General features: G+C 43.4%; 5 protein-coding genes and 1 pseudogene across 6 annotated transcripts; all 6 read left to right on the forward strand.

Moving 5' to 3' along the window:
• Positions 1-6,824: 6,824 nt before the first annotated feature.
• On the forward strand, positions 6,825-15,952 carry LOC132832884 (class I histocompatibility antigen, F10 alpha chain-like). Of its 2 annotated transcripts, XM_060851087.1 has the most exons (8): positions 6,828-7,064; positions 7,474-7,734; positions 7,915-8,187; positions 8,284-8,547; positions 11,338-11,442; positions 12,439-12,471; positions 13,115-13,159; positions 14,227-15,952. In XM_060851087.1, exons 1-7 carry the CDS (start codon positions 7,016-7,018, stop codon positions 13,156-13,158), a joined length of 1,029 nt encoding a protein of 342 aa, XP_060707070.1. In that variant the 5' UTR covers positions 6,828-7,015; the 3' UTR covers position 13,159; positions 14,227-15,952. The 2 variants fall into 2 exon arrangements, with proteins under 2 accessions (XP_060707069.1, XP_060707070.1); XM_060851086.1 differs by lacking the exons at positions 13,115-13,159; positions 14,227-15,952 and adding an exon at positions 12,763-13,086 and having other exon boundaries at positions 6,825-7,064.
• Positions 15,953-20,714: 4,762 nt separating this feature from the next.
• Positions 20,715-28,409, forward strand: LOC132832887 (class I histocompatibility antigen, F10 alpha chain-like). The gene is made up of 6 exons (XM_060851089.1): positions 20,715-20,942; positions 21,374-21,634; positions 21,809-22,024; positions 22,114-22,377; positions 25,477-25,521; positions 28,347-28,409. Exons 1-5 carry the CDS (start codon positions 20,894-20,896, stop codon positions 25,518-25,520), a joined length of 834 nt encoding a protein of 277 aa, XP_060707072.1. The 5' UTR covers positions 20,715-20,893; the 3' UTR covers position 25,521; positions 28,347-28,409.
• Positions 28,410-34,561: 6,152 nt separating this feature from the next.
• On the forward strand, positions 34,562-57,700 carry LOC132832578 (uncharacterized; annotated as a pseudogene).
• A 6,937-nt stretch (positions 57,701-64,637) lies between these two features.
• Positions 64,638-71,152, forward strand: LOC132832888 (RLA class I histocompatibility antigen, alpha chain 11/11-like). Its single transcript, XM_060851090.1, has 4 exons — positions 64,638-64,819; positions 64,909-65,172; positions 67,931-68,329; positions 71,090-71,152. The coding sequence occupies exons 1-3, from the start codon at positions 64,729-64,731 to the stop codon at positions 68,326-68,328; spliced, it is 753 nt and encodes a 250-aa protein (XP_060707073.1). The 5' UTR covers positions 64,638-64,728; the 3' UTR covers position 68,329; positions 71,090-71,152.
• A 5,054-nt stretch (positions 71,153-76,206) lies between these two features.
• LOC132832886 (class I histocompatibility antigen, F10 alpha chain-like) lies at positions 76,207-84,298 on the forward strand. The gene is made up of 8 exons (XM_060851088.1): positions 76,207-76,443; positions 76,845-77,105; positions 77,280-77,552; positions 77,642-77,905; positions 81,205-81,309; positions 82,297-82,329; positions 82,973-83,017; positions 84,095-84,298. Exons 1-7 carry the CDS (start codon positions 76,395-76,397, stop codon positions 83,014-83,016), a joined length of 1,029 nt encoding a protein of 342 aa, XP_060707071.1. The 5' UTR covers positions 76,207-76,394; the 3' UTR covers position 83,017; positions 84,095-84,298.
• Positions 84,299-96,118: 11,820 nt separating this feature from the next.
• LOC132832398 (class I histocompatibility antigen, F10 alpha chain-like) lies at positions 96,119-103,931 on the forward strand. Its single transcript, XM_060850359.1, has 8 exons — positions 96,119-96,326; positions 96,704-96,964; positions 97,139-97,411; positions 97,508-97,771; positions 100,765-100,869; positions 101,873-101,905; positions 102,548-102,592; positions 103,672-103,931. The coding sequence occupies exons 1-7, from the start codon at positions 96,278-96,280 to the stop codon at positions 102,589-102,591; spliced, it is 1,029 nt and encodes a 342-aa protein (XP_060706342.1). The 5' UTR covers positions 96,119-96,277; the 3' UTR covers position 102,592; positions 103,672-103,931.
• The last annotated feature ends 40,248 nt before the right edge of the window (positions 103,932-144,179 follow it).

The following is a 144,179-nucleotide window of genomic DNA, read 5'->3' on the forward strand; positions in this document are numbered from 1 at the left end:
TTAGTAGAAAGTTGAGTTTTTTTATCTTTCTTTTTTCGTTTCTTTTTTTTTCTCTCTTTGTTTTCTTTCTTTCTCTTTTCTTTGTTAAATTATGACTATTGTATGCATGATTTAATTGTACATCAATGTTTGTATTTGAGAGTTTTGTTTATTTTTATAAATTTGCAAAAATGTTAAATTTCAATAAAAATATCTACAAAAAAAAAGCCATCTGGTTCACTAATGCCCTGCCAGGATAGAAATTATTACAGTCTGGTCTACATGTCACTGTGCAATGAGTTAACTCTTAACTGCCCTCTGGACAACAAGCACTGGCATTGCCGGTGATGGCCAAATCTCAGGAAACAACTTTTAATGTTTGACAGTGTGGTTATTTTTCCTGAGCAGAAACTTCATCTCCACAGCACAACACCCATTGGTCATGCCCCATGCACAATACTGCCAGTCCGTTCAGCACATAAACATGATCTTCATCAGCCATTCATCAGTGGGATCACCCCAGACCTCATTTTGAATTTTCCTACACCTTAAATACTGAGTGAAACCTTTTTCTATGTGCTTGTTAAACAGCAATATCACTGGATACTGATGGAAGACAACATTACCTTACTATAATGTCATGAATACATGTCATGCATCCACCTCTTGCCTAGGCCATGCTGCAGTCTCACACTTTCTGACTTGAATTGTTTCCATGTTCGCACTCCTATCAATTTATAACCTTCCTCGTGCAAAGCCTCAATAGAGCTGCGTACTCATGGCCTGCATTCCAGCTTCCTGTCTTGGGTTCAAGGCTGCACTATTTTCTGTCCCACTCTCTCCAACTCTAAGATTTTGCTCAGGTGTTTATTGAGTCATCGAGTCATACAGAACAGAAACGACCCAAACAATCTATGTTCCCAAACTAAACTAATCCCACCTGGCTATGCCAGGTCCATATCACAACAAACATTTATTATTTGTGTACTCATCCAAATATAAATGGTGTAACTGTACCATGTCCACCACTTCCTCTGGACATTCATTCCAAACACAAACCATTCTCAGTGTAAAAATGTTGCCTCTCATGTAGGTTTAAATTCTTTCTCCTCTCACCTTAAAAATATGGTCCATGGTCTTGAAATTCATCCCCCCTCTACACGCGGACACATACACACACTCACGCAGACCCTCTCTCATACACATGCTGTCCCTCATACACACATAATCCCCCCATACTCACATCCACACATGTGCCCTCCCACAGGATTATACTCTGTCACACTCACACACACACTGCCAAGCACACGCACATGTAAACGCAAACTCACGTGCACTCACTCACATACATGTGTATGCGCGTACACACACACACGACTATCAGGTGAATTGCATTTGCAGAATTGTTTTTGCAGACATATTGTTGAGTTTTGGAGCAAAATATAATCTGCAGGCAGTCGATCCATATCACCTTAAATTATCTTGAGAATGTGACTTCAAAGAAATTCTGGCATTTTCATATTAATGAACCAAAACCTACAACCCATGCTGAAAGATGAAAGACTTAACAGCAATGTTGGTTTGTTCAATATATTGTTTCAGTTGTACGATGCTGTGATCTTTCGCTATAAATTCTGTATCTTGTCTCACAGCTAGCTGATGAAAGAGCAACGCTCCGAAAGATAGTGTTTCCAAATAAATGTGCTGGTCCATAACCTGGTGTTGTATGATTTTTAACTTTGTCCACCCCAGTCCAATGCCAACACTCCACATCATCTGCAATAAGAAAGAGTCTAACCATCAGCCTTTGACCATCAATAGCTTTACCATCACTGAATCCCACTATCAACCTCTGAGGGGTTTCTATTAATCTGAACCTGAACTGGACTGAACATATAATACAGTGGCTACAAGAGCAAGTTAGAGGCAAAGAATACTGCAACATGCAACTCACCTCTGACTCACCAAAGCCAGTTCACCATCAAGAATGCACAATTCAGGAGTGTGATGTAATACTCCTGACTTACCTATATGTGTGCAATTCCAGCAACACTGATCAAGTTTGACACCATCCAAGACAATGCATTGGCACCAAATTCATAACTAATTAGCTACTCCGCAAGTGACACTCAGTAGCAGCAGTCCATACTGTTTACAAGATGCACTGTGAACCTTCAACACAACACTTAGACATTGCCCTCCACATCAATGTCCATGACCTCCCAGAAGGATAAGGGCAGCAGATACTGGGAAAACCACCATCTACATGATATCTTCCAAACTACTCACCATCCTAGCTTGGAAATATATCTGTATTCATCAGTGTCACTGGGTCACAACCCTGGAATTCTCCATGAGTGTGGCCAGAGCCCACATTGGTCAGAGCCCTTGAAGATTCTGGCCACAGAAACTGACAGACAAATGCCTTACTCACATCAATCCAATGAGATGTATGATGGTGGCCCTGAGGCCGTACTGGAAGATTACCAGAGGTTACGGTTCATGGACCAAACCTACAAAATTAATGAGTGTGATCTCCCTCTCCATCAGCTAATAACATGTGACAATTCCACCAGCTCCGCACACCATTGTGCAGAAGTTGCTGTTTGAGAGAGTGGATGGAATTGTGCAGAAAATCCCACACATTTCTGTTTCCAGGTGAAGACCAACCATCTAACGTTTATGGTAACACCAACTGTTACACTTACAGAATATTCAGCAAAAATGCCAGCCTGGCAACCTATCTGCACAGGTCTCCCATCAGAATACCCTGGACAAAGAACACTCCTGCCTGACATTTCTATAGGGCTTTCCTTTCCAGCGGAAGCACTGCCAAAGCTGCAGATACTGTGTGCACAGTTCATGAGCCACCTGGTGGGCTTAGTGAACAAAGGCCACAGGTGGATACAGTAAGGGAGTGTGGAGCAGCAACCACTGTAACTTTGTAAACAGTAACAATAACTAACTCACCTCTGCCTCACTGACATTCCATGATTTCCACAGAAAGGTGTGGGATATCATTCAGGAATGTCCAGCAGGAATTCAGGCAGTACCATCATTGAGACTGACCGCTGCTTTCCATCTCTACGCGATGATGATGGGTTATCCTTTCAGTGTAAATGGGGTAATGTTTGAAGTAATGTTTGCAGCATTTGAAGCTGGATATGAAAGCTAAACATTGGCAAAGTACTTACATCTCAGAGTGAGAGTCGTTGCCATAAAATGTGAACACCCGAACAAGTGAGGGAAATCACAGAAACAGAGGAAGAAGGACATTCAACCTTTTAACTCTGCTCCACCATTCAAAATGATCACGGCTGATTGTCCAACTCAGGACCCTATTTCCATTTTTTCCCTATCCACTTGTATTCATTTCATCCTAAGAGCTGAACCTAACCTTTTCCTCCAAATGTTCAGTGTGACAGAGGCTCACCACTCTCTGGATGAAGACATCTCTCCTCGTCTCTGTTCAAAATGGCCTCCCTCACATCCTTAGACTGTGATCCATGGTCTGGACTCCTTGCTCATTGGGATGTACCCTGCATTTACCCTATCTTGTCCTGGGTTTCTATGAGATCTCACTCCTCAATCTTCTAACCCCTACTGCATAGCGTCCTAACCCATCCAGTCTCTCTCATACATCAGTCCTGATATCCCTGGAATTGATCTGGTAAAGGTTTGTTGCTCTCCCTCCATCGGCAGAATATCCTTCCTCTGATAACGGGACCAAAACTGGATACAATATTCGCAGTGTGGTATCACCAAATGTCTGTACAATTGCAGCAAGACATCGTTGCTCCTGCACTCAAACATTCTCACTATGAAGCTCAACACGTTTGTTTTCTTTATCGCCTGCCACATTTGCATGTTTACCTTCAGTGATGGCTGTACAGCGTTTGTTGCACCTTCCTTTTTCCCAATTTATTGACATTCAAATAAGGATCTGCCTTCCTGTTTTCACTATTAAAGTACATAAGCTGAATTTTAACCACATTATCTTGCAGCTGCCATGCATTTGCCCACTCATTCGACTTGTCCAAAATACACTGATACATCTCTGCATCCTGCTCACAGCTCAGCCTCCCTCCCAGCTTTGTGTCATCTGCAAATTTGGAGGTATTACATGAAGTTTGTTCATCTAAATCATCAATGTAGTGAATCGCTGAGCTCCAAGCACAGATCACTGTGAAACCCCACACATCATTGACTACCACAAGGAAAATGAACATATATTCTTGCTTTCCAACTACCAATGGATTCTTGAAACAAACCCGCATCAAGACACACAGAAATTATTTAAAAATTAGTTTATAGCACTGACAATTTTACACTGTCAGAAGCAAGCCAGAGGGAAACACCGATAATCATTGGAAATGAGAATATAGTTCTCATTAAAGGTTTATGTTAAAGTATACGGGTCAGACCAATTAGCATCATTCACAACCTTTCCTCATTCTTCATTCTTGAAAAGTGACAAAGGACAATTTAGGAACCCAATTCAGCAACGTCTGAAGGAGGAAGACAGGAACTTAGCCATTGCTGTACAGTATGTGCTGCAGTGAAATATGTGAAACCACAGTAAAGGTGGACAAACGTATTCAAGCTGTAAGTTCACTCAGTGAAGCCAATTAAAGAGAATAGGAGTCTTTATTAAAATCAGCATGAATTATTCAGAATGCCATGAATAATCTTTGAAAAACTATGAAGAGGACAGGATTACTTTTAAAACCACAGACAGCTGGTTCCATTCAGTAGAGTCAGTATAGAGGACACAAATTGTTTATTAGGCCACACTCAGCCAGATTCCTCCATTTCTAACAATAAACTTGGGAATGCTCCATTTTGGTGGCAAAAACCCAGAAAAATCCTTCAATAACCAATACAGAAGACACATTGCTGAATTGGAAGACACTCCTGACTTGCGCGGAAAATATTTCGCTCTTAAAGTTTTCATTTGAGGTAATGGATTATGCTTCACCCAATCCTGATGTAATGAGGTCTTAGTTGAGATGATCTTGTGTCAGCACACTCGACAAAGCCGACTAAAACACAATTGAAACGGAGAAATGAGGGAGTAAACCCAGTTTCTGGTGACCAAGAGTTCACCGACCTCTCCAAACACCGCCAGCAGCAACAAGGTTCCATCATGAAACACCTTGTTTGATGGTGAACAGGCCTTGCGGAGCCAGAGTTGAACTACTTACTGCTGAATCCCCACTCTCTCATCAACTGTTAAAATCACAGTGTTAATACTGCTGGTGGCATTCAGTTTCTGGTCAGTGGAATACAACTTAATATTGATGGTGGGAGATTCAATGATGGTAAAGCCTTTGAATGTCAAAGTATTGAGGTGAATGAAAGATTAGATTAGATTACTTACAGTGTGGAAACAGGCCCTTCGGCCCAACAAGTCCACATCGACCCGCCGAAGCGCAACCCACCCATACCCCTACATTTACCCCTTACTTAACACTACGGGCAATTTAGCATGGCCATTCACCTGACCCGCACATCTTTGTGACTGTGGGAGGAAACCAGAGCACCTGGAGGAAACCCACGCAGACACGGGGAGAACGTGCAAACTCCACTCAGTCAGTCACCTGAGTCGGGAATTGAACCCGGATCTCAGGCGCTGTGAGGCAGCAGTGCTAACCACTGTGCCACCGTGCCGCCCACTATGTTGAGATTCGGTCTTGTTGAAGATGGTCATTGCCTGGTACTTGTTTGGCATCAATGTGATTTCCCACCTGCTAGCCCAACTTTGTATCATGTGTCATACTATGTAAATACATGGACTGATTCAGTGTCTGACGTCTCACACTGAAAAATATCCAACCATCAGTGAACATCTTGACTTCTGACCTAAGGATGTAGTGAAGGTTATGGATGAAGGAGTTGAAAATCTTTGGACCTAACACCGTTTCGTGAGGAACACATGCAGTGCTGTCCTGTGTCTGAGATTGCTGTACCTGAACAGTTTCACTGGGGGCCCATAACGCCAAGAAATTTGTTAGGGCCCACAGTCTTTGCTATATCCCTAGGCGTTAACTGTACACCAGGTCTAGCAGGATTTGGAGGCAAATTCAGGAAGCCCATTTCCACACGGAATACTTTGTTTTATTCATCGAATGTGGACATCATTGACTAGGCAGCAATTTATTGCCCAGTCCTATTTCTCCAAAAGATAATTGCTGTGGGATCTGGAGTCACTTGTAGGCCCAGACCAGATAAAGACAGGAGATTTCCTTGCACAAAAGGACATGAATGAACTTGATGGTTTTACAGCTATCCTCATTGGGTACATGTCCACCACGACACTAGGTTTCAGTTCCAGATTGTTTCTTTATTGAATTCAAACCTCACTGTCTGCCATGAGGGGATGTGAACCCATGTCCCCAGACTATTAGCTGAGGGGATTCCCAGCCCAGTGACATCACCACAATCTCACCATCTTCCCTCACATCAAGAATCCATCTAAACATATCTTCTCTAAAGGTCTGTGAATGTTGGGATAATTTCAAAAGTATCATCAGAGATGATTGCATTTTTGGAGACTGAGGTTTGTCTGATAGTTTGGCGATTGAAGGAGATGAAACTGGAGTTAAAAATCAGCAATGATCTCATTGGGTGGTGTAGCAGCATCGAGGGGCTGAATGGTCCATGTCCCAAAAATGAATTGCAGCTCAGCTCATTCTCCCAGCAATTGGAGAAGACAGTGGAAGTGTTTCGGTGATTGGGAAGTCCCGATCCTGGGCGGAGTTATGCAACCTGTTTGTTGTCTATTCTGCCGGAGTCTGGTGACTCACTGAGTCTTTTTATTGTGATTGGATCGATGATAGTTTGGGACCAATCAGTGTGAAGGTGTCTCGGTGAAGAGGGGCAGTAACAGGAACTGAAGCAAAGTGCTGAAAAATATGTTGGGAGAGATAGTGAAGACACTTCAGAACAGTTTAATATCACTCTCGATGACAGCTCACAGACTGAGACAGTCCGCTGGAAAATAATTTATCCTCCCAGACTGTCAACTGAAGTCACGATGATTGGACTGATCGTGCTGGGGCTTCTATGGGGAGAGCTCTCTGCAGGTTAGTAATAGGGGTGTGAGAGGGCGGGGCAGAGCCAGGCTGGGAACTGGGACAATAACCTTTGATCATGTTACCGTCAGAATGGTTTATAGGGTTATATTTATGTTTCATGTTTCATGTTTAAATGTCAGTGAATCCACTGTTTTAAATGATTTAGGTTCGTACGAGATTTAACCATAGGCCAAAAGATCTGTATTTGCGAAATTCAAAAGATCTGTTGAACATTACAGGGTGAAAAGTAAAAATGTAAAATTGGTAGACTTTTTTTCAAGAGTAAAAGGAAAAGAGAAAAAAGTTAACATCACGTGATGAAGCTGAAGTGAATTGTATAATTCTCTCCAGTGCTGGAGAAAAGGTGAACAAAATGATTCATGATTCAGGAATTCATGCCCTGATTTTTGTGTTTCAGAAACTCACTCTCTTCGGTATTTTATCACTGGTATGACTCCGATTCCCAAATTCCCAGAGTTTGTGATTGTTGGTTATGTGGACGGAGTCCAGTTTGTTATGTATGACAGCAATAGCAAGGATTTAATCCCCCGGGAACAGTGGATGGTGGACAGCGAGGGACCTGAGGCCTGGAAGCGGAAACGGTTTCTTGCTCAGGAGCAAGAAGACTGTGCCAAACGCGATATTCTGACATTTATGTCACGGACCAACCAGACAGGGGGTGAGTGCTCACTGTCCCACAGCATAACATCTTCCTGTGCATTTGGGGAGTCTGGGTGGGAATGGGAGAAATTAGGAGTGAATCTGAGTTCCAGAGATTGACCGACTGACTGTGGGAATGGTTGGAGGGGACACCAACTGTCTCTGTCTCTGATCAGCAACTTGTGTTTCTGATTGACAGGGATTCACATTTACCAGATGATGACTGGCTGTGACCTGAGGGATGATGGGACTGTAATTGGGTTCAACCTCCGTGGATGGAACGGGCAAGATTTGATCAGCTTCGATAAGGACCACAAGGTGTGGGTAACCCCAGTCCCCTGGGTGGAAAGCATCAAAAACAGTTGGGACCAGGATGTGGTGAGTAAGCAGAGGTGGAGGCATTACCTGGAGGTGGAGTGCATCGAGTGGCTGAGGAAATACCTGGAGTACGGTCAGAGGGAGCTGAGAGTCGGTGAGTGGACAGGGAGTGAGAGTTGTTAAATTTCATGGTGCCTGTGTGTTTCTTTCTCTATGTTCCTGCACTGACTCCTCTTCCTCTCTCCTCCAGTTCCCCCTGATGTGTCCTTTGCCCGTCTGGGTGATTCTAACTGGCTGTCCTGTCTCGTCACTGGGTTTTACCCACAAGCCATTGAGGTGACTCTGTGGAGGGACGGAGTGTTGATCGATGAGACCCTCTCCACTGGGATCTTGCCCAATCACAACAGGACCTACCAGATCCGGAAATGGATAGAGTTTGATCTGGAGGATCAGGCTGAATATTCCTGTCAGGTGGAGCACAGCGGACTGGAGGAGAAGCTGGTGGTGATTTATGGTAAGACTGATTCTCACTGTGAGAGAGGAACCGGACTCAGACCAGGATCACAAGAGAGAGGACCAGCTGAGCTGCTTCAGCAGGACGCTCCAGGGTAGAGAGAGGGACGTTCATATGAACTGTCAGTGTGTCACAGTGCTCACATCAGTTGTAGAGGACAGTAATTAAGGCAGTGAATCAGGGACACTACAGCAGGATGTCACCCAGTGTATTCTGGTGTGTAATGCTGCCCAGCATCTTAATATCCAGGATCGTTAAGGATTAAAGTATTAGTATATCATCTGATATGTGTGTGACAGAACCAGCTATGTCCTTTCAGTTGACCATATTTCCTGAGCACTCTTCAAGTCCATGGACACTTTAATCTCAAAGGACAAGGGCAGTAGATACTTGGGAACACCAGCTCCAGCAAGTTCCCCTCCAAGTTACTCAGCATCCTGACTTGGAAATACATTGTGGGTCCACCTACGGCACATAAGCTGTATTGGCCTAAGAAGGCAGCTCACCACCGCCTTCTGTAGAGCAACTAGGGAATGACTGTAAAGACTGGCCCAGGCATTGACACCCATATCTCTGTGAATTAAAAAAGAGAAACAGATCCTGAGATGTTTTATTATGAGACAGTCCAGTGAATCCAGGGATAATAATGTCCAATAGGATCCATGTATCCTGATATTTCAGCATGGCAGCATCCAGTGTATCCTGGAATTGTAGCCCAGTCTATTTAACATTGTTTCTTGATGATCTTTGTCCAACTCAGTGTAACAATGAATAGTCAGCATGATTAGTCATTGGATTCTGGTGATCAAAACAATTGTCTCCAAAGAAAAACATCCTAGCTTGTCCAACTACTCCTCATAATTCAGTCCCTTGTATCATGGAAACGTCCTTCTGCACTGTTTCCAGTTTAATAACATCCTTTCTATTAGCAAGGTGACCAAAACACAATACTCCAAGTGCAGCCTCACCAACGTCCTGTGCAACTGCAACATAATTTCCCAACTATACTCAATGCCCTAACTGATAAGACTGGTGTGCTAAAAGCTGCCTTCACTGTTCTGGCTACCTGTGACTCCATTTTCAGAGAACTGTGCACCAGAACTCCAAGGTCTCTCTGTTCCACAATAGTCCTTAAGGCCCTACCATTCACCTTGAAACCCCTACCTTGATTTGACTTTCCAAATCGCAAGACCTCACACCTATCTGCATTAAACTCCACTTGCCACTTCCCCAGCTGATCAAGGTCCTGCTGCAATTTTTGATAACCTTCCTCACTGTCCACGATACCACCTGTTTCAGTGTCATCTGCAAACTTACTAATGTTACCTTGTATGTTCTCATCCAAATCGTTGATATTGATAACAAACAGCAATGGGCCCAGCACTGACCCCTGAGGCACACCATTAGTCTCAGGCCTCCAGTCCGACAAACATCCTTCCGTTATTACCCTCTACTTCCTAGCATCAAGCCATTTGTATCTCCAATTTGCCAGTTTCCCCTGAATTCCATGCGATCTAACCTTCCAGGGCAGCATACCATGTGGAACCTTTTTAAAGGTCTTGCTGAAATCCATTTAGATTATGTTCCTGGTCACTTCAACAAAGAATTATAAGAAATTTGTGAGGTATGATCTCCTACGCACAAAGCTGAAAATGTGTTGCTGGAAAAGCGCAGCAGGTCAGGCAGCATCCAAGGAGCAGGAGAATCGACATTTTGGGCATGAGCCCTTCTTCAGGAATGCACAAAGCCTCCTACGCACAAAGCCATGCAAAGTATTTCTAATCAAACCCTGTCTTTCCAAATGCATGTGTATTTTATCTCTCTGAAGCTTCTCAAGTAACTTACTGGTCCATAGTTCCCAGGATTTTCTTTGCAGCCTGACACAATATTTGCTACCCTCCACCTACCAGGACCTCACCCGTGGCTAACTGTTAGAAAGGAAATTTCTTTACAAAAAACCCAAAGATAGGCTTTAATCTTGAGAGGGAGATTTAGCCTATCCTACCTCACCTTCAATTCTATCTTGAACTTTGGTTAGACCACATTTCGAGAACTGCAGCAGTTCTGGTTGCCATGTGATGTAAAGGATATTGAGGCACTGGAGAGGGTGCTGATTAGATATACAATGTCAATATCAGAAACGTGAGTGTATGTATCAGGAAAGGATTGAGAGGCTTGATGTCTTCTCTCTTGAAAAATGGAGCCCAAACAGAGATCTTTACAAGGATGAATCATTTTGAAAGAGTGGGTGCAGAGACAGTGTTTGGGGAAGAGCACAACTAAGGACCATCAACACAAGACAGTCACCAAATATTCCACAAGGAATTCCAGAGAAATATCTGCAATCGGAGCATGAGGAGAATATGAAGCTCACTGCTGCAGGGAGTGAGTTTGTCAGGATGTATTTAAGGGGAGTTTAGAAAGTAATAGGGAGTGATGGTAACACATGTAGATGAGGAAGGATGAGATGAGCAGCTTCACGTGACTAAATACAAGTGTATACTGATTGGATCAAATTGACTCACTGTGTGCCATGTATCCTGTATAAGGCCGATTTTTGTTTTTTAAAAAACATTTTTTGTCTCTTTTTCTCTCTTCCTGCTTCACTTGGTTCTCTATCTATCTCTCACCTCTCTTTCTCTCTATCTCTGTCTGTTTGTCTCTCTCCCCCATTTTATTTCTCTCTCTGTCTCTCTCTCTCTCTGTCTGTCTGTGTCTCTCCCCATTTTATTTCTATCTCTGTCTGTCTGTCGCTTTCTGCCTGTCTGTCTCTCTATCTCTCTCTGGCAGTCCCAAAGTCTCACTCCCAGGTTCTTGTTACTGTCGGGATTGTGTTCGGACTCCTTGGGATCATCTCTCTCGCTGTTGTGGCTGTTGTCATTCACAAGAAGAAAGGTAAGAGGAGCCACCATTTTATTACATTCAGGGAATTAGAGAGTCTGGAAGCATATGGCCAGACGGTAGTGAAGGAAAAAGGAATATTGTGAGCTGTTTTGGGCCCCATATCTAAGGAAGGATGTGCTGGTGTTGGAGGGAGCCCAGAGGAGATTTACAAGAATTATCCCAGAGTTGAAGAGCTTGTCATATGAGCAGCTGTTGAGGACTGTGTGTGTACTGGACGGAGTTTAAAATATCGAGGGCAAATCTCATTGAAAATTACACATTACTGAGAGGCCTGGCCAGAGTGGATGTGGAGAAGATGTAGGAGACACAAGGACCCAAGGGAACAGCCTCAAGTGTGACAGCATGACCTTTTAGATCTGAGGAGGAATTTCCTCAGCCAGATGGTGGTGACTCTGTGGAACCCTCTGTTTCCATACTGTACATCTCGATGACTCTATAAGGCCGTGGAGGCCAAGACATTGAGTGTCTTTAAGACAGAGATAGATAGACAGATTTTTGATTGGTAAAGGGCTCAAGGGTTATGGTGAGAAGGCAGAAGAACGAGGTTGAGAAATATATCAACCATGATCGAACGGTGGAGCACACCCGATGAGATGAATGGCCTAATTCTGCTCCTATATCTTGTAGTCTCCAGTTCATTGTTTGGGTTCAGAAAGTTTGTGAGGAAGCTCTGTGTTTGGGAGTCAGTCTCCGGGTTAGTGATGGCTCAGGCAGTGGGGAGAGGCCCTCCATTTGTGAAGGAGGGTCAGAGATATGGTGCCCTGTTGCTCATGTTAGGCTGGAGTGTCTGAGGGGTGAATGTCTCACATTGTGACTGTCAGGTCAGACAGTTCAGACTGGGGCTGGCTCTGAGTTCACTGTTGGGCATCAGCAGCTCAGGGCAATGTGGGTCGGAGAGGCTGAGTCTGGATGGGAGTGAGGGTCTTCAGCATTTCCTCTGATTTCCTGACAGTATCTCGAACTGACTGAACATTCCTTGTTTTACAGGGGGAATGAAGAGCGGCTACAATCCCACAAACGGTAAGCTGATAACTCAAACATCTCAGCGTCTGTGTTAGTGTATGACAAGCTGTTGTTTCTGTTTCAAACAAAAACACAAACACCGTGATCTGAAACAGAGGAAAAAGCAGAAATTGCTGGAGAAGTTCAATAGGTTTGGCAGCAGCTGTGGAGAGAAATACACAGTTAACATTTTGAGTCCAGTGACGTTTTGTACTCGGAGGTGTGTGTGTGTTTTGGTGGGGGGGAGGTGTGGTGAGGGGGTCAGGGTGTCTCAATCTAAAGCATTAATTCTGCTTTCTCTCTCCACAGATGCTGCGGGCCATGCTGAGATTCTCCAGCAATTTCTATTTTGTTCTCTGTCTGGTCTAGAGTATCTGTCTTTCATCCTCCTGTTGCTCTCGTGTGCTCTCTCTCATACACTCTTTCTTTCTTTTACATCTCTGGGTCATTTTCACTCTCACTCCTGTTCTCACTCTCACTCCTTTCTCTTGCTCATGCTTTCTCTCTTGTGAATTTCTCTCTAACACTGTTTCTCTCACACTCATGTTTCTCACTGTCTTGCACGCTGTCTCACAGTCGCATTTCTCACTCTCTTGTTTCTTGCTCTCTCTCTTTCACTGTGATAATGAGCAGTTTCTAATGCCTCTCTTTCCATTTACAGCTTCTGATGAAAGGACATCCTCAGACAGTTCTGCCATTTCCTGAGGTATGAGTATTGTTGGTTGATGTTGTGAGTAGATTATTCTAATTGGGATATAGAACAACCTCAATTGTCCGAACGAGATGGGCGGGGAGTATGAGGTTTGGATAACTGATTGTTCGGATAACTGATCATAAAGAAACAAAGCATTGACAAGACTTTGAGACCTTGTTTGGATAATCTAAAATTCAGATAATTGATGTTTGGATAACCGAGGTTATTCTATATTGGGGCTGGTTTTCGCTGTATGATCTGGAGGGTGGACACTGAGCTCATACTCTCTCTCTCCCTGTGTGATCACTAAAGACCAGCTCATGCAGTTTGACACTAAGGTTTCAGAATGTCCTTCTGCAGTTGGCCGACGTTGTTTTGGACTCAGCCTCAAGATATCGTCAAGTAGAGGGATTTGGACTATAGAAACATCCGGAAACCTTTCATCCTGAATGGGGCCTCCTGTCAGCTGATTGACTCCTTTTAAAGGAGTCAATATTCCTAGAGTTCTCGCTGTAGTTTGTTTCTGGAGTTGAGTTTTGCTCTCCTGGGATTCTGAATTACTGCGGTGTGGTGGGTGGTGTCTAGGTCTGATGGAGGCCTCCAAGCAGGTCAAGAGACCAGACCATGTGGAGATAGAAGAGAAATATCTTGACTGGCTGGAGTGTCTCGGACTTGAACGTCAGGTAGTTAAAGTCAGATCTATTGAGGGTGAAACTAGGAAACACTTCCACACATAGAGAGTGGGAAATGGTTAGAACTCTCTCTTTCTCAGAAGGTAATTGATGCAAAATGAACTACTGTGAATTAAAATCTATAAAACTCAGAATTAAGAGACAAATGGAAGATATATAAATGGATTGAGGCAACACACCAGCAAAGATCTGATTGAACAGTGGAATGGCCTCCTCATCTTCCATGTCCCTGTGGGTTTTGCTGGTCTTTAAGGAGTGAGTCTGAGGGGTTTTACTGATGTTTGGGGAATGGGTCTTTTGTGTTTCACTGCTGGTGTTTATGGGAGATGCTATAAAATGTGCTGGGTTTTCTGTGCTTTGTAACAGTTTTTTTTTTCTCTTCCCCAGGTTCCTCTAATGTCCTTGCTGGAAACCAGGTTTCCATTGCCGGAATTGATCTTCTAATTTGTTCATCCTCAATTTCAGGAGTGATTTCAATTGTCAGTCTGGCTTAGTGAAATGTCTACATTTTGTTAATAATAGATTATTGAAATCTATTGGCAGATGTTGAAATGTGAATTCAGTCAAATTTAAAATGAAGAGACAGCTTAATTGTGATAATGTAATCTTTATTGATTGTAGTTAAAAGCCATCTGGTTCACTAATGCCCTGCCAGGATAGAAATTATTACAGTCTGGTCTACATGTCACTATGCAACGAGTTAACTCTTAACTGCCCTCTGGACATCAAGCACGGGCATTGCCGGTGATGGCCAAATCTCAGGAAATAACTTTTAATGGTTGACAGTGTGGTTATTTTTCCTGAGCAGAAACTTCATCTCCACAGCACAACACCCATTGGTCATGCCCCATGCACAATACTGCCAGTCAGTTCAGCACATAAACATGATCTTCATCAGCCATTCATCACTGGGATCATTCCAGATCTCAATTTGAATTTTCCTGCACCTTAAATACTGAGTGAAACCTTTTTCTATGTGCTTATTAGACAGGAAGATCTCTGGATACTGATGGAAGACAACACTACCTTACTGTAATGTCATGAATAGATGTCATGAATCCACCTCTTGCCCAGGCCATGCTGCAGTCTCACACTTTCTGACTTGAACTGTTTCCATGTTCACACTCCTATCAATTTGTAACCTTCCTCATGCAAAGCCTCAATAGAGCTGCGTACTCATGGCCTGCATTCCAGCTTCCTGTCTTGGGTTCAAGGCTGCACTATTTTCTGTCATTCTCTCCAACTCTAAGATTTTGCTGAGGTGTTTATTGAGTCATCGAGTCATACAGAACAGAAACGACCCAAACAATCTATGTTCCCAAACTAAACTAATCCCACCTGGCTATGCCAGGTCCATATCACTACAAACATTTATTATTTGTGTATTCATCCAAATATAAATGGTGTAACTGTACCATGTCCACCACTTCCTCTGGACATTCATTCCAAACACAAACCATTCTCAGTGTAAAAATGTTGCCTCTCATGTTGGTTTAAATTCTTTCTCCTCTCACCTTAAAAATATGGTCCCCAGTCTTGAAATTCATCCCCCATCCACACGTGGACACATACACACACTCACGCAGACCCTCTCTCATACACGTGCTGTCCCTCATACACACATAGTCCCCCCATTCTCACATCCACACATGTGCCCTCTCACAGGATTATACTCTGTCACACTCACACACACACTGCCAAGCACACGCACATGTAAGCGCAAACTCACGTGCACTCACTCACATACATGTGTATGCACATACACACACACACGACTATCAGGTGTATTGCATTTGCAGAATTGTTTTTGCAGACATATTGTTGAGTTTTGGAGCAAAATATAATTTGCAGGCAGTCGATCCATATCACCTTAAGTTATCTCGAGAATGTGACTTCAAAGAAATTCTAGCATTTTCATATTAATGAACCAAAACCTACAACCCATGCTGAAAGATGAAAGACTCAACAGCAATCTTGGTTTGTTCAATATATTGTTTCAGTTGTATGATGCTGTGATCTTTTGCTATAAATTCTGTATCTTGTCTCACAGCTACCTGATGAAAGAGCAGCACCCCGAAAGGTAGTGCTTCCAAATAAATGTGCTGGTCCATAACCTGGTGTTGTATGATTTTTAACTTTGTCCACCCCAGTCCTATGCCAACACTCCACATAATCTGCAATAAGAAAGAGTCTAACCATCAGCCTTTGACCATAAATAGCTTTACCATCACTGAATCCCACTGTCAACCTCTGAGGGGTTACTATTCATCTGAACCTGACCTGGACTGAACATATAATACAGTGGCTACAAGAACAAGTTAGAGGCAAAGAATACTGCAACATGCAACTCACCTCTGACTCACCAAAGCCAGTTCACCATCAAGAATGCACAATTCAGGAGTGTGATGTAATACTCCTGACTTACCTATATGTGTGCAATTCCAGTAACACTGATCAAGTTTGACACCATCGAAGACAATGTATTGGCACCACATTCATAACTAATTAGCTCCTCCACAAGTGACACTCCGGAGCAGCAGTCCATACTGTTTACAAGATGCACTGTGAACCTTCAACGCAACACTTAGACAATGCCCTCCATATCAATGTCCATGACCTCCCAGAAGGATAAGGGCTGCAGATACATGGGAAAACCATCATTTACATGACATCCTCCAAACTACTCACCATCCTAGCTTGAAAATATAACTCTATTCATCAGTGTCACTGGGTCAAAACCCTGGAATTCTCCATGAGTGTGGCCAGAGCTCACATTGGTCCGATCCCTTGAAGATTCTGGCCACAGAAACTGACAGACAAGTGCCCTACTCACATCAATCCAATGACCCGATGAGATGTATGATGGCGGCCCTGAGACCGTACTGGGAGATTACCAGAGGTTACTGTTCATGGACCAAACCTACAAAATCAATGTGTGATTTCCCTCTCCATCAGCGGATAGCGATGTGACAATTCCACCAGCTCCCCACACCATTGTGCAGAAGTTGCTGTCTGAGAGAATGGATGGAATTGTGCAGAAAATCCCCCACACTTCTGTTTCCAGGTGAAGACCAACCATCCAGCGTTCATGATAACACCAACTGTTGCATTGACTTACAGAACATTCAGCAAAAATGCCAGCCTGGCAATGTCTGTACAGGTCCATATCACGACAAACATTTATTATTTGTGTACTCATCCAAATATAAATGGTGTAAATATACCATGTCCACCACTTCCTCTGGAAATTCATTCCAAACACAAACCATTCTCAGTGTAAAAATGTTGCCTCTCATGTAGGTTTAAATTCTTTCTCCTCACCTTAAAAATATGGTCCCCGGTCTTGAAATTCATCCTCCCTCTGTACTGGTCTCCCATCTGAATACACTGGACAGAGAACACTCTTGCCTGACATTCCTAAAGGGCCTCCCTTTCCAATGGGTAACAGAAGCACTGTCAAAGTTGCAGATACTGTGCACAGTTCATGAGCCATCTGGTGGGCTCAATGAACAAAGGCCACAGGTGGATACAGTAAGGGACTATGGAGCAGCAAAGACTGTAACTTTGTAAACAGTAACAAAGACAGTAACAATAACTGACTCGCCTCCACCTCACTCACATTCCCAGATTTCCACAGAAAGGTGTGGGATATCAGGTCATTGCACTCTAGATCATCCAGAATGTCCAGTAGGAATTCAGGCAGTACCATCGTTGAGACTGACCGCTGCTTTCCGTCTCTACACAATGATGATGGGTTTCCACCTTCACTGTATATTTTCTTTGCACCACTTTGAGGTAATGTTTGCAGCATTCAAAGCTGGATGTGAAAGCTAGACGTTGGCAAAGTACATACATCTCAGAGTGAGAGTCGTTGCCATAAAAGGTGAACACCCCAACAGTGAGAGAAATCACAGAAACAGAGGAAGTAGGAGTAGAAGAAGGTCATTCATCCTTTTAACTTTGCTCCACCATTCAAAATGATCATGGCTGATCGTCCAACTCAGGACCCTATTTCCATTTATTCCCCATTAACTTTGATTCATTTCATCCTAAGAGCTGAACCTAACCCTTTCCTCCAAATATTCAGTGTGACAGAGGCTCATCACTCCCTGGATGAAGACATTTCTCCACAACTCAGTCCAAAATGGCCTCCTGCACATCCTTAGACTGTGATCCATGGTCTGGACTCCTTGGTCATTGGGATGTACCCTACATTTATCCTATCTTGTCCTGGGTTTCTATGAGATCTCACTCCTCAATCTTCTAACCCCTACTGCATAGCGTCCTAACCCCTACTGCATAGCGTCTAACCGATCCAGTCTCTCTCATACGTCAGTCCTGATATCCCTGGAATTGATCTGGTAAATGTTTGTTGCTCTCCCTCCATCAGCAGAATATCCTTCCTCTGATAACGTGACCAAAACTGGGTACAATATTCGCAGTGTGGTATCACCAAATGTCTGTGCAATTGCAGCAAGACATCGTTGCTCCTGCACTCAAACATTCTCACTATGAAGCTCAACACATCATTTGTGTTCTATATCACCTGCCTCACCTGCATGTTTACTTTCAGTGATGGCTGTACAGCATTTGTTGCACCTTCCTTTTTCCCAATTTATTGACATTCAAATAAGGATCTGCCTTCCTGTTTTCACTATTAAAGTACATAAGCTGAACTTCAACCACATTATCTTGCATCTGCCATGCATTTGCCCACTCATTCAACTTGTCCAAAATACACTGATACATCTCTGCATCCTGCTCACAGCTCAGCCTCCCTCCCAGCTTTGTGTCATCTGCAAATTTGGAGATATTATATGAAGTTTGTTCATCTAAATCATTAATGCAGTGAATCGCTGGGCTCCAAGCACTGATCACTGTGAAACCCCACACATCATTAACTGCCACAAGGCAAATGAACATATATTCTTGCTTTCCATCTACCAATGGGTTCTTGAAACAAACCCGCATCAAGACACACAGAACTTATTTAAAAATTAGTTTATAACAGTGACAATTTTACACTGTCAGAAGTAAGCCAGAGGGAAACGCCAATAATCCATTGGAAATGAGAATATAGTTCTTCATAACGGTTTATGTTAAAGTATACGGGTCAGACCAATTAGCATCATTCACAACTTTTCCTCATTCTTCATTCTTGAAAAGTGACAAAGGACAATTTAGGAACCCAACTCAGCAACATCTGAAGGAGGAAGACAGGAACTTAGCCATTGCTGTACAGTATGTGCTGCAGTGAAATATGTGAAACCACAGTAAAGGTGGACAAACTTATTCAAGCTGTAAGTTCACTCAGTGAAGCCAATTAAAGAGAATAGGAGTCTTTATTAAAATCAGCATGAATTATTCAGAATGCCATGAATAATCTTTGAAAAACTATGAAGAGGACAGGATTAGTTTTAAAACCACAGACAGCTGGTTCCATTCAGTAGAGTCAGTATCGAGGGCACAAATTGTTTATTAGGCCACACTCAGCCAGATTCCTCCATTTCTAACAACAAAGTTGGGAATGCTCCATTTTGGCTGCAAAAGCACCGAAAAATCCTTCAATAACCAATACAGAAGACACATTGCTGGATTGTAATACAATCCTGACTTGCGCGGAAAATATTTCGCTCTTAAAGTTTTCGTTTGGAGGTAATGGATTATGCTTCACCCAATCCGATGATGTAATGAGGTCTTAGATGAGATGATCTTGTGTCAGCACAGTCAACAAAGCCGAGTAAAACACAACTGAAACGGAGAAATGAGGCAGTAAACCCAGATTCAGGTGACCAAGAATTCACCGACCTCTCCAAACACCGCCAGCAGCAACAAGGTTCCATCATACAACACCTTGTTGATGGTGAACAGGCCTTGAGGAGCCAGAGTTGAACTACTTACTGCTGAACCCCCACTCTCTCACCAACTGATAAAACCAGTGTTAATACTGCTGGTCACATTCAGGTTCTGGTCAGTGGAATACAACTTAATATTGATGTTGGGAGATTCAATGATGGTAAAGCCTTTGAATGTCAAAGTATTGAGGTGAATGAAAGATGTTGAGATTCGGTCTTGCTGAAGATGGTCATTTGGCAGATTCAGGAAGCCCATTTCCACACGGAATACTTTGTTTTATTCAACGAATGTGGACATCATTGACTAGGCAGCAATTTATTGTCCAGTCCTATTTCTCCAGAGGATAATTGCTGTGGGATCTGGAGTCACTTGTAGGCCCAGACCAGATAAAGACAGGAGATTTCCTTGCACAAAAGGACATGAATGAACTCGATGGTTTTACAGCTATCCTCATTGAGTACATGTCCACCACGAGGCTAGGTTTCAGTTCCAAGTTGTTTCTTTATTGAATTCAAACCTCACTGTCTGCCATGAGGGGATGTGAACCCATGTCCCCAGATTATTAGGTGAGGGGATTCCCAGCCCAGTGACATCACCGCAATCTCACCATCTTCCCTCACATCAAGGATCCATCTAAACATATCTTCTCTAAAGGTATGTGAATGTTGGGATAATTTCAAAAGTATCATCAGAGATGATTGCATTTTTGGAGACTGAGGTTTGTCTGATATTTTGGCGATTGAAGGAGGTGAAACTGGAGTTAAAAATCAACAATGATCTCATTGGGTGGTGTAGCAGCATCGAGGGGCTGAACGGTGTCTGTCCCAAAAATGAATTGCAGCTCAGCTCATTCTCCCAGCAACTGGAGATGACAGTGGAAGTGTTTCTGTGATTGGGAAATCCCAATCCTGGGCGGAGTTATGCAACCTGTTTGTTGTCTATTCTGCCGGAGTCTGGTGACTCACTGAGTCTTTTTATTGTGATTGGATGGAAGATAGTTTGGGACCAATCAGTGTGAAGGAGTCTCGGTGAAGAGGGGCAGTAACAGGAACTGAAGCAAAGTGCTGAAAAATATGTCAGGAGAGATAGTGAAGACTCTTCTTCAGAACAGTTTAATATCATTCTCGATGACAGCTCACAGACTGAGACAGTCCGCTGGAAAATAATTTATCCACCATGACTGTCAACTGAAGTCACGATGATTGGACTGATAGTGCTGGGGCTTCTATGGGGAGAACTCTCTGCAGGTTAGTAATGGGGGTGTGAGAGAGGGGTAGAGCCAGACTGGGAACTGGGGCTATAACCTTTGATCATGTTCCCGTCAGAATGATTTATAGGGTAATATTTATCTAATTTCAGGGTTTAAACGTCAGTGAATCCATTGTTCTAAATGATTTAGGTTCATACGAGATTTAACCATAAGGCCAAAAGATCTGTATTTGCGAAATTCAAAAGATCTGTTGAACATTACAGGGTGAAAAGTAAAAATATTACAGGGTGAAAAGTAAAAATATGAAATTGGTAGACTTTTTTTCAAGTGAAAGGAAAAGAGAAAAAAGTTAACAGCATCATGTGATGAAGCTGAAGTGAATGGTATAATTCTCTCCAGTGCTGGAGAAACGGTGAACAAAATGATTCATGATTCAGGAATTCATGCCCTGATTTTTATGTGTTTCAGAAACTCACTCTCTCCGGTATTTTATCACTGGTATGACTCCGATTCCCAATTTCCCAGAGTTTGTGATTGTTGGTTATGTGGACGGGGTCCAGTTTGTTATGTATGACAGCAATCGCAAGGATTTAATTCCCCGGGAACAGTGGATGGTGGACAGCGAAGGACCCAAGGCCTGGAAGCGGAAACGGTTTCTTGCTCAGGAGCGAGAAGACTGTGCCAAACGGGATATTCTCACATTTATGTCTCGGACCAACCAGACAGGGGGTGAGTGCTCACTGTCCCACAGCATGACATCTTCCTGTGCATTTGAGGAGTCTGGGTGGGAATGGGAGAAATTAGGAGTGAATCTGAGTTCCAGAGACTGACCGACTGGCTGTGGGAATGGTTGGAGGGGACACCAACTGTCTCTGATCAGCAACTTGTGTTTCTGATTGACAGGGATCCATATTTACCAGATGATGACTGGCTGTGCCCTGAGGGATGATGGGACTGTGAGTGGGTTCAACCTCCGAGGATGGGACGGGCAAGATTTGATCAGCTTCGATAAGGTCCACAGGGTGTGGGTGACCCCAATCCGCTGGGCAGAAAGCATCAAAAACAGCATCGAGTGGCTGAGAAAATACCTGGAGTACGGACAGAGGGAACTGAGAGTCGGTGAGTGAGTGAGAGTTGTTGTGGTGGATGGTGTCTGGACCTTTCTTTCTTTATGTTCCTGCACTGACCCCTCTTCCTCTCTCCCTCAGTTGCCCCCATTGTGTCCTTTATCCGTCTGGGTGATTCTAACTGGCTGTCCTGTCTCGTCACTGGGTTTTACCCACGAGCCATCGAGGTGACTCTGTGGAGGGACGGAGCGTTGATTGATGAGTCCCTGTCCACAGGGATCTTACCTAATCATGACAGGACCTACCAGATCCGGAAATGGATAGAATTTGATCCGGAGGATCAGGCCGAGTATTCCTGTCAGGTGGAGCGCAGTGGATTGGAGGAGAAACTGGTGGTGATTTATGGTAAGGCTGATTCTCTTTGTTAGAGAGGAATCGGACTCCGACCAGGATTACAAGACAGAGGACATAGAGAGGGACGTTCATATGAACGTCAGTGTGTCACAGTGCTCACATCAGTTGTAGAGGACAACAATTCAGGCAGTGAATCAGGGACAGTTTGCCAGTGTATCCTGGTGTGTAATGCTGCCCAGCATCTTAATATCCAGGATCAGTAAGGATTAAAGTATTAGTATATCATCTGATATGCGTGTGACAGAACCAGCTATGTCCATTCAGTTCACCATATTTCCTGAGCACTCTTCAAGTCCATGGACACTTTAATCTCAAACGACAAGGGCAGTGGATTCTTGGGAACACCAGCTCCTGCAAGTTCCCCTCCAAGCTACTCAGCATCCTGACTTGGAAATACATTGTGGGTCCATCTACAGCACATAAGCTGCATTGGTCTAAGAAGGTAGCTCACCACCGCCTTCTGTCGAGCAATTCGGGAATGACTGTAAAGACTGGCCCGGGCATTGACACCCATATCCCTGTGAATTAAAAAAGAGAAACAGATCCTGAGATGTTTTATTATGAGACAGTCCAATGAATCCAGGGATAATAATGTCCAATAGGATCCATGTATCCTGATATTTAAGCATGGCAGCATCCAGTGTATCCTGGAATTGTAGCCCAGTCTATTTATCATTGTTTCTTGATGATCTTTGTCCAACAATGAATAGTCAGCATGAATTTTGAGGGAGAATATTGTGTTTGACCAACTCCGTTGAATATTTTTCATGAAGTAACAGAGGGTACACAGTGGTAATGTTGCACATGTACTGCTGCAAAGTTTTCAAAAGGCCTTAGATCAGATACTCCCATAATAGAAATGTTTAGAGAATGTGGGGTCAGTGGGAACGTAATAAAATGGATTGTTAGCTGCTTTGCAGCCAGGAAACAGATTGGCGGAAAAGGGTTAGTTAGTCAGAGTGTCAGAATGTGGGAAGTGGTGTTCTGCAAGGAAACACTTCCCTTCACATTTACAATATTGATTTGGACTTTGAAATTATGGAATCACAGAATTGCTCTAAAGAAGGCTCTTCAGCCCATCATGCCCTGACTGTCTCTCTGAGCATTACCACTCAGTGCTATTCTCCTGCCTTCTCCCCATCACCCTGAATATGGTTTTATTTAAATGTAAATTTAGAATTTAAATTATTATATACAGCAGCACTAAGCAGTCTAGAGACCAAGACAGGAATCCCAGGTAGTCCCAGGGAGGAGAGAAACATTTCAATATATTCTAACAAAGAGCAGAGATGAGCTTTGGACACTCCTGTGTGATAGGAGATAGGAGATGCAAAATCCCAACGTGAGGTGTCTTATGCACAGGACAGCCTGGTTGTGTCTACGACATTACATTAGTCATTGATTCTGGTGATCAAAAACAATTGTCTCCAAAGAAAAACATTCTCGCTTGTCCAACTACTCCTCATAATTCAGTCCCTTGTATCATGGAAAGGTCCTTCTGCACTGTTTCCAGTTTAATAACATCCTTTCTATTAGTAAGGTGACCAAAACACAATACTCCAAGTGCTGCCTCACCAACGTCCTGTGCAACTGCAACATAATTTCCCAACTATACTCAGTGCCCTGACTGATGAAGACTGGTGTGCTAAAAGCTGCCTTCACTGTTCTGTCTAACTGTGACTCCATTTTCAGAGAACTGTGCACCAGAACTCCATGATCTCTCTCTGTTCCACAATAGTCCTTAAGGCCCTACCATTCACCATGAAACCCCAACCTTGATTTGACTTTCCAAATCACAAGACCTCACACTTATCTGCATTAAACTCCACTTGCCACTTCCCTAGCTGATCAAGGTCCTGCTGCAATTTTTGATAACCTTCCTAACTATCCACGATACCACCCATTTTAGTGTCATCTGCAAACTTACTAATCATACCTTGTATGTTCTCATCCAAATCATTGATATCGATAACAAACAGCAATGGGCCCAGCACTGACTCCTGAGGCTCACCATTAGTCTCAGGCCTCCATTCCGACAAACATCCTTCCATTATTACCCTTTGCTTCCTGCCATCAAGCCAGTTGTGTCTCCAATTTGCCAGCTTCCCCTGAATTCCATGCGTTCTAACCTTCCAGGGCAGCCCACCGTTTGGAACCTTTTTAAAGGCCTTACAGAAATCCATTTAGATTATGTTCCTGGTCACTTCAACAAAGAATTCTTATAAATTTGTGAGGTATGATCTCCTACACACAAAGTTATGCAGAGTATTCCTAATCAAACCCTGTCTTTCCAAATATGTGTATTTTATCTCGCTGAACCCTCTCAAGTAACTTACCTACCACAGATATTAGGCTTACTGGTCCATAGTTCCCAGGATTTTTTTGCAGCCCGACACAATATTCGCTACTCTGCACCTACCAGGACCTCACCCGAGGCTATCGGTTAGAAAGGAAATTTCTTGACAAAAAACCCGAGGATAGACTTTAATCTTGAGAGGGAGATTTAGCCTATCCTACCTCACCTTCAATTCTATCTTAAAGTTTGGTTAGACCACATGTCGAGAACTGCAGACAGTTCTGGTTGCCATGTGATGTAAAGGATATGGAGGCATCTGAAACAGAGGAAAAAGCAGAAATTGCTGGAGAGTGTGTGTATGTGTGTGTTCAGATGGGAGGTGTGGTTGGGGGTCAGGGTCACTGGATCTAAAGCAGTAATTCTGCTTTCTCTCTCCACAGATGCTGCGGGCCATGATGAGATTCTCCAGCAATTTCTATTTTGTTCTCTGTCTGGTCTAGAGTATCTGTCTTTCATCCTCCTCTTGCTCTCGTGTGCTCTCTCGCTCATACACTCTTTCTTTCTTTTACATCTCCGGGTCATTTTCACTCTCACTCCTGTTCTCGCTCTCACTCATTTCTCTTGCTCATGCTTTCTCTCTTGTGAATTTCTCTCTAACACTGTTTCTCTCACACTCATGCTTCTCACTGTCTTGCACACTGTCTCACACTCGCATTTCTCACTCACTTGTTTCTTGCTCTCTCTCTTTCACTCTGATAATGAGCAGTTTCTAATGCCTCTCTTTCCATTTACAGCTTCTGATGAAAGGACATACTCAGACAGTTCTGCCATTTCCTGAGGTATGAATATTGTTGGTCGATGTTGTGAGTAGATCATTCTAATTGGGATATAGAACAACCTCAATTATCCGAACGAGATGTGCGGTAAGTAAGTGATTTGGATAACTGATTGTTTTTGATCAGGTCAGTTATCCGAACAATCAAAGCATTGACAAGACCTTGAGATCTTGTTTGAATAATCTGAAATTCAGACAATTGATGTTTGGATAACCGAGGTTATTCGATATCGGAGATGGTCTTCGCAGTATGATCTGGAGGGTGGACACTGAGCTCAGACTCTCTCTCCCTCCCTGTGTGATCACTAAAGACCAGCTCATGCAGTTTGACACTAAGCTTTCAGACTGTCCTTCTGGAGTTGGTTGACTTTGTCCTGGTCTCCGCCTCAAGGTATTGTCAAGAGGAGGGATTTGGGCTATAAAACCATCTGGAAACCTGACATCCTTGATGGGGCCTCCTGTCATCTGATTGACGCCTTTAAAGGAGTCAATGCTCCTAGAGTTCTCGCTGTAGTTTGATTCTGGAGTTGAGTTTTGCTCTCCCAGGATTCTGAATTACTGCGGTTATGGTGGATGGGGTCTAGATCTGATGGAAGCTTCTGAGCAGGTCAGTAGACCAGACCGTGTGGAGATAGAGGAGAACTGTTTTGACTGGCGGTATGTGTCGGACCCGAATGTCAGTGTAGTTAAATTCAGACCTATTGAGGGTGAAACTAGGAAACACTTCCACACATACAGACTGGGAAATGGTTAGAACTCTCTCTTTCTCAGAAGGTAATTGATGTAAAATGAACTTCAGTGAATTAAAATCTATGAAACTCAAAATTAAGAGACAAATGGAAGATACATAAATGGATTGAGGCAACACACCAGCAAAGATCTGATTGAATAGTGGAATGGGATTGAGGGGGTAAATGGTCTCCTCAACTTCCATGTTCCTGTGGGTTTTGCTGGTCTTTAGGGAGTGGGTCTGAGGGGTTTTACTGATGTTTGGGGAATGGAGCTTTTGTGTTTCACTGCTGGTGTTTATGGGAGATGCTGTATGATCTGCTGGTTTTTCTGTGCTTTCTAACAGAGTTTTTTTTTCTCTTCTCCATGGTCCTCCAATGTCCTTGCTGGAAACCAGGTTTCCATTGTTGGAATTGATCTTCTAATTTGTTCATCCTCAATTTCAGGAGTGATTTGAATTGTCAGTCTGGCTTAGTGAAATGTTTACATTTTGTTAATAATAGATTATTGAAATCCCTCTGTGGCAGATGTTGAAATGTGAATTCAGTCAAATTTAAAATGAAGAGACAGCTTAATGGTGACCGTGTAACCATTATTGTTTGTTGTTAAAAGCCATCTGGTTCACTAATGCCCTTCCAGGATAGAAATTATTACAGACCGCTCTACATGTCACTATGCAACGAGTTAACTCTTAACTGCCCTCTGGACAACAGGCATTGCCAGTGATGGCCAAATCTCAGGAAACAACTTTTAATGTTTGACAGTGTGGTTATTTTTCCTGAGCAAAAACTTCATCTCCACAGCACAACACCCATTGGTCATGCCACATGCACAATACTGCCTGTCAGTTCAGCACATACACATGATCTTAATCAGCCATTCATCAGTGGGATCATCCCAGACCTCAATTTGAATTTTCCTGCACCTTAAATACTGAGTGAAGCCTTTTCTATGAGCTTGTTACACAGCAATTTATCTGGATACTGATGGAAGACAACATTAGCGTAAGGTAATGTCATGAATACATGTCATGCATCCACCTCTTTCCCATGCCATGCTGTAGTCTCACACTTTCTCTTTCCATGTTCACACTCCTATCAATTTATAACCTTCCTCGTGCAAAGCCTCAATAGAGCTGCGTACTCATGGTCTGCATTCCAGCTTCCTGTCTTGGGTTCAAGGCTGCACTATTTTCTGTCCCACTCTCTCCAACTCTGAGATTTTGCTGAGGTGTTTATTAAGTCACTGAGTCATACAGAACAGAAACGACCCAAACAATCTATGTTCCCAAAGTAAACTAATCCCACCTGGCTATGCCACGTCTATATCACTACAAACATTTATTATTTGTGTACTCATCCAAATATAAATGGTGTAACTGTACCATGTCCACCACTTCCTCTGGACATTCATTCCAAACACAAACCATTCTCAGTGTAAAAATGTTGCCTCTCATGTAGGTTTAAATTCTTTCTCCTCTCACCATAAAAATATGGTCCATGGTCTGGAAATTCATCCTCCCTCCACACGCGGACACGTACACACACACCTCCACATACAGACTCATATAGACCCTCTCTCATACACATGCTGTCTCTCATACACACATAGTCCCCCCATACTCACATCCACACATGTGCCCTCTCACAGGATTATACTGTTACACTCACACACACACTGCCAAGCACACACACACACTGCCAAGCACACACACATGTAAACGCAAACTCACTTGCACTCACTCACATACATGTGTATACACATATACACATACACACACACACACACACACACACACACACACACACACACACACACACACGGCTATCAGGTGAATTTGCATTTGCAGAATTGTTTTGGCAGACATGTTGTATACTTTTGGAGCAAAATATAATCTGCAGGCAGTCGATCCATATCACCTAAAGTTATCTCGAGAATGTGACTTCAAAGAAATTCTGGCATTTTCATATTAATGAATCAAAACCTATAACCCACGCTGAAAGATGAAAGACTTAACAGCAATCTTGGTTTGTTCAGTATATTGTTTCAGTTGTATGATGCTGTGATCTTTTGCTATAAATTCTGTATCTTGTCTCACAGCTCCCTGATGAAAGAGCAACGCTTCGAAAGATAGTGCTTCCAAATAAATGTGCTGGTCCATAACCTGGTGTTGTATGATTTTTAACTTTGTCCACCCCAGTCCTATGCCAGCACCTCCACATCATCTGCAATAAGAAAGAGTCTAACCATCAGCCTTTGACCATCAATAGCTTTACCATCACTGAATCCCACTATCAACCTCTGAGGGGTTACTATTAATCTGAACCTGAACTGGACTGAACATATAATACAGTGGCTACAAGGGCAAGTTAGAGGCAAAGCATACTGCAACATGCAACTCACCTCTGACTCACCAAAGCCAGTTCACCATCAAGAATGCACAATTCAGGAGTGTGATGTAATACTCCTGACTTACCTATATGTGTGGAATTCCAGCAACACTGATCAAGTTTGACACCATCCAAGACAATGCATTGACACCAGATTCATAACTAATTAGCTACTCCGCAAGTGACACTCAGTAGCAGCAGTCCATACTGTTTACAAGATGCACTGTGAACCTTCAACACAACACTTAGACAATGCCCTCCACATCAATGTCCATGACCTCCCAGAAGGATAAGGGCAGCAGATACTGGGAAAACCACCATCTACATGATATCCTCCAAACTACTCACCATCCCAGCTTGGAAATATATCTCTATTCATCAGTGTCAGTGGGTCACAACCCTGGAATTCTCCATGAGTGTGGCCAGAGCCCACATTGGTCAGAGCCCTTGAAGATTCTGGCCACAGAAACTGACAGACAAATGCCTTACTCATATCAATCCAATGAGATGTATGATGGTGGCCCTGAGGCCGTACTGGGAGATTACCAGAGGTTACGGTTCATGGACCAAACCTACAAAATCAATGAGTGTGATTTCCCTCTCCATCAGCTGATAACATGTGACAATTCCACCAGCTCCGCACACCATTGTGCAGAAGTTGCTGTTTGAGAGAGTGGATGGAATTGTGCAGAAAATCCCACATACTTCTGTTTCCAGGTGAAGACCAACCATCCAACGTTCATGGTAACACCAACTGTTACACTAACAGAATATTCAGCAAAAATGCCAGCCTGGCAATGAAAGACACCATCTCTGCACAGGTCTCCCATCAGAATACCCTGGACAGAGAACACTCCTGCCTGACATTTCTATAGGGCTTTCCTTTCCAGCGGAAGCACTGCCAAAGCTGCAGATACTGTGTGCACAGTTCATGAGCCACCTGGTGGGCTTAGTGAACAAAGGCCACAGGTGGATACAGTAAGGGAGTGTGGAGCAGCAACCACTGTAACTTTGTAAACAGTAACAATAACTAACTCACCTCTGCCTCACTGACATTCCATGATTTCCACAGAAAGGTGTGGGATATCATTCAGGAATGTCCAGCAGGAATTCAGGCAGTACTATCTTTGAGACTGACCGCTGCTTTCCATCTCTACGCAATGATGATGGGTTACCCTTTCAGTGTAAATGGGGTAATGTTTGAAGTAATGTTTGCAGCATTTGAAGCTGGATGTGAAAGCTAAACATTGGCAAAGTACTTACATCTCAGAGTGAGAGTCGTTGCCATAAAATGAGAACACCTGAACAAGTGAGGGAAATCACAGAAACAGAGGACGAATGACATTCAACCTTTTAACTCTGCTCCACCATTCAAAATGATCATGGCTGATTGTCCAACTCAGGACCCTATTTCCATTTTTGCCCTATCCACTTTTATTCATTTCATCCTAAGAGCTGTACCTAACCTTTTCCTCCAAATATTTAGTGTGACAGAGGCTCACCACTCTCTGGATGAAGACATCTCTCCTCATCTCAGTTCAAAATGGCCTCCCTCACATCCTTAGACTGTGATCCATGGTGTGGACTCCTTGGTCATTGGGATGTACCCTGCATTTACCCTATCTTGTCCTGGGTTTCCATGAGATCTCAGTCCTCAATCTTCTAACCCCTACTGCAAAACGTCCTAACCCATCCAATCTCTCTCATATGTCTGTCCTGGTATCCCTGGAATTGATCTGGTAAATGTTTGTTGCTCTCCCTCCATCAGCAGAATATCCTTCCTCTGATAACATGACCAAAACTGGATACAATATTCGCAGTGTGGTATCACCAAATGTCTGTACAATTGCAGCAAGACGTCGTTGCTCCTGCACTCAAACATTCTCACTATGAAGCTCAACACGTTTGTGTTCTTTATCGCCTGCCACATCTGCATGTTTACCTTCAGTGATGGCTGTAGAGCGTTTGTTCCACCTTCCTTTTTCCCAATTTATTGACATTCAAATAGGATCTGCCTTCCTGTTTTCACTGTTGAAGTACATAAGCTGAATTTTAACCACATTATCTTGCATCTGCCATGCATTTGCCCACTCATTCAACTTGTCCAAAATACACTGATACATATTTGCATCCTGCTCACAACTCAGCCTCCCTCCCAGCTTTGTGTCATCTGCAAATTTGGAGGTATTACATGAAGTTTGTTCATCTAAATCATTAATGTAGTGAATCGTTGGGCTCCAAGCACTGATCACTGTGAAACCCCACACATCATTGACTACCACAAGGAAAATGAACATATATTCTTGCTTTCCAACTACCAATGGATTCTTGAAACAAACCCTCATCAAGACACACAGAACTTATTTAAAAATTAGTTTATAGCACTGACAGTTTTACACTGTCAGAAGTAAGCCAGAGGGAAACACCAATAATCATTGGAAATGAGAATATAGTTCTTCATAAAGGTTTATGTTAAAGTATACGGGTCAGACCAATTAGCATCATTCACAACTTTTCCTCATTCTTCATTCTTGAAAAGTGACAAAGGACAATTTAGGAACCCAACTCAGCAATGTCTGAAGGAGGAAGACAGGAACCTAGCCATTGCTGTACAATATGTGCTGCAGTGAAATATGTGAAACCACAGTAAAGGTGGACAAACTTATTCAAGCTGTAAGTTCACTCAGTGAAGCCAATTAAAGAGAATAAGAGTCTTTACTAAGATCAGCCTGAATTATTCAGAATGCCATGAGTAATCTTTGAAAAACTATGAAGAGGACAGGATTAGTTTTAAAACCACAGACAGCTGGTTCCATTCAGTAGAGTCAGTATCAAGGGCACAAATTGTTTATTAGGCCACACAGCCAGATTCCTCCATTTCTAACAATAAAGTTGGGAATGCTCCATTTTGGCTGCAAAAGCCCAGAAAAATCCTTCAATAACCAATACAGAAGACACATTGCTGGATTGTAATACACTCCTGACTTGCGCGGAAAATATTTCGCTCTTAAAGTTTTCATTTGAGGTAATGGATTATGCTTCACCCAATCCTGATGTAATGAGGTCTTAGTTGAGATGATCTTGTGTCAGCACACTCGACGAAGCCGACTAAAACACAATTGAAACGGAGAAATGAGGCAGAAACCCAGATTCTGGTGACCAAGAGTTCACCGACCTCTCCAAACACCACCAGCAGCAACAAGGTTCCATCATAAAACACCTTGTTTGATGGTGAACAGGCCTTGCGGAGTAAGTATTGAGGTATTGAGGTGAATGAAAGTTTAGATTAGATTACTTACAGTGTGGAAACAGGCCCTTCGGCCCAACAAGCCCACACCGACCCGCCGAAGCGCAACCCACCCATACCCCTACATTTACCCCTTACTTGACACTACGGGCAATTTAGCATGGCCATTCACCTGACCCTCACATCTTTGGACTGTGGGAGGAAACCAGCGCACCTGGAGGAAATCCACGCAGACATGGGGAGAACGTGCAAACTCCACTCAGTCAGTCACCTGAGTCGGGAATTGAACCCGGATCTCAGGCGCTGTGAGGCAGCTGTGCTAACCACTGTGACACCGTGCCGCCCACTATGTTGAGATTCGGTCTTGTTGAAGATGGTCATTGCCTGGTACTTGTTTGGCATCAATGTGATTTCCCACCTGCTAGCCCAACTTTGTATCATGTGTCATACTATGTAAATACATGGACTGATTCAGTGTCTGACGTCTCACACTGAAAAATATCCAACCATCAGTGAACATCTTGACTTCTCACCTAAGGATGTAGTGAAGGTTATGGATGAAGGAGTTGAAAATCTTTGGACCTAACACCGTTTCGTGAGGAACACATGCAGTGCTGTCCTGTGTCCGAGATTGCTGTACCTGAACAGTTTCACTGGGGGCCCATAACGCCAAGGAATTTGTTAGGGCCCACAGTCTTTGCTATATCCCTAGGCGTTAACTGTACACCAGGTCTAGCAGGATTTGGAGGCAAATTCAGGAAGCCCATTTCCACACGGAATACTTTGTTTTATTCATCGAATGTGGACATCATTGACTAGGCAGCAATTTATTGCGCAGTCCTATTTCTCCAGAAGATAATTGCTGTGGGATCTGGAGTCACTTGTAGGCCCAGACCAGATAAAGACAGGAGATTTTCTTGCACAAAAGGACATCAATGACCTTGATGGTTTTACAGCTATCCTCATTGGGTACATGTCCACCACGAGACTAGCTTTCAGTTCCAAGTTGTTTCTTTATTGAATTCAAACCTCACTGTCTGCCATGAGGGGAATATATTTCGCTCTTAAAGTTTTCATTTGGGGTAATGGATTATGCTTCATCCAATCCGATGATGAAATGAGGTCTTCGTTGAGACGATCTTCTGTCAGCACACTCGACAAAGCCGACTAAAACACAACTGAAACGGACAAATGAGGCAGTAAACCCAGATTCTGGTGACCAAGAGTTCACCGACCTCTCCAAACACTGCCAGCAGCAACAAGGTTCCATCATAAAACACCTTGTTGATGGTGAACAGGCCTTGCGGAGCCAGGAGTTGAACTACTTACTGCTGAATCCCCACTCTCTCATCAACTGTTAAAATCACAGTGTTAATACTGCTGGTCACATTCAGGTTCTGGTCAGTGGAATACAACTTAATATTGATGGTGGGAGATTCAATGATGGTAAAGTCTTTGAATGTCAAAGTATTGAGGTGAATGAAAGATGTTGAGATTCGGTCTTGTTGAAGATGGTCATTGCCTGGTACTTGTTTGGCATGAATGTGATTTCCCACCTGTTAGCCCAAATTTGTATCATGCTATGTAATTACATGGACTGATTCAGTGTCTGAGGTCTCACACTGAAAAATACCCAACCATCAGTGAACATCGTGACTTCTGACCTAAGGATGTAGTGAAGGTTATTGATGAAGGAGTTGAAAATCTTTGGACCTAACACCGTTTCATGAGGAACACATGCAGTGCTGTCCTGTGTCTGAGATTGCTGTACCTGAACAGTTTCACTGGGGGCACATAACGCCAAGGAATTTGTTAGGGCCCACAGTCTTTGCTATATCCCTAGGTGTTAACTGAACACCAGGTCTGGCAGGATTTGGAGGCAGATTCAGGAAGCCCATTTCCTCTCTTTGTTTTATTCATCGAATGTGGACATCATTGACTAGGCAGCAATTTATTGCCCAGTCCTATTTCTCCAGAAGATAATTGCTGTGGGATCTGGAGTCACTTGTAGGCCCAGACCAGATAAAGACAGGAGATTTCCTTGTACAAAAGGTCATGAATGAACTCAATGGTTTTACAGCTATCCTCATTGGGTACATGCTCAACACAAGACTAGCTTTCAGTTCCAGGTTGTTTTTTATTTGAATTCAAACCTCACTGTCTGCCATGAGGGGATGTGAACCCATGTCCCCAGACTATTAGCTGAGGGGATTCCCAGCCCAGTGACATCACCACAATCTCACCATCTTCCCTCACATCAAGAATCCATCTAAACATATCTTCTCTAAAGGTCTGTGAATGTTGGGATAATTTCAAAAGTATCATCAGAGATGATTGCATTTTTGGAGACTGAGGTTTGTCTGATATTTTGGCGATTGAAGGAGGTGAAACTGGAGTTAAAAATCAACATTGGGTGGTGTAGCAGCATCGAGGGTCTGAACGGTGTCTGTCCCAAAAATGAATTGCAGCTCAGCTCATTCTCCCAGCAACTGGAGATGACAGTGGAAGTGTTTCTGTGATTGGAAAGTCCCAATCCTGGGCGGAGTTATGCAACCTGTTTGTTGTCTATTCTGCCGGAGACTGGTGACTCACGGAGTCGTTTTATTGTGATTGGATCGATGATAGTTTGGGACCAATCAGTGTGAAGGTGTCTCGGTGGAGAGGGGCAGTAACAGGAACTGACGCAAAATGCTGAAAAATCTGTTGGGAGAGATATTGAAGACTCTTCAGAACAGTTTAATATCATTCTCGAATACACTCAGACTGAGACAGTCCGCTGGAAAATAATTTATCCTCCCAGACTGTCTACTGAAGTCACGATGATTGGACTGATAGTGCTGGGGCTTCTATGGGGAGAGCTCTCTGCAGGTTAGTAATGGGGGTGTGAGAGAGGGGTAGAGCCAGGCTGGGAACTGGGGCATTAACCTTTGTTCATGTTACCGTCAGAATGATTTATAGGGAAATATTTATCTGTTTCATGTTTAAATGTCAGTGAATCCACTGTTTCAAATGATTTAGGTTCGTACGAGATTTAACCATAAGGCCAAAAGATCTGTATTTGCGAAATTCAAAAGATATGTGAATATTACAGGGTGGAAAGTAAAAATGTGAAATTGGTAGACTTTTTTTTCAAAAGTATAGAGAAAGAAGTTAACAACATCATGTGATGAAGCTGAAGTGAATTGTGAAATTCTCTCCAGTGCTGGAGAAAAGGTGAACAAAATGATTCATGATTCAGGAATTCATGCCCTGATTTTTATGTGTTTCAGAAACTCACTCTCTCCGGTATTTTATCACTGGTATGACTCCGATTCCCAATTTCCCAGAGTTTGTGATTGTTGGTTATGTGGACGGGGTCCAGTTTGCTATGTATGACAGCAATCGCAATGATATAATCCCCCGGGAACAGTGGATGGTGGACAGCGAGGGACCTGAGACCTGGAAGCGGAAACTTTCCCTCGCTCAGGAGCGAGAAGACATTGCCAAACTGCATATTCCGATATTTATGTCACGGACCAACCAGACAGGGGGTGAGTGCTCACTGTTCCACAGAATGACATCTTCCTGTGCATTTGAGGAGTCTGGGTGGGAATGGGTGAAATTAGGAGTGAATCTGAGTTCCAGAGACTGACCGACTGGCTGTGGGAATGGTTGGAGGGGACACCAACTGTCTCAGATCAGCAACTTGTGTTTCTGATTGACAGGGATCCACATTTACCAGATGATGACTGGCTGTGACCTGAGGGATGATGGGACTGTGAGCGGGTTCAACCTCAGAGGATGGGACGGGCAAGATTTGATCAGCTTCGATAAGGACCACATGGTATGGATGACTCCAGTCCCCTGGGCGGAAAGCATCAAAAACAGATGGGACCAGGATGTGGTGGATAATCAGAGGTGGAAGCATTACCTGGAAGTGGAGTGCATCGAGTGGCTGAGGAAATACCTGGAGTATGGACAGAAGGAACTGAGAGTCGGTGAGTGAGTGAGAGGTGTTGTGGTGAAAGATGTCTGGACCTTTCTCTCTTTATGTTCCTGCACTGACTCCTCTTCCTCTCTCCCTCAGTTGCCCCCATTGTGTCCTTTATCCGTCTGGGTGATTCTAACCGGCTGTCCTGTCTCGTCACTGGGTTTTACCCACGAGCCATTGAGGTGACTCTTTGGAGGGACGGAGTGTTGATCGGTGAGACCCTGTCCACAGGGATCTTACCCAATCACGATTGGACTTACCAGATCCGGAAATGGATAGAGTTTGATCCGGAGGATCAGGCTGAGTATTCCTGTCAGGTGGAGCACAGCGGGCTGGAGGAGAAGCTGGTGGTGATTTATGGTAAGACTGATTCTCTTGGTGAGAGAGGAATCGGACTCAGACCCGGATCACAAGAGAGAGAACCAGCTGAGCTGCTTCAGCAGGACGCTCCAGGGTAGAGAGAGAGACATTCATATGAACTGTCAGTGTGTCACAGTGCTCACATCAGTTGTAGAGGATGGTAAAATTAAGGCAGTGAATCAGGGACAGTTTGCCAGTGTATCTTGGTGTGTAATGCTGCCCAGCATCTTAATATCCAGGATCATTAAGGACTAAAGTATTAGTATATCATCTGATATGTGTGTGACAGAACCAGCTATGTCCATTCAGTTCACCATATTTCCTGAGCACTCTTCAAGTCCATGGACACTTTAATCTCAAAGGACAAGGGCAGTAGATACTTGGGAACACCAGCTCCTGCAAGCTCCCCTCCAAGCTACTCAGCATCCTGACTTGGAATTACATTGTGGGTCCATCTACAACACATAAGCTGCATTGGCCTGAGAAGGCAGCTCACCACCACCTTCTGTCGAGCAATTCGGGAATGACTGTAAAGACTGGCCCAGGCATTGACACCCATATCCCTGTGAATTAAAAAAGAGAAACAGATCCTGAGATGTTTTATTATGAGACAGTCTAGTGAATCCAGGGATAATAATGTCCAATAGGATCCATGTATCCTGATATTTAAGCATGGCAGTATGCAGTGTATCCTGGAATTGTAGCCCAGTCTATTTAACATTATTTCTTGATGATCTTTGTCCAACTCCGTGTAACAATGAATAGTCAGCATGAATTTTGAGGGAGAATATTGTGTTTGACCAACTCCATTGAATATTTTCATGAAGTAACAGAGGGTACACAGTAGTAATGTTGCACATGTACTGTTGCAAAGTTTTCAAAAAGCCTTTGATCAGATACTCCCATACTGGAAACGTTTAGAGAATGTGAGGTCAGTGGAAATGTGGTAAATGGATTGTTAGCTGCTTTGCAGACAGGAAACAGAGACTGGGGGAAAAGGGTTAGTTAGTCAGAGTGTCAGAATGTGGGAAGTGGTGTTCTGCAAAGAAACACTTCCCTTCACATTTACAATATTGATTTGGACTTTGAAATTATGGAATCACAGAATTGTTCTAAAGAAGGCTCTTCAGCCCATCATGCCCTGACTGTCTCTCTGAGCATTACCACTCAGTGCTATTCTCCTGCCTTCTCCCCATCACCCTGAATATGATTTTATTTAAATGTAAATTTAGAATTTAAATTATATACAGCAGCACTAAGCAGTCTAGAGACCAATACAGGAATACCAGGTAGTCCCAAGGGAGGAGAGAAACATTTCAAGATATTCTAACCAAGAGCAGAGATGAGCTTTGGACACTCCTGTGTGATAGGAGACAGGAGATGCAAAATCCCAACGTGAGGTGTCTTATGCACCGGACAGCCTGGTTGTGTCTATGACATCACATTAGTCATTGATTCTGGTGATCAAAAACAATTGTCTCCAAAGAAAAACATTCTCGCTTGTCCAACTACTCCTCATAATTCAGTCCCTTGTATCATGGAAACGTCCTTCTGCACTGTTTCCAGTTTAATAACATCCTTTCTATTAGTAAGGTGACCAAAACCCAATATTCCAAGTGCTGCCTCACCAACGTCCTGTGCAACTGCACATAATTTCCCAACTATACTCAGTGCCCTGACTGATGAAGACTGGTGTGCTAAAAGCTGCCTTCACTGTTCTGTCTACCCGTGACTCCATTTTCCGAGAACTGTGCACCAGAACTCCAAGGTCTCTCTGTTCCACAATAGTCCTTAAGGCCCTACCATTCACTTTGATACCCCAACCTTGATTTGACTTTCCAAATCACAAGACCTCACACTTTTCTGCATTAAACTCCACTTTCCACTTCCCCAGCTGATCAAGGTCCTGCTGCAATTTTTGATAACCTTCCTAACTGTCCACGATACCACCCATTTTAGTGTCATCTGCAAACGTACTAATCATACCTTGTACGTTCTCATCCAAATCATTGATATCGGTAACAAACAGCAATGGGCCCAGCACTGACCCCTGAGGCACACCATTAGTCTCAGGCCTCCAGTCCGACAAACATCCTTCCATTATTACCCTTTGCTTCCTGCCATCAAGCCAGTTGTGTCTCCAATTTGCCAGCTTCCCCTGAATTCCATGTGATCTAACCTTCCAGGGCAGCCTACCGTTTGGAACCTTTTTAAAGGCCTTACTGAAATCCATTTAGATTATGTTACTCGTCACTTCAACAAAGAATTCTGTGAGGTATTTGTGAGGTAAGATCTCCTACGCACAAAGCCATGCAGAGTATTCCTAATCAAACCCTGTCTTTCCAAATATATGTATTATATCTCTCCGAACCCTCTCAAGTAACTTACCTACCACAGATATTAGGCTTACTGGTCCATCGTTCCCAGGATTTTTTTGCAGCCCGACACAATATTCCAACTACCAGGACCTCACCCGAGGCTAACGGTTAGAAAGGAAATTTCTTGACAAAAAACCCGAGGATAGACTTTAATCTTGAGAGGGAGATTTAGCCTATCTACCTCACCTTCAATTCTATCTTGAAGTTTGGTTAGACCACATGTCGAGAACTGCAGGCAGTTCTAGTTGCCATGTGATGTAAAGGATATTGAGGCACTGGAGAGGGTGCTGAGAAGATATACAATGTCAATATCAGAAATGTGTGAGTGTATGTATCAGGAAAGGATTGAGAGGCTCGATGTTTTCTCTCTTGAAAAATGGAGCCCAAACAGAGATCTTTACAAGGATGAATCATTTTAAAAGAGTGGGTGCAGAGACAGTGTTTGGGGAAGATCACAACTAAGGACCATCAACACAAGGCAGTCACCAAATATTCCACAAGGAATTCCAGAGAAATATCTGCAGTCGGAGCATTAGGAGAATATGAAGCTCGCTGCTGCAGGGAGTGAGTTTGTCAGGATGTATTTAAGGGGAGTTTAGAAAGGAATAGGGAGTGATGGTAACAGATGTAGATGAGGAAGGATGAGATGAGCAGCTTCACGTGACTAAATACAAGTGTATGCTGATTGGATCAAATTGACTCACTGTATGCCATGTATCCTACATAAGGCCGATTTTTTTTTTTGTTTTTAAAAACATTTTTTGTCTCTTTTTCTCTCTTCCTGCTTCACTTGTTTCTCTGTCTATCTCACACCTCTCTTTCTTTCTCTCTCCCCCCCTCTCTCTCTCTCTCTCTCTCCCCCTCTCTCTGGCAGTCCCAAAGTCTCACTCCCAGGTTCGTGTTATTGTCGGGATTGTATTTGGACTCCTGGGGATCATCTCTCTCGCTGTTGTGGCTGTCGTCATGCACAAGAAGAAAGGTAGGAGTTTGTAAGAAAATGGTGGCTCCTCACTGGCAGTTCAGGGAATTAGAGAGTCTGGAAGCATATGGCCAGATGGTAGTGAAGGAAAAAGGAATATTGTGAGCTGTTTTGGGCCCTACATCTAAGGAAGGATGTGCTGGTGTTGGAGGGAGCCCAGAGGAGATTTACAAGAATTATCTCAGGGATGAAGAGCTTGTCATATGAGGAGCTGTTGAGGACTGTGTGTGTACTGGATGGAGTTTAAAATATCGAGGGCAAATCTCATTGAAAATTACACATTACTGAGAGGCCTGGCCAGAGTGGATGTGGAGAAGATGTAGGAGACACAAGGACCCAAGGGAACAGCCTCAGTGTGACAGCATGACCTTTTAGATCTGAGGAGGAATTTCCTCAGCCAGATGGTGGTGACTCTGTGGAACCCTCTGTTTCCATACTGTACATCTCGATGACTCTATAAGACCTTAGAGGCCAAGACATTGAGTGTCTTTAAGACAGAGATAGATAGACAGATTTTTGATTGGTAAAGGGCTCAAGGGTTACGGTGAGAAGGCAGGAGAACGAGGTTGAGAAATACATCAACCACGATCGAATGGTGGATCACACCCGATGAGATGAATGGCCTAATTCTGCTCCTATATCTTGTAGTCTCCAGTTCATTGTTTGGGTTCAGAAGGCTTGTGAGGAAGCTCTGTGTTTGGGAGTCAGTCTCAGGGTTAGTGATGGCTCAGGCAGTGGGGAGAGGCCCTCCATTTGTGAAGGACGGTCAGAGATATGGTGCCCTGTTCCTCACGTTAGGCTGGAATGTCTGAGGGGTGAATGTCTCACATTGTGAGTGTCAGGTCAGACAGTTCAGACTCAGGCTGGCTCTGAGTTCACTGTTGGGCATCAGCAGCTCAGGGCAATGTGGGTCGGAGAGGCTGACTCTGGATGGGAGTGAGGGTCTTCAGCATTTCCTCTGATTTCCTGACAGTATGTCAAACTGACTGAACATTCCTTGTTTTACAGGGGGAATGAAGAGCGGCTACAATCCCACAAACAGTAAGTTGATAACTCAAACATCTCACTCCTGTTCTCGCTCTCACTCATTTCTCTTCCTCATGCTTTCTTTCTTGTGAATTTCTCTCTAACACTTTCTCTCACACAAATGTTTCTCACTGTCTTGCACGCTGTCTCACAGTCGCATTTCTCACTCTCTTGTTTCTTGATCTCTCTCTTTCGCTCTGATAATGAGCAGTTTCTAATGCCTCTCTTTCCATTAACAGCTTCTGATGAAAGGACATCCTCAGACGATTCTGCCATTTCCTGAGGTATGAATATTGTTGGTCGATGTTGTGAGCAGACTATTCTAACTGGGATATAGAACAACCTCAATTATCCGAACGAGATGGGCGGGGAGTATGTGGTTTGGATAACTGACCTGATCAAAAACAAACAAAGCATTGACAAGACCTCGAGATCTTGTTTGGATAATCTGAAATTCAGATAATTGATGTTTGGATAACCGAGGTTATTCTATATTGGGGCTGATTTTCGCTGTATGATCAGGAGGATGGACACTGAGCTCAGACTCTCTCTCTCCCTGTGTGATCACTACAGACCAGCTCATGCAGTTTGACACTAAGCTTTCAGACTGTCCTTCTGGGGTTGGTTGACTTTGTCCTGGTCTCAGCCTCAATATATCGTCAAGAGGAGGGATTTAGGCTATAGAAACATCTGGAAACCTGACATCCTGGATGGGGCAAAAAATGAGGTCTGCAGATGCTGGAGATCACAGCTGCAAATGTGTTGCTGGTCAAAGCACAGCAGGCCAGGCAGCATCTCAGGAATAGAGAATTCGACGTTTCGAGCGTAAGCCCTTCATCAGGAATAAGAGAGAGAGCCAAGCAGGCTAAGATAAAAGGTAGGGAGGAGGGACTAGGGGGAGGGGCGATGGAGGTGGGATAGGTGGAAGGAGGTCAAGGTGAGGGTGATAGGCCGGAGTGGGGTGGGGGCGGAGAGGTCAGGAAAAGGATTGCAGATTAGGAGGGTGGTGCTGAACGTGGCTGAAGAGTTTCTGTGCAGAGGAGATGACCTGGGGGGTGCAGTGAGCTCCTCTGCAGATTTCAGTGAGTCCCTCTCTCACTGCACCCTCCAGGTCATCTCCTCTGCACAGAAACTCTTCAGCCACGTTCAGCACCGCCCTCCTAATCTGCAATCCTCTTCCTGACCTCTCTGCCCCCCACCCCACTCCGGCCTATCACCCTCACCTTGACCTCCTTCCACCTATCCCACCTCCATCGCCCCTCCCCCTAGTCCCTCCTCCCTACCTTTTATCTTAGCCTGCTTGGCTCTCTCTCTCTCTTATTCCTGATGAAGGGCTTATGCTCGAAACGTCGAATTCTCTATTCCTGAGATGCTGCCTGGCCTGCTGTGCTTTGACCAGCAACACATTTGCATCCTGGATGGGGCCTCTAGTCATCTGATTTGACTCCTTTAGAGGAGTCATACTCCTAGACTTCTCGCTGTAGTTTGTTTCTGGAGTTCAGTTTTGCTTTCCCGGGATTCTGAATTGCTGTGATGTGGTGGGTGGGGTCTAGATCTGATGGAGGCCTCTGAGCAGGTCAAGAGACCAGAGCATGTGGGGATAGAAGAGAACTATTTTGACTGGCTGGGGTGTCTCGGACTCGAATGTCAGTGTAGTTTAAAGTCCGATCTATTGAGGGTGAAACTAGGAAACACTTCCACAAATACAGACTGGGAAATGGTTAGAACGCTCTCTTTCTCAGAAAGTAATTGATGCAAAATGAACTTCAGTGACTTAAAATCTATAAAACTCAAAACTAAGAGACGAATGGAAGCTATATAAATGGATTGAGGCAACACACCAGCAAAGATCTGATTTGAATAGTGGAACAGGATTGAGGGGCTAAATGGCCTCCTTATCTTCCATGTTCCTGTGGGTTTTGCTGGTCTTTAGGGAGTGGGTCTGAGGGGTTTTACTGATGTTTGGGGAAAGGGGCTTTAGTGTTTCACTGCTGGTGTTTATGGGAGATGCTACAACATCTGCTGGGTTTTCTGTGCTTTGTAACAGAGTTTTTTTTCTCTTCCCCAGGATCTTCTAATCTCCTTGCTGGAAACCAGATTTCCATTGCTGGAATTGATCTTCTAATTTGTTCATCCTCAATTTCAGGAGTGATTTGAATTGTCAGTCTGGCTTAGTGAAATGTCTACATTTTGTTAATTTTAGATGATTGAAATCCATCTGTGGCAGATGTTGAATTATGAATTCAGTCAGATTTAAAATGAAGAGACAGCTTAATGGTGATAATGTAATCTTTATTGTTTGTTGTTAAAAGCCATCTGGTTCACTAATGCCCTGCCAGGATAGAAATTATTACAGTCTGGTCTACATGTCACTGTGCAATGAGTTAACTCTTAACTGCCCTCTGGACAACAAGCGCTGGCATTGCCGGTGATGGCCAAATCTCAGGAAACAACTTTTAATGTTTGACAGTGTGGTTATTTTTCCTGAGCAGAAACTTCATCTCCACAGCACAACACCCATTGGTCATGCTCCATGCACAATACTGCCAGTCAATTCAACACATTCACATGATCTTCATCAGCCATTCATCACTGGGATCATTCCAGAAGTCAATTTGAATTTTCCTGCACCTTAAATACTGAGGGAAGCCTTTTCCATGAGCTTGTTACGCAGCAATATCTCTGGATACTGATGGAAGACAACATTACCTTACTGTAATGTCATGAATAGATGTCATGAATCCACCTCTTGCCCAGGCCATGCTGCAGTCTCACACTGCCTGACTTGAACTATTTCCATGTTCACACTCCTATCAATTTATAACCTTCCACGTGCAAAGCCTCAATAGAGCTGCGTACTCATGGCCTGCATTCCAGCTTCCTGTCTTGGGTTCAAGGCTGCACTATTTTCTGTCCCACTCTCTCCAACTCTGAGATTTCGCTGAGGTGTTTATTGAGTCATCGAGTCATACAGAACAGAAACGACCCAAACACTCCATGCCATCTATGTTCCCAAACTAAACTAGTCTCACCTGGCTATGCCAGGTCCATATCACTACAAACATTTATTATTTGTGTACTCATCCAAATATAAATGGTGTAACTGTACCATGTCCACCACTTCCTCTGGAAATACATTCCAAACACAAACCATTCTCAGTGTAAAAATGTTGCTTCTCATGTTGGTTTGAATTCTTTCTCCTCTCACCTTAAAAATATGGTCCCTGGTCTTGAAATTCATCCCTCCTCCACACGCGGACACATATACACACACCTCCACATACAGACTCATACAGACCCTCTCTCATACACATGCTGTCTCTCATACCCACATAGTCCCGCATACGCACATCCACACATGTGCCCTCTCACAGGATTATACTCTGTCACGCTCACACACACACACACTGCCAAGCACCCGCACCTGTAAACGCAAACTCCCGTGCACTCACTCACATACATGTGTATGCGCATACACACACACACAGCTATCAGGTGAATTTGCATTTGCAGAATTGATTTTGCAAACATGTTGCATACTTTTGTAGCAAAATATAATCTGCAGACAGTCAATCCATATCACCTTAAGTTATCTCAAGAATGTGGCTTATAAGAAATTCTGGCATTTTCATATTAATGAACCAAAACCTACAACCAATGCTGAAAGGCCTAACAACAATCTTGATTTGTTCAATATATTGTTTCAGTTGTATGATGCTGTGATCGTTTGCTATAAATTCTGTATCTTGTCTCACAGCTATCTGATGAAGGGGTAGCGCACTGAAAGATAGTGCTTCCAAATAAATGTGCTGATTTATAACCTGGTGTTGTATGATTTTTAACTTTGTCCACCCCAGTCCTATGCCAACACTCCACATCATTTGCAATAAGAAAGAGTCTAACCGTCAGCTTTTGACCATCAATAGCTTTACCATCACTGAATCCCACGATCAACCTCTGAGGGGTTACCATTAACCTGAACCTGAACTGGACCGAACATATAATACAGTAGCTACAAGAGCAAGTTAGAGGCAAAGAATACTGCAACATGCAACTCACCTCTGACTCACCAAAGCCAGTTCACCATCAAGAATGCACAATTCAGGAGTGTGATGTAATACTCCTGACTTACCTATATGTGTGGAATTCCAGCAACACTGATCAAGTTTGACACCATCCAAGACAATGCATTGGCACCACATTCATAACTAATTAGCTACTCCGCAAGTGACACTCAGTAGCAGCAGTCCATACTGTTTACAAGATGCACTGTGAACCTTCAACACAACACTTAGACAATGCCCTCCACATCAATGTCCATGACCTCCCAGAAGCATAAGGGCTGCAGATACATGGGAAAACCACCATCTACATGATATCCTCCAAACTACTCACCATCCTAGCTTGGAAATATATCTCTATTCATCAGTGTCACTAGGTCACAACCCTGGAAGTCTCCATGAGTGTGGCCAGAGCCCACATTGGTCAGAGCCCTTGAAGATTCTGGCCACAGAAACTGACAGACAAGTGCCCTACTCACATCAATCCAATGACCCGATGAGATGTATGATGGTGGCCCTGAGGCCGTACTGGGAGATTACCAGAGGTTACTGTTCATGGACCAAACCTACAAAATCAATGTGTGATTTCCCTCCCCATCAGCTGATAGCGATGTGACAATTCCACCAGCTCCCCACACCATTGTGCAGAAGTTGCTGTCTGAGAGAATGGATGGAATTGTGCAGAAAATCCCACACACTTCTGTTTCCAGGTGAAGACCAACCATCCAGCGTTCATGGTAACACCAACTGTTGCACTGACCTACAGAACATTCAGCAAAATGCATTTGCCCACTCATTCAACTTGTCCAAAATACACTGATACATCTCTGCATCCTGCTCACAGCTCAGCCTCCCTCCCAGCTTTGCGTCATCTGCAAATTTGGAGGTATTACATGAAGTTTGTTCATCTAAATCATTAATGTAGTGAATCGCTGGACTCCAAGCACTGATCACTGTGAAACCCCACACATCATTGACTGCCACAAGGAAAATGAACATATATTCTTGCTTTCCAACTACCAATGGGTTCTTGAAACAAACCCGCATCAAGACACACAGAACTTATTTAAAAATTAGTTTATAGCACTGATAATTTTACACTGTCAGAAGTAAGCCAGAGGGAAACACCAATAATCATTGGAAGTGAGAATATAGTTATTCATAAAGGTTTATGTTAAAGTATACGGGTCAGACCAATTAGCATCATTCACAACTTTTCCTCATTCTTCATTCTTGAAAAGTGACAAAGGACAATTTAGGAACCCAACTCAGCAACATCTGAAGGAGGAAGACAGGAACCTAGCCATTGCTGTACAATACGTGCTGCAATGAAATATGTGAAACCACAGTAAAGGTGGACAAACCTATTCAAGCTGTAAGTTCACTCAGTGAAGCCAATTAAAGAGAATAGGAGTCTTTATTAAAATCAGCATGAATTATTCAGAATGCCATGAATAATCTTTGAAAAACTATGAAGAGGACAGGATTAGTTTTAAAACCACAGACATCTGGTTCCATTCAGTAGAGTCAGTATAGAGGACACAAATTGTTTATTAGGCTACACTCAGGCAGATTCCTCTATTTCATCAACTTTACTAACACCTTCCATCCCGACCTGAAATTCACCTGGACTGTCTCAGACTCCTCCCTCCCCTTCCTAGACCTTTCCATCTCTATCTCGGGCGACCGACTCAACACAGACATCTATTATAAACCGACTGACTCCCACAGCTACCTGGACTACACCTCCTCCCACCCTGCCCCCTGCAAAAACGCCATCCCATATTCCCAATTCCTTCGTCTCCGCCGCATCTGCTCCCAGGAGGACCAGTTCCAACACCGCACAGCCCAGATGGCCTCCTTCTTCAAGGACCGCAGATTCCCCCCAGACGTGATCGACGATGCCCTCCACCGCATCTCCTCCACTTCCCGCTCCTCCGCCCTTGAGCCCCGCTCCTCCAACCGCCACCAAGACAGAACCCCACTGGTTCTCACCTACCACCCCACCAACCTCCGCATACAACGTATCATCCGCCGTCATTTCCGCCACCTCCAAACGGACCTCACCACCAAGGATATATTTCCCTCCCCTTCCCTATCAGCGTTCCGCAAGGACCACTCCCTTTGTGACTCCCTCGTCAGATCCACACCCCCCACCAACCCAACCTCCACCCCCGGCACCTTCCCCTGCTACCGCAGGAAATGTAAAACTTGCGCCCACACCTCCACACTCACTTCCCTCCAAGGCCCCAAGGGATCCTTCCATATCCGCCACAAGTTCACCTGTACCTCCACACACATCATCTATTGCATCCGCTGCACCCGATGTGGCCTCCTCTATATTGGTGAGACAGGCCGCTTACTTGTGGAACGCTTCAGAGAACACCTCAGGGACGCCCGGACCAACCAACCCAACCACCCCGTGGCTCAACACTTTAACTCTCCCTCCCACTCCACCGAGGACATGCAGGTCCTTGGACTCCTCCACCGGCAGAACATAACAACACGACGGCTGGAGGAGGAGCGCCTCATCTTCCGCCTGGGAACCCTCCAACCACAAGGCATGAATTCAGATTTCTCCAGTTTCCTCATTTCCCCTCCCCCCACCTTGTCTCAGTCGTTCCCTCAACTCAGCACCGCCCTCCTAACCTGCAATCTTCTTCCTGACCTCTCCGCCCCCACCCCACTCCGGCCTATCACCCTCACCTTGACCTCCTTCCACCTATCCCACCTCCATCGCCCCTCCCCCAAGTCCCTCCTCCCTACCTTTTATCTTAGCCTGCTGGGCTCTCTCTCTCTTATTCCTGATGAAGGGCTTATGCTCGAAACGTCGAATTCTCTATTCCTGAGATGCTGCCTGGCCTGCTGTGCTTTGACCAGCAACACATTTTCAGCTGTGATCTCCAGCATCTGCAGACCTCATTTTTTACTCGCAGATTCCTCTATTTCTAACAACAAAGTTGGGAATGCTCCATATTGGCTGCAAAAGCCCAGAAAAATCCTTCAATTACCAATACAGAAGACACATTGCTGGATTGTAATACACTCCTGACTTGCGCAGAAAATATTTCGCTCTTAAAGTTTTCATTTGGGGGAATTGAATTTTGCTTCACCCAATCCGATGATATAATGAGGTCTTAGTTGAGCTGTTCTTGTATCAGCACAGTCGACAAAAGCCGAGTAAAACACAAATGAAACGGAGAAATGAGGCAGTAAACCCAGATTCTGGTGACCAAGTGGACGTCTTTCGGTGATTGGAAAGTCCCAATCCTGGGCGGAGTTATGCAACCTGTTTGTTGTCTATTCTGCCGGAGTCTGGTGACTCACGGAGTCGTTTTATTGTGATTGGATCGATGATAGTTTGGGACCAATCAGTGTGAAGGTGTCTCGGTGAAGAGGGGCAGTAACAGGAACTGAAGCAAAGTGCTGAAAAATATGTCTGGAGAGATAGTGAAGACTCTTCTTCAGAACAGTTTAATATCATTCTCGATGACAGCTCACAGACTGAGACAGTCCGCTGGAAAATAATTTATCCTCCCAGACTGTCAACTGAAGTCACGATGATTGGACTGATAGTGCTGGGGCTTCTATGGGGAGAGCTCTCTGCAGGTTAGTAATGGGGGTGTGAGAGAGGGTTAGAGCCAAGATGGGAACTGGAGCTTTAACCTTTGTTCATGTTCCCGTCAGAATGGTTTATAGGGTAATATTTATCTAATTACAGGTTTTAAACGTCAGTGAATCCACTGTTTTAAATGATTTAGGTTCGTACGAGATTTAACCATAAGGCCAAAAGATCTGTATTTGCGAAATTCAAAAGATCTGTTGAACATTACAGGGTGGAAAGGGTGATTGGTAGACTTTTTTTTCAAGTAAAAAGGAAAAGAGAAAAAAGTTAACAACATCATGTGATGAAGCTGAAGTGAATTGTATAATTCTCTCCAGTGCTGGAGAAAAGGTGAACAAAATGATTCATGATTCAGGAATTCATGCCCTGATTTTTCTGTGTTTCAGAAACTCACTCTCTCCGGTATTTTGTCACTGGTATGACTCCGATTCCCAATTTCCCAGAGTTTGTGATTGTTGGTTATGTGGACGGGGTCCAGTTTGTTATGTATGAAAGCAATCGCAAGGATTTAATCCCCCGGGAACAGTGGATGGTGGACAGCGAAGGACCCAAGGCCTGGAAGCGGAAACTTTCCCTCGCTCAGGAGCGAGAAGACATTGCCAAACAGCACATTCCGATATTAATGTCTCGGCCAACCAGACAGGGGGTGAGTACTCACCGTTCCACAGAATGAGATCGTCCTGTGCATTTGGGAAGTCGGGGTGGGAATGGGTGAAATTAGGAGTGAATCTGACTGGCTGTGGGAATGGTTGGAGGGGACACCAACTGTCTCTGTCTCTGATCAGCAACTTGTGTTTCTGATTGACAGGGATCCACATTTACCAGATGATGACTGGCTGTGACCTGGGGGATGATGGGACTGTGAGTGGGTTCACCCTCAGACGATGGGACGGGCAAGATTTGATCAGCTTCGATAAGGACCACAGGGTGTGGGTGACCCCAATCCGCTGGGCAGAAAGCATCAAAAACAGATGGGACCAGGATGTGGTGGGTAATCGGAGGTGGAAGCAATACCTGGAAGTGGAGTGCATTGAGTGGCTGGGGAAATACCTGGAGTACGGACAGAGGGAACTGAGAGTCGGTGAGTGAGTGGGAGTTGTTGTGGTGGATGGTGTCTGGACCTTTCCCTCTTTATGTTCCTGCACTGACCCCTCTTCCTCTCTCCCTCAGTTGCCCCCATTGTGTCCTTTATCCGTCTGGGTGATGCTAACCGGCTGTCCTGTCTCGTCACTGGGTTTTACCCACAAGCCATCGAGGTGACTCTGTGGAGGGACGGAGTGTTGATCGATGAGACCCTGTCCACAGGGATCTTACCTAATCATGACAGGACCTACCAGATCCGGAAATGGATAGAATTTGATCCGGAGGATCAGGCCGAGTATTCCTGTCAGGTGGAGCACAGTGGATTGGAGGAGAAGCTGGTGGTGATTTATGGTAAGGTTGATTCTCTTTGTTAGAGAGGAATCGGACTCCGACCAGGATCACAAGAGAGAGGACTAAGAGGGGGACGTTCATATGAACTGTCAGTGTGTCACAGTGCTCACATCAGTTGTAGAGGACAACAATTCAGGCAGTGAATCAGGGACAGTTTGCCAGTGTATCCTGGTGTGTAATGCTACCCAGCATCTTAATATCCAGGGATATTACACACACACATATCAGATATGTCCATTCAGTTCACCATATTTCCTGAGCACTCTTCAAGTCCATGGACACTTTAATCTCAAAGGACAAGGGCAGTAGATACTTGGGAACACCAGCTCCTGCAAGTTCCCCTCCAAGCTACTCAGCATCCTGACTTGGAAATACATTGTGGGTCCATCTACAGCACATAAGCTGCATTGGCCTAAGAAGGCAGCTCACTACCGCCTTCTGTACAGCAACTAGGGAATGACTGTAAAGACTGGCCCAGGCATTGACACCCATATCCCTGTGAATTAAAAAAGAGAAACAAGATTCTGATATGTTTTATTATGAGACAGTCCAGTAAATCCAGGGATAATAATGTCCAATAGGATCCATAGATATTTCAGCTTGGCAGCATCCAGTGTATCCTGGAATTGTAGCCCAGTCTATTTAACATTGTTTGTTTCTTGATGATCTTTGTCCAACTCAGTATAACAATGAATAGTCAGCATGAATTTTGAGGGAGAGTATTCTGTTTGACCAACTCCGTTGAATATTTTTCATGAAGTAACAGAGGGTACACAGTGGTAATGTTGCAGATGTACTGTTGCTAAGTTTTCAAAAGGCCTTTGATCAGATACTCCCATAATAGAAACGTTTAGAGAATGTGGGGTCAGTGGGAATGTGACAAAATGGATTGTTAGCTGCTTTGCAGCCAGGAAACAAAGATTGGGGGAAAAGGGTTAGTTCGTCAGTGTCAGAATGTGGGAAGTGGTGTTCTGAAAGGGAACACTTCCCTTCACATTTACAATATTGATTTGGACTTTGAAATTATGGAATCACAGAATTGTTCTAAAGAAGGCTCTTCAGCCCATCATGCCCTGACTGTCTCTCTGAGCATTACTACTCAGTACTATTCTCCAGACTTCTCCCCATCACCCTGAATATGGTTTTACTTAAATGTAATTTTAGAATTTAAATTATTATATACAGCAGCACAAAGCAGTCTAGAGACCAAGACAGGAATACCAGGTAGTCCCAGGGAGGAGAGAAACATTTCAAGATATTCTAACAAAGAGCAGAGATGAGCTTTGGACACTCCTGTGTGATAGGAGACAGGAGATGCAAAATCCCAACGTGTGGTGTCTCATGCACAGGACAGCCTGGTTGTGTCTACGACATCACATTAGTCATTGATTCTGGTGATCAAAAACAATTGTCTCCAAAGAAAAACATTTTCGCTTGTCCAACTACTCCTCATAATTCAGTCCCTTGTATCATGGAAACGTCTTTCTGCACTGTTTCCAGTTTAATAACATCCTTTCTATTAGCAAGGTGACCAAAACACAATATTCCAAGTGCTGCCTCACCAATGTCCTGTGCAACTGCACATAATTTCCCAACTGTACTCAATGCCCTGACTGATGAAGACTGGTGTGCTAAAAGCTGCCTTCACTGTTCTGTCTACCTGTGACTCCATTTTCAGAGAACTGTGCACCAGAACTCCAAGGTCTCTCTGTTCCACAATAGTCCTTAAGGCCCTTCCATTCACCTAGAAACTCCTACCTTGATTTGACTTTCCAAATCACAAGACCCCACACCTATCTGCATTAAACTCCACTTGCCACTTCCCCAGCTGATCAACGTCCTGCTGCAATTTTTGATAACTTCCTCACTGTCCATGATACCGCCCGTTTCAGTGTCATCTGCAAACATACTAATCATACCTTGTATGTTCTCATCCAAATCATTGATATTGATAACAAACAGCAATGGGCCCAGCACTGACTCCTGAGGCACACCATTAGTCTCAGCCCTCCAGTCCAACAAACATCCTTCCGTTATTACCCTCTGCTTCCAAAGCATCAAGCCAATTGTATCTCCAATTTGCCAGTTTCCCCTGAATTCCATGCGATCTAACCTTCCAGGGCAACCCACCGTGTGGAACCTTTTTAAAGGCCTTACTGAAATCCATTTAGATTATGTTCCTGGTCACTTCAAAAAGAATTATAAAAAAATTTGTGAGGTATGATCTCCTACGCACAAAGCTGAAAATGTGTTGCTGGAAAAGCACAGCTGGTCAGGCAGCATCCAAGGAGCAGGAGGATCAACGTTTTGGGCATGAGCCCTTCTTCAGGAATGCACAAAGCCTCCTACGCACAAAGCCATGCAGAGTATTTCTAATCAAACTCTGTCTTTCCAAATGCATGTGTATTTTATCTCTCCGAACCTTCTCAAGTAACTTACCTACAACAGATATTAAGCTTACTGATCCATAGTTCCCAGGATTTTCTTTGCAGCCCGGCACAATATTTGCTACCCTCCACCTACCAGGACCCCATCCGTGGCTAACGGTTAGAAAGGAAATTTCTTTACAAAAAACCCGAGGATAGGCTTTAATCTTGAGAGGGAGATTTAGCCTATCCTACCTCACCTTCAATTCTATCTTGAAGTTTGGTTAGACCACATGTTGAGAACTGCAGACAGTTCTAGTTGCCATGTGATGTAAAAGATATTGAGGCACTGGAGAGGGTGCTGAGAAGATTTACAATGTCAATATCAGAAACGTGTGAGTGTACGCATCAGGAAAGGATTGAGAGGCTTGATGTCTTCTCTCTTGAAAAATGGAGCCCAAACAGAGATCTTTACAAGGATGAATCATTTTGAAAGGGTGGGTGCAGAGACAGTGTTTGGGGAAGAGCACAACTAAGGACCATCAACGCAAGACAGTCACCAAATATTCCACAAGGAATTCCAGAGAAATATCTGCAGTCGGAGCATGAAGAGAACATGAAGCTCGCTGCTGCAGGGAGTGAGTTTGTCAGGATGTATTTAAGGGGAGTTTCGAAAGGAATAGGGAGTGATGGTAACAGATGTAGATGAGGAAGGATGAGATGAGCAGCTTCATGTGACTAAATACAAGTGTATGCTGATTGGATCAAATTGACTCACTGTGTGCCATGTATCCTGTATAAGGCCGATTTTTAAAAAAAAAAATATTTTGTGTCTCTTTTTCTTTCTCTTCCTGCTTCACTTGGTTCTCTATCTATCTCTCACCTCCCTTTCTTGCTCTTTCTATCTCTATCTGTCTGTCTCTCTCCCCATTTTATTTCTCTTTCTGCCTGTCTGTCTGTCTCTCTCTCTCCCTGGCAGCCCCAAAGTCTCACTTTCAGGTTCTTGTTATTGTCGGGATTGTATTTGGACTCCCTGGGATCATCCCTCTCGCTGTTGTGGCTGTCGTCATTCACAAGAAGAAAGGTAGGGGTTTGTAAGAAAATGGTAGCTCCTCACTGGCAGTTCAGGGAATTGGAGAGTCTGGAAGCATATGGCCAGACTGTACTGAAGTAAAAAGGAATATTGTGAGTTGTTTTGAGCCCCATATCTAAGGAAGAATGTGCGGGTGTTGGAGGGAGCCCAGAGGAGATTTACAAGAATTATCTCAGGGATGAAGAACTTGTCATATGAGCAGCTGTTGAGGGCTGTGTGTGTACTGGACAGAGTTTAAAATATCGAGGGCAAATCTCATTGAAAATTACACATTACTGAGGGGCTGGACAGAGTGGATGTGGAGAAGATGCAGGAGACACGGGGACCCAAGGGAACAGCCTCAGTGTGACAGCATGACCTTTTAGAACTGAGGAGGAATTTCCTCAGCCAGATGGTGGTGTTGTCGTGGAACCCATTCCTGCAGAAGACTGTGGAGGCCAGGACATCAAGTGTCTTTAAGACAGAGATAGATAGATTCTTGATTGGTAAAGGCCTCAAGGGTTACGGTGAGAAGGCAGGAGAATGAGGTTGAGAAATATATCAACCACGATCGAATGGTGGAGCACACCCGATGAGATGAATGGCCTAATTCTGCTCTTATATCTTGTAGTCTCCAGTTCATTGTTTGGGTTCAGGTGGTTTGTGAGGAAGCTCTGTGTTTGGGAGTCAGTCTCAGGGTTAGTGATGGCTCAGGCAGTGGGGAGAGGAACTCCGTTTGTGAAGGAGGGTCAGAGATATGGTGCCCTGTTCCTCACGTGAGGCTGGAGTGTCTGAGGGGTGAAATTCTCATGTTGTGAGTGTCAGGTCAGACAGTTCAGACTGGGGCTGGCTCTGAGTTCACTGTTGGGCATCAGCAGCTCAGGGCAATGTGGGTAGAAGAGGCTGAGTCTGGATGGGAGTGAGGATCTTCAGCATTTCCTCTGATTTCCTGACAGTATCTCGAACTGACTGAACGTTCCTTGTTTTACAGGGGGAATGCAGAGCGGCTACAATCCCACAAACAGTAAGCTGATAACTCGGGCATCTCCACGTCTGTGTTAGTGTATGACAAGCTATTCTTTCTGTTTCAAACAAAAACACAAGTGCAGAGATCTGAAACAGAGAAAAAAATTGCTGGAGAAACTCAATAGGTTTGGCAGCAGCTGTGGAGAGAAAAACAGTTTACATTTTGAGTCCAGTGATGTTTTGTTCTGGGAGTTCTTGTGTGTGTGTGTGTGTGTGTGTGTGTGTGTGTGTGTGTGTGTGTGTGTGTGTGTGTGTGTGTGTGTGGAGAGGTGTGGTGGGGGCGGGGGGCGCGGCGATCGGGGTCACTTTATCTAAAGTATTAATTCTGCTTTCTCTCTCCACAGATGCTGTGGACCATGCTGAGATTCTCCAGCAATTTCTGTTTTGTTCTCTGCTCCAGAGTAGTCTATCTGTCTTTCATCCTCCTCTTGCTCTCGTGTTCTCACTCTCTCACTCTCACACTCTCACACTCTCACACTCTCTCACTCTCATACACTGTCTCTTTCTTTTACATTTCTGGGTCATTTTCACTCTCACTCCTGTTCTTGCTCATGCTTTCTCTCTTGTGAATTTCTCTCTAACACGGTTTCTCTCACACTCATTTTTCTCACTGTCTTGCACGCTGTCTCACACTCTCATTTCTCATTCTCTTTCACTCTGATAATGAGCAGTTTCTCATGCCTCTCTTTCCATTAACAGCTTCTGAAGAAAGGACATCCTCAGACAGTCCTGCCATTTCCTGAGGCATGAATATTGTTGGTCGATGTTGTGAGTAGATCATTCTAATTGGGATATAGAACAACATCAATTATCCGAACAAGCTGGGCGGGGAGTATGTGGTTTGGATAACTGATTGTTCGGATAACTGATCTGATCATAAAGAAACAAAGCATTGACAAGACTTTGAGACCTTGTTTGGATAATCTGAAATTCGGATAATTGATGTTTAGATAACTGAGGTTATTCTATATTGGGGCTAGTTTTCGCTGTATGATCTGGAGGGTGGACACTGAGCTCAGACTCTCTCTCTCCCTGTGTGATCACTAAAGACCAGCTCATGCAGTTTGACACTAAGCTTTCAGACTGTTCTTCTGGAGTAGGCCGACCTTCTCCTGGTCTCAGCCTCAAGATATCGTCAAGAGGAGGGATTTGGACTATAGAAACATCCGGAAACCTTTCATCCTGAATGGGGCCTCCTGTCAGCTGATTGACTCCATTTAAAGGAGTCAATATTCCTAGACTTTTCGCTGTAGTTTGTTTCTGGAGTTGAGTTTTGCTCGCCCGGGATTCTGAATTACTGCAGTGTGGTGGGTGGGGTCGAGATCTGATGGAGGCCTCCGAGCAGGTCAAGAGACCAGACCATGTGGAGATAGAAGAGAACTATTTTGACTGGCTGGGGTGTCTCGGACTTGAATGGCAGGTAGTTAAAGTCAGCTCTATTGAGGGTGAAACTAGGAAACACTTCCACACATACAGACTGGGAAATGGTTAGAACTCTCTCTTTCTCAGAAGGTAATTGATGCAAAATGAACTTCAGTGAATTAAAATCTGTAAAACTCAGAATTAAGAGACAAATGGAAGATATATAAATGGATTGAGGCAACACACCAGCAAATAGTGGAATGGCCTCCAATTTTCCATGTCCCTGTGGGTTTTGCTGGTCTTTAACGAGTGAGTCTGAGGGGTTTTACTGATGTTTGGGGTATGGGTCTTTTGTGTTTCACTGCTGGTGTTTATGGGAGATGCTATAAAATGTGCTGGGTTTTCTGTGCTTTGTAACAGAGTTTTTTTTTCTCTTCCCCAGGTTCCTCTAATGTCCTTGCTGGAAACCAGGTTTCCATTGCTGGAATTGATCTTCTAATTTGTTCATCCTCAATTTCAGGAGTGATTTCAATTGTCAGTCTGGCTTAGTGAAATGTCTACATTTTGTTAATAAGAGATTATTGAAATCTATTGGCAGATGTTGAAATGGGAATTCAGTCAAATTTAAAATGAAGAGACAGCTTAATGGTGATAATGTCATCTTTGTTGTTTGTTGTTAAAAGCCATCTGGTTCACTAATGCCCTGCCAGGATAGAAATTATTACAGTCTGGTCTACATGTCACTATGCAACGAGTTAACTCTTAACTGCCCTCTGGACAACAAGCGCTGGCATTGCCGGTGATGGCCAAATCTCAGGAAACAACTTTTAATGTTTGACAGTGTGGTTATTTTTCCTGAGCAGAAACTTCATCTCCACAGCACAACACCCATTGGTCATGCCCCATGCACAATACTGCCAGTCCGTTCGCCACATAAACATGATCTTCATCAGCCATTCATCAGTGGGATCACCCCAGACCTCATTTTGAATTTTCCTACACCTTAAATACTGAGTGAAACCTTTTTCTATGTGCTTGTTACACAGCAATATCACTGGATACTGATGGAAGACAACATTACCTTACTATAATGTCATGAATACATGTCATGCATCCACCTCTTGCCCAGGCCATGCTGCAGTCTCACACTTTCTGACTTGAATTGTTTCCATGTTCACACTCCTATCAATTTATAACCTTCCTCGTGCAAAGCCTCAATAGAGCTGCGTACTCATGGCCTGCATTCCAGCTTCCTGTCTTGGGTTCGAGGCTGCACTATTTTCTGTCCCACTCTCTCCAACTCTAAGATTTTGCTGAGGTGTTTATTGAGTCATCGAGTCATACAGAACAGAAACAACCCAAACAATCTATGTTCCCAAACTAAACTAATCCCACCTGGCTATGCCAGGTCCATATCACAACAAACGTTTATTATTTGTGTACTCATCCAAATATAAATGGTGTAACTGTACCATGTCCACCACTTCCTCTGGACATTCATTCCAAACACAAACCATTCTCAGTGTAAAAATGTTGCCTCTCATGTAGGTTTAAAGTCTTTCTCCTCTCACCTTAAAAATATGGTCCCTGGTCTTGAAATTCATCCCCCCTCTACACGCGGACACATACACACACTCAGCAGACCCTCTCTCATACACATGCTGTCCCTCATACACACATAATCCCCCCATACTCACATCCACACATGTGCCCTCCCACAGGATTATACTCTGTCACACTCACACACACACTGCCAAGCACACGCACATGTAAACACAAACTCACGTGCACTCACTCACATACATGTGTATGCGCGTACACACACACACGACTATCAGGTGAATTGCATTTGCAGAATTGTTTTTGCAGACATATTGTTGAGTTTTGGAGCAAAATATAATCTGCAGGCCGTCGATCCATATCACCTTAAGTTATCTTGAGAATGTGACTTCAAAGAAATTCTGGCATTTTCATATTAATGAACCAAAACCTATAACCCATGCTGAAAGATGAAAGACTTAACAGCAATCTTGGTTTGTTCAATATATTGTTTCAGTTGTATGATGCTGTGATCTTTTGCTATAAATTCTGTATCTTGTCTCACAGCTCCCTGATGAAAGAGCAGCGCTCCGAAAGGTAGTGCTTCCAAATAAATGTGCTGGTCCATAACCTGGTGTTGTATGATTTTTAACTTTGTCCACCCCAGCCCAATGCCAACACCTCCACATCATCTGCAATAAGAAAGAGTCTAACCATCAGCCTTTGACCATCAATAGCTTTACCATCACTGAATCCCACTGTCAACCTCTGAGGGGTTACTATTAATCTGAACCTGAACTGGACTGAACATATAATACAGTGGCTACAAGAGCAAGTTAGAGGCAAAGAATACTGCAACATGCAACTCACCTCTGACTCACCAAAGCCTGTTCACCATCAAGAATGCACAATTCAGGAGTGTGATGTAATACTCCTGACTTACCTACATGTGTGCAATTCCAGCAACACTGATCAAGTTTGACACCATCCAAGACAATGCATTGGCACCAGATTCATAACTAATTAGCTCCTCCACAAGTGACACTCAGGAGCAGCAGTCCATACTGTTTACAAGATGCACTGTGAACCTTCAACACAACACTTAGACAATGCCCTCCACATCAATGTCCATGACCTCCCAGAAGGATAAGGGCAGCAGATACTGGGAAAACCACTATCTACATGATATCCTCCAAACTACTCACCATCCTAGCTTGGAAATATATGTCTATTCATCAGTGTCACTGGGTCACAACCCTGGAATTCTCCATGAGTGTGGTCAGAGCCCACATTGGTCAGAGCCCTTGAAGATTCTGGCCACAGAAACTGACAGACAAATGCCTTACTCATATCAATCCAATGAGATGTATGATGGTGGCCCTGAGGCCGTACTGGGACATTACCAGAGGTTACTGTTCATGGACCAAACCTACAAAATCAATGAGTGTGATCTCCCTCTCCATCAGCTGATAGCGATGTGACAATTCCACCAGCTCCGCACACCATTGTGCAGAAGTTGCTGTTTGAGAGAGTGGATGGAATTGTGCAGAAAATCCCACACACTTCTGTTTCCAGGTGAAGACCAACCATCCAACGTTCATGGTAACACCAACTGTTACACTAACAGAATATTCAGCAAAAATGCCAGCCTGGCAATGAAAGACACCATCTCTGCACAGGTCTCCCATCAGAACACCCTGGACAGAGAACACTCCTGCCTGACATTTCTATAGGGCTTTCCTTTCCAGCGGAAGCACTGCCAAAGCTGCAGATACTGTGTGCACAGTTCATGAGCCACCTGGTGGGCTTAGTGAACAAAGGCCACAGGTGGATACAGTAAGGGAGTGTGGAGCAGCAACCACTGTAACTTTGTAAACAGTAACAATAACTAACTCCCCTCTGCCTCACTCACATTCCATGATTTCCACAGAAAGGTGTGGGATATCATTCAGGAATGTCCAGCAGGAATACAGGCAGTACCATCATTGAGACTGACCGCTGCTTTCCATCTCTATACAATGATGATGGGTTATCCTTTCAGTGTATATGGGGTAAGATTTGAAGTAATGTTTGCAGCATTTGAAGCTGGATGTGAAAGCTAAACATTGGCAAAGTACTTACATCTTAGAGTGAGAGTCGTTGCCATAAAATGTGAACACCTGAACAAGTGAGGGAAATCAGAGAAACAGAGGAAGAAGGACATTCAACCTTTTAACTCGGCTCCACCATTCAAAATGATCACGGCTGATTGTCCAACTCAGGACCCTATTTCCATTTTTGCCCTATCCACTTGTATTCATTTCATCCTAAGAGCTGTACGTAACAATTCAGTGTGACAAAGGCTCACCACTCTCTGGATGAAGACATCTCTCCTCATCTCAGTTCAAAATGGCCTCCCTCACATCCTTCGACTGTGATCCATGGTCTGGACTCCTTGGTCATTGGGATGTACCCTGCATTTACCCTATCTTGTCCTGGGTTTCTATGAGCTCTCACTCTTCAAACTTCTAACCCCTACTGCATAGCGTCCTAACCCATCCATTCTCTCTCATACATCAGTCCTGATATCCCTGGAATTGATCTGGTAAAGGTTTGTTGCTCTCCCTCCATCGGCAGAATATCCTTCTTCTGATAACGTGACCAAAACTGGGTACAATATTCGCAGTGTGGTATCACCAAATGTCTATACAATTGCAGCAAGACATCGTTGCTCCTGCACTCAAACATTCTCAGTATGAAGCTCAACACGTTTGTTTTCTTTATCTCCTGCCACATTTGCATGTTTACCTTCAGTGATGGCTGTAGAGCGTTTGTTGCACCTTCCTTTTTCCCAATTTATTGACATTCAAATAAGGATCTGCCTTCCTGTTTTCACTATTAAAGTACATAAGCTGAATTTTAACCATATTATCTTGCATCTGCCATGCATTTGCCCACTCATTCAACTTGTCCAAAATACACTGATACATCTCTGCATCCTGCTCACAGCTCAGCCTCCCTCCCAGCTTTGTGTCATCTGCAAATTTGGAGGTATTACATGAAGTTTGTTCATCTAAATCATTAATGTAGTGAATCGCTGGTCTCCAAGCACAGATCACTGTGAAACCCCACACATCATTGACTACCACAAGGAAAATGAATATATATTCTTGCTTTCCAATTACCAATGGGTTCTTGAAACAAACCCACATCAAGACACACAGAACTTATTTAAAAATTAGTTTATAGCACTGACAATTTTACATTGTCAGAAGTAAGCCAGAGGGAAACACCAATAATCATTAGAAATGAGAATATAGTTCTTCATAAAGGTTTATGTTAAAGTATATGGGTCAGACCAATTAGCATCATTCACAACCTTTCCTCATTCTTCATTCTTGAAAAGTGACAAAGGACAATTTAGGAACCCAACTCAGCAATGTCTGAAGGAGGAAAACAGGAACTTAGCCATTGCTGTACAGTATGTGCTGCAGTGAAATATGTGAAACCACAGTAAAGGTGGACAAACGTATTCAAGCTGTAAGTTCACTCAGTGAAGCCAATTAAAGAGAATAGGAGTCTTTATTAAAATCAGCATGAATTATTCAGAATGCCATGAATAAGCTTTGAAAAACTATGAAGAGGACAGGATTAGTTTTAAAACCACAGACAGCTGGTTCCATTCAGTAGAGTCAGTATAGAGGACACAAATTGTTTATGAGGCCACACTCAGCCAGATTCCTGCATTTCTCACAACAAAGTTGGGAATGCTCCATATTGGCTGCAAAAACCCAGAAAAATCCTTCAATTACCAATACAGAAGACACATTGCTGAATTGTAATACACTCCTGACTTGCACGGAAAATATTTCGCTCTTAAAGTTTTCATTTGAGGTAATGGATTATGCTTCACCCAATCCTGGTGTAATGAGGTCTTAGTTGAGATGATCTTGTGTCAGCACACTCGACAAAGCCGACTAAAACACAATTGAAACGGAGAAATGAGGGAGTAAACCCAGATTCTGGTGACCAAGAGTTCACCGACCTCTCCAAACACCACCAGCAGTAACAAGGTTCCATCATAAAACACCTTGTTTGATGGTGAACAGGCCTTGCGGAGCCAGGAGTTGAACTACTTACTGCTGCATCCCCACTCTCTCATCAACTGTTAGAATCACAGTGTTAATACTGCTGGTCGCATTCAGGTTCTGGTCAGTGGAATACAATTAATATTGATGGTGGGAGATTCAATGATGGTAAAGCCTTTGAATGTCAAAGTATTGAGGTGAATGAAAGATTAGATTAGATTACTTACAGTGTGGAAACAGGCCCTTCGGCCCAACAAGTCCACATCGACCCGCCGAAGCGCAACCCACTCATACCTCTACATTTACCCCTTACCTAACACTACAGGCAATTTAGCATGGCCAATTCACCTGACCCGCACATCTTTGGACTGTGGGAGGAAACCGGAGCACCCGGAGGAAATTCATGCAGACACGGGGAGAACGTGCAAACTCCACTCAGTCAGTCACCTGAGTCAGGAATTGAACCCGGATCTCAGGCGCTGTGAGGCAGCAGTGCTAACCACTGTGACACCGTGCCGCCCACTATGTTGAGATTCGGTCTTGTTGAAGATGGTCATTGCCTGGTACTTGTTTGGCATCAATGTGACTTCCCACCTGCTAGCCCAACTTTGTATCATGCTATGTAAATACATGGACTGATTCAGTGTCTGAGGTCTCACACTGAAAAATATCGAACCATCAGTGAACTTCTGACCTAAGGATGTAGTGAAGGTTATGGATGAAGGAGTTGAAAATCTTTGGACCTAACACCGTTTTGTGAGGAACACATGCAGTGCTGTCCTGTGTCCAAGATTGCTGTACCTGAACAGTTTCACTGGGGGGACATAACGCCAAGGAATTTGTTAGGACCCACAGTCTTTGCTATATCCCTAGGCGTTAACTGTACACCAGGTCTGGCAGGATTTGGAGGTAGATTCAGGAAGCCCATTTCCACACGGAATACTTTGTTTTATTCACCGAATGTGGACATCATTGACTAGGCAGCAATTTATTGCCCAGTCCTATTTCTCCAGAAGATAATTGCTGTGGGATCTGGAGTCACTTGTAGGCCCAGACCAGATAAAGACAGGAGATTTTCTTGCACAAAAGGACATGAATGAACTCGACGGTTTTACAGCTATCCCCGTTGGGTACATGTCCACCATGAGACTAGGTTGCAGTTCCAAGTTGTTTCTTTATTGAATTCAAACCTCACTGTCTGCCATGAGGGGATGTGAACCCATGTCCCCAGATTATTAGCTGAGGGGATTCCCAGCCCAGTGACATCACCGCAATCTCACCATCTTCCCTCACATCAAGGATCCATCTAAACATTTCTTCTCTAAAGGTCTGTGAATGTTGGGATAATTTCAAAAGTATCATCAGAGATGATTGCATTTTTGGAGACTGAGGTTTGTCTGATATTTTGGCGATTGAAGGAGGTGAAACTGGAGTTAAAAATCAACAATGATCTCATTGGGTGGTGTAGCAGCATCGAGGGGCTGAATGGTCTCTGTCCCAAAAATGAATTGCAGCTCAGATCATTCTCCCAGCAACTGGAGATGACAGTGGAAGTGTTTCGGTGATTGGGAAGTCCCGATCCTGGGCGGAGTTATGCAACCTGTTTGTTGTCTATTCTGCCGGAGACTGGTGACTCACTGAGTCGTTTTATTGTGATTGGATCGATGATAGTTTGGGATCAATCAGTGTGAAGGTGTCTCGGTGAAGAGAAGCAGTAACAGGAACTGAAGCAAAGTGCTGAAAAATATGTCTGGAGAGATAGTGAAGACTCTTCTTCAGAACAGTTTAATATCACTCTCGAATACACTCACAGACTGAGACAGTCCACTGGAAAATAATTTATCCACCCAGACTGTCAACTGAAGTCACGATGATTGGACTGATCGTGCTGGGGCTTCTATGGGGAGAGCTCTCTGCAGGTTAGTAATGGGGGTAAGAGTGAGGAGTAGAGCCAGGCTGGGAACTGGGGCATTAACCTCTGTTCATGTTCCCGTCAGAATGATTTATAGGGTAATATTTATCTAATTTCACGTTTTAAACGTCAGTGAATCCATTGTTTTAAATGATTTAGGTTCATACGAGATTTAACCATAAGGCCAAAAGATCTGTATTTGCGAAATTCAAAAGATCTGTTTAACATTACAGGGTGAAAAGTAAAAATATAAAATTGGTAGACTTTTTTTCAAGTAAAAGGAAAAGAGAAAAAAGTTAACAACATCACGTGATGAAGCTGAAGTGAATTGTATAATTCTCTCCAGTGCTGGAGAAAAGGTGAACAAAATGATTCATGATTCAGGAATTCATGCCCTGATTTTTCTGTGTTTCAGAAACTCTCACTTTCCGGTATTTTGTCACTGGTATGACTCCGATTCCCAATTTCCCAGAGTTTGTGATTGTTGGTTATGTGTGTGAGAGTTGGAGTAATGATTCAAGATGTGCATAAGTATAAGGGGCAAGAAGGTGACCAAAAGAAAATGGCCGACATATGAAATTGACTAACTTAGCTATAGCAGCAGCACTAACACATAGTAGATGGCTGAAGTAGTAAACAAGTTGCAGCTGTTTCGAAGCAAGACCACAAGGTCAGCAGAAGTCAGAAAACAAGCAGCTAGATAGATAGCAGAATAATGAAACCCCTTGACAGATAACAAACCAGACAATGGGCGACCTTACACATAGCAAAAACAAGTCCAGACAGCAAAACCACAAGGCCGAAAACGAACCTCGTGACTGATAACGAGGGACAAACGTTGAGAAACAACTTGAGGTGGACAATGGGTGGTTGTCAGCTGCCTGGGAAGATTGTAAACACTTGAGGGGGAAATGTGTCCAGCTGCACTTGCAAGATTGGGGTAAACAAGTAATGGAAAAGTACCGGTTGCTCGAGATTGAGAATCACCTGACTCAACAGGGGGTGGAGTTTAAGGGTATATCAGGGGATGCTTTGTAACGATCAGGGTCCCTTTCTTTGAGGGGTACCCAACTCTGCAGACTTGCTAATTGCTAATAAACTTTGTTTTCCTGAATTTGTCTTGAGCTGACTTTTTACGTCTCACAATGTGGACGGGGTCCAGTTTGCTATGTATGACAGCAATCGCAAGGATATAATCCCCCGGGAACAGTGGATGGTGGACAGCGAAGGAACCAAGGCCTGGAAGCGGAAACGGTTTCTTGCTCAGGAGTGAGAAGACATTGCCAAACGCGATATTCTGACATTTATGTCGCGGACCAACCAGACAGGGGGTGAGTGCTCACTGTCCCACAGCATGGCATCTTCCTGTGCATTTGAGGAGTCTGGGTGGGAATGGGAGAAATTAGGAGTGAATCTGAGTTCCAGAGACTGACCGACTGGCTGTGGGAATGGTTGGAGGGGACACCAACTGTCTCTGATCAGCAACTTGTGTTTCTGATTGACAGGGAGCCACATTTACCAGATGATGACTGGCTGTGACCTGAGGGATGATGGGACTGTGAGTGGGTTCAACCTCAGAGGATGGGACGGGCAAGATTTGATCAGCTTCGATAAGGACCACAGGGTGTGGGTGACCCCAATCCGCTGGGCAGAAAGCATCAAAAACAGATGGGACCAGAATCTGGTGATGAAGCAGAGGTGGAGTGCATCGAGTGGCTGAGAAAATACCTGGAGTACGGACAGAGGGAACTGAGAGTCGGTGAGTGAGTGAGAGTTGTTGTGGTGGATGGTGTCTGGACCTTTCTTTCTTTATGTTCCTGCACTGACCCCTCTTCCTCTCTCCCTCAGTTGCCCCCATTGTGTCCTTTATCCGTCTGGGTGATTCTAACCGGCTGTCCTGTCTCGTCACTGGGTTTTACCCACGAGCCATCGAGGTGACTCTGTGGAGGGACGGAGTGTTGATCGATGAGTCCCTGTCCACAGGGATCTTACCTAATCATGACAGGACCTACCAGATCCGGAAATGGATAGAGTTTGATCCGGAGGATCAGGCCGAGTATTCCTGTCAGGTGGAGCGCAGTGGATTGGAGGAGAAACTGGTGGTGATTTATGGTAAGGCTGATTCTCTTCGTTAGAGAGGAATCGGACTCCGACCAGGATTACAAGACAGAGGACATAGAGAGGGACATTCATATGAACTGTCAGTGTGTCACAGTGCTCACATCAGTTGTAGAGGACAGTAATTAAGATAGTGAATCAGGGACAGTTTGCCAGTGTCTCCTCATGTGTAATGCTGCCCAGCATCTTAATATCCAGGATCATTAAGGATTAAAGTATTAGTATATCATCTGATATGCGTGTGACAGAACCAGCTATGTCCATTCAGTTCACCATATTTCCTGAGCACTCTTCAAGTCCATGGACACTTTAATCTCAAACGACAAGGGCAGTGGATTCTTGGGAACACCAGCTCCTGCAAGTTCCCCTCCAAGCTACTCAGCACCCTGACTTGGAAATACATTGTGGGTCCATCTACAGCACATAAGCTGCATTGGTCTAAGAAGGTAGCTCACCACCGCCTTCTGTCGAGCAATTCGGGAATGACTGTAAAGACTGGCCCAGGCATTGACACCCATATCCCTGTGAATTAAAAAAGAGAAACAGATCCTGAGATGTTTTATTATGAGACAGTCCAATGAATCCAGGGATAATAATGTCCAATAGGATCCATGTATCCTGATATTTAAGCATGGCAGCATCCAGTGTATCCTGGAATTGTAGCCCAGTCTATTTATCATTGTTTCTTGATGATCTTTGTCCAACTCAGTGTAACAATGAATAGTCAGCATGAATTTTGAGGGAGAATATTGTGTTTGACCAACTCCATTGAATATTTTTCATGAAGTAACAGAGGGTACACAGTGGTAATGTTGCACATGTACTGCTGCAAAGTTTTCAAAAGGCCTTTGATCAGATACTCCCATAATAGAAATGTTTAGAGAATGTGGGGTCAGTGGGAACGTGATAAAATGGATTGTTAGCTGCTTTGCAGCCAGGAAACAGAAATTGGGGGAAAAGGGTTAGTTAGTCAGAGTGTCAGAATGTGGGAAGTGGTGTTCTGCAAGGAAACACTTCCCTTCACATTTACAATATTGATTTGGACTTTGAAATTATGGAATCACAGAATTATTCTAAAGAAGGGTCTTCAGCCCATCATGCCCTGACTGTCTGTCTGAGCATTACCACTCAGTGCTATTCTCCTGCCTTCTCCCCATCACCCTGAATATGGTTTTATTTAAATGTAATTTTAGAATTTAAATTATTATATACAGCAGCACTAAGCAGTCTAGAGACCAAGACAGGAATCCCAGGTAGTCCCAGGGAGGAGAGAAACATTTCAATATATTCTAACAAAGAGCAGAGATGAGCTTTGGACACTCCTGTGTGATAGGAGACAGGAGATGCAAAATCCCAATGTGAGGTGTCTTATGCACCGGACAGCCTGGTTGTGTCTACGACATCACATTAGTCATTGATTCTGGTGATCAAAAACAATTGTCTCCAAAGAAAAACATTCTCGCTTGTCCAACTACTCCTCATAATTCAGTCCCTTGTATCATGGAAAGGTCCTTCTGCACTGTTTCCAGTTTAATAACATCCTTTCTATTAGTAAGGTGACCAAAACACAATACTCCAAGTGCTGCCTCACCAACGTCCTGTGCAACTGCAACATAATTTCCCAACTATACTCAGTGCCCTGACTGATGAAGGCTGGTGTGCTAAAAGCTGCCTTCACTGTTCTGTCTACCTGTGACTCCATTTTCAGAGAACTGTGCACCAGAACTCCATGATCTCTCTCTGTTCCACAATAGTCCTTAAGGCCCTACCATTCACCATGAAACCCCAACCTTGATTTGACTTTCCAAATCACAAGACCTCACACTTATCTGCATTAAACTCCACTTGCCACTTCCCTAGCTGATCAAGGTCCTGCTGCAATTTTTGATAACCTTCCTAACTATCCACGATACCACCCATTTTAGTGTCATCTGCAAACTTACTAGTCATACCTTGTATGTTCTCATCCAAATCATTGATATCGATAACAAACAGCAATGGGCCCAGTACTGACCCCTGAGGCACACCATTAGTCTCAGGCCTCCAGTCCGACAAACGTCCTTCCATTATTACCCTTTGCTTCCTGCCATCAAGCCAGTTGTGTCTCCAATTTGCCAGCTTCCCCTGAATTCCATGTGATCTAACCTTCCAGGGCAACCCACCGTTTGGAACCTTTTTAAAGGCCTTACAGAAATCCATTTAGATTATGTTCCTGGTCACTTCAACAAAGAATTCTTATAATTTTGTGAGGTATGATCTCCTACACACAAAGTCATGCAGAGTATTCCTAATCAAACCCTGTCTTTCCAAATATGTGTATTTTATCTCTCCGAACCCTCTCAAGTAACTTACCTACCACAGATATTAGGCTTACTGGTCCATAGTTTCCAGGATTTTTTTGCAGCCCGACACAATATTCGCTACCCTCCACCTACCAGGACCTCACCCGAGGCTATCGGTTAGAAAGGAAATTTCTTGACAAAAAACCCGAGGATAGACTTTAATCTTGAGAGGGAGATTTAGCCTATCCTACCTCACCTTCAATTCTATCTTGAAGTTTGGTTAGACCACATGTCGAGAACTGCAGACAGTTCTGGTTGCCATGTGATGTAAAGGATATGGAGGCATCTGAAACAGAGGAAAAAGCAGAAATTGCTGGAGAGTGTGTGTATGTGTGTGTTCAGATGGGAGGTGTGGTTGGGGGTCAGGGTCACTGGATCTAAAGCATTAATTCTGCTTTCTCTCTCCACAGATGCTGCAGGCCATGATGAGATTCTCCAGCAATTTCTATTTTGTTCTCTGTCTGGTCTAGAGTATCTGTCTTTCATCCTCCTCTTGCTCTCGTGTGCTCTCTCGCTCATACACTCTTTCTTTCTTTTACATCTCCGGGTCATTTTCACTCTCACTCCTGTTCTCGCTCTCACTCATTTCTCTTGCTCATGCTTTCCCTCTTGTGAATTTCTCTCTAACACTGTTTCTCTCACACTCATGCTTCTCACTGTCTTGCACACTGTCTCACACTCGCATTTCTCACTCTCTTGTTTCTTGCTCTCTCTCTTTCACTCTGATAATGAGCAGTTTCTAATGCCTCTCTTTCCATTTACAGCTTCTGATGAAAGGACATCCTCAGACAGTTCTGCCATTTCCTGAGGTATGAATATTGTTGGTCGATGTTGTGAGTAGATCATTCTAATTGGGATATAGAACAACCTCAATTATCCGAACGAGATGGGCGGGAAGTAAGTGATTTGGATAACTGATTGTTTTTGATCAGGTCAGTTATCCGAACAATCAAAGCATTGACAAGACCTTGAGATCTTGTTTGAATAATCTGAAATTCAGACAATTGATGTTTGGATAACCGAGGTTATTCGATATTGGAGATGGTCTTCGCATTATGATCTGGAGGGTGGACACTGAGCTCAGACTCTCTCTCCCTCCCTGTGTGATCACTAAAGACCAGCTCATGCAGTTTGACACTAAGCTTTCAGACTGTCCTTCTGCAGTTGGCCGACCTTCTCCTGGTCTCAGCCTCAAGGTATTGTCAAGAGGAGGGATTTGGGCTATAAAACCATCTGGAAACCTGACATCCTTGATGGGGCCTCCTGTCATCTGATTGACGCCTTTAAAGGAGTCAATGCTCCTAGAGTTCTCGCTGTAGTTTGTTTCTGGAGTTCAGTTTTGCTCTCCCAGGATTCTGAATTACTGCGGTATGGTGGATGTGGTCTAGATCTGATGGAGGCTTCCGAGCAGGTCAGTAGACCAGACCGTATGGAGATAGAGGAGAACTGTTTTGACTGGCGGTGTGTGTCGGACTCGAATGTCAGTGTAGTTAAATTCAGACCTATTGAGGGTGAAACTAGGAAACACTTCCACACATACAGAGTGGGAAATGGTTAGAACTCTCTCTTTCTCAGAAGGTAATTGATGTAAAATGAACTTCAGTGAATTAAAATCTATAAAACTCAAAATTAAGAGACAAATGGAAGATACATAAATGGATTGAGGCAACACACCAGCAAAGATCTGATTGAATAGTGCAATGGGATTGAGGGGCTAAATGGCCTCCTCAACTTCCATGTTCCTGTGGGTTTTGCTGGTCTTTAGGGAGTGGGTCTGAGGGGTTTTACTGATGTTTGGGGAATGGAGCTTTTGTGTTTCACTGCTGGTGTTTATGGGAGATGCTGTATGATCTGCTGGTTTTTCTGTGCTTTCTAACAGAGTTTTTTTTTCTCTTCTCCATGGTCCTCCAATGTCCTTGCTGGAAACCAGGTTTCCATTGCTGGAATTGATCTTCTAATTTGTTCATCCTCAATTTCAGGAGTGATTTGAATTGTCAGTCTGGCTTAGTGAAATGTTTACATTTTGTTAATGATAGATTATTGAAATCCCTCTGTGGCAGATGTTGAAATGGGAATTCAGTCAAATTTAAAATGAAGAGACAGCTTAATGGTGACCATGTAACCATTATTGTTTGTTGTTAAAAGCCATCTGGTTCACTAATGCCCTTCCAGGATAGAAATTATTACAGACTGGTCTACATGTCACTACGCAACGAGTTAACTCTTAACTGCCCTCTGGACAACAGGCATTGCCGGTGATGGCCAAATCTCAGGAAACAACTTTTAATGTTTGACAGTGTGGTTATTTTTCCTGAGCAAAAACTTCATCTCCACAGCACAACACCCATTGGTCATGCCACATGCACAATACTGCCAGTCAGTTCAGCACATACACATGATCTTAATCAGCCATTCATCAGTGGGATCATCCCAGACCTCAATTTGAATTTTCCTGCACCTTAAATACTGAGTGAAGCCTTTTCTATGAGCTTGTTACACAGCAATATCTCTGGATACTGATGGAAGACAACATTAGCGTAAGGTAATGTCATGAATACATGTCATGCATCCACCTGTTTCCCATGCCATGCTGTAGTCTCACACTTTCTGTTTCCATGTTCACACTCCTATCAATTTATAACCTTCCTCGTGCAAAGCCTCAATAGAGCTGCGTACTCATGGTCTGCATTCCAGCTTCCTGTCTTGGGTTCAAGGCTGCACTATTTTCTGTCCCACTCTCTCCAACTCTGAGATTTCGCTGAGGTGTTTATTGAGTCATCGAGTCATACAGAACAGAAACGACCCAAACAATCTATGTTCCCAAAGTAAACTAGTCCCACCTGGCTATGCCACGTCTATATCACTACAAACATTTATTATTTGTGTACTCATCCAAATATAAATGGTGTAAATATACCATGTCCACCACTTCCTCTGGACATTCATTCCAAACACAAACCATTCTCAGTGTAAAAATGTTGCCTCTCATGTAGGTTTAAATTCTTTCTCCTCTCACCTTAAAAATATGGTCCATGGTCTGGAAATTCATCCTCCCTCCACACGCGGACACGTACACACACACCTCCTCATACAGACCCTCTCTCATACACATGCTGTCTCTCATACACACATAGTCCCCCCATACTCACATCCACACATGTGCCCTCTCACAGGATTATACTGTTACACTCACACACACACTGCCAAGCACACACACATGTAAACGCAAACTCACTTGCACTCACTCACATACATGTGTATACACACACACACACACACACACACACACACGGCTATCAGGTGAATTTGCATTTGCAGAATTGTTTTGGCAGACATGTTGTATACTTTTGGGGCAAAATATAATCTGCAGGCAGTCGATCCATATCACCTAAAGTTATCTCGAGAATGTGACTACAAAGAAATTCTGGCATTTTCATATTAATGAATCAAAACCTATAACCCACGCTGAAAGATGAAAGACTTAACAGCAATCTTGGTTTGTTCAATATATTGTTTCAGTTGTATGATGCTGTGATCTTTTGCTATAAATTCTGTATCTTGTCTCACAGCTACCTGATGAAAGAGCAACGCTCCGAAAGATAGTGCTTCCAAATAAATGTGCTGGTCCATAACCTGGTGTTGTATGATTTTTAACTTTGTCCACCCCAGTCCAATGCCAGCACCTCCACATCATCTGCAATAAGAAAGAGTCTAACCATCAGCCTTTGACCATCAATAGCTTTACCATCACTGAATCCCACTATCAACCTCTGAGGGGTTTCTATTAATCTGAACCTGAACTGGACTGAACATATAATACAGTGGCTACAAGAGCAAGTTAGAGGCAAAGAATACAGCAACACGCAACTCACCTCTGACTCACCAAAGCCAGTTCACCATCAAGAATGCACAATTCAGGAGTGTGATGTAATACTCCTGACTTACCTATATGTGTGCAATTCCAGCAACACTGATCAAGTTTGACACCATCCAAGACAATGCATTGGCGCCAGATTCACAACTAATTAGCTACTCCGCAAGTGACACTCAGTAGCAGCAGTCCATACTGTTTACAAGATGCACTGTGAACCTTCAACACAACACTTAGACAATGCCCTCCACATCAATGTCCATGACCTCCCAGAAGGATAAGGGCAGCAGATACTGGGAAAACCACTATCTACATGATATCCTCCAAACTACTCACCATTCTAGCTTGGAAATATATCTGTATTCATCAGTGTCACTGGGTCACAACCCTGGAATTCTCCATGAGTGTGGCCAGAGCCCACATTTGTCAGAGCCCTTGAAGATTCTGGCCACAGAAACTGACAGACAAATGCCTTACTCATATCAATCCAATGAGATGTATGATGGTGGCCCTGAGGCCGTACTGGGAGATTACCAGAGGTTACTGTTCATGGACCAAACCTACAAAATCAATGAGTGTGATTTCCCTCTCCATCAGCTGATAACATGTGACAATTCCACCAGCTCCGCACACCATTGTGCAGAAGTTGCTGTTTGAGAGAATGGATGCAATTGTGCAGAAAATCCCACATACTTCTGTTTCCAGGTGAAGACCAACCATCCAATGTTCATGGTAACACCAACTGTTACACTAACAGAATATTCAGCAAAAATGCCAGCCTGGCAATGAAAGACACCATCTCTGCACAGGTCTCCCATCAGAATACCCTGGACAGAGAACACTCCTGCCTGACATTTCTATAGGGCTTTCCTTTCCAGCGGAAGCACTGCCAAAGCTGCAGATACTGTGTGCACAGTTCATGAGCCACCTGGTGGGCTTAGTGAACAAAGGCCACAGGTGGATACAGTAAGGGAGTGTGGAGCAGCAACCACTGTAACTTTGTAAACAGTAACAATAAGTAACTCACCTCTGCCTCACTGACATTCCATGATTTCCACAGAAAGGTGTGGGATATCATTCAGGAATGTCCAGCAGGAATTCAGGCAGTACTATCTTTGAGACTGACCGCTGCTTTCCATCTCTACGCGATGATGATGGGTTACCCTTTCAGTGTAAATGGGGTAATGTTTGAAGTAATGTTTGCAGCATTTGAAGCTGGATGTGAAAGCTAAACATTGGCAAAGTACTTACATCTCAGAGTGAGAGTCGTTGCCATGAAATGTGAACACCCGAACAAGTGAGGGAAATCACAGAAACAGAGGACGAAGGACATTCAACCTTTTAACTCTGCTCCACCATTCAAAATGATCACGGCTGATCGTCCAACTCAGGACCCTATTTCCATTTTTTCCCTATCCACTTGTATTCATTTCATCCTAAGAGCTGTACCTAACCTTTTCCTCCAAATATTTAGTGTGACAGAGACTCACCACTCTCTGGATGAAGACATCTCTCCTCATCTCAGTTCAAAATGGCCTCCCTCACATCCTTAGACTGTGATCCATGGTCTGGACTCCTTGCTCATTGGGATGTACCCTGCATTTACCCTATCTTGTCCTGGGTTTCTATGAGATCTCACTCCTCAATCTTCTAACCCCTACTGCAAAACGTCCTAACCCATCCAATCTCTCTCATATGTCTGTCCTGGTATCCCTGGAATTGATCTGGTAAAGGTTTGTTGCTCTCCCTCCATTGGCAGAATTTTGTTCCTCTGATAACGTGACCAAAACTGGATACAATATTCGCAGTGTGGTATCACCAAATGTCTTCGAGTAAAAAATGAGGTCTGCAGATGCTGGAGATCACAGCTGCAAATGTGTTGCTGGTCAAAGCACAGCAGGTTAGGCAGCATCTCAGGAATAGAGAATTCGACGTTTCGAGCATAAGCCCTTCATCAGGAATAAACATTCCTGATGAAGGGCTTATGCTCGAAACGTCGAATTCTCTATTCCTGAGATGCTGCCTAACCTGCTGTGCTTTGACCAGCAACACATTTGCAGCTATCACCAAATGTCTGTCCAATTGCAGCAAGATGTCGTTGCTCCTGCACTCAAACATTCTCACTATGAAGCTCAACAGTTTGTGTTCTTTATCGCCTGCCACATCTGCATGTTTACCTTCAGTGATGGCTGTAGAGCGTTTGTTCCACCTTCCTTTTTCCCAATTTTTTGACATTCAAATAGGATCTGCCTTCCTGTTTTCACTGTTAAAGTACATAAGCTGAATTTTAACCACATTATCTTGCATCTGCCATGCATTTGCCCACTCATTCAACTTGTCCAAAATACACTGATACATCCCTGCATCCTGCTCACAACTCAGCCTCCCTCCCAGCTTTGTGTCATCTGCAAATTTGGAGGTATTACATGAAGTTTGTTCATCTAAATCATTAATGTAGTGAATCGCTGAGCTCCAAGCACTGATCACTGTGAAACCTCACACATCATTGACTACCACAAGGAAAATGAACATATATTCTTGCTTTCCAACTACCAATGGATTCTTGAAACAAACCCTCATCAAGACACACAGAACTTATTTAAAAATTAGTTTATAGCACTGACAATTTTACACTGTCAGAAGTAAGCCAGAGGGAAACACCAATAATCATTGGAAATGAGAATATAGTTCTTCATAAAGGTTTATGTTAAAGTATACGGGTCAGACTAATTAGCATCATTCACAACTTTTCCTCATTCTTCATTCTTGAAAAGTGATAAAGGACAATTTGGAAACCCAACTCAGCAACATCTGAAGGAGGAAGACAGGAACCTAGCCATTGCTGTACAATATGTGCTGCAGTGAAATATGTGAAACCACAGTAAAGGTGGACAAACTTATTCAAGCTGTAAGTTCACTCAGTGAAACCAATTAAAGAGAATAAGAGTCTTTACTAAGATCAGCCTGAATTATTCAGAATGCCATGAGTAATCTTTGAAAAACTATGAAGAGGACAGGATTAGTTTTAAAACCACAGACAGCTGGTTCCATTCAGTAGAGTCAGTATCAAGGGCACAAATTGTTTATTAGGCCACACACAGCCAGATTCCTCCATTTCTAACAATAAAGTTGGGAATGCTCCATTTTGGCTGCAAAAGCCCAGAAAAATCCTTCAATAACCAATACAGAAGACACATTGCTGGATTGTAATACACTCCTGACTTGCACGGAATATATTTCGCTCTTAAAGTTTTCATTTGGGGTAATGGATTATGCTTCATCCAATCCGATGATGAAATGAGGTCTTAGTTGAGACGATCTTGTGTCAGCACACTCGACAAAGCCGACTAAAACACAACTGAAACGGACAAATGAGGCAGTAAACCCAGATTCTGGTGACCAAGAGTTCACCGACCTCTCCAAACACCGCCAGCAGCAACAAGGTTCCATCATAAAACCCCTTGTTGATGGTGAACAGGCTTTGCGGAGCCAGGAGTTGAACTACTTACTGCTGAATCCCCACTCTCTCATCAACCGTTAAAATCACAGTGTTAATACTGCTGGTCACATTCAGGTTCTGGTCAGTGGAATACAACTTAATATTGATGGTGGGAGATTCAATGATGGTAGAGCCTTTGAATGTCAAAGTATTGAGGTGAATGAAAGATGTTGAGATTCGGTCTTGCTGAAGATGGTCGTTGCCTGGTACTTGTTTGGCATGAATGTGATTTCCCACCTGCTAGCCCAAATTTGTATCATGCTATGTAATTACATGGACTGATTCAGTGTCTGAGGTCTCACACTGAAAAATATCCAACCATCAGTGAACATCGTGACTTCTGACCTAAGGATGTAGTGAAGGTTATTGATGAAGGAGTTGAAAATCTTTGGACCTAACACCGTTTCATGAGGAACACATGCAGTGCTGTCCTGTGTCTGAGATTGCTGTACCTGAACAGTTTCACTGGGGGCACATAACGCCAAGAAATTTGTTAGGGCCCACAGCCTTTGCTATATCCCTAGGTGTTAACTGAACACCAGGTCTGGCAGGATTTGGAGGCAGATTCAGGAAGCCCATTTCCTCTCTTTGTTTTATTCATCGAATGTGGACATCATTCACTAGGCAGCAATTTATTGCCCAGTCCTATTTCTCCAGAAGATAATTGCTGTGGGATCTGGAGTCACTTGTAGGCCCAGACCAGATAAAGACAGGAGATTTCCTTGTACAAAAGGTCATGAATGAACTCGATGGTTTTACAGCTATCCTCATTGGGTACATGCTCAACACATGTTTCAGTTCCAAGTTGTTTTTTATTTGAATTCAAACCTCACTGTCTGCCATGAGAGGATGTGAACCCATGTCCCCAGATCATTATGTGAGGGGATTCCCAGCTCAGTGACATCACCGCATTCTCACCATCTTCCCTCACATCAAGGATCCATCTAAACATATCTTCTCTAAAGGTATGTGAATGTTGGGATAATTTCAAAAGTATTTCCATATCAGAGATGATTGCATTTTTGGAGACTGAGGTTTGTCTGATATTTTGGCGATTGAAGGAGGTGAAACTGGAGTTGAAAATCAGCAATGATCTCATTGGGTGGTTTAGCAATATCGAGGGGCTGAATGGTCTCTGTCCCAATGAATTGCAGCTCAGCTCATTCTCCCAGCAACTGGTGATGACAGTGGAAGTGTTTCGGTGATTGGGAAGTCCCAATCCTGGGCGGAGTTATGCAATTTGTTTGTTGTCTATTCTGCCGGAGTCTGGTGACTCACGGAGTCGTTTTATTGTGATTGGATGGATGATAGTTTGGGAGTGTGAAGGTGTCTCGGTGAAGAGGAACAGGAACAAAAACTGAAGCAAAGTGCTTAAAAATCTGTCTGGAGAGATATTGAAGACTCTTCTTCAGAACAGTTTAATATCACTCTCGATGACAGCTCACAGACTGAGAGTGTCCGCTGGAAAATAATTTATCCACCATGACTGTCAACTGAAGTCACGATGATTGGACTGATAGTGCTGGGGCTTCTATGGGGAGAGCTCTCTGCAGGTTAGTAATGGGGGTGTGAGAGAGGGGTAGCGCCAGACTGGGAACTGGGGCATTAACCTTTGATCGTGTTACCGTCAGAATGGTTTATAGGGTAATATTTATCTGTTTTATGTTTAAACGTCAGTGAATACACTGTTTCAAATGATTTAGGTTCGTACGAGATTTAACCATAAGGCCAAAAGATCTGTATTTGCGAAATTCAAAAGATATGTGAATATTACAGGGTGAAAAGTAAAAATGTGAAATTGGTAGACTTTTTTTTCAAAAGTATAGAGAAAGAAGTTAACAACATCATGTGATGAAGCTGAAGTGAATTGTGAAATTCTCTCCAGTGCTGGAGAAAAGGTGAACAAAATGATTCATGATTCAGGAATTGATGCCCTGATTTTTCTGTGTTTCAGAAACTCACTCTCTCCGGTATTTTGACACTGGTATGACTCCGATTCCCAATTTCCCAGAGTTTGTGATTGTTGGTTATGTGGACGGGGTCCAGTTTGCTATGTATGACAGCAATCGCAAGGATTTACTCCCCCGGGAACAGTGGATGGTGGACCGCGAGGGACCCAAGGCCTGGAAGCGGAAACTTTCCCTCGCTCAGGAGCGAGAAGACATTGCCAAACTGCATATTCCGATATTTATGTCACGGACCAACCAGACAGGGGGTGAGTGCTCACCGTTCCACAGAATGACATCTTCCTGTGCATTTGAGGAGTCTGGGTGGGAATGGGTGAAATTAGGAGTGAATCTGAGTTCCAGAGACTGACCGACTGGCTGTGGGAATGGTTGGAGGAGACACCAACTGTCTCTGATCAGCAACTTGTGTTTCTGATTGACAGGGATCCACATTTACCAGATGATGACTGGCTGTGACCTGAGGGATGATGGGACTGTGAGCGGGTTCAACCTCAGAGGATGGGACGGGCAAGATTTGATCAGCTTCGATAAGGACCACATGGTATGGATGACTCCAGTCCCCTGGGCGGAAAGCATCAAAAACAGATGGGACCAGGATGTGGTGGATAATCAGAGGTGGAAGCATTACCTGGAAGTGGAGTGCATCGAGTGGCTGAGGAAATACCTGGAGTATGGACAGAAGGAACTGAGAGTCGGTGAGTGAGTGAGAGGTGTTGTGGTGAAAGATGTCTGGACCTTTCTCTCTTTATGTTCCTGCACTGACTCCTCTTCCTCTCTCCCTCAGTTGCCCCCATTGTGTCCTTTATCCGTCTGGGTGATTCTAACCGACTGTCCTGTCTCGTCACTGGGTTTTACCCACGAGCCATCGAGGTGACCCTTTGGAGGGACGGAGTGTTGATCGGTGAGACCCTGTCCACAGGGATCTTACCCAATCACGATTGGACTTACCAGATCCGGAAATGGATAGAGTTTGATCCGGAGGATCAGGCTGAGTATTCCTGTCAGGTGGAGCACAGCGGGCTGGAGGAGAAGCTGGTGGTGATTTATGGTAAGACTGATTCTCTTTGTGAGAGAGGAATCGGACTCAGACCAGGATCACAAGAGAGAGGACCAGCTGAGCTGCTTCAGCAGGACGCTCCAGGGTAGAGAGAGAGACATTCATATGAACTGTCAGTGTGTCACAGTGCTCACATCAGTTGTAGAGGATGGTAAAATTAAGGCAGTGAATCAGGGACAGTTTGCCAGTGTATCTTGGTGTGTAATGCTGCCCAGCATCTTAATATCCAGGATCATTAAGGACTAAAGTATTAGTATATCATCTGATATGTGTGTGACAGAACCAGCTATGTCCATTCAGTTCACCATATTTCCTGAGCACTCTTCAAGTCCATGGACACTTTAATCTCAAAGGACAAGGGCAGTAGATACTTGGGAACGCCAGCTCCTGCAAGCTCCCCTCCAAGCTACTCAGCATCCTGACTTGGAATTACATTGTGGGTCCATCTACAACACATAAGCTGCATTGGCCTAAGAAGGCAGCTCACCACCACCTTCTGTCGAGCAATTCGGGAATGACTGTAAAGACTGGCCCAGGCATTGACACCCATATCCCTGTGAATTAAAAAAGAGAAACAGATCCTGAGATGTTTTATTATGAGACAGTCCAATGAATCCAGGGATAATAATGTCCAATAGGATCAATGTATCCTGATATTTCAGCATGGCAGCATCCAGTGTATCCTGGAATTGTAGCCCAGTCTATTTAACATTGTTTCTTGATGATCTTTGTCCAACTCAGTGTAACAATGAATAGTCAGCATGAATTTTGAGGGAGAATATTGTGTTTGACCAACTCCATTGAATATTTTTCATGAAGTAACAGAGGATACACAGTAGTAATGTTGCACATGTACTGTTGCAAAGTTTTCAAAAGGCCTTTGATCAGATACTCCCATAATAGAAACATTTAGAGAATGTGGGGTCAGTGGGAATGTGATAAAATGGATTGTTAGCTGCTTTGCAGCCAGGAAACAGAGATTGGGGGAAAAGGGTTAGTTAGTCAGAGTGTCAGAATGTGGGAAGTGGTGTTCTGCAAGGAAACACTTCCCTTCACATTTACAATATTGATTTGGACTTTGAAATTATGGAAATACAGAATTGTTCTAAAGAAGGCTCTTCAGCCCATCATGCCCTGACTGTCTCTCTGAGCATTACCACTCAGTGCTATTCTCCTGCCTTCTCCGCATCACCCTGAATTTGATTTTATTTAAACGTAAATTTAGAATTTAAATTATTATATACAGCAGCACTAAGCAGCCTGGAGACCAAGACAGCAATCCCAGGTAGTCCCAGGGAGGAGAGAAACATTTCAATATATTCTAACAAAGAGCAGAGATGAGCTTTGGACACTCCTGTGTGATAGGAGACAGGAGATGCAAAATCCCAACGTGAGGTGTCTTATGCACCGGACAGCCTGGTTGTGTCTACGACATCACATTAGTCATTGATTCTGGTGATCAAAAACAATTGTCTCCAAAGAAAAACATCCTCGCTTGTCCAACTACTCCTCATAATTCAGTCCCTTGTATCATGGAAACGTCCTTCTGCATTCTTTCAAGTTTAATAACATCTTTTCTATTTAGTAAGGTGACCAAAACACAATATTCCAAGTGCTGCCTCACCAATGTCCTGTGCAACTGCAACATTATTTCCCAACTATACTCAATGCCCTGACTGATGAAAACTGGTGTGCTAAAAGATGCCTTCACTGTTCTGTCTACCTGTGACTCAATTTTCAGAGAACTGTGGTCTCTCTGTTCCACAATAGTCCTTAAGCCCCTACCATTCACTTTGAAACCCCAACCTTGATTTGACTTTCCAAATCACAAGACCTCACATCTATCTGCATTAAACTCCACTTGCCACTTCCCTAGCTGATCAAGGTCCTGCTGCAATTTTTGATAACCTTCCTAACTGTCCACGATACCACCCATTTTAGTGTCATCTGCAAACTTACTAATCATACCTTGTATGTTCTCATCCAAATCATTGATACCAATAACAAACAGCAATGGGCCCAGCACTGACCCCTGAGGCACACCATTAGTCTCAGGACTCCAGTCCGACAAACATCCTTCCATTATTACCCTTTGCTTCCTGCCATCAAGCCAGTTGTGTCTCCAATTTGCCAGCTTCCCCTGAATTCCATGTAATCTAACCTTCCAGGGCAGCCCACCGTGTGGATCCTTTTTAAAGGCCTAACTGAAATCCATTTAGATTATATTCCTGGTCACTTCAACAAAGAATTCTAATAAATTTGTGAGGTATGATCTCCTACGCACAAAGCCATGCAGAATATTCCTAATCGAACCCTGTCTTTCCAAATATGTGTATTTTATCTCTCCGAACCCACTCAACTAACTTACCTACCACAGATATTAGGCTTACTAGTCCATAGTACCCAGGATTTTATTGCAGCCCGACACAATATTCGCTACCCTCCACCTACCAGGACCTCACCCGAGGCTAACGGTTAGAAAGGAAATTTCTTTACAAAAAACCCGAGGATAGACTTTAATCTTGAGAGGGAGATTTAGCCTATCCTACCTCACCTTCAATTCTATCTTGAAGTTTGGTTAGACCACATGTCGAGAACTGCAGACAGTTCTAGTTGCCATGTGATGTAAAGGATATTGAGGCACTGGAGAGGGTGCTGAGAAGATTTACAATGTCAATATCAGAAATGTGTGAGTGTACGCATCAGGAAAGGATTGAGAGGCTTGATGTCTTCTCTCTTGAAAAATGGAGCCCAAACAGAGATCTTTACAAGGATGAATCATTTTGAAAGAGTGGGTGCAGAGGCAGTGTTTGGGGAAGAGCACAACTAAGGACCATCAACACAAGACAGTCACCAAATATTCCACAAGGAATTCCAGAGAAATATCTGCAGTCGGAGCATTAGGAGAATATGAAGCTCGCTGCTGCAGGGTGTGAGTTTGTCAGGATGTATTTAAGGGGAGTTTAGAAAGGAATAGGGAGTGATGGTAACAGATGTAGATGAGGAAGGGTGAGATGAGCAGCTTCACATGACTAAATACAAGTGTATGCTGTTTGGATCAAATTGACTCACTGTATGCCGTGTATTCTGTATAACGCTGAATTTTTTTAAAAAACATTTTTTGTCTCTTTCTCTCTCTTCCTGCTTCACTTGGTTCTCTATCTATCTCTCACCTCTCTTTCTCTCTATCTCTGTCTGTTTGTCTCTCTCCCCCATTTTATTTCTCTCTCTGTCTCTGTCTCTCTGTCTGTCTGTCTATCTGTCTCTCTCTCTCTCTCTCTCTCTGGCAGTCCCAAAGTCTCACTCCCAGGTTCTTGTTACTGTCGGGATTGTATTTGGACTCCTCGGCATCATCTATCTCGCTGTTGTAGCTGTCGTCGTTCACAAGAAGAAAGGTAGGAGTTTGTAAGAAAATGGTGGCTCCTCACTGGCAGTTCAGGGAATTAGAGAGTCTGGAAGCATATGGCCAGACGGTAGTGAAGGAAAAAGGAATATTGTGAGCTGTTTTGGGCCCCACATCTAAGGAAGGATGTGCTGGTGTTGGAGGGAGCCCAGAGGAGATTTACAAGAATTATCTCAGGGTTGAAGAACTTGTCATATGAGCAGCTGTTGAGGACTGTGTGTGTACTGGACGGAGTTTAAAATATCGAGGGGAAATCTCATTGAAAATTACACATTACTGAGAGGCCTGGCCAGAGTGGATGTGGAGAAGATGTAGGAGACACAAGGACCCAAGGGAACAGCCTCAGTGTGATCTGAGGAGGAATTTCCTCAGCCAGATGGTGGTGACTCTGTGGAACTCTCTGTTTCCATACTGTACATCTCGATGACTCTATAAGACCATGGAGGCCAAGACATTGAGTGTCTTTAAGACAGAGATAGATAGATTTTTGATTGGTAAAGGGCTCAAGGGTTACGGTGAGAAGGCAGGAGAATGAGGTTGAGAAATATATCAACCACGATCGAATGGTGGAGCACACCCGATGAGATGAATGGCCTAATTCTGCTCCTATATCTTGTAGTCTCTAGTTCATTGTTTGGGTTCAGAAAGTTTGTGAGGAAGCTCTGTGTTTGGGAGTCAGTCTCCGGGTTAGTGATGGCTCAGGCATTCGGGAGAGGCCCTCCATTTGTGAAGGACGGTCAGAGATATGGTGCCCTGTTCCTCACGTTAGGCTGGAATGTCTGAGGGGTGAATGTCTCACATTGTGAGCGTCAGGTCAGACAGTTCAGACTGGGGCTGGCTCTGAGTTCACTGTTGGGCATCAGCAGCTCAGGGCAATGTGGGTCGGAGAGGCTGAGTCTGGATGGGAGTGAGGGTCTTCAGCATTTCCTCTGATTTCCTGACAGTATGTCAAACTGACTGAACATTCCTTGTTTTACAGGGGGAATGAAGAGCGGCTACAATCTCACAAACAGTAAGTTGATAACTCAAACATCTCAGCGTCTGTGTTAGTGTATGACAAGCTGTTCTACCTGTTTCAAACAAAAACACAAACACAGTGATCTGAAACAGAGCAAAAAGCAGTAATTGCTGGAGAAACTCAATAAGTTTGACAGCAGTTGTGGAGAGAAAAACACAGTTGACATTTTGAGTCCAGAGACGTTTTGTACTGGGAGTTCTGTGTGTGTGTTTCTGTGTGTGTGTGTGTTCGGGGGGTCAGGGTCATCAGATCTACAGCATTAATTCTGCTTTCTCTCTCCACAGATGCTGTGGGCCATGCTGAGATTCTCCAGCAATTTCTATTTTGTTCTCTGTCTGGTCTAGAATAGTCTATCTGTCTGTCATCCTCCTCTTGCTCTCGTGTGCTCTCTCTCTCATACACTCTTTCTTTTACATCTCGGGGTCATTTTCACTCTCACTCCTGTTCTCGCTCTCACTCATTTCTCTTCCTCATGCTTTCTTTCTTGTGAATTTCTCTCTAACACTTTCTCTCACACAAATGTTTCTCACTGTCTTGCACGCTGTCTCACAGTCGCATTTCTCACTCTCTTGTTTCTTGATCTCTCTCTTTCGCTCTGATAATGAGCAGTTTCTAATGCCTCTCTTTCCATTAACAGCTTCTGATGAAAGGACATCCTCAGACGATTCTGCCATTTCCTGAGGTATGAATATTGTTGGTCGATGTTGTGAGCAGACTATTCTAACTGGGATATAGAACAACCTCAATTATCCGAACGAGATGGGCAGGGAGTATGTGGTTTGGATAACTGACCTGATCAAAAACAAACAAAGCATTGACAATACCTTGAGATCTTGTTTGGATAATCTGAAATTCAGATAATTGATGTTTGGATAACCGAGGTTATTCTATATTGGGGCTGCTTTTCGCTGTATGATCAGGAGGATGGACACTGAACTCAGACTCTCTCTCTCCCTGTGTGATCACTACAGACCAGCTCATGCAGTTTGACACTAAGCTTTCAGACTGTCCTTCTGGAGTTGGTTGACTTTGTCCTGGTCTCAGCCTCAATATATCGTCAAGAGGAAGGATTTATGCTATAGAAACATCTGGAAACCTGACATCCTGGATGGGGCCTCTTGTCATCTGATTGACTCCTCTAAAGGAGTCAATACTCCTAGACTTCTCGCTGTAGTTTGTTTCTGGAGTTCAGTTTTGCTCTCCCGGGATTCTGAATTGCTGTGATGTGGTGGGTGGAGTCTAGATCTGATGGAGGCCTCCAACCAGGTCAAGAGACCAGACCATATGGAGATAGAAGAGAACTATTTTGACTGGCTGGGGTGTCTCGGACTCGAATGCCAGTGTAGTTTAAAGTCAGATCTATTGAGGGTGAAACTAGGAAACACTTCCACACATACAGACTGGGAAATGGTTAGAACGCTCTCTTTCTCAGAAAGTAATTGATGCAAAATGAACTTCAGTGACTTAAAATCTATAAAACTCAAAACTAAGAGACGAATGGAAGCTATATAAATGGATTGAGGCAACACACCAGCAAAGATCTGATTGAATAGTGGAACGGGATTGAGGGGCGAAATGGACTCCTCACCTTCCATGTCCCTGTGGGTTTTGCTGGTCTTTAAGGAGTGAGTCTGAGGGGTTTTACTGATGTTTGGGGAATGGGCCTTTTGTGTTTCACTGCCGGTGTTTATGGGAGATGCTATAAAATGTGCTGGGTTTTCTGTGCTTTCTAACAGAGTTTTTTTTTTCTCTTCCCCAGGTTCCTCTAATGTCCTTGCTGGAAACCAGGTTTCCATTGCTGGAATTGATCTTCTAATTTGTTCATCCTCAATTTCAGGAGTGATTTGAATTGTCAGTCTGGCTTAGTGAAATGTCTACATTTTGTTAATAATAGATTATTGAAATCTATTGGCAGATGTTGAAATGTGAATTCAGTCAAATTTAAAATGAAGAGACAGCTTAATGGTGATAATGTCATCTTTATTGTTTGTTGTTAACAGCCATCTGGTTGGGGGGGGATCCAAGATGGCGGTGACCCAGCAAAACTGAGTCCACAGTGTTCTACCCAAAACTTGGGCAAAGTGGGCTATCCACCCCCACCACACTCACTAAACCATTTATAATAGTTGTTAACCTTAAATAGTTACCTATTAGTACATTTAAATAGTCTAATACTAGCTGGAAAATGAGTAAAGGGAAGGGAACAGGCGGCTCTAAGAAAGCAGGGACCCCTCCCCCACCCTCTCCCTCTTCAGCTGCAACAAAGGTGTCTTCAGCTACTTCAGGAGATTTACCAATGAAGATGAGCTTTGAGGAGATGTTTGCCAGGTGGGAGGCGAAGATTGATGCTTTTATCGATGAGTCTCGGCAGAGCAGAGAAGCACTATCAGCCGAGCTGCAGAAGCAGGGCAGACATTCAGGAATTGGAGTGCCGAGTCAGAGAGGTGGAGTCGAAGGCCGCAGCCTCAGAGACTGCGATAAAATTGGCAGCCGACCACATCCATTTTCTCGAGAATCGAGTCCAGAACCTAGAAAACCACACTGATGACCTCGAAAATCGATGTCGTAGAAAAAATATTCGGTTGTTGGGCCTGCCCGAGCAGGAAGAGGGAGGTCAGCTGACAGCATTCTTAGAGCATTGGCTGCCACAACTTTTAAATCTGCATAATGGATCAGGCCAGGTAAGGGTAGAATGGGCCTACCGGGTCGCAGTACGTGGGCCCGGCTCAACCCAGCGCCCACGCCCGGTCCTGTTCCAGCTGCAGAGCTATAGGGAGAGGCAGATGCTCCTGGAAGCCTCAAGAAATCTGGGAAAAGATCCCCAAGCTATGACCCACAAAGGATCCAGGATCATGCTGTTCCAGGACTTCTCCCCAGCTTTGGTCCAAAAGAGGAAGGCATTCGATGAGGCGAAGAAGCGTTTAAGGGACTTAAATATTCAGTACTCCTTACGATATCCAGCGACGCTACGTCTTAGCCACGAAGGATCCATATATAACTTCGGATCACCGGAGAAGGCTAAGGAATTCTTGGACTCTCTTAAATAAACTGTAAGAGATTGTGGACGCTGGTCTGCCTTTCCCATTATTTTGGTTTACATCCCTTCATCTTTTCTTATCTTTCCCCCTATGTGTGTATGTATATATATATGTTGGGGCGTTTGGTTAATGTTGATGGGGAGAGGTGCTTACCTTATTCTATTTTACTTCTGTTTTTAGGAGCGGGGTTGTTTTTCTTTCCCCTGTTATTTTGTGGTATTATATTTAAGTATTACATGTTGAGATTGTAATCTTATAGTTATATATGGTATTAATATTCCCAAATATATTTAGATGTGGGTGTGGGTGGGGTGTTCACTGTTAACTCTAGCTTTATATTATATTTGAATTCTCCTCATTTTATTGAGGAACACCTGGGTCAAGGGTGGGGCACTGGTTGGAAGAGGGTAAGATGGACTGTGGAAGAGGAAGTGACGCTCCTTGGGAACAAGGGAGAAAATCTCCAATTCGGAATGTTTTATATCTTTTATACTTAGAAAGAGTTTTTTGTTATATTGTTTTGAGTGTATCAGAGAGTCTTTACTTTTGTAAATCTTGTATGCTCCATGCTCGGGATGTTCTAGATAGGGTTTCCCCTCCCGAGGGGTCTCGGATCTGTCCAGATGATTATGGCTGAACAGTCGGTTAAGTGGTGCACCTGGAATGTCAGGGGGAGTAATTCGCCAGTTAAAAGGAAGAAAATATTATCAAATCTTAAGAAGGAGAAAGTTGATATAGCTCTCCTACAGGAGACACACCTGTCGGATAAAGAACACTTAAAATTACGACAGGGCGGATTTGATCAGGCCTTTTTTTCCTCTTTTAATTCAAAAAGCAGGGGAGTCGTTATCCTTGTCCGGAAGAACTTCCCTTTGAAAATTCTAAATCAGATAAAAGACGAATCTGGACGATATATTTTGATTAAAGCCCTCATAAATGGAGAGGAATATGGGATCTTAAATGTGTACTGCCCCCCGGCACACCCCTTTAAATTCATAACGGAAGCTTTTTCAAAACTGATGGCCTTTGGTGCCCGTCATACAATTATAGGGGGAGACTTTAATTGTATTATGGATCCGGAAATAGACAGGATTCCCAAGAGTGCCGCTGGAGTATCTCCCAGATCTAGACAACTGGCGGACCTGAATAAAGAATTAGGATTGGTAGATGTATGGAGATGTCTCCATCCACAGGGTAGAGATTTTTCTTTCTACTCTAATCCACATAAATGTCACACAAGAATTGATATGTTTTTTGCCCCATCGATTTTTCTAAATTCTATAGCAACCTGTAAAATAGGTACTATAGCAATCTCTGACCATGCCGCTGTATACATGGAAACTAAGGTAAAGAACAATGGGACATCCGCTCGGCATTGGCGTATGGACCCCTTCCTGATAAAAGATAGCAAATTTTTAAAGTACTTCTCCCAAGAACTTAAAACTTTTTTAGAAATTAATACTGGTACGGCTAGCAATCCGTCAATGATGTGGGAGACCATCAAAGCTTATGCACGAGGTTTGATCATCTCCTATTCAGCGACCCAGAGGAAAATGAAGGGAGAGCAACAGCGTCTGCTCGAAGCTTGCCTAAAAGCAGCCGAAACAGCATATGCTGATAGACCTTCTATCACAAAATTGCAGAGGATTACAGCTCTTAGGACAGCTTTAAACACCGCGCTTACTCAAATGGCTAAAAGGGAAATATTATTTGCGAAACAAAGATTATATGAATATGGCGACAAACCGGGTAGATACTTAGCATTTCTTGCAAAGAAAAAGAAAGCCCCTCAAACTATTCCGACCATCAAGGAAAGTACAGGTACCCTGACTCATGATCATAAAAAGATCAGTGCGACCTTTAAAGAATTTTATTCTGAACTATATAGATCGCAGGATTGTGAAGATAGGATTAGGAGAATGCAGTCATTTTAAAAAAATTTGACCTTCCCGGGCCTGACTCCGGAACAGGTGTCGGCCCTAAATAACCCTTTAACAGTCCAAGAAATACTTGAGGCAATTAGGCAACTTCAGAGCGGAAAAGCACCGGGCCCGGATGGTTTTCAAGCTGAATTCTATAAAGAATTTACAGGAATATTGGTTGACCCACTTATGGATATGTATAATTTTGCGCATGGTCAGGTCTGTCTCCCGCCCACGCTGAAAGAAGCAAATATTTCTCTTATCCTCAAAAAAGGAAAAGACCCAGAAGATTGTGCATCTTATAGACCAATATCCTTACTAAATGTAGACTTTAAAATTCTCTCAAAAATGTTAGCACTAAGACTAGAAAGGGTACTGCCATATATTATAAAGGAGGACCAGACGGGATTTATTAAGGGCCGCAGATCATCCAATAATATTAGAAGGGTCTTGAATATGATCCAAGCCTGTCATCAGGGAAAGATACCAGGAGTAGTAATTTCATTGGATGCGGAAAAGGCATTTGATAGGGTTGAATGGTCATATTTATTTTACACATTGGAAAGGTTTGGCGTTGGACAGGTGTTTACCAAATGGGTTTCAACATTGTATAATGACCCCAAAGCAGCTGTTATTACTAATGGGTTAAGATCGGATGGCTTCAATGTGGGTAGAGGCTGCCGTCAAGGATGTCCTCTCTCACCATTGTTGTTTACACTGATAATCGAACCATTAGCAGAAGCCATCCGGACTGATCCTAATATAACGGCCCCGAGGATTGGTACAGGTAAACACAAAATTACCCTCTATGCAGATGACGTTCTCTTATTCCTCAGTAATCCTTTAATGTCAGTGCCTCGTCTAATTCAAGTTATTAATACATTTAGTGCATTCTCAGGCTATAAAATTAATTTTTCAAAATCGGAAGCCATGCCAATGGGTGGTCTGGCTATGATACCCCACTTAATGGACGGATCCCCTTTTCCCTTCCGTTGGTCCCTGGAGGCCTTCTTATATTTAGGTATTTTTATCACGCCAGTATTTGATCAGCTGTATAGGGCTAATTTTGTACAATTAATGGACCTCCAGCGATGGAGAGACCTTCCGACTTCCTGGCTAGGGAGAATAGCATTAATTAAAATGAATGTTCTGCCCCGTCTCTTATATCCTATGAGAATGCTCCCGCTGATGCTGCCAAGGCTAGCCCTACGTAAATTATATGGCTGGTTGGGCTCCTTTATTTGGAACCATAGACGGCCCCTTATTAAGCTGAAGAAGCTACAGCTTCCACAGGCAAGGGGAGGACTGGACTTCCCAGACTTTAGGAAATATCAGTTAAGCTCCCTACTAAGTTACATAGCTGATTGGGTTTCATCTGATCCACAATCAATTTGGCTGGATATCGAAGCCTCCCAAGTAAAATACCCACTTATTAACCTTTTATTTTCAGATAAGAGGAAAATCATTACAGACCACTGTAAAAATCCCATAATATTAAACACAATTAAGGCCTGGAATATAATGCGGCAAAATGAGGGTAACTCACATAAAACATCCCCCCATGCACCCATGCGCATGGGGATTCCAACCGGGGATTACAGATGCCACCTTTAAACTCTGGAGATCCAGGGGCATCTCATGCTTAGGGGACCTATTTAAAGATGGGATCCTGATGTCCTTTGAGCAGCTGCGTCTGAAATTCGGAATACCTAATGGGGATCTCTTTCGATACTTCCAAGTTCGAGATTATATACAGAGGAAGACTACATTAATAGATAGTCTTTATAAATCAGACAGAGAACGTAATGTCTTACGACCAGCGGGGGCATCCTCCGTTAGTACTATATACCATTTGCTACATGATGGAGTCTCAGGAGACATGGATGACCTGCTTAAAACATGGGAGCAGGACTTGGGGCTAGAAATCTCTGAGGATATGTGGAATGACATTTGGGAAAATGCTAGAAGAATTGCTATCTGTAACAGAACTCAGGCTATCCAACTAAAGATACTTCATAGGGCCCATATAGCACCGGCTGGACTGGCAAAATTTAAGGCAGGAGCATCTCCAATGTGTCCCAAATGCAAAATAAAGGTGGGTACTCTTGCACATTGTGTGTGGACTTGTCAGAAAATCCGCAGATACTGGACTAAAGTGGCAAATACCCTGACAGAAATTTTAGGAACGGAAATTAGGGTGGACCCTGTATCTCTCCTTTTGGGCTTTTCGAACCTCTCATCTCTGGATATGCATGGGAAGAGACTATTTTCTATTCTCTCTTTCTGTGCAAGGAAAAATATTTTGGTGAACTGGGTGGCTGAGGGCCCCCCTGGACTTTCAAATTGGCACAGATTAATTATGGAATATATCCCCCTTGACTTCCTCACAAATATGGTGCACCGAAAGACTGAATTATTTTATAAAATATGGCAGCCCTTTTTGAATTATATAAATGCAGATATTTCGGCTATCCTAACAAGGGCTTTTATTTAGTGAAGATTTCAGACCGGGCTGCTCCGGGGCCCCTTGGGAGAGGAATCCTGCGCGAATACGGGTTTTATTATATTTGATGTTTATACATTCCGAGCATGTAAGAGACTTAGGTATACACTCTGGTTAGTTATAGGTTAGATTAGTAGAAAGTTGAGTTTTTTTTCTTTCTTTTTTCGTTTCATTTTTTTCTCTTTTTGTTTTCTTTCTTTCTCTTTTCTTTGTTAAATTATGACTATTGTATATATGATTTAATTGTACATCAATGTTTGTATTTGAGAGTTTTGTTTATTTTTGTAAATTTGCAAAAATGTTAAATTTCAATAAAAATATCTACAAAAAAAAAGCCATCTGGTTCACTAATGCCCTGCCAGGATAGAAATTATTACAGTCTGGTCTACATGTCACTGTGCAATGAGTTAACTCTTAACTGCCCTCTGGACAACAAGCGCTGGCATTGCCGGTGATGGCCAAATCTCAGGAAACAATTTTTAATGTTTGACAGTGTGGTTATTTTTCCTGAGCAGAAACTTCATCTCCACAGCACAACACCCATTGGTCATGCCCCATGCACAATACTGCCAGTCAGTTCAGCACATAAACATGATCTTCATCAGCCATTCATCAGTGGGATCACCCCAGACCTCAATTTGAATTTTCCTACACCTTAAATACTGAGTGAAAACTTTTTCTATGAGCTTGTTACACAGCAATATCACTGGATATTGATGGAAGACAACATTACCTTACTATAATGTCATGAATACATGTCATGCATCCACCTCTTGCCCAGGCCATGCTGCAGTCTCACACTTTCTGACTTGAATTGTTTCCATGTTCACACTCCTATCAATTTATAACCTTCCTCGTGCAAAGCCTCAATAGAGCTGCGTACTCATGGGCTGCATTCCAGCTTCCTGTCTTGGGTTCGAGGCTGCACTATTTTCTGTCCCACTCTCTCCAACTCTAAGATTTTGCTGAGGTGTTTATTGAGTCATCGAGTCATACAGAACAGAAACGACCCAAACAATCTATGTTCCCAAACTAAACTAATCCCACCTGGCTATGCCAGGTCCATATCACTACAAACGTTTATTATTTGTGTACTCATCCAAATATAAATGGTGTAACTGTACCATGTCCACCACTTCCTCTGGACATTCATTCCAAACACAAACCATTCCCAGTGTAAAAATGTTGCCTCTCATGTAGGTTTAAATTCTTTCTCCTCTCACCTTAAAAATATGGTCCATGGTCTTGAAATTCATCCCCCCTCTACACGCGGACACATACACACACTCACACAGACCCTCTCTCATACACATGCTGTCCCTCATACACACATAATCCCCCCATACTCACATCCACACATGTGCCCTCCCACAGGATTATACTCTGTCACACTCACACACACACTGCCAAGCACACGCACATGTAAACGCAAACTCACGTGCACTCACTCACATACATGTGTATGCGCGTACACACACACACGACTATCAGGTGAATTGCATTTGCAGAATTGTTTTTGCAGACATATTGTTGAGTTTTGGAGCAAAATATAATCTACAGGCCGTCGATCCATATCACCTTAAGTTATCTTGAGAATGTGACTTCAAAGAAATTCTGGCATTTTCATATTAATGAACCAACACCTATAACCCACGCTGAAAGATGAAAGACTTAACAGCAATCTTGGTTTGTTCAATATATTGTTTCAGTTGTATGATGCTGTGATCTTTTGCTATAAATTCTGTATCTTGTCTCACAGCTCCCTGATGAAAGAGCAGCGCTCCGAAAGGTAGTGTTTCCAAATAAATGTGCTGGTCCATAACCTGGTGTTGTATGATTTTTAACTTTGTCCACTCCAGTCCAATGCCAGCACCTCCACATCATCTGCAATAAGAAAGAGTCTAACCATCAGCCTTTGACCATCAATAGCTTTACCATCACTGAATCCCACTGTCAACCTCTGAGGGGTTACTATTAATCTGAACCTGAACTGGACTGAACATATAATACAGTGGCTACAAGAGCAAGTTACAGGCAATGAATACTGCAACATGCAACTCACCTCTGACTCACCAAAGCCAGTTCACCATCAAGAATGCACAATTCAGGAGTGTGATGTAATACTCTTGACTTACCTATATGTGTGCAATTCCAGCAACACTGATCAAGTTTGACACCATCCAAGACAATGCATTGGCACCAGATTCATAACTAATTAGCTACTCCGCAATTGACACTCAGTAGCAGCAGTCCACACTGTTTACAAGATGCACTGTGAACCTTCAACACAACACTTAGACAATGCCCTTCATATCAATGTCCATGACCTCCCAGAAGGATAAGGGCTGCAGATACTGGGAAAACCACCATCTATATGATATCCTCCAAACTACTCACCATCCTAGCTTGGAAATATATGTCTATTCATCAGTGTCACTGGGTCACAACCCTGGAATTCTCCATGAGTGTGGCCAGAGCCCACATTGGTCAGAGCCCTTGAAGATTCTGGCCACAGAAACTGACAGACAAATGCCTTACTCACATCAATCCAATGAGATGTATGATGGTGGCCCTGAGGCCGTACTGGGAGATTACCAGAGGTTACTATTCATGGACCAAAACTACAAAATCAATGAGTGTGATTTCCCTCTCCATCAGCTAATAACATGTGACAATTCCACCAGCTCCGCACACCATTGTGCAGAAGTTGCTGTTTGAGAGAGTGGATGGAATTGTGCAGAAAATCCCACACACTTCTGTTTCCAGGTGAAGACCAACCATCCAGCGTTCATGGTAACACCAACTGTTACGCTTACAGAATATTCAGCAAAAATGCCAGCCTGGCAACGAAAGACACCATCTCTGCACAGGTCTCCCATCAGAATACCCTGGACAGAGAACACTCCTGCCTGACATTTCTATAGGGCTTTCCTTTCCAGCGGAAGCACTGCCAAAGCTGCAGATACTGTGTGCACAGTTCATGAGCCACCTGGTGGGCTTTGTGAACAAAGGCCACAGGTGGATACAGTAAGGGACTGTGGAGCAGCAACCACTGTAACTTTGTAAACAGTAACAATAAGTAACTCACCTCTGCCTCACTCACATTCCATGATTTCCACAGAAAGGTGTGGGATATCATTCAGGAATGTCCAGCAGGAATTCAGGCAGTACCATCATTGAGACTGACCGCTGCTTTGCATCTCTACGCAATGATGATGGGTTATCCTTTCAGTGTATATGGGGTAAGATTTGAAGTAATGTTTGCAGCATTTGAAGCTGGATGTGAAAGCTAAACATTGGCAAAGTACTTACATCTCAGAGTGAGAGTCGTTGCCATAAAATGTGAACACCCGAACAAGTGAGGGAAATCAGAGAAACAGAGGAAGAAGGACATTCAACCTTTTAACTCTGCTCCACCATTCAAAATGATCATGGCTGATCGTCCAACTCAGGACCCTATTTCCATTTTTGCCCAATCCACTTGTATTCATTTCATCCTAAGAGCTGTACGTAACCATTTCCTCCAAATATTCAGTGTGACAAAGGCTCACCACTCTCTGGATGAAGACATCTCTCCTCATCTCAGTTCAAAATGGCCTCCCTCACATCCTTAGACTGTGATCCATGGTCTGGACTCCTTGCTCATTGGGATGTACCCTGCATTTACCCTATCTTGTCCTGGGTTTCTATGAGATCTCACTCTTCAAACTTCTAACCCCTACTGCATAGCGTCCTAACCCATCCAGTCCCTCTCATACATCAGTCTTGATATCCCTGGAATTGATCTGGTAAAGGTTTGTTGCTCTCCCTCCATCGGCAGAATATCGTTCCACTGATAACGTGACCAAAACTGGATACAATATTCGCAGTGTGGTATCACCAAATGTCTGTACAATTGCAGCAAGACATCGTTGCTCCTGCACTCAAACATTCTCACTATGAAGCTCAACACGTTTGTTTTCTTTATCTCCTGCCACATTTGCATGTTTACCTTCAGTGATGGCTGTAGAGCGTTTGTTGCACCTTCCTTTTTCCCAATTTATTGACATTCAAATAAGGATCTGCCTTCCTGTTTTCACTATTAAAGTACATAAGCTGAATTTTAACCACATTATCTTGCATCTGCCATGCATTTGCCCACTCATTCAACTTGTCCAAAATACACTGATACATCTCTGCATCCTGCTCACAGCTCAGCCTCCCTCCCAGCTTTGTGTCATCTGCAAATTTGGAGGTATTACATGAAGTTTGTTCATCTAAATCATTAATGTAGTGAACCGCTGGGCTCCAAGCACTGATCACTGTGAAACCCCACACATCATTGACTACCACAAGGAAAATGAATATATATTCTTGCTTTCCAACTACCAATGGGTTCTTGAAATAAACCCGCATCAAGACACACAGAACCTATTTAAAAATTCATTTATAGCACTGACAATTTTACACTGTCAGAAGTAAGCCAGAGGGAAACACCAATAATCCATTGGAAATGAGAATATAGTTCTCATTAAAGGTTTCTGTTAAAGTATACGGGTCAGACCAATTAGCATCATTCACAACTTTTCCTCATTCTTCATTCTTGAAAAGTGATCCATCATAAAACACCTTGTTGATGGTGAACAGGCCTTGCGGAGCCAGGAGTTGAACTACTTACTGCTGCATCCCCACTCTCTCATCAACTGTTAGAATCACAGTGTTAATACTGCTGGTCGCATTCAGGTTCTGGTCAGTGGAATACAATTAATATTGATGGTGGGAGATTCAATGATAGTAAAGCCTTTGAATGTCAAAGTATTGAGGTGAATGAAAGATTAGATTAGATTACTTACAGTGTGGAAACAGGCCCTTCGGCCCAACAAGTCCACACCGACCCGCCGAAGCGCAACCCACTCATACCTCTACATTTACCCCTTACCTAACACTACAGGCAATTTAGCATGGCCAATTCACCTGACCCGCACATCTTTGGACTGTGGGAGGAAACCGGAGCACCCGGAGGAAATCCATGCAGACACAGGGAGAACGTGCAAACTCCACTCAGTCTTTCACCTGAGTCAGGAATTGAACCCGGATCTCAGGCGCTGTGAGGCAGCAGTGCTAACCACTGTGACACCGTGCCGCCCACTATGTTGAGATTCGGTCTTGTTGAAGATGGTCATTGCCTGGTACTTGTTTGGCATCAATGTGATTTCCCACCTGCTAGCCCAACTTTGTATCATGCTATGTAAATACATGGACTGATTCAGTGTCTGAGGTCTCACACTGAAAAATATCGAACCATCAGTGAACTTCTGACCTAAGGATGTAGTGAAGGTTATGGATGAAGGAGTTGAAAATCTTTGGACCTAACACCGTTTCGTGAGGAACACATGCAGTGCTGTCCTGTGTCCGAGATTGCTGTACCTGAACAGTTTCACTGGGGGCCCATAACGCCAAGGAATTTGTTAGGGCCCACAGTCTTTGCTATATCCCTAGGCGTTAACTGTACACCAGGTCTGGCAGGATTTGGAGGTAGATTCAGGAAGCCCATTTCCACACGGAATACTTTGTTTTATTCATCGAATGCGGACATCATTGACTAGGCAGCAATTTGTTGCCCAGTCCTATTTCTCCAGAGGATAATTGCTGTGGGATCTGGAGTCACTTGTAGGCCCAGACCAGATAAAGACAGGAGATTTCCTTGCACAAAAGGACATGAATGAACTTGATGGTTTTACAGCTAACCCCGTTGGGTACATGTCCACCACGAGACTAGCTTTCAGTTCCAAGTTGTTTCTTTATTGAATTCAAACCTCACTTTCTGCCATGAGGAGCTGTGAACCCATGTCCCCAGATTATTAGCTGAGGGGATTCCCAGCCCAGTGACATCACCGCAATCTCACCATCTTCCCTCACATCAAGGAGCCATCTAAACATTTCTTCTCTAAAGGTCTGTGAATGTTGGGATAATTTCAAAAGTATCTCCATATCAGAGATGATTGCATTTTTGGAGACTGAGGTTTGTCTGATATTTTGGCGATTGAAGGAGGTGAAACTGGAGTTAAAAATCAACAATGATCTCATTGGGTGGTGTAGCAGCATCGAGGGGCTGAACGGTCTCTGTCCCAAAAATGAATTGCAGCTCAGCTCATTCTCCCAGCAATTGGAGATGACAGTGGAAGTGTTTAGGTGATTGGGAAGTCCCAATCCTGGGCGGATTATGCAATTTGTTTGTTGTCTATTCTGCCGGAGTCTGATGACTCACGGAGTCGTTTTATTGTGATTGTATCGATGATAGTTTGGGACCAATCAGTGTGAAGGTGTCTCGGTGAAGAGGGGCAGTAACAGGAACTGAAGCAAAGTGCTGAAAAATATGTCTGGAGAGATAGTGAAGACTCTTCTTCAGAACAGTTTAATATCACTCTCGAATACACTCACAGACTGAGACAGTCCGCTGGAAAATAATTTATCCACCATGACTGTCAACTGAAGTCACGATGATTGGACTGATAGTGCTGGGGCTTCTATGGGGAGAGCTCTCTGCAGGTTAGTAATGGGGGTGTGAGAGAGGGGTAGAGCCAGGCTGGGAACTGGGGCTTTAACCTTTGATCATGTTCCTGTCAGAATGATTTATAGGGAAATATTTATCTAATTTCAGGTTTCAAACGTCAGTGAATCCACTGTTTTAAATGATTTAGGTTCGTACGAGATTTAACCATAAGGCTGTATTTGCGAAATTCAAAAGATCTGTTGAACATTACAGGGTGAAAAGTAAAAATGTAAAATTGGCAGACTTTTTTTTCTCCAAAAACATCATGTGATGAAGCTGAAGTGAATGGTATAATTCTCTTCAGTGCTGGAGAAAAGGTGAACAAAATGATTCATGATTCAGGAATTCATGCCCTGATTTTTCTGTGTTTCAGAAACTCATTCTCTCCGGTATTTTTTCACTGGTATGACTCCGATTCCCAATTTCCCAGAGTTTGTGATTGTTGGTTATGTGGACGGGGTCCAGTTTGTTATGTATGACAGCAGTCGCAAGGATTTAATTCCCTGGGAACAGTGGATGGTGGACAGCGAAGGACCTGAGGCCTGGAAGCGGAAACTTTCCCTCGCTAAGGACGGAGAAGAAATTTTCAAAAGCAGTATTCCGATATTTATGTCACGGACCAACCAGACAGAGGGTGAGTGCTCACTGTCCCACAGAATGACATCTTCCTGTGCATTTGGGGAGTCTGGGTGGGAATGGGTGAAATTAGGAGTGAATCTGAGTTCCAGAGACTGACCGACTGGCTGTGGGAATGGTTGGAGGGGACACCAACTGTCTCTGATCAGCAACTTGTGTTTCTGATTGACAGGGATCCACGTTTACCAGATGATGACTGGCTGTGACCTGAGGGAGGATGGGACTGTGAGTGGGTTCAACCTCCGAGGATGGAACGGGCAAGATTTGATCAGCTTCAATAAGGACCACAAGGTGTGGGTGACCCCAGTCCCCTGGGCGGAAAGCATCAAAAACAGATGGGACCAGGATGTGGTGAGTAAGCAGAAGTGGAAGCATTACCTGGAGGTGGAGTGCATCGAGTGGCTGAGGAAATACCTGGAGTACGGTCAGAGGGAGCTGAGAGTCGGTGAGTGGACGGGGAGTGAGAGTTGTTAAATTTCATGGTGCCTGTGTGTTTCTTTCTCTATGTTCCTGCACTGACTCCTCTTCCTCTCTCCTCCAGTTCCCCCTGATGTGTCCTTTGCCCGTCTGGGTGATTCTAACTGGCTGTCCTGTCTCGTCACTGGGTTTTACCCACAAGCCATTGAGGTGACTCTGTGGAGGGACGGAGTGTTGATCGATGAGTCCCTCTCCACTGGGATCTTACCCAATCACAACAGGACCTACCAGATCCGGAAATGGATAGAGTTTGATCCGGAGGATCAGGCTGAATATTCCTGTCAGGTGGAGCACAGCGGACTGGAGGAGAAGCTGGTGGTGATTTATGGTAAGACTGATTCTCACTGTGAGAGAGGAATTGGACTCAGACCAGGATCACAAGAGAGAGGACCAGCTGAGCTGCTTCAGCAGGACGCTCCAGGATAGAGAGAAGGACGTTCATATGAACTATCAGTGTGTCACAGTGCTCACATCAGTTGTAGAGGACAGTAATTAAGGCAGTGAATCAGGGACACGACAGTAGGATGTCACCCAGTGTATTCTGGTGTGTAATGCTGCCCAGCATCTTAATATCCAGGATCGTTAAGGATTAAAGTATTAGTATATCATCTGATATGTGTGTGACAGAACCAGCTATGTCCATTCAGTTCACCATATTTCCTGAGCACTCTTCAAGTCCATGGACACTTTCATCTCAAAGGACAAGGGCAGTAGATACTTGGGAACACCAGCTCCTGCAAGTTCCCCTCCAAGCTACTCAGCACCCTGACTTGGAAATACATTGTGGGTCCATCTACAGCACATAAGCTGTATTGGCCTAAGAAGGCAGCTCACCACCGCCTTCTGTAGAGCAACTAGGGAATGACTGTAAAGACTGGCATTGACACCCATATCCCTGTGAATTAAAAAAGAGAAACAGATCCTGAGATGTTTTATTATGAGACAGTCCAGTGAATGCAGGGATAATAATGTCCAATAGGATCCATGTATCCTGATATTTCAGCATGGCAGCATCCAGTGTATCCTGGAATTGTCGTCCAGTCTATTTAACATTGTTTCTTGATGATCTTTGTCCAACTCAGTGTAATAATGAATAGTCAACATGATTAGTCATTGATTCTGGTGATCAAAACAATTGTCTCCAAAGAAAAACATCCTAGCTTGTCCAACTACTCCTCATAATTCAGTTCCTTGTATCATGGAAATGTCCTTCTGCATTGTTTCCAGTTTAATAACATCCTTTCTATCAGCAAGGTGACCAAAACACAATACTCCAAGTGCTGCCTCACCAACGTCCTGTGCAACTGCAACATAATTTCCCAACTATACTCAATGCCCTAACTGATAAGACTGGTGTGCTAAAAGCTGCCTTCACTGTTCTGGCTACCTCTGACTCCACTTTCAGAGAACTGTGCACCAGAACTCCAAGGTCTCTCTGTTCCACAATAGTCCTTAAGGCCCTACCATTCACCTTGATTTGACTTTCCAAATCACAAGACCTCACACCTATCTGCATTAAACTCCACTTGCCACTTCCCCAGCTGATCAAGGTCCTGCTGCAATTTTTGATAACCTTCCTCACTGTCCACGATACCGCTCGTTTCAGTGTCATCTGCAAACATACTAATGATACCTTGTATGTTCTCATCCAAATCGTTGATATTGATAACAAACAGCAATGGGCCCAGCACTGACCCCTGAGGCACACCATTAGTCTCAGGCCTTCAGTCCGACAAACATCCTTCCGTTATTACCCTCTACTTAGAACATAGAAAACAAAGAACATAGAAAAATACAGCGCAGTACAGGCCCTTCGGCCCTCGATGTTGCGCTGACCAAAGCCTACCTAACCTACACTAGCCCAATAACCTCCATATGCTTATCCAATGCCCGCTTAAATGACCATAAAGAGGGAGAGTCCACCACTGCTACTGGCAGGGCATTCCATGAACTCACAACCCACAATACTTCCTAGCATCAAGCCAATTGTATCTCCAATTTGCCAGCTTCCCCTGAATTCCATGCGATCTAACCTTCCAGGGCAGCCCACTGTGTGGAACCTTTTTAAAGGCCTTGCTGAAATCCATTTAGATTATGTTCCTGGTCACTTCAACAAAGAATTATAAGAAATTTGTGAGGTATGATCTCCTACGCACAAAGCTGAAAATGTGTTGCTGGAAAAGCGCAGCAGGTCAGGCAGCATCCAAGGAGCAGGAGAATCGACGTTTTGGGCATGAGCCCTTCTTCAGGAATGCACAAAGCCTCCTACGCACAAAGCCATGCAAAGTATTTCTGATCAAACCCTGTCTTTCCAAATGCATGTGTATTTTATCTCTCCGAACCTTCTCAAGTAACTTACTGGTCCATAGTTCCCAGGATTTTCTTTGCATGCCGGCACAATATTTGCTACCCTCCACCTACCAGGACCTCACCCGTGGCTAACTGTTAGAAAGGAAATTTCTTTACAAAAAACCCAAAGATAGGCTTTAATCTTGAGAGGGAGATTTAGCCTATCCTACCTCACCTTCAATTCTATCTTGAACTTTGGTTAGACCACATGTCGAGAACTGCAGGCAGTTCTGGCTGCCATGTGATGTAAAGGATATTGAGGCACTGGAGAGGGTGCTGAGAAGATATACAATGTCAATATCAGAAACGTGTGAGTGTATGTATCAGGAAAGGATTGGGAGGCTTGATGTCTTCTCTCTTGAAAAATGGAGCCCAAACAGAGATCTTTACAAGGATGAATCATTTTGAAAGAGTGGGTGCAGAGACAGTGTTTGGGGAAGAGCACAACTAAGGACCATCAACACAAGACAGTCACCAAATATTCCACAAGGAATTCCAGAGAAATATCTGCAGTCGGAGCATGAGGAGAATATGAAGCTCACTGCTGCAGGGAGTGAGTTTGTCAGGATGTATTTAAGGGGAGTTTAGAAAGGAATAGGGAGTGATGGTAACAGATGTAGATGAGGAAGGATGAGATGAGGAGGTTCACGTGACTAAATATAAGTGTATGCTGATTGGATCAAATTGACTCACTGTGTGCCATGTATCCTGTATAAGGCCGATTTTGTTTTTAAAAAACATTTTTTGTCTCTTTCTCTCTCTTCCTGCTTCACTTGGTTCTCTATCTATCTCTCACCTCTCTTTCTCTCTATCTCTGTCTGTTTGTCTCTCTCCCCCATTTTATTTCTCTCTCTGTCTGTCTCTCTCTCTGTCTGTCTCTCTCTCTGTCTGTCTGTGTCTCTCCCCATTTTATTTCTCTCTCTGTCTGTCTGTCTCTTTCTGCCTGTCTGTCTCTCTCTCTCTCTCTGGCAGTCCCAAAGTCTCACTCCCAGGTTCTTGTTACTGTCGGGATTGTGTTCGGACTCCTGGGGATCATCTCTCTCGCTGTTGTGGCTGTTGTCATTCACAAGAAGAAAGGTAGGAGTTTGTAAGAAAATGGTGGCTCCTCACTGGCAGTTCAGGGAATTAGAGAGTCTGAAAGCAAATGGCCAGACGGTAGTGAAGGAAAAAGGAATATTGTGAGCTGTTTTGGGCCCCATATCTAAGGAAGGATGTGCTGGTGTTGGAGGGAGCCCAGAGGAGATTTATAAGAATTATCCCAGGATTGAAGAGCTTGCCATATGAGGAGCTGTTGAGGACTGTGTGTGTGCTGGATGGAGTTTAAAATATTGACAGCAAATCTCATTGAAAATTACACATTACTGAGAGGCCTGGCCAGAGTTGATGTGGAGAAGATGTAGGAGACACAAGGACCCAAGGGAACAGCCTCAGTGTGACAGCATGACCATTTAGATCTGAGGAGGAATTTCCTCAGCCAGATGGTGGTGACTCCGTGGAACCCTATGTTTCCATACTGTACATCTTGATGACTCTATAAGGCCATGGAGGCCAAGACATTGAGTGTCTTTAAGACAGAGATAGATAGATTCTTGATTGGTAAAGGGCCCAAGGGTTACGGTGAGAAGGCAGGAGAACGAGGTTGAGAAATATATCAACCACGATCGAATGGTGGAGCACACCCGATGAGATGAATGGCCTAATTCTGCTCATATATCTTGTAGTCTCCAGTTCATTGTTTGTGTTCAGAAGGCTTGTGAGGAAGCTCTTTTTTGGGAGTCAGTCTCAGGGTTAGTGATGGCTCAGGCAGTGGGGAGAGGCCCTCCATTTGTGAAGGAGGGTCAGAGATATGGTGCCCTGTTCCTCACGTTAGGCTGGAATGTCTGAGGGGTGAATGTCTCACATTGTGAGTGTCAGGTCAGACAGTTCAGACTGGGGCTGGCTCTGAGTTCAGTGTTGGGCATCAGCAGCTCAGGGCAATGTGGGTCGGAGAGGCTGAGTCTGGATGGGAGTGAGGGTCTTCAGCATTTCCTCTGATTTCCTGACAGTATCTCGAACTGACTGAACATTCCTTGTTTTACAGGGGGAATGAAGAGCGGCTACAATCCCACAAACAGTAAGCTGATAACTCAGACATCTCAGCGTCTGTGTTAGTGTATGACAAGCTGTTCTTTCTGTTTCAAACAAAAACATAAACACAGTGATCTGAAACAGAGGAAAAGGCAGAAATTGCTGGAGAAACTCAATAAGTTTAGCAGCAGCTGTGGAGAGAAAACCACAGTTAACATTTTGAGTCCAGTGACGTTTTGTGCTGGGAGGTGTGTGTGTGTGTGTGTGTGTGTTCGGGGGGGGCGGAGGTGTGGTGGGCGGGTTAGGGTCACTGGATCTAAAGCATTAATTCTGCTTTTTCTCTCCACAGATGCTGTGGGCCATGCTGAGATTCTCCAGCAATTTCTGTTTTGTTCTCTGTCTGGTCGAGAGTAGTCTATCTGTCTTTCATCCTCCTCTTGCTCTCGTGTGCTCTCTCTCTCATGCACTCTTTCTTTCTTTTACATTTCGGGGTCATTTTCGCTCTCACTCATTTCTCTTGCTCATGCTTTCTCTCTTGAATTTCTCTCTAACACTGTTTCTCTCACACTCATGTTTCTCACTGTCTTGCACACTGTCTCACAGTCGCATTTCTCACTCTCTTGTTTCTTGCTCTCTCTCTTTCGCTCTGATAATGAGCAGTTTCTAATGCCTCTCTTTCCATTAACAGCTTCTGATGAAAGGACATCCTCAGACAGTTCTGCCATTTCCTGAGGTATGAATATTGTTGGTCGATGTTGTGAGTAGACCATTCTAATTGGGATATAGAACAACCTCGATTATCCAAACGAGATGGGCGGGAAGTAAGTGGTTTGGATAACTGATTGATTGCTCGGATAACTGACCTGATCAAAAACAAAGACCTTGAGATCTTGTTCGAATAATCTGAAATTAGATAATTGATGTTTGGATAACCAAGGTTATTCGATATTGGGCTGGTCTTCGCTGTATGATCTGGAGGGTGGACACTGAGCTCAGACTCTCTCTCCCTCCCTGTGTGATCACAAAAGACCAGCTCATGCAGTTTGAGACTAAGCTTTCAGACTGTCCTTCTGGAGTTGGCTGACCTTGTCCTGGTCTCAGCCTCAAGGTATTGTCAAGAGGAGGGATTTGGGCTATAGAAACATCTGGAAACCTGACCTCCTTGATGGGGCCTCCTGTCATCTGATTGACTCCTTTAAAGGAGTCAATGCTCCTAGAGTTCTCGCTGTAGTTTGTTTCTGGAGTTGAGTTTTGCTTTCCCAGGATTCTGAATTACTGCAGTGTGGTGGGTGGGGTCTAGATCTGATGGAGGCTTCCGAGCAGGTCAGTAGACCAGACTGTGTGGAGATAGAGGAGAACTGTTTTGACTGACGGTGTGTGTCGGACTCGAACGTCAGTGTAGTTAAAGTCAGATCTATTGAGGGTGAAACTAGGAAACACTTCCACACATACAGACTGGGAAATGGTTAGAACGCTCTCTTTCTCAGAAGGTAATTGATGCAAAATGAACTTCAGTGAATTAAAATCTATAAAACTCAGAATTAAGAGACAAATGGAAGATACGTAAATGGATTGAGGCAACACACCAACAAAGATCTGATTGAATAGTGGAACGGGATTGAGGGGCTAAATGGCCTCCTCAACTTCTATGTTCCTGTAGGGTTTGCTGGTCTTTAGGGAGTGGGTCTGAGGGGTTTTACTGATGTTTGGGGAATGGAGCTTTTGTGTTTCACTGCTGGTGTTTATGGGAGATGCTATAAGATCTGCTGGGTTTTCTGCGCTTTGTAACAGAGTTTTTTTTCTCTTCCCCAGGATCCTCTAATCTCCTTGCTGGACACCAGGTTTCCATTGCTGGAGCTGATCTTCTAATTTGTTCATCCTCAGTTTCAGGAGTGATTTGAATTGTCAGTCTGGCTTAGTGAAATGTTTACATTTTGTTAATAGTAGATTATTGAAATCCCTCTGTGGCAGATGTTGAAATGTGAATTCAGTCAAATTTAAAATGAAGAGACAGCTTAATGGTGACCATGTAACCATTATTGTTTGTTGTTAAAAGCCATCTGGTTCACTAATGCTCTTCCAGGATAGATATTATTACAGTCTGGTTTACATGTCACGACGCAACGAGTTAACTCTTAACTGCCCTCTGGACAACAGGCATTGCCGGTGATGGCCAAATCTCGCGAAACAACTTTTAATGTTTGACAGTGTGGTTATTTTTCCTGAGCAAAAACTTCATCTCCACAGCACAACACCCATTGGTCATGCCCCATGCACAATACTGCCAGTCAGTTCAGCACATACACATGATCTTTATCAGCCATTCATCAGTGGGATCATCCCAGACCTCAATTTGAATTTTCCTGCACCTTAAATACTGAGTGAAGCCTTTTCTATGAGCTTGTTATACAGCAATATTTCTGGATACTGATGGAAGACAACATTACCTTACAGTAATGTCATGAATAGATGTCATGCATCCACCTCTTGCCCAGGCCATGCTGCAGTCTCACACTTTCTGACTTGAACTATTTCCATGTTCACACTCCTATCAATTTGTAACCTTCCTCGTGCAAAGCCTCAATAGAGCTGCGTACTCATGGCCTGTATTCCAGCTTCCTGTCTTGGGTTCAAGGCTGCACTATTTTCTGTCCCACTCTCTCCAACTCTAAGATTTTGCCGAGGTGTTTATTGAGTCATCGAGTCATACAGAACAGAAACGACCCAAACAATCCATGCCATCTATGTTCCCAAACTAAACTAGTCTCACCTGGCTATGCCAGGTCCATATCACTACAAACATTTATTATTTGTGTACTCATCCAAATATAAATGGTGTAAATATACCATGTCCACCACTTCCTCTGGAAATTCATTCCAAACACAAACCATTCTCAGTGTAAAAATGTTGCCTCTCATGTTGGTTTAAATTCTTTCTCCTCTCACCTTAAAAATATGGTCCCTGGTCTTGAAATTCATCCCCCTCAACACGTGGACACATACACACACACACACACCTCCACATACTCTCACACTCATATAGACCCTCTCTCATACACATGCTGTCTCTCATACACACATAGTCCCCCCATCCTCACATCCACACATGTGCCCTCTCACAGGATTATACTCTGTCACACTCACACACACACTGCCAAGCACACGCACATGTAAACGCAAACTCAGGTGCACTCACTCACATACATGTGTAGGCGCATACTCACACACACATGCACATGGCTATCAAGTGAATTTGCATTTGCAGAATTGTTTTTGCAAACATGTTGCATACTTTTGTAGCAAAATATAATCTGCAGGCAGTCAATCCATATCACCTTGAGTTATCTCGAGAATGTACATAGAACATCGAAAAATACAGCGCAGTACAGGCCCTTCAGCCCTCAATGTTGCGCCGAACCAAGCCCACCTAACCTACACTAGCCCACTATCCTCCATATGCCAGATCCTTGCGGAACACCGCTGGTAACTGCACTCCAAGATGAACCTTTACCATCAACTACTACCCTCTGTCTTCTTCCAGCCAGCCAATTCCTCATCCAAACCTCCAACTCACCCTCAATGCCATACCTCTGTATTTTTTGCAGTAGCCTACTATGGGGAACCTTACCAAACGCCTTACTAAAATCCATACACACCACATCTACTGCTTTACCCTTGTCCACCTCCTTAGTCACCTTCTCAAAGAATTCAATAAGGTCTGTGAGGCACAACCTGCCCTTCACAAAACCATGCTGACTATCCTTGATCACATTATTCCTATCCAGATGTTCATAATTCCTATCCCTTATGATTCTCTCTAAGACTTTGCCCACAACAGAGGTGAGACTCACCGGCCTATAGTTACTAGGGTTATCCCTACTCCCCTTCTTGAACAAGGGAACCACATTTGCTATCCTCCAGTCTTCTGGCACTATTCCTGTAGACAACGAGGACATAAAAATCAAGGCCAATGGCTCTGCAATCTCCTCCCTTGCTTCCCAGAGAATCCTAGGATAAATACCATCAGGCCCAGGGGACTTATCTATTTTCACCCTTTCCAGAATTTCCAACACCTCTTCCCTACATACCTCAAAGCCATCCATTCTAATTAATTGTGAATCAATATTCACATTGGCAACAATGTCCTGTTCCTGAGTGAATACTGATGAAAAGTATTCATTCAGTGTCTCCCCAATTTCTTCAGCCTCCACACGCAACTTCCACTACTATCCTTGACTGGACCTATTCCTACCCTAGTCATTCTTTTATTCCTGACATACCTATAGAAAGCCTTTTTCGTTTTCCCTAATCCTACCAGCCAAGGACTTTTCATGTCCCCTCCTTGCTGCTCTTAGATCTCTCTTTAGATCCTTCGTGGTTACCTTATAACTCTCAATCGCCCCAATTGAACCTTCACGCCTTATCTTTACATAGGCTGCCCTCTTCCCTTTAACAAGGGATTACAATTCCTTACTAAACCACGGCTCCCTCAAACAACCCTTTCCTCCACATTAAGTCTTTTAATGTGACTTAAAAGAAATTCTGGTATTTTCATATTAATGAAGCAAAACCTACAACCATGCTGAAAGATTAAAGACCTATTGTTGTCTATTCTGCCGGAGTCTGCTGATTCACTGAGTCTTTTTATTGTGATTGTATTGATGATAGTTTGGGACCAATCAGTGTAAAGGTGTGTCAGTGAAGAGGAACGGTAACAAGAACTGAAGCAAAGTGTTGAAAAATCTGTCGGGAGAGATATTGAAGACACTTCTTCAGAACAGTTTAATATCACTCTCGATTACACCTCACAGATTGAGACAGTCCGCTGGAAAATAATTTATCCTCCCAGACTGTCAACTGGAGTCACGATGATTGGACTGATCGTGCTGGGGCTTCTGTGGGGAGAGCTCTCTGTAGGTGAGTAATGGGGGTGTGTTGCGAGGGACAGAGCCAGGCTGGGAACTGGGGCAATAACCTTTGATCATGTTACCATCAGAATGGTTTATTGGGTACTCTTTATGTGTTTCATGTTTAAACGTCAGTGAATCCACTGTTTTAAACGATTTAGGTTCGTAAGAGATTTAACCATAAGGTGAGAACAAAAGATCTGAATTTGCGAAATTCAAAAGATCTATTGAACATTACAGGGTGAAAAGTAAAAATGTAAAATTGGTAGACATTTTTTTCAAGTAAAAGAGAAAAAAGTGAACAACATCACGTGATGAAGCTGAAGTGAATTGTGACATTCTCTCCAGTGCTGGAGAAAAGGTGAACAAAATGATTCATGATTCAGGAATTCATGCCCTGATTTTTCTGTGTTTCAGAAACTCACTCTCCCTTACCTAAGGATGTAGTGAAGATTATTGAGAAAGAAGTTCAAAATCTTTGGAGCTAACATTGTTTCGTTAGGAACTCCAGCAGTGCTATCCTGTGTCTGAGATTGCTGTACCTGAACAGTTTCACTGATGGCACATGACACCAAGGGATTTGTTAGGGCCCACAGTCTTTGCTGTATACCCCTAAACTTTAACTGTATACCAGGTTTGGCAGGATTTGGATGCAGTCTCAGGAAGCCCATTTCCACACAGAATACTTTAATTTAATCATCAAATGCAGACATTATTGACTAGGCAGCATTTATTGTCCAGCCCTATTTGTCCGGAGGATAATTGCTGTGGGTCTGGAGTCACATGTAGGCCCAGACCAGATAAAGACAGGAGATTTCCTTGCACAAAAGCACATGAATGAACTCGATGGTTTTTCAGCTATCACCACTGGTTACATGTCCATCACAAGACTAGCTTTCAGTTCCAGATTGTTTGTTTATTGAATTCAAACCTCACTGTCTGCCATGAGGTGATGTGAACCCATGTCCCCAGATCAGTAGCTGTGGGGATTCTCAGCCCAGTGTCATCACCACTATCTCACCATCTTCCCTCACACAAAGGATCCATCTAAACATACCTCCTCAAGGTCTGTGAATGTTGGGATAATTGCAAAAACAGCTCAATAATCAGGGATAATTACAGACTAAGGTTTGACTAATATTTTGGTGATTGAAAGAGATGAAACAGAGAACAATACAGCGCAGAACAGGCCCTTCGGCCCTTGATGTTGCGCTGACCTTTGAACTATTCTCAGCTCATTCCCCCTACGCTATCCCATCATCATCCATGTGCTTATCTAATGCTTGTTTAAATCTCCCTAATGTGGGTGAGTTAACTATATTAGCAGGGAGGGTACTCCACACCCTTACCACTCTCTGCATAAAGAACCTGTCTCTGACATCTGTCTTAAATCTATCACCCCTCAATTTGTAGTTATACCCCCTCATACAAGCTGACATCATCCTAGGAAAAAGACTTTCACTGTCTACCTTATCTAATCCTCTAATAATCTTGTATGTCTCTGTCAAATCCCATTTTTAGCCTTCTTCTTTCCAATGAGAACAGACCCAAGTCTCTCAGCATTTCCCCATAAGACCTTCCCTCCAGACCAGGCAACATCCTGGTAAATCTCCTCAGCACCTTTTCCAATGCTTCCACATCCTTCCCGAAATATGCCGACCAGAACTGTACACAATATTCCAAGTGTGGTTGCATTAGTGTTTTGTATAGTTGCAGCATGATATTGCAGTTCTGGAACTCAATCCCTCTGCCAATGAAACCTAACACACCGTATACCTTCTTAACAGCACTATCAACCTGGGTGGCAACTTTGAGGGATCTGTGTACATGGACTCCAAGATCCCTAGGCACATCCACACTACTGTGAGAAACGAAGCTCACTCACATCAATAATTTCAGTCTGAGACTGAATCTGAAGCAGTAGTATCATTTATTTTGCTCTTGCAAGAGGGGTGTGGTGTCAACTATTTGTAAGATAGTCACACACACCCAGTTTAATAGGTACACAACATTTTAAGCAATCCCTTCTCAATTTCCTTCTCCTCCACTTATTTCATTGGCGTGTCCATATGTCCAATCCGCATTCTTCTTTCTCCTTCTCCTATTGCTCCTCCCCTGTTTACATCTCCCACTACTCACACTCCTGGCACCCTTACTCTTATTTACTTCTTGCCCTATTTGGCCTTGGGTGCAGGTATCTGCTTAGCTGTTTTTAACCACATAACTTAATTGTCTTACCACAACCCTCTGTAGTTTATAGCAAGCGTAAATCCTCTCCTATTGCTAGCTGTGTATGTGTGTTGCTAAAGTGACACTCTTCCCCCTTTCTAACCCACACCGAGCCTTATGACCCAATTGTGGTTTTTCTGCAGAAGCACAACAAATGCTGCTCATAGCTTGCTTGTGTAATCTTATCTAAATCTACACCCCCCCCCCTACTATCCAGCCCTGCAACCCTTGCAGACAACAACCTCCATAATCTTTTCCTTACACTACCAAGAATCTTTCCATTGACCCAATATTCTGCCTTCCTGTTATTCTTCCCAAAGTGCATCACCTCACATTTAGCTGCATTGCCATCTTTCAGCCCAATTCTGCAGTGTATCCAAGTCCCCCTGCAGCTTCTTCCAAGCACTCCACCGACTTTAGTGTCCTCTGCAAATTTACTAATCCATCCACCTGAGTCATTAAAAAAAATGAGAAACAGCAGTGTTCCCAAAACAGGTCCTTGTGGCACACCACTAGTAACCAGACTCCAGGCTAAATATTTTCCATCAACCACTACCCGCTGCCTTCTTTCAGAAAGTCATTTTCTAATCCAAACTGTTAAATCACTCTCAAATCCATGCCTCTGCATTTTCTCCAACAGCCTACCATGTTACCTACTGAAGTGAAGATCAACAATCAACTCTTTGGGTGGTGTAGCAGCATCGAGGAGCTGAATAGTCTCTGTCCCGAGAATAAATTGCAGCTCTGCTCATTCTCGCAGCAACAGGAGATGAGAGTAGAAGTGTTTCCGTGATTGGGAATTCCCAATCCTGGGCAGAGTTATGCAACCGGTTTCTTGTCTGTTCTTCCGGAGCCTGACGATTCACTGAGTGTTTTTATTGTATCGACGATATTTTGGGACCAATCAGCGTGAAGGTGTCTCGGTGAACAGGAACTAAAACAGAAATTGCTAAAAATCTGTAAAGATACTGGAATTAACGTTTTAGGTCCAGTGACTCTTCTTCAGAACAGTTTAATGCCACTTGGGTACAGCTCACAGACTCAGACAGTCCGCTGGAAAGTAATCTTTCCTTCCAGACTGTCAACCGAGCTCACGATGATCGGACTGACAGTGCTGGGATTTTTGTGGAGAGAGCTTTCTGCAGGTGAGAAATGGGGCGGGGCAGAGCCAGGCTGGGAACTGGGACATTAACCTTTGATCAATGTTACCATCAGAATGGTTTATGGTGTACTTTTTTTTCTGATTTCATGTTTAAACATCATTGAATCCACAGTTTTAAACTATTTAGGTTCGGACGAGACTTAACCATAAGGCGAGAACAAAAAGATTTATTGAATTTTCAAAGGGAGAAAAGTAAAAATGTAAAATTGATAGACTTTTTTTTATGTTTTTGACAAAGAAAAAATTGCGTTAACTTGAGAGTAAAAAAAATTAACGACATCACGTGATGAACTGAATTGTGAAATTTCCTCCGTTCCCCAGCGCTGGGTAACAGATGAACAAAAGGCCTTCTTGAAAACTTTATCTTATATGATTAATTCCAGTTAATCTCAAATCAACCTAACTGTGGTCGACACATTGACTAACTTCTCTGTTTGATTATGATTGGTTACTGACACAGGAAACTTTCCCAGGTTTGGGAACATTGCTTCCCATACTAAAAGATGAAAGTCTTCATCTAAACTTGTTTAAGAACTATAACCTGGTGTTCTGTGATTTTTAACTAAAGTTGTTTAATATATCATTGTAACTCCATGACTCTGTAACTCTTTTGCTAAAAATTCTGTGTCGTATGATCATGTTCCACAAACACCTTTCAACACTTTAACTTTCCCTCCCACTCTTTCAAGGACTTGCAAGTCCTAGGCCACCTCCAACGGGAAACCCTTACCACCCAACACCTGGAGGAAGAATGCCATATTTTTTGCCTTGGGACCCTCGAACCACACGGGATCAATGTGGATTTCACCAGTTTGCTCATTTCCTCTTTCCCCCCCACCCCATCCCAATCCCAAGCCTCCAACTGGGCACCGCCCTCTTGACCTGTCCACCTTCCTTTCCACTATCTGCTCAACCCTACTCCCCAACCTGTCACCTTCACTCTCACCTTCATTTACCTATCACAGTTCCAGCTACTGTCCCACCAGGCTCACCCCTTCCAATTTATCTCTCAACTCCCTTAGGCCATTATCCTAATTCCTGATGAAGAGCTTATGCGCAAAATGTCAATTCTCCTGTTTCTCAAATGCTACTGTGCTTTTCCAGCACCATGCTCTCGATTACTATGCTTGTGTCAGAAGGGTGTTTGTAATAAGTTACCAGTGTGAGAAATTGAGAGCCACTGATGAAACATGACATCTCTGACAAGGCATGGATGATGCTGGGAGTTGACCTCATCTCTCTCACTCTGTCTCGGTCTCTCTGGAACTGAACATTTTCATCACTGTAGATGAACTAATCTTCTGTCTATAAGGTGGTGGACTATCTGACTGACTGCTCAGGTTGTAGAATGTCTTTTTTTAAAGAAAGCAGTGTACTACATTTTCAACATTTTGCTTAACAAAATGGCAGAATGAGGTGGTGAGTGAGGTATTCAAGCTGCTTCAGAAAGGATTGGGAAATTGAACACCACACCAGAGTCCATCAAAATGAAAAGCTGAGCTGGAAGTCAAAATTGCGAAAGGAATGAGAGACAAACTTAGAACATAGAAGAACATAGAAAATTACAGCGCAGTGCAGGCCCTTTGGCCCTCAATGTTGTGCCGATCCAAGCCCACCTAACCTATACTAGCCCACTTTCCTCCATATGCCTATCCAATGCCCGTTTAAATGTCCATAAAGAGGGAGAGTCCACCACTGCTACTGGCAGGGCATTCCATGAACTCATGACTCGCTGAGTAAAGAATCTGCTCCTAACATCTGTCCTATACCTACCACCCCTTTTAATTTAAAGCTATGCCCCCTCGTAATAGCTGACTCCATATGTGGAAAAAGGTTCTGATGGTCAACCCTATCTAAACCCCTAATCATCTTGTATACCTCTATCAAGTGACCCCTAAACTTTCTTTTCTCCAATGAAAACAGCCCCAAGTGCTTCAGTCTTTCCTCATACGATCTTCCTATCATACCAAACAACATCCTGGTAAACCTCCTCTGTACCCGTTTCAGTGCCTCCAGATCCTTCCTGTAGTATGGCGACCAAAACTGCACACAATACTCCAGATGCAGCCGCACCAGAGACTTATACAACTGCAACATGACCTCAGGACTCCAGAACTCAATTCCTCTACCAATAAAAGCCAGTACGCCATATGCCTTCTTCACAGCACTATTTATCTGGGTGGCAACTTTCAGAGATCTGTGTACATGGACACCAAGATCCCTCTGCTCATCCACACTACCAAGTATCCGACCATTACCCCAGTACCCCATTTTCTTGTTACTCTTACCAAAGTGAATCACTTCACACTTACCTACATTGAACTCCATTTGCCACCTTTCTGCCCAGCTCTGCAGCTTATCTATATCCCGCTGTAACCTGCCACATCCTTCCTCACTATCAACAACTCCACCGACTTTCGTATCATCCGCAAACTTGCTCACCCAACCTTCTAGCCCCTCCTCCAGGTCACTTATAAAAATGACAAACAGCAATGGTCCCAAAACAGATCCTTGCAGAACACCGCTAGTAACTGCACTTCAAGATGAACCTTTACCATCAACTACTACCCTCTGTCTTCTTCCAGCCAGCCAATTCCTAATCCAAACCTCCAACACTCCCTCAATGCCATAACTCCGTATGTTTTGCAGTATCCTACCATGTGGAACCTTATCAAACGCCTTACTAAAATCCATATACGCCACATCTACTGCTTTACCCTCGTCCACCTCCTTAGGCACTTTCTCAAAGAATTCAATAAGGTTTGTGAGGCACAACCTGCCCTTCACAAAACCATGCTGACTATCCTTGATCACATTATTCCTATCCAGATGTTCATAAATCCTATCCCTTACAACTCTCTCTAAGACTTTGCCCACAACAGAAGTGAGACTCACCAGCCTATAGTTACTAGGGTTATCCCTACTCCCCTTCTTGAACAAGGGAACCATATTTCCTATCCTCCAGTCTTCTGGCACTATTCCTGTAGACAACGAGGACATAAAAATCAAGGCCAATGACTCTGCAATCTCCTCCCTTGCTTCCCAGAGAATCCTAGGATAAATGCCATCAGGCCCAGGGGACTTATCTGTTTTCACCCTTTCCAGAATTTCCAACACCTCTTCCCTACATACCTCAAAGCCATCCATTTTAATTAATTGTGACTCAATATTCACATCGGCAACAATGTCCTGTTCCTGAGTGAATACTGACGAAAAGTATTCATTCAGTGTCTCCACAATCTCTTCAGCCTCCACGCACAACTTCCCACTGCTATCCTTGACTGGACCTATTCCTACCCTCGTCATTCTTTTATTCCTGACATACCTATAGAAAGCCTTTGGGTTTTCTCTAATCCTACCAACCAAGGACTTTTCATGGCCCCTCCTTGCTGCTCTTAGCTTTCTCTTTAGATCCTTCCTGACTACCTTAACTCTCAATCGCTCCAATTGAACCTTCACACCTCATCTTTACATAAGCCGCCCTCTTCCCTTTAACAAGGGATTCCAATTCCTTATTAAACCACGGCTCCCTCACACGACCCTTTCCTCCCTGCCTGACAGGTACATACTTATCAAGGACACTCAATAGTTGCTCCTTGAACAAGCTCCACATATCGATTGCGTCCTTCCCTTGAAGCTACTTTTCCAAGCCTCGCATCCTAAGTTATGCCTCACCGCATCATAATTTCCCTGCCCCCAGCTATAACTCTTGCCCTGCAGTACACACTTATCCCTCTCCATCACTAGAGTAAAAGTCACCAAATTGTGATCACTGTCCCCAAAGTGCTCACCTACCTCCAATTCTAACACCTGGCCTGGTTCGTTACCCAGAACGAAATCCAGTATGGCCTCACCTCTTGTTGGCCTGTCTACATATTGTGTCAGGAAACCCTCCTGCACACATTGGACAAACACCGACTCATCTAACGTACTCGAACTATAGCTTTCCCAGTCAATATCTCGAAACTTAAAATCCGCCATAACAACCACCCTATTACTTTCACTCTTCTCCTGAATCATCCTCGCAATCCTTTCTTCTACGTCTCTAAGACTATCAGGAGGCCTGTAGAAAACTCCTAACAGGGTGACCTCACCTTTCCTATTTCTAAGCTCAGCCCAAACTACCTCAGATGGCGAGTCTTCATCCATCGTCGTTTCCACCGCTGTAATACTATCCTTGACAAGTAATGCCACACCTCCCCCTCTTTTACCCCCACCTCTGACCCTATTAAAACATTTAAACCCTGGAACCCGCAACAGCCAATCCTGTCCCTGTTCTACCCATGTCTCCGTAATAGCCACAACATCGAAATCCCAGGTACCAACCCACGCTGCAAGTTCACCTACCTTATTTTGTATACTTCTCGCATTGAAGTATACACACTTCAAGCCACTTTCCTGTTTACAGGTATCCTCCTTCGAGATTGATGCCATGTTCCTAACCTCCCTACACTCCAGGTCCTGCACCCTAAAGCTATAGTCTAGGTTCTCATGCCCCTGCAGAGTTAGTTTAAAGCCCCCCAAAGAGCACTAGGAAACCTCCCCCCAAGGATACTGGTGCCCCTCAGGTTCAGGTGTAGACCATCCTGTTTATAGAGGTTCCACCTTCCCCAGAAAGAACCCCAGTTATCCAGATACTGGAATCCCTCCCTCCTGCACCATCCCTGTAGCCACGCATTTAACTGTTCTCTCTCCCTATTCCTTGACTCTCTATCACGTGGCACAGGTAACAAACCAGAGACAACAACTCTGTTCTAACTTTGAGCTTCCAACATAGCTCCCTGAAAGCCTGCCTAACATCCTCATCCCTCTTCCTACTTATATCGTTGGTGACAATGTGGACCACGACTTTGGGCTGCTCCCCTTCCCCCTTAAGGACCCGGAAAACACGATCAGAGACGTCACGTACCCTTGCACCTGGGAGGCAACATACCAATCGTGAGTCTCTCTCGCCCTCACAAAACCGCCTATCTGTGCCCCGAACTATCAAGTCCCCAATAACTATTGCTCTGCTCTTCTCCACCCTTCCCTTCTGAGCAACGGGGACAGGCTCCGTGCCAGAGGCCTGAACCCCATTGCTTACCCCTGGTAAGTCGTTCCCCCCCCTCTCCTGCGTGCCTTTATAGGAAAAAAAACCTACCCAGGTAAGCTTGAGCTACACCAGCTTCCGGGTCCGCTCCGCTCTTTTTTTTAAAAAAAACTTTCAAATTTAAACCATTAAACAAACGCAACTGAGCCGACAAGCAGCCACTTCCAAACAGCCCTTACCTGCTCCGACGAGAGAGTGTGCAAATCCAGTGGAGAAACAGATCCACTGAAGGTGTGGCAAGTCATGCTGTTTCCAAACTGCTCTTCCACTGGCAAACCCCATCAATTTTTTTTAATTTCATTCATGGAAAAGTGGGAGTCACTGGCTGGGCCAGAATTTATTACCAATCCCTAATTTTTAAGAGACAGCCCCATTAGTGTGTCTACACTCACATCCAGGCCAGGCCATGTAGGGATGGCAGTTTCATTTAGGAAAAGGACTCTAATGAATCAAATGGCCTTTTTTAGATTAGATTAGATTAGATTAGACTTACAGTGTGGAAACAGGCCCTTCGGCCCAACAAGTCCACACCGACCCGCCGAAGCGAAACCCACCCATACCCCTACATTTACCCCTTACCTAACACTACGGGCAATTTAGCATGGCCAATTCACCTGACCCGCACATCTTTGGACTGTGGGAGGAAACCGGAGCACCCGGAGGAAACCCACGCAGACACGGGGAGAATGTGCAAACTCCACACAGTCAGTCACCTGAGTCGGGAATTGAACCCGGGTCTCAGGTGCTGTGAGGCAGCAATGCTAACCACTGTGCCACCGTGCCACCCATTTTCCAGGGAATTGACATGATTTCATGTTTCAGACTCCTAATTCCAGAAAACTATTGAATTCAGATTCCATCAACTGCCTTTGCAAGATTTGAACCAAGGTCCCCCGAACCTTTCCTGGATTATTGCTCCAGCAATGATATCACTCGGTCATCCCCTCCCAGTGAACACAGATACACCATTGCCAATCACAGTGCATACGCAGGCACTGCAGTAACTGTTTTTCACAGCAGCTTGCTGTTAAAGATGGGAACAGAACCTGCACAGACCACAAATCAACCATCAGATCCCAAGGTCCACCAAACCCTAGCATTGGAAATGGAACATAAGTGAAACCAGAAGTGACATTGGAACAACTCTCCCAGGAGAAACAGCATCATCCAGAACAGCCAACAATGAAGACTGGCACAATTTAACGACTGTAAACTATTCATGTGCAGGGACTGACATGAGTCTTGAACTGCTGTTGTATGAAGTCATGTGTCCATCATGGTTAATCTGGGCAACTCGCAATGTGAGTGGTAATCCAGGCAATTTCTTTACCTGCTGCCCTTGTCCTTCTGGATTGACATGATCATGGATTTGGAAAGTGCTGTTCTCAGGAGCACATTCCAAAACATGCCTGAAAGTTTGAGTCTCAACCCCTGCTTTGGACGGATCTGGAATTCATTTGGAAAGCAAACAGTTCCTCTGTCTTCAAACATGGTGAGAAGCTGCCATCATAGCTTGCTGCTGTGGGGCAATTTAAGGCAGAAGCTGCAATAAAATGGTTGACTTATAGAATACAGCAACAACATGGCTGAAGGAAGAATTTAGCTAAAGAAGCAGGGTTACTATAGGGCATCCTTGCAGCAATTGTCTCAGCAAAAGCAGGATAACACAGAATTGATCGTGTGAAAAGCTTTCTCTCCACTTATGCTGCCAGACCTGCTGAGTTTCTCTAGCTATTTCTGTTTTCATTTCATATAGAGCCTATGATATCTGGTAGACCATGAACAGCTACAGTGGTTATATAACAAAGCAGATAAGGTGAGGCCTTGAGGACTGCTGAAATGAAACATTTTGTTGGAAAGCAGGTCTCAGGTCCTGTACCTGAATCCTGGTCACTTCCGTTTAGTAGCAAGAAGTCTTTCCAAGCAGAGGATGTGACCATGGCCCTGATCACCAGGTCACGTGATGTGGGGCCCAACAATATCCCAACAATTAAAGGGAGTTGGGGGTGCTGAGTTGAGTATGGTTGCCATTACAAAAGAGAAAGTGCTAGAAAAGCTAAAAGGTTTTAAAATTGATAAATCTCCTGGCCCCGATGGGCTATATCCTAGAGTACTGAGGGAGGTGGCTGAGGAAATAGCGGAGGCATTGGTTGAGATCTTTCAAAAGTCACTGAAGTCAGGAAAAGTCCTGGATGATTGGAAGATCACTGTTGTAACCCCCTTGTTCAAGAAAGGATCAAGAGAAAAGATAGAAAATTATAAGCCAATTAGCCTAACCTCAGTTGTTGGTAAAATTCTAGAATCCATCATTAAGTATGAGGTTTCTAAATTCTTGGAAAAAAGAGCAGGGTCGGACTAGAACAAGTCAACATGGATTTAGTAAGGGGAGGTCGTGCCTGACAAACCTATTGGAATTCTTTGAAGAAGTGACAAGTAGGTTAGACCAGGGAAACCCAGTGGATGTGGTCTATCTGGACTTCCAAAAGGCCTTTGATAAGGTGCCACACGGGAGGCTGCTGAGTAAGGTGAGGACCCATGGTATTCGAGGTGAGCTACTGTTATGGATTGAGGATTGGCTGTCTGACAGAAGGCAGAGAATTGGGATAAAAGGTTCTTTTTCGGAATGGCAGCTGGCGACAAGTGGTGTCCCGCAGGGTTCAGTGTTGGGGCCACAGCTGTTCTCGTTATATATTAATGATCTGGATGAAGGGACTGGGGGCATTCTAGCAAAGTTTGCCAATGATACGAAGTTATGTGGACAGGCAGGTAGTGCTGAGGAAGTGGGGAGGCTGCAGAGGGATCTAGACAGTTTGGGAGAGTGGTCCAGGAAATGGCTGATGGAGTTCAATGTGAGCAAATGCGAGGTCTTGCACTTTGAAAAAAAGAATACAAGCATGGACTACTTTCTAAACGGTGAGAAAATTCATAAAGCTAAAGTACAAAGGGATCTGGGAGTGCTTGTCGAGGATTCTCTAAAGGTAAACGTTCAGGTTGAGTCCGTGATTAAAAAAGCGAATGCAATGTTGTTATTTATCTCAAGAGGGTTGGAATATAAAAGCACCGATGTGCTACTGAGACTTTATAAAGCTCTGGTTAGGCCCCATTTGGAGTACTGTGTCCAGTTTTGGTCTACACACCTCAGGAAGGACACACTGACACTGGAGCATGTCCAGCGGAGATTCACACGGATGATCCCTGTATGGTAGGTCTAACAAACGAGGAACGGCTGAGGATCCTGAGATTGTATTCATTGGAGTTTAGAAGATTAAGGGGAGATCTAATAGAAAGTTACAAGATAATACATGGCTTGGAAAGGGTGGACGCTAGGAAATTGTTTCCGTTAAGCGAGGAGGCTAGGAGACCGTGGACACAGCCTTAGAATTAGAGGGGGTCAATTCAGAACAGAAATGTGGAGACATTTTGGGCCTGCGGAATTCATTGCCACGGAGTGCAGTGGAGGCCAGGACGCTAAATATCTTCAAGGCAGAGATTGATAAATTCTTGATGTCACAAGGAATTAAGGGCTACGGGGAGAATGCGAGTAAGTGGAGTTGAAATGCCCATCAGCCATGATTGAATGGCGGAGTGGACTCGATGGGCCGAATGGCCTTATCTCCACTCCTATGTCTTATGGTTTTATGGTCTAAACTGTCTCTCTCATACTTTGAGGAGGCATGTGGCCAGCATTGCCATTCCTGCTGCCGTTTCACTCATCCCAGGACCAGGAATATCCGGTTTAACCTGGAGAGATGCCTTGAGCTGCCTACCGCTGGCCGGTACTCCACCGGTGGTACCTCCACTGGAAGAATCAGTTCTGGTTGTAAACTTTCTGGACACCGTTCCAGTCACCACTAACAATACCAGAATGTGGACACAAAAAGATCTGGTCCTGGCAAAACTAAAACAGCTGGTGGTGATGGGGGAAACAAAGGGCCATTACAATCAGGACTGAAACCTTTCTGGGCCCAGTGAGACCTTGTAGAGGATTGCATTTTACTATGGGGAGGAAGCATGATTGTAGTGAGTAAAGATCACCACAGATACTGGCTAAACTCCACCAGTGTGATCAAGTGGTTTTTAAAAGGAGGATGTTGGCAAGAAGGTGTGTCAGGTGTCCAGGATTGAATGCCAACATAGCTGCATTAGTGGGTCAGTGCCCAGTGCCCCAAAAAGGGCAAACAATATCACCTGAAACTCTCCCACATTCATGGGAATGATTGGTTAAACCTTGGACTCAGTTCCAGGCTGACTACACTGGCCCTTTCATGGGCTCAATATTCCCGTTTCATTGTGGATCCTTATTCAAAGTGGTTGAATGTGCAGTGAGTTCATTTGGCAAACTCAGGAATGACAATTGAAAAGCTGCGTAGATTGTGTGCAGTGCACAGATTCCCGGAAGTATTGGTCACAGATAATGGGAATTTGAGTATTTCCAAAATTTGGCATAAGGACAGCTCATACCATGCGTTATGTAAGACCCGTCCAAATATTCAAGGCAGGCTTAAAAAAACAGCCCAGAGTTTCACGAGATAGAAAACTGTCTCTTCTCCCAATGACCATGAGTATTGCTTTATAGAAATAGAAGTTTAGAATTAAATTTCCATTTTTATTAGATAGCAGCACCAGGCATTCTCAAGAAGATGAGACAGGAATCGCAGATCGTCTTGGGAATGAGAAACATTTCTAGATAATCTAAGAATGGGCAGAGTTGAACTTAGACAATCCCAAGGAGAGGAGCCTTATGCAGTAGGCAGACTGGTCAATTTGCCTAATTTCAGGTCACTGGTTCTGGTGATCACAAAGAGACCCTGCATTTGCAGGTGACTGCAAATTAGAGACAGTCAATATTCAGGAGGACAGCAGCATTGAATCATTAGAATTTCCGAAAGCAGGCCCTTCGGCCCATTGAGTCCACACCAAATCTCTGAAGAGCATCCCACCAACCCGTCACTTTAACCTGCAATTCCTGTGGCTAATCCACCTAGCCTGCACATCCCTGGATGTGATAGACAATACCTTTTAATTTGGACATCTTTGTACTGTGGCAGTAAAATGGAGGACCTAGAGGAAACACAGACACAGGGAGAACGTGCAGTTTTCACACACAGTCACCTAAGGGTGGAATTGAACGGGGGTGTCTGGCACTGAGGCAGCAGTGCTCACCATGGAGCCAACGTGCCACCAATCAAACAGCTAACTTTACTTTTTGTGATAGAATTGAAGGTTTGGTTATTCTGTTAAATCTCTCCATTTCTCCTGAAATGTGTAGAGACCACAATATAGAGTAGTGCTGACTATTCTGATCACAATAATAGAATGGATGCTGAGGCACTGGAGAAGGTACAGAGAAGTTTCACAATGACGGTATCAGAACTGTGCGCGCGCATGTATCAGGAAAGGATTGACAGGCTGGGTCTTTTATCTGTTTAATAACAGAGTCTAAGGGGTGAATCTATAGAGATCTAAAGGATGAAACAATTTGATAGAGTAGGCACTGAGAGGGTGTTTGAGGAAGAGCACAGCTTCATGGAGCATGAATTGTCGAGATGTATTTAAGGGGAAGTTACACAGGAATAGGGAAAGTCTTTGATAAGGAAGAAGATTCAGTGGATAAAAGTGAGTATATTCTGATTGGACCAAATGGCCTGACTATGTGCTATATATCCTGTATAACGCAAATTTCTCTTCTCTTTCTTTTCTTGCTCTCTCTTTCTTCCCCATTACTCTGCGTTGCTTTTTCTCTTTTTCCCTCTCCCTCTCTGTCTTTTGTTTCACTCTCACACTGTCTGATAATTTCTCTCTCTCTCTCTGGCAGTCTGAAAGTCTTTCTTCTGGACTTATGTTCTTGTTGGGATTGTATTCGGAGTCCTTGGGATCTCTCTCGCTATTGTAGCTGTCATCATTTATAAGAAGAAAGGTAGGAGTTTGTGAGAAAGTGGCAGCTCTTCACTGGGAGTTCACGGAGTTGGAGAGTCTGAAAGGAGATGGCCAGACTGTGATGAAAGAATATTGTGAGCAGTTTAGGGCCCCAAATCTCAGGAAGGATGTGCTGGCCTTGGAGTGGATCCAGAGGAAGTTTACATGAATGATCCCTGGAGTGAAAGGTTTGTCATATGCTGAATGGTTGAGGACTCTGGGCCTGTATTCAATTTCGAAGATTGAAGGCAAATCTGATTGAAACTTACTGAGAGGCCTGGATAGAGTGAATGTGGGGAAGATATTTCCACTGGCAGGAGAAAATAGGATCTGAAGGAATAGTCTCCAATGAAAAGGGACAACTGTTCAGATGGCGGTGACTGCGTGGAACCCATTGCTACAGAAGGCTATGGAGGCCGAGACATTGGGTGTCCTTAAAACAGAGACAGACAGATCTTTGATTCATAAGGGGCTCAAGTGTTACGAGAAGTCAGGAGAATGAGGTGGAGAAATATATCAACCATGATCAAATGGTGGATCACATCCGATGGACCAAATGACCTAATTCTGCTCCTATATCTTATGGTCTCTGGTTGATTGTTTGGTTTCAGAGGGTGGGTGAGGAATGTCTGTGTTTTGAGTCGGTCGCAGGGTGTGTGATGGCTCAGGCAAGTGGGGAGAGGGTCTCAGTTTGTGAAGGAGGGTCTGAAATGGTGCCCTGTTCCTCAGGTTAGGCTAGAGTGTCTCAGGGGTCAGAGTCTCGAGTTGAGTGCAAGGTCAGACAGTTCAGATTGGAGCTGGGTCTCAGTTCAGTGTTGGGCATCAGCAGCTTAGGGAAATGTGAGCAGGAGAGGCTGAGTCACTGAAGAGTGAGGGTCTTCAGCATTTCCTCTAATTTTCTGACAGGATCTCGACACTGACTGAACAATTCTTGTTTTACAGGGAGAATGAAGAGCGACTACAATCCCACAAACCGTAAGCTGATAATTCAGGCATCTCAGCATCGGTGTTACTTTGTGATGAGCTGTTTTTGCTGTTTTAGACAAAGACCCACAAACGCAGATATCTGAGACAGAAAAAAACAAAAATTGCTGAGGAAACACAGTAGCTCTGACAGTCTGTAGAGACAAAAACAGTTGACATTTTGAGTCCTGAGGAATTCTGTTGGAGTGGCACTGGAACCAGAACCTTAACTGTCTACAGATGCTACCAAAATTGCTGAGTTTCTCCAGCAATTTTGGTTTTTATTCTTTTTTCTGGTCGGGTCTGTCTGTCTTTCATTCTACTCTTGCTCTTGCATGCTCACTCCCTCATTTCTCTCTCTCTCTCTCTCTCTCCATTTTGTGTGTTCTCTATTCCTTTCATTTTTCCCTCTCATGCTCTCTATCTCTCATTTGTCTTGCTAGTTAACACTCTCTCTTTCATTACTTTATTGTTATGACCAAGCCAGAACCACCCACCACCACCCCCACCATCCCAAAGAAAAAAAACACTTCTAGAAGGAATCCCAGACCCTAACTTTTCTGATTGCTTTGAGCAATGTAAGGTGAATATTCCAGGTGTGATGCAGCAGGTTAAAACACACAGTTTCAAACAAAACAGAATGTATTTACAGGCTTCCGAATCAAACATGAACAAAAGAGATTTTTAAAAATTACCTTATTTGAAAACCTGACTGACATATTTCCCACAACTTAACTGAATATTGTTCCGATTTCCTGCAACATCCCATAAACACACCTCTTGGCAAAAAGGTATATTCAAACACAGGTTCTCACAGGAGAGAAATTTCTAAGAAAGACTTTGCCAGAAACATCTGTTGAATCATGGGACTTCTTTTCCTGGTAGCTTTCTTTGACCAGCAGCTGCCTGAGCTAAAACTCTAAAACAAAACTAGGAAAAAACCCTAAACTGGGAGAACCTGCCATTTCCCTTTCATTTTACAAGTGCTTTGAAAGAAAACCTAAAAGCTTTTTCCCTGATTGATACCTTAGGCAGTACCTGCTAACCATAGTCAAAGTTCCTAACCCAGACAAAGCAGACTCTCTGCCTTTATGACGCCCCTTGTAAAAAGCCAAGGGCAACATAACTCTGTTAAAGGAGCAGCATCACATCTCCCTCCACCTTAAAAAAAATGCAACATCAATATGCAAAGATGGCTTCATTTTAAAACCCCTTAATTTTATACTGTTAGTACACTACAATACATGTACATTCCATTGACAATAAATATGCAAGCATGCACTACTACATTCTATTTGCCAAAGCCCAAGTTACCTTCCTGGGTCATGTTACTGGACATGGACAAATGATCCTATGGAATGCAAAAACAAAGGTAACTGGGGAATTTCCCATTCCATCAACAAAAGAACAGTGCTACAATTCCTGGGATTTAGTGAGTTTTCCTGAAAATTTGTACCACATTTTAGCAGTCTGGCTGCTCCACTCACTGAGTTAGTTAACAAAAAAAGCAAGAAGCTTCAGTGGACTGCAGACTCTAAGAAGGAATTTGATAGCCTTTAAGCTATGTTAAGCACTGCCCCAGTATTAGCCACACCTAATTATGCAAAGCCATTCAAGGTAGCTATCGATGTGAGTGATGTGGGTGTTGGTGCTGTGCTCTTCTATGAAGATGACAAGAACATAAAAATACTTACTGGATATTTCTCCAGGAAACTGAATATCCATCAGCAGAAATATTCAGGAGTTGAGAAGGAGACTGTTTACTCCTGCCACTGAATGCCTCCGTTTCCCATCCAAGTCTCGACAGTGCAATCACATTTGTTCATCCGGCCACATGCCCAATTTCCAAATTTAATGGCTGTAATAACAAGCTCCATCTGAACAGCCTGGAGTTTTTGTCCTTAAATTTCTCCAAAACTTCAATGGATTGTGATCAGTATATAACATTGTCTCAGATACATTACTGGAAACATAAATGTTGAAATGTAACACCAACACCAAGTTCAATGTCTCCTTCTCAACTCCTGAATATTTCTGCTGATGGATATTCAGTTTCCTGGAGAAATATCCAATAAGTATTTTTATGTTCTTGTCATCTTCATAGAAGAGCACAGCACCAACACCCACATCACTCACATCGATAGCTACCTTGAATGGCTTTGCATAATTAGGTGTGGCTAATACTGGGGCAGTGCTTAACATAGCTTAAAGGCTATCAAATTCCTTCTTAGAGTCTGCAGTCCACTGAAGCTTCTTGCTTTTTTTGTTAACTAACTCAGTGAGTGGAGCAGCCAGACTGCTAAAATGTGGTACAAATTTTCAGGAAAACTCACTAAATCCCAGGAATTGTAGCACTGCTCTTTTGTTGATGGAATGGGAAATTCCCCAGTTACCTTTGTTTTTGCATTCCATAGGATCATTTGTCCACGTCCAGTAACATAACCCAGGAAGGTAACTTGGGCTTTGGCAAATTCACTCGTAGCCTCCAAAGCTGATTGAACAAGTAAGCATATGTTCTTTCTATGTGTGACTAAAAATCACCAGGTCATCGAAATAAACTGCACAATTGGGTAATCCAGAAATGACCTCATTGGTTAGTCTTTGAAATGTGGCTGGTGCATTTTTCATACCAAATAGCATGATGTTAAATTGATGCAGTACATTCAGTGTTACAAAAGCCGAAACTGTTTTCGCTCTTTCGGGCAAAGGTCCCTGCCAGTATCCTCTAAGCAAGTCCAGTTTAGAAATATTAGCTGTTTGTCCCACCTTTTCAATACAATCTTCCAAACATGGAATCTGATATAAATCAGACTTTGTAACTGCATTGACATTGCAATAGTCCACACATAACTGTTGGGTACCATCTGGTTTTGGCACCATTACTATGGGTGAGTTCCAGTCATTGTAACTCACTTCGATTATGCATGCATTCAATCTCCTTTTGAACCTGTGCCAACTTTAGAGGGTTAAGCTTATAAGGATGTTGCAAAATCACAACAGCATTTCCTATTCTACATCATGCATAATTAGGTTTGTACTTCCCAGCTTATTTCCACATATCTTCCCATGCGATATTAAAAACTTCTTCAGGTCATTTCGATATTCCTCTGGAAGGTAACTTAATAATTTATCCCAATTTTTGACAACTTCTTCATTGTCCAATTCAATTTCAGGAATGTCCAATTCAGAATCCTCTGAACTTAGTTCTTCACCTTATGTTTTCATCAGTAACACACTATCCTTTTGCTTTCCTTCCTTCTCAAAATATCTTTTGATCATATTCACATGTCACACTCTGTGAAATTTCTTTCTGTTTGAAGTCCTTATCAAATAGTTCACCTCACTCAATCTCCTTTCAACTTGATAAGGTCCACTAAACCTTGCTTTTAAGGATTCATCTGTCACTGGATGAAACACTAACACCTTCTCTCCAAAAATAAAATAAGATTTCTTTGATGTCTTGTCTGCTTTCTGTTTCATTGTACGCATGATACTTTTTAAAAAGCTGTCAAGCCAACTCCCCTTCTCTATTTAATTGTTCCCTAAAATTTGAGACATAATTCAAATATGTAGTCAAATATGAGTTCTGACTCACCAATTTCTCCATAAACAATTTTAGTGGTCTTCTCACTTCATGTCGAAAAATTGATTCAAATGGACAGAGTTTGGCAGATCCATTGGGTGCATCTCTGATGGTAAAAAGCAAAAACAGAATTCTTTTATCTCAATTGTCTGGATAGTTGTGATAATAAGCCCTTAACACGGTCTTTAACTTCTGCTACCATCTTTTTAGCACTCCCTGTGCTTCTGATGGTACGCAGTAAATTGGAATTGTTTTCTCCAGAGCAGTCCATAAATTCCTTGAATACTTTTGATATAAAGCTTGACCGTTGATCAGATTGCATCTCTGTGGGTAGTGCATATCAAGTGAAACATTTGAGTAACTCTTCTACAATCCTTTTTGCTGTAATGTTGCGTAATAGAATAGCCATTGGAAATCTAGAGGACATAGCCATTATTGTTAACAACTAGTGATTTGTGCTTTTTTTGTTTTAGGTAGGTGCCCTACACAATCAATTAGGACTCTTGTAAAAGGTTCCTCTAGTGCAAAGTGCGTATTGAAGGTGTGGGTTTTATTACTGCCTGTGGTTTTCCAATTACCTGGCAGGTATGACATGTCTGGCAAAATTCAACTACATCCTTGTGCAGTCCTGGCCAGTAAAAATATTTATGTAATCTGGCTTGAGTTTTTCTTACCCCTAAATAACCTCCTATTGGTGATTCACCATCTGCAACACCTCCTTTCTCTAACCCACTGGTAATACGACTTGATGTACTTCTGCCTATTTCTCATCTGCCTGAATATGTGATGGTCTCAATTTCCTCATAAAAATGTCATTTCTTGAGGTAGTAGCACTAAGGGATGCATTTGGATTCTGCTCCTGTGTGTCCTTTTGATGCAATTGCTTTAATTTTTCATCTTTCTGCTGTATCTATGAGTTAAAGATGTCTACTTTGTCATCCATCTGCACCTGGTTTGTCTCAATTATTTGATCAAACAGGGTCTCTGCTGATTCCACTTCAACTTTTTTTTTATCTGTACACTTAACTCTCTCCTGTTTTAACTGGTGACTTTGTGACCTAGTTACCACACGGTCAGGAATATTCCCAGGATAGGCTTCCTGCAGTACCTCAGTTGCCCAGTTTTCCACTGACTTTTCAACCGCAGTAGGCAGCACTGCTACTTGTGAACTAGCTATATTGACATCAAAGACAAGTTATATTCCTTGAGCTGAGAGTTTGTCCAGTATCCTACCACAACCTCTCCATTTTTCACTGGATACTCTAATCTCACTTGACATAATGGAGCATTACTTGTCTGACCAAGAATTCCAATTACTAGCCCTTTTACTGGCAATAATTATTTGGAGGTATATGTCTCATCATCTCTCAACATTAAACACTGACAGGATCCTGTATGTCTTGATATTGTAACCTGCTGCTCCTGGCCTATGCAAATAAACTTTACCGTCGCAGGTATATGGTTTAAGAAGATCTGGCACTTCCTCCTTAACCAACCTCCCATCAGGTTGTATATTCTGGTGCAGCTTTCTAACCTCCATTGTGCTTTCCATTACCATTCCAACAAAATTCATTGGCTTACCCTTTTTTCTTACATCTGTCTTCCCAGTGCTTTTCCAAACACACCAGCATTGTGATTTCATGTGATCAACTTTATTGCAGTGAAAACACTGGAGCGTTTTTAACATCTCTTTCCCCTTCAACACTTTCTTCTTTTCCCTGTGGTAAGTTATCCTAATTACCTTCACTGAGATCTACTTTTCCTTTTACCACATTTCTCTTTTCCCCAATTTCTATCCCTCATGGATTGAAATTGATGTTGGAAGCCAAACTTTGATTTGTGAACTAACTCATAATTATCAGCTATTTTAGCTGCTAATCTTGCCATTTTGTTTCTGCATGAGTTCTCACTGACTTCAGAAGTGAATTTTTGACCTCCTTCAAAATAATTGTCCTTCTGAGACCCTCAAAGGTTTGCTCTATTTTATTGCCCTTATCCACCTATCAAAGTTATTTTGTTTGATCGTTTCAAACTCAATATATGTTTGAACAGGATTCCTCCTTCGATTCCCGAAACATTGTTTATAGACTTCAGGCACAAGAACGTATGCACTTAAAATGGCCTCATTCACTTCCACATGCCCCAGATATCTCCTCTGATAGTGCTACAAATACCTCACTAGCTCTACCTACAAGTTTTGTTTCAATCAACAAAACCCACATGGTCACTTTTACCACCTTCTCAAATGAGATGAAAAAGGTGTCAACATCCTTCTCATCAAATTTTGGTAATGCTTGAATATATTTAAACAGATCCCCATGACAGGCTTTGATTATCATGGGCTTCTTTATCCTCATTCTCTTCTTCACTAAGCTTACCTTCACCCTTCAGCTCCATTCTTTTAAGCTGACTTTTCTATCTGAAAACCCATTTCAGGCATTCAAACTCTTTTTGTTGTTGCTCTGCTAAAGTCTCTAACCCAGACAAATCAGAACCTCTGCCTTTACAACCCCTCCTGAAAACAACCAATGACAACATAACTTTGTTAAAGGAACAGCATCATCACACGATCTCTCTCTCCTGTTTCTCTCATTCGTGCGCTCTCTTGCATTCCCTCTCATTTCTCTCCTGCCCTCTGTCATTCTTCCTGTCATGCATGTTCTCTCTCTCTCTCTCTCATATTTTTCTCTCTCACTGTGATAGTGAAATTTTTAATGCCTCTCTTTCTATTAACAGCTTCTAATGAATCAACACCTTCAGAGTGTTCTGTTGATAGCTGAGGTACGAATACTGTTGGTCAATCTTGGGAGTAGATCATTCTAATTGGGATATTGGGACTGGTAAATGTACAGCCTGGAGGGTGGACCCTGAGCTCAGACTCTCTCCCTTTCTCTCCCTGCATGATCACTACCAGCTCATAAAGTTCGACAGTGATCTTTCAGACTAACGTTTAGGAGATGGCTGCCCCTGTATGGGACTGAACTTGGACTGTGAGAGGTGGGGGTGGGCTATCGAAATATCTCATCCTGTCAGCTGTTCGATTTCCTTAAGGAAATCGATGTTCCGAGAGTTCTTGCTGCACTTTATTCCTGCAGTTTTGTGTTGCTGTCCTAAGGTTCTGAAGTCCTGGGTGTTTGTGGAATGCTGTGTGATGGGTGGGTTCTGGATCTGACCGAGAACTTGGTCTAGTCTTCTGAACTACTCCATGAGGAGATTTATGCTCTTGGATGGAATGCAATGTACAATGACTGGAAGGAAAACTGGACTTCAAGGGTTAAACAGCAAGTTTAAATAAACTAGGGTTGTGTTCCCTGAAATGTAGAAGGTTAAGGGCTGATTCAATGGAAGTTTTCAATACATTGAGAAGTGGATGTAGTAGAGAGGAGGGACCTGTTTCCGCTGGCTGGGGAGTCTTGGACTGTGGTGTCAGTGTAATTAGTCAGACTGATTGAGAGTGAAATTAGGAAACACTTCCACATCCACACGGTGGGAACTCTCTTCCTTAAAACGCAATGAATGCACAATGAAATTTACTGATTTTAAATCTATAAAATGCAGAATAAGAGAAGATGGAAGATGGGTAAGTGGATTGAGATGATTGATCCATGATCTCATTGAATAGTGGAACAGGATCAAGGGGCTAAATGTCCTTTTTTCTGTTCCTGTGCATCAGTGGAATTTGCTGGTCTTCAGGAATGGGTCTGAAAAAGGTTTTCCTGGTGTTTTATTAGTGGGTCTGATGGGTTTCCCTGTTGTTTGGAGAGCAGGACGCAGATGCTTTGCTGGTGTTCGAGAAGTGGGTCTGAGGGGATTTGCTGGTGATTGGGGAGCGGGTCTGAGGTGGTTTTGTTGGTATTTCGGATATCTGTTCTTCTTGACGCTTATGTAGAGCTGCTGTCCCTGCTGTGTTTCCTTACTGTGTAACCATCTCTTTGTTTCTCTTTTTCTAGTTGCCTCAGTGACCTGCCTTCTAATTCAGGGTTGTTCTTTCCTGAGATCTCGGGAATAGGATAATCTGAGATGTTGCGTGTACGTTCTGATTTGCAATACACACTGTCTTGGGAAGTTTCTCTCCTTTCCACCAGATGAGAATGAGGAGGTGGTTGGAGAGACAGCTGAGGATGTAAGGGAAACACTGGGTGGGCAGCATCCAGAAGGAGGTGAGAGGGAAATGAAGACTAGAACGAGTTATAGCAGTTCCCCTTCACCCCATTCTCTGCAGAGTAGGGTTACTTGTCTACCGCATCATCTCTGTATTTGCTAGGTTACTTGGTCCTTCCCTGTTTTGCCTTGCCCTGGGGTAGTGGCAGCTACTGTGCCTGCATCCCTCAGCCCATCTGCTGCCCTCCCTCACCTCCTCCTCACCCACATTCCATGATTTTCACAGAAAGGTGTGGAATATCATTCAGATCATTGCGTTCTGGATCATCGGAATGTCCAGCAGGAATTCAGTCAGTACAATTTTTGAGACTGACTGATGCTTTCCATTTCTACAGAATGATGATGATGCGTTCCCTTTTCAGTATGTGGTCTTTGTACCACTTCAAGGTAATGTTTGCAGCATTCGAAGCTGGACATGAAAGCTAGACATCGGCAAAGTACTTACATCTCAGGGTGAGATTCATTGCCATAAAATGTGAACACCTCAACAGTGAGGGAAATCACGGAAACAGAGGAAGTAGGAGCAGAAGGTCATTCATCCTTTTAACTCTGCTCCACCATACAAAATGATCATGGCTGTTTGTCCAACTCAGGACCCTATTTCCATTTTTTCCCCATCCATTTTGATTCCTTTAGCCCTCAGAACTGTATCAAATGTTTTCCTCCAAATATTCAGTATGACATTGTGGCAGAGGATCAATGCTGTCTGGATGAAGACAAAACTTCCCATTTCTTCCCATTTCAGTCCTAAGTGGTCTCCCTCACATCTTTTGACTGTGACCCATGGTCTGGACTCCTTGGTCATCGGGATTTACCCTGTCTAGTCTGGAGTTTCTATGAGATCTCACTCTTCATTCATCTAACCTCCAGTGCATTGTGTCCTAATCTATCCAGTCTCGCTCATACTCCAGTCTTCCTGTCCCGGGAATCGGTCTGATAAATGTTTATTGCTCTCTCTCCAGAGGCAGAATATCCTTCCTCTGATAACATGACCAAAACTGGATACAATATTCGCAGTGTGATATCACCAAGTGTCTATACAATTGCACCAAGACAACCTTGCTCCTGCACTCCAACATTCTCAACATGAAGCTCAACACAACATTTGTGTTCTTTATTGCCTGTAAAAAGTGAGGTCTGCAGATGCTGGAGATCAGAGCTGAAAATGGTTAAAGCGCAGCAGGTCAGGCAGCATCCAAGGAACAGAAAATTCGACGTTCGGGCATAAGCCGATGAAGGGCTTCATCCTGATGAAGGGCTTATGCCCGAAACGTCGAATTTCCTGTTCCTTGGATGCTGCCTGACCTGCTGCGCTTTAACCAGCAACACGTTTTCAGCTTCTTTATTGCCTGCCTCACCTGCATGTTTACATTCAGTGACTGCTGTACAGCTTTTGTTGCACCTTCCTTTTTCCCAATTTATCACCATTAGATAATAACCTGCCTTCCTGTTTTTACTACTGAAGTACATCACCTGAATTTTAACCACATTATCTTGCATCTACCAGGCACTTGCCCACTCATTCAACTTGTTCAGAATACACTGATATATCTCTGCATCCTGCTCACAGTTCACCATCCCTCCCTGCTTTGTGTCATCTGCAAACTTGGAGATATTATATGAAGTTCGTTCATCTAAACCCTTAATGTAGTGAATCGCTGGTCTCCAAGCACTGATCCCTGTGAAACCTCACAAATCGCTGACTGCCATGAGGAAAATGACAACTTATTCCTAATGTTGTTTTCCAATTGTCAACGGGTTCTCAAATCAAAACCACATCAAGACATACAGAATTCATTTAAAAATGAATTCATAGTATTAGCAATTTTGCAATGTCAGAATTAAGCCAGAGGGAAACGACAATAGTCATTGGAAATGAGGATACAGTTGCTCATATGTTAATGTATGTGGGTCAGACCAATTAGCATCATTTACAACTTTTCCTCATTCTTCAATGTTGAAAAGTGACAAAGGACAATTTGGGAACTGTTGTGGAAATTAAATTAACTCGACTCAAATACTAGCAACAGCAAAGATAAAGCTTTATTGTAACCTCCGGCCAAATACACCTGGCAAGATGCCGCATGTAAGGGGCTGAATGACTTTCACATTTTTATACTACATTTTGCTCATCCTTATCACACGCTCAAGGACAAGAATAGGAGGATAGGGCAGATGAATGCATAGCTGAGGAGCTGGTGTATGAGAGAAGGATTCACATTTTTGGATCATTGAAATCTCTTTTGGGGTAGAAGTGACCTGTACAAGGAGGACAGATTGCACCTAAATTGGAAGGAGACTAATATACTGGCAGGAAATTTTGCTGGAACTGTTTGGGAGGATTTAAACTAGTAAGGTGGTGGTGGTGGGGAGGGGGGTTGGGGGTGTGGGACATAGTGAGGAAAGAGATCAATCTGAGACTGGTACAGTTGAGAACAGAAGTGAGTCAAACAGTCAGGGCAGGCACGGACAATGTAGGATTAATAAATTGAACTGCATTTTTTTAATGCAAGAGGCCTAACGGGGAAAGCAGATGAACTCAGGACATGGTTAGGAACATGGGACTCGGATATCATAGCAATTACAGAGACATGGCTCAGGGGTGGGCAGGATTGGCAGCTTAATGTTCCAAGATACAAATGCTACAGGAAGGATAGAAAGGGAGGCAAGAGAGATGGGGGAGTGGCATTTTTGATAAGGGATAGCATTACGGCTGTGCTGATGGAGGATATTCCCAGAAATACATCCAGGGAAGTTATTTGGGTGGAACTGAGAAATAAGAAAGGGATGATCACCTTATTGGGATTGGATTATAGACCCTCTAATAGTCAGAGGGAAATTGAGAAACAAACTTGTAAGGAAATCTCAGCTATCTGTAAGAATAGGGTAGTTATAGTAGGGGATTTTAACTTTCCAAACATAGACTGGGACTGCCATAGTGTTAAACGTTTAGATGGAGGAATTTCTTAAGTGTGTACAAGACAATTTTCTGATCCAGTATGTGGATGTACCTACTAGAGAAGGCGCAAAATTTGACCTACTCTTGGGAAATAAGGCAGGGCAGGTGACTGAGGTGTCAGTGGGGGAGCACTTTGGAGTCAGCAACCATAATTCTATTCATTTTAAAATAGGGATAGAAAAGGATAGACCAGATCTAAAAGTTGAAGTTTTAAATTGGAGTTTGGCCAATTTTGACGGTATTAGGCAAGAACTTTCAAAAGCTAATTGGAGACAGATGTTCACAGGAAAGGGATGGCTGGAAAATGGGAAACCTTCAGAAATGAGATACCAAGAATCCAGAGAAAGTATATTCCTGTTAGGATGAAAGGAAAGGCTGGTAGGTTTCGGGAATACTGGATGACTAAAGAAATTGAGGGTTTGGTTAAGAAAAAGGAAGCATATGTCAGGTATAGACACGATAGGTCATGTGAATCCTTAGAGTACAAAGGAAGGAGTATACTTAAGAGGGAAATCAGGAGGGCAAAAAGGGAACATGAGATGGGTTTGCCAAATAGAATTATGGAGAATCCAAAGGGTTTTTACAAGTATATTAAGGACAGAAGGGTAACTAGCGAGAGAATAGGGCCCCTCAAAGATCAGCAAGGCGGCCTTTGTGTGGAGCCACAGAAAATGGGGGAGATACTAAATGAATATTTTGCATCAGTATTTACTGTGGAAAAGGATATGGAACTTATAGACTGTAGGGAAATAGATGGTGACATCGTGCAAATGTCCAGATTACAGAGGAGGAAGTGCTGGATGTCTTGAAACGGGTAAAGGTGGATAAATCCCAAGGACTTGACCAGGTGTACTCAAGAACTCTGTGGGAAGCTAGAGAAGTGATTGCTGGGCCTCTTGCTGAGATATTTGTATCATCGATAGTCACAGGTGAGGTGCCGGAAGACTGAGGGTTGGCTAACATGGTGCCACTGTTTCAGAAGGGCAGTAAAGACAAGCCAGGGAACGACAGACCAGTGAGCTTGACCTTGGTGGTGGCCAAGTTGTTGGAGGGAATCCTGAGGGACAGGATGTACATGTATTTGGAAAGGCAAGGACTGATTAGCAATAGTCAATATGGCTTTGTGGGTGGGAAATCACGTCTCACAAACTTGATTGAGTTTTTTGAAGATGTAACAAAGAGGATTGATGAGGGCAGAGCAGTAGATGTGATCTATATGGACTTCAGTAAGGTGTTCGACAAGTTTCCCCATGGGAGACTGATTAGCAAGGTTAGATCTCATGGAATACAGGGAGAACTAGCCATTTGGATACAGAACTAGCTCAAAGGTAGAAGGCAGAGGGTGACCAGTGGAGTACCACAAGGATCGGTGCTGGGTCCTCTACTTTTTGTCATTTACATAAATGATTTGGATGCGAGTATAAGAGGTACAGTTAGTAAGTTTGCAGGTGACACCAAAATTGTAGGTGTAGTGGACAGTGAAGAGGGTTACCACAGATTACAACAGGATCGGGACCAGTTGAGCCGATGGGCTGAGAAGTGGCAGATGGAGTTTAATTGAGATAAATGCGAGGTGCTGCATTTTGGGAAGGCAAATCTTAGCAGGACGTATACACTTAATGGTAAGGTCCTAGGGAGTGTTGCTGAATAAAGAGACCTTGGAGTGCAGGTTCATAGCTCCTTGAAAGTGGAGTCGCAAGTAGATAGGATAGTGAAGAGGGCATTTAGTATGCTTTCTTTTATTGGTCAGAGTATTGAGTACAGGAGTTGGGAGGTCACATTGCGGCTCTACAGGACATTGGTTAGGCTACTGTTGGAATATTGCATGCAATTCTGGTCTCCTTCCTATCAGAAAGATGTTGTGAAACTTGAAAGGGTTCAGAAAAGATTTACAAGGATGCTGCCAGGGTTGGAGGATTTGAGCTATAGGGAGAGGCTGAACAGACTGGGGCTGTTTTCTCTGGAGCATCGGAGGCTGAGGGGTGACCTTATAGAGGTTTACAAAATTATGAGGGGCATGGACAGGGTAAATAGGCAAAGTCTTTTTCCTGGGGTAAGGAAGTTCAGAACTAGAGGGCACAGGTTTAGGGAGAGGGGAAAGATATAAAAGAGACCTAAGGGGCAACTTTATCACACAGCGGGTGGTACGTGTATGGAATGAGCTGCCAGAGGATGTGGTGAAGGCTGGTACAATTGCAACATTTAAGAGGCATTGGGCTGGATGCTGGCAGATGGGACTAGATTGGGTTAGGATATCTGGTTAGCATGGATGGGTTGGACCAAAGGGTTTGTTTCCATGCTGTGCATCTTTATGACTCTAACTGGGAACATTTAGCTGTTGATATGAAGTTTATGTCTTCCCTGACTCTTGCTGAATCTGACTGTTTTGCAAGACTTGCAAGGCCAAGCGGTCTGCTTGCAGCATCGTGCAAAGTCAGACTGTCTATTTAAAATTTTAGCAAAATGTTAATCTTAGCAAAGTGCTAGATTTCGCAAAGTATTCCCTTCCAGATTTCACAGTAAATGTTAATTTTGTTAATTTTCCATTGCAGAACCCAACTAAGCAATAGCTGAAGGAGGAAGACAGGAAATTAACCATTGCTCTACAGTAAGAGTGTCAGAGAAATAGTTGAAACCACAGTAAAGGTGGATAAACTTATTCAAGTTGTAAGTTTACTCAGTGAAACCATTACAGAGAATAGGAATCTTTCTTAAAATCAGCAGGAAGCATTCGTAGTGCCATGAATAGTGTGAATAATCTTTGAAAAACTATGAAGAGGACAGGATTTGTTTTTAAGACCACAGACAGCTAGTTCCATTCAGTAGAGAAGACACAAACTGTTTATTTAGGCACACTCGGCCAGATTCTTCTATTACTGAAAACAAAGTTAGGAATGCTCCATTTCGGCTGCAAAAGCCCAGAAAAATCTTTCACTAATCAATACAGAAGACACATTGCTGTATTGCAATACATTCCTAACTTGTGTGGAAAATATTTGGTTCTGAAAAGTTTCATGTGGGGTAATGAATTAAGCTTCATCCAATCCGATCAGATAATGAGATCTTAGTTGAGAATGATGTGGTCAGCACAATCACCAAAGCCGAGTAAAATACAACTGGAAAGGAGAAATGAGGCAGTAAATCCAGAATCTGGTGACCAAGACATTGTGAGCAGTGACAAGGTTCCATCATACAACACCTTGTTTTTTTTAAAAATATATTTTTATTTGAAAAATAAATTTTTAAGTTTTACAATACAAAACAATACAATTCAAAACAGTACAAAAAAATCAATACAAGTAAAAACACCCAACCCACCCTCATGTACAAATGTATAAACATATATTTAAAAATACAGAATAAAAATCAAACTAGCTATTTAACTAAATAAATAACCAACAACAAATTAATAAATAGTAATAACTCAGCTTAGCCAAACAAGACACTCATACGTTCATAGTCCCTCCTCCCCGGATAATGGACTAGTGAAACACAAACATTACGACTATATGAAGCCCTTATTAGTGTGGCAGATAAATCTGTGCCCAAGAATTCCAAGAAAGGCTGCCATGTCACATAAAAATGCTCAGTTTTGTGGTGTACTATACTTGTGAGAAAATCCAAGTGAATATGCTCCACAACAATCTTCCGCCAACCCGACAGGCCTGGGTTTTTTTTGGATACCCAACCTAGCAAGATATTCTTTCTTGCACGGAAGTGAGTATATTGAAAAGTTTATTCTCATGCACATCTGCAGGGAGCACACTGGGCAGGCCCAGAAGAACAGAAATCAAGCCCTTCTTCACCCTTACACACAAAATCCACTCCATTGTACCCACCACAACATTCCAGTATGTTTGGAGCCTACTATAGGACCAGAGACAATGGGTAAGAGAGCCCGTACAGACCTCACATTTGGGACACGTTAAAGGTACTTAGATCTAAATTTTGACAAATGATTCGGAGCCAAGTGGACTCTGTGGAGAATCTTCAATCGTAAGGCATGGGTCCTATTACAAATTGATATATTTCTTGCATTTTTTCCAAATATCTTCCCATGTCTCTGAGGAGATTTCACACCCTACAGCGTTGAACGAACTCATCTGAGGGGACACTCCCAAGTTGGTGATATAAAGTACTGACAGAAAGTGTATTCTTAGCACTGAGAATCCCCTTTCTATGTCGGATTTGTAGGGATCAGTCAAAAGTGTAATCTTTTTTGAATAAAATCACTAACTTGAAAAAACCAAAAGAGGTATGTATTAGATAGCTCGTATTTCTGAACTAACTGATCGAACTCTCCCGCAAATAAATCGACCATGCAAGACACACCCCTAGCTGCCCAACGCTTAAAGCCTGAATCTGTCATCCCTGGCTGAAAACCCAGCGTACCCACTAAAAGTGTAGAAGATGATGATTTGCCAATATTGCCTTTCCTCTGCTGAATTGCCCTCCATACTTTAACGGTACTGATGACTGTTGGGTTAAGGCAATATTCCCTAACTGTCCTCATTTTGTCCAAGAGCAGCAAACTGTTAAGGGGGCACCTTACTTGGGAGGCTTCGCTATCTAATCATATTGAAAGAGCCCAATCATTCACGGAGGACAAACGTGACCTTAGTTGGTAGCTTTTAATGTCTGGAAGGTACACTCTCTCCAATCTGTGAGGCAATTGCAGTTTAGCTAATTTAATGAGGGGTCGCTTATGATACCAAATAAAGGAGGTGAACCAGCCTTTCAGTCTCCTGAATATTTGCTTATCGAAAATCAGGGGGAACATCTGTATAGCATATAGCAAACAATGAAGAATATTCATCTTAGTAAGAGCTATCCGGCCCAATCACAATACCGAAAGTGCTTCCCATCTTTGAAAGTCTTCTTTAATTTTGTCAAATAATTGAGCAAAATTGGCTTTGACCACCCTATCCAAAACTGGAGTATTGACTGTTGTTGACATGCTTGAATTACATTAAGCAACCTCCTAACATTATTGAAGGATCTGCAGCCACTTGTGAAGCATAGCTGATCCTCTTTAACAATAGAAGGTAACACAGTCTCCAGCCTTAATGCTAGAGTCTCAGAGAGGATTTTAAAGTCCCGCATTGAATAGTGAAATGGGCCTGTATGAAGCACAGTCCTCCAGGATCTTACCTTTTTTTAAGAATAAGTGAAATACTGGCCTCTGACAGAGATGGCGGGAGACAATCATGACTGTATAAATCATTAAACATATTGAGCATCCGGCCTGACAGTATGTTTATAAATTCTTTGTAAAATTTGCTGTGAAGTCCACCACGACCGGGTGCCTTTCTACAGTGACGCTGCCTCACAGCTTCCTGCACTTCTTAGTCTGATAAGGGGGCATTGAGAAAGGACTCTTGTTTGGGAGTCAGGTCCAGGAGCTTCAGATTCTTAAAAAGAATCCATTTTGGTCCACCCCTCCTCACAACCTACAGATTGGTATAACTTAAGAGTAAAATCTCAGGATCGCCACATTGACTTTTTTAGAGTCACATGTTCGGGTCCCAGACCCTTCCCTGATCACCGTAATGGCTTGTGGGATACACTTTTTCCTAGCGAGATATGTTAAGTATTTGCCTGGTCTGTCACTAGAAAAACACGTGTGAATGAGATCGACTTTTACAACTATCATCATTGGTTACACGCCCACCATGAGACTTGCTTTTAATTCCAAATTTGTTTTTTAACTGAATTCAAACCTCACTATCTGCCACGAGGGAATGTGAACCCATGTCCCCAGATCATTAGCTGAGATTTCCAGCCCAGTGACATTACCACTATATCACCATTGTCCTTCACATGAAGAACCCATTTAAAAATGTCTCAGAAGTTCTGTGAAAGTTAGGATAATTGCCACGATTTATCCAATATTTTGGCAATTGAAGGTGATGAAACAGGAGTCAAGGTCAGCAATTATCTCATTGAATGATGTAGCCAGTTTAAAGGCCGAATGGTCTCCTACTGTCTGAAGGTTGCTGAAGAAAGCGACCTGCAACTCTGCTCATTCTCAAGGTAAGTGAAGATAAAAGCAGGAGTATTTATGTGATAGGATAGCTCGTGATACTGGGAGGACTTCTTCAAACATAGATTGAAGGACTTATAAACATAGATTTCTTTAAATCTATTCTGCCAGATACTAATGAGTCTCAATGTCTGATTGGGTCAATGCTATTTTGGGTCCAATCAGTGTGAAAGTGCCTAAACAGAAACAGAGTTTAGCATCACTCCAGGACACAGCTCGCAGACTGAGATGCTCTGGTGGAAAATGAGGTCTCACCAATCTGTTCCCCCCCCCCCCCCTGCTGTTAACTGAAGTCACATCTGTGAGGAGAGCTTTTTGCAGGTGAGTAATGGGGTGTGAGAGGGACAGTGCCAGGCTGGGTACTGGGTCATTAGTTATCAGTCAGTACATAATAGGGTGGAAGGGGCAGTGTCAGGCTGGTTCTGCAGTTTTAACCTTTGATCATGTTACTATTATAATGGTTTATGGGGTACAATTTTTTTTAACTTCATGTTTTAAACTTCAGTGAAACACTGGTTTAAATTATTTACACTTTACTGTGGGGAAGGTCATTGATGAAGCATCTGAAGATTGTTGGACACAGGAAAAACCCTGACGAATTCCTGTAGAGATGCCCTGGAGCTGAAGTGACCTCCAACAACCACGATCATCTTCCTACAATACAATGCCAACTATGGGAGAGTGTGCCCGTGTAACTCATTGATTCCAGTTTTGCTCGGGCTCCTTGATGCCACACTTGGTCAAATGCAGCCTTGATGTCAAGGGCTGTCATTCTCACCTCACATCTGGAATTCAGTAGTTTTGCTCATTTTGAACCAAGGCTGCAGTGAGGTCAGCAGCTGAGTCATCCTGCTGGAACCCAAATTGGGCATTACTGAGCAGGTTATTCCTGAGAACACCTTCCATCACTTTACTGATGATCAACAATAGACTGATGGGACAGTAACTGGCCAGATTGGATTTTTCCTGTTTTTTTTTATGTACAAGACATACCCAGGCAATTTGGACATTGTCAGGCAGATGCCGGTGTTGCAGCTGTACTGGAGCACAAGTCTTCAATAGTATTGCTGGAACGTTGCCAGGGCCCGTAGCCTTTGCAGTACCCGTTGTCTCCAATTGTTTTTTGATATCACGTAGAGTGAATCAAATTGGCTGGTACTCACAATGCTGGGGACTACTAGCAGAGGCAGAGATGGATCATCCACTCAGCACTTCTGGCTGAAGATTGCTGCAAAAGCTTCATCCTTACTCATCGCTCATTGAGGGTGGGGATATTTGTGGAGTCATGTCCTCTATGAGTTATTTAATTCACCACAACCATTCAGGATTTGATGTAGTAAACTGCAGAGTTCAGATTTGATCCAGTGTTTCTGAGATTGCTGAGTTCTGTCTATCATTTGCTGCTTATGCTGTTTGACTTGCAAATAGTCCTGTTTAGTGGCTTCACCAGGTTGATACCTCATTTCAGGTCTACTAAACACTGCTCCTGGTATGTCCTCTTGCACTCTCCATTGAACCAGGGTTGATCCACCAGCTTGAAGGTAATGGTTGAATGGATATGCTGGGCCACATCTTAGAGACTGTGCTGCAGACTCTGAATTGTGAAATTATCTTTTGCCCAGCACTGGATAATTGGTTAATACAATGCATTTTCAAAACTTTTTTTATGTCATTAACTTAAAATTTATTCCAATCAGTCGAACTGGGTATACTCGTTGATTAACTTAACTGTGTGTTTAATTGTGATCTCTGACACAGAAAGCACTTTCCCATGTTTGTGATCACTTTACCCTACAGCAGTACTTCAGAAATCATCAGAATGTTTCTACATCTGATTGCTGCAGAATACTTCAATAAAGCACAATTCTTTTCCCAATTTACTGAGCCTGTACAGCTTCAAGGACAGTGATGAAGGTTTTGTCTCAGTATTTGTTATCACTTTGCTTGGAATACCATTTTGCCAAATAAAAGCTTACAATGTTATAATAAAACATTGCATACTTTCTGTGACAGATTTGAAGTCCAGCCTTTACTAATATCTATTGATTAATCCCTTATTCTTCAATTATCTCTAAGTGGAGGCTCCATAATTTTTCTTTGCTGATTTCTAAACTTGCAGAAATTGATTTTAAAATGTCTCTTGTGTTTGCCCCTAAGTATCAACTACATTGCTGTGGGTCGAAAGTCACATCTGCGCCTGGCTAGATGGCAGTTTCCTTTGCCTGAAGGACATTAGTAAACCAGATGAGTTTATCCCCCAAGAATTGGCAATGGCTTCATGGTTGTTGTTAGATTCCTAATTCCAGATATCTATTAAATTCAAATTCCATCTGCCGTGGCAGGATTCATACCCAGGTCCCTAGAACATTACCAGGATGTCAAGATTAATAGTCCAATGATAATGCCACTAGACCATCATCTCCCCAAATAAAACCAGTTATACCATTGCATCCACAGCACAAAGGCAGTGACCGTTCCATCACATCAGCTGACTAATAAAGATGTGAATACAACATCTGCACATGCTCTAAATCAAGCATCAGCCCCCAATGCCCACAAAACCCCAATATTGGAAATGGAACATATGCCATGCAGAAACTACAAGTGAGATGGGAATGACACTCCCAGGATAAGCAGCATCACCCAGAAGAACAACCAATGATGAAGGCCAGCACAATTTAAAGACTGTGTGGATATTCATGTGCAAGGATTGACTCGTACAATGAACTACTGTTGCATGCCGTCATTCGTGCCCATCATGGATAAACTGGGCAACTTATGATGTAAGCGAAAATACAAGCAACAGTTTTGACTGTAAAGGGAGATGTTTTAGAAATGCAATAATACACTGACTCCTGGCTTTGCAGAGTCACATGATCCCATGGGGCACACAATAGAGATTTTCATCTTGCAGTCAGGTCAATTGATATGCAGTGCAGACAAGACATATGTCCTCTCTGCTTATAATACCCAGCATCACAGATCAGAAGAACTGAATGGCATGCTCCTGTCAAAACCTCAAGGGGCCAACAACCTCCTCCTACTCCATCACAACAGATTAGAGGGGCTGAACAGCCTTTTCTTGTACCAGTGTAGCAGATTCATCAAACTGCTCTTTTTCCAGTGTACTAGGCTCAGTGATCTTTTTAACTAGCTGATGACAGCTGAGTGTTACAGTGTTACGCACCCTTAAAAAGAATTGGTGAGCAAGAATATTGATTTATTGCAGTCCACCTTTTGTGTAAACAGGCACACTGTTGTTCGAGTGTTGTAGCAGACCATGACTAAAGTTGACAAGATGGCCATTTGGAGCTTTTTTAGTTAATACATGATAGCCAAAAGATGTGGACAGTTACATACAGCAGATGTTCAAAGCTAGACTTGTAGTCTCCATACAGAGATATAGGATAAGATTCTCCGTCGGAAGATACAATCCGTAAGTTATTCAGGTTTGTGTAAACAAGCAGTTTTAAAAACATATAAACATTTTAGTACAGAGCATTTTTGTAAGGCCTTTTTTAGCCACAGTGCCAAGTTTGTTATTTAGTAAAGGGTAGAAGGTGAGCCTAACAATGATGTAAAGTTTGCATGTAATTGTTGCAACATGAAAGGCATAAAAATTTGTACTCAGTTGGGGAACCCATTGTGTCACTGACCTCTGATCTGAGCTGTAATTCAGAGGGCAACTAAGCCCCAGGTGAAAGCCAGATTCAGGGTGGTCTCAGGCCTCTTCCGCAATTGTGGTAATGGAGTTCTGAGTAAAGGTCACTTGTACAATGGAACACAGAACTTAGGACTACTCTTTCATGTTTCTCCCTGCAACATAGAGCGAGTTCACAGATTATAGTCCAGTGACAGTGGAGGACCAGTGATACAGTTCCAAGTCAGGATGCTGAGAGACATGAAGATGAACTTGCAGATGGTGGTGTTCCCATTAATCTGCTCCTTGGAGGTGGGAGATTTTATAAGTTGGTTATGTACTGTCAAATGATGCTGGGCAGGATCTTGCAGTGTATCTTATACAAGGTACACTCTGCAGTCACTCTGCTTTGGTCAGTGAGCTCAAATGCCTGGCTGGTTGCAATAGAGAGTAGTATCAACAGTGTGGATTCATTTTTCTGCATTGGCTGAGGTGACCATGAGGGACTCATCCAATCATAGACATGTACAGCACAGAAACAAACTTTTGGTCCCACTTATCTGTGCCGACCAGACAACCCAACCTAATTTAGTCCCATATCCCTCTAAACCCTTCCTACTCAAATACCCATCCAGATATTTTAAATGTTCTGAGTATACCAGTCTCCACCACTTCCTCTGGAAGCTCATTCCATACACGCACCACCCTCAGTGTGAAAAGGATGCCCCTTAAAATGCCCCCTAAACCTATGCCCTTTAGATCTGGACTCCCCCAACTGACAGAAAACACCTTGTCTATTTACCCTGTCCATGCCCCTCATGATTTTATAAACCTCTATAAGGTCACCCCTCAGCATCCAATGCTCCACTGAAAATAGGCCCAGCCTATTCAACCTCTCCCTATAGTTAAAACTTTCGAACCCTGGCAACATCCTTGTAAATCTTTTCTGAACACTTTCAAGTTTCACAACATCCTTCCGATAGGAAGAAGATGAATAATGCACGCAATATTCCAAAAGTGACCTCACCAATGTCCTGTACAGCTGGAACATGACCTCCCAACTTCTATACTGAATGCTCTGACCAATAAAGGAAAGCATACCAAACTTCTTCACTATCCGATCTAACTGTGACTCTACTTTCAAGGAACTATGAACCAGCACGACAAGGTCTTTCACTCAGCATCATTCCCCAGGACCTTACCATTAAGTGTACACGTCCTGCTCTAATTTACTTTTCCAAAATGCAGCACCTCACATTTATCTAAATTTAACTCCATCTGCCACTCCTCAGCCCATTGGGCTATCTGATCAAGATCCCTTTGTACTCTGAGGTAACCTTCTTCACTGTCCACTACACCTCCAAGGTTTACATCCAAATCATTTATATAAATGATGAAATGTTGAGGACCCAGCACAGATCCTTGCAACACACCAGTGGTCACAGGCCTCCAGTCTGAAAAGCAACCCTCCACTACCACCCTCTTTGTTCTACCTTCCAGCCACTCTTCATCCAAATGCCTAGTTGTCTCTGTATTCAATGGGATCAAATCTTGCTAACCAGTCTCCCATGAGGAAGCTGTCGAATGCCTAACTGAAGCCCACATAGACCATGTCTACCACTCTGCCCTCATTAATCCTCTTCGTCCTTCTTAAAATAGCTCAATCAA

Source organism: Hemiscyllium ocellatum, chromosome 35 (genome assembly GCF_020745735.1).
Source record: "Hemiscyllium ocellatum isolate sHemOce1 chromosome 35, sHemOce1.pat.X.cur, whole genome shotgun sequence".
Taxonomy (NCBI): domain Eukaryota; kingdom Metazoa; phylum Chordata; class Chondrichthyes; order Orectolobiformes; family Hemiscylliidae; genus Hemiscyllium; species Hemiscyllium ocellatum.

Excerpts from the sequence above, each read along its gene's own strand:
- LOC132832884 (XM_060851086.1), top strand. The coding sequence starts at position 7,016 with ATGATTGGACTGATCGTGCTGGGGCTTCTATGGGGAGAGCTCTCTGCA. Across the intron at positions 7,735-7,914 it reads ACGGACCAACCAGACAGGGG|GGATTCACATTTACCAGATG; the intron begins GTGAGTGCTCAC and ends TCTGATTGACAG. Across the intron at positions 11,443-12,438 it reads TGTCATTCACAAGAAGAAAG|GGGGAATGAAGAGCGGCTAC; the intron begins GTAAGAGGAGCC and ends CTTGTTTTACAG.
- LOC132832887 (XM_060851089.1), top strand. The coding sequence starts at position 20,894 with ATGATTGGACTGATAGTGCTGGGGCTTCTATGGGGAGAACTCTCTGCA. Across the intron at positions 20,943-21,373 it reads ATGGGGAGAACTCTCTGCAG|AAACTCACTCTCTCCGGTAT; the intron begins GTTAGTAATGGG and ends TATGTGTTTCAG. Across the intron at positions 22,378-25,476 it reads GAAACTGGTGGTGATTTATG|CTTCTGATGAAAGGACATAC; the intron begins GTAAGGCTGATT and ends TTCCATTTACAG.
- LOC132832888 (XM_060851090.1), top strand. The coding sequence starts at position 64,729 with ATGGGACCAGAATCTGGTGATGAAGCAGAGGTGGAGTGCATCGAGTGG. Across the intron at positions 64,820-64,908 it reads ACAGAGGGAACTGAGAGTCG|TTGCCCCCATTGTGTCCTTT; the intron begins GTGAGTGAGTGA and ends TCTCTCCCTCAG. Across the intron at positions 65,173-67,930 it reads GAAACTGGTGGTGATTTATG|ATGCTGCAGGCCATGATGAG; the intron begins GTAAGGCTGATT and ends CTCTCTCCACAG.
- LOC132832886 (XM_060851088.1), top strand. The coding sequence starts at position 76,395 with ATGATTGGACTGATAGTGCTGGGGCTTCTATGGGGAGAGCTCTCTGCA. Across the intron at positions 76,444-76,844 it reads ATGGGGAGAGCTCTCTGCAG|AAACTCACTCTCTCCGGTAT; the intron begins GTTAGTAATGGG and ends TCTGTGTTTCAG. Across the intron at positions 77,106-77,279 it reads ACGGACCAACCAGACAGGGG|GGATCCACATTTACCAGATG; the intron begins GTGAGTGCTCAC and ends TCTGATTGACAG.
- LOC132832398 (XM_060850359.1), top strand. The coding sequence starts at position 96,278 with ATGATTGGACTGATAGTGCTGGGGCTTCTATGGGGAGAGCTCTCTGCA. Across the intron at positions 96,965-97,138 it reads ACGGACCAACCAGACAGAGG|GGATCCACGTTTACCAGATG; the intron begins GTGAGTGCTCAC and ends TCTGATTGACAG. Across the intron at positions 100,870-101,872 it reads TGTCATTCACAAGAAGAAAG|GGGGAATGAAGAGCGGCTAC; the intron begins GTAGGAGTTTGT and ends CTTGTTTTACAG.